Genomic DNA, 138833 nt, shown 5'->3' with positions numbered 1-138833 from the left:
CAAAGCTGCCAGCCGGCACCTGGATTCACCCCGTGTGGACCAGAGGCCTGGGGAGTGTGGCGGGGGTGACAGGGTAGAGCCGTGGGGGGAGGGGCAGGGGGCCAGGGGCACAGAGGGGGCGGGGGGCGCTCGGCGGGCAGCGCTCCCGGGACCAGGCAGCGGCGGCAGGCTGACCCCCAGGAGCCTGCGTGGAGGGGTCTGGCCTTGCTCCCGTCCACCAGCAACTCCAGAAGGCCCCCGTTGCCTGTCCAAGCAGGACTGGGGGAAACCGGCCATGAGGCACCTTTTAAATACTTGGCAACGTGGAGAGGCAGATGGGTAGCGGCGAACCCAAGTCGTCTCTCTTGTACCCTCGGGGCTCAGGCCCCTCCCGCTGGCGCCGCCACCCACCCGCCAGCAGGCGGCGTGTCCGTGTGTCTGGTGCCTTAGTCGGCTCCGTGCTTTGAACGGAATTCAGTTAGTTTTAATTAGTACAAATTTAATCAATTTTAATCAGTTTTAACTAATTTAAAATTTTCATTAGTTAAAAATCAGGGCTTTCACATAAAAATGTCAGATAGCAGACCCCTGGCCCCTCTTTTCCCCTGCACCAGCTTCTTCCTGCCTCGAGGCTCTGACCCACGACCCGGCTGCCCTTGGGCACCAGGCTCCTGCCCACAGAGAGAAGAAGGGCCAGAGAGCTCACCAGGTCACTCTGCCGCACCCCGTCCCCTCCGCCCCCAAAACAATGGGAAAGCAGCCGGAGAGATGGCCCCCCCGCCTGAGGCTGGCCAAGCTCTGAGGCCCCTCCTTGGGCAGAGGCGAGGGGTCACCTGGGGCAGGCGAGGACTGATGAGGGCCAGTGAGGGCAGGTGTGGGCAGGTAAGGGTGAACGAAGGCCAGTGAAGGCAGGTATGGGCAGGTGAGGGCAGGTGTGGGCCTGCGAGAGCAGGTGAGGTGGGGTGAGTACAGGTATGGGCAGGTGGGGGCAGATTAGGGCCAGTGAGCACAGGTATGGGCAGGTGAGGGCCTCTGAGAGCAGGTGAGGTGAGGGAGGGTAGGTATGGGCAAGTGAGGGCCATTGAGGGCAGGTGAGGGCAGGGATGGGCCGGTGAGGGTCACTTTGGACTCCCAGCCTGCACTCTTCTAGGCCCATGTCTTCCTGCAAACCCTGCTTCCGAGGTTCTGATGACGCTCCTGCCCGTGGACATTTCTGGTGGGCGTCATCTCATATCTCTGAGCACTGTTTATCCACTGACCCCTCTGCCGACAGACTGTCCCCCCAGTGTCCTGTCTGTGACCCCCAGGGCAAGGCATATGCAGAGCCCATGACAAGCAGCAGCGTAGCGTGGTGGGGTGGTCCAGTCCCCCCTCCTTCCTAGAGGCGGGATACGCACCTCGCTGGGCCCCTCAGCTTGAGGAGAATTCCCACTTGGCTACTGCCTTGAGCAGAGCCCCCCGAAAGGCAGGCACGTGGTAAGCCTGACCCCCTGATGCCCTGCACCCCACCTGGCGGCCACAGGTGTCCCTGCATCTGCCTTTCGTGGGGCCATTGCTGCTTGTGAAGCAGGTGGTGTCTGCACCCCGCCCACTCTCCACTTCCCACGGCTACGCCCCTCCCCTCCTGACCCGCCCCCACGGCCTCTCCACACCTGCCTCCTGCTTGCTGGTTCCAGGATCCAGGACCCTCACGGTGGGCCTGCCTGGCACCCCATCCAGCACCCCTTAGGCTCCCCAGCGTGGCTGTCGTGCCTTGCTGCCTGCGAAGCGGGGGGCCCCCGCGGCCAGGAGCCGCCTGCCACCTGGTGGTCACGTCCCAGGCAGGGCACGTCTCAGCCACCTCGCTTTCAGAAAAGGTAGTAGAAGAGAAGCCAGCTCCTGAGCCGTTTACTTAAACATTTTAAATGGGTCAAATAACAGGGTACCAGGTTTTGGAAACATAAACCACGGACTAGTCCTCTAAATCCGGAATTCATGACCGGGCCCTTCAGGGAGGACGCGTGGGCTGAGATTAGGGAGTGCTGAGCCCCCGGATTTCCTATCGAAAACGATAAGAAGGTGTCATGTTAGGATTTGGTACATCTGGACGGTAGGTTAAAAGTGAAATAAAATAAAGTGGGGAAAACCCCAAGCACTAACAAGCAGGTTCACCTACCAACTTTTCAGTAACAATAATAAGAGTCAAAATAATGGCGGCACAGCAGCCCGAAGTGGACGCTGCCGCATCACGGACAGATGGACAGACAGACAAAACATGGTCCGTCCACACAACGGAATATGATGCAGCCTCAGGAAGGAAGGACTCTGACACCTGCTAGGATGTGGATGAACCTCGAGGTCATCGTGCTCAGTGATGTAAGCCAGACACAGAAAGACAAACGCTCTCTGACCCACTTACACGAGGTCCCGGGAGGAGCCGGATTCACAGGGACAGACAGCAGGACGGTGGGGGCGGGGCCCGGGGAGGGGACGGGAGGGAGTGTTTCATGGGGCGCTTCAGTCTGAGGAGACGGAAGTTCTGGAGACGGACGGTGGCGATGGCTGCACAACAGTGTGAATCTAGTTCGTGACCCTGAGCTGTGCCCTTAGAAATGGTTAAAATGGTACGTTTCCTGTTACGCATACTTTACCACAATAAAAAAGTAATAATAATGGCCAGGCCCAAGGGTGTTGGTGCGATGGGGACCCAGCCCTGCTGGCGGGGTGGGTGGAGACAGTAGGTGTGAAGGGGCAGCCCTGCAACCGTAACTCCTCTGGGACTCCGTCCTGGCGGGTTGGCAGGGGGATGTGGCCTCAGGTATGGCCATTACAACCGGATGCAGGACCTGTCACTCAGACGAAGCTTACACGTGCGACGTCTCTGGCTCCCTTGGCCGGGATGAGCAGGGGGCGCCCGCAGGAGGATCCCAGGGTGCGCAGGGCCCGCTCCCGCCCCTTCTGTGGGGACCGGCACTCCACTGCCCTCCAGCCAGGAGGAACCGAGGGCCCGTTCCTGGTCCGGGGCTGGGGCTGGTCACCCGCCCAAGGCAGACACCGCCGGCCTCACAGCACAGAGGGTCAGGGTTTATCCCCAAGGTCGGGTGGGCTCCTTCCCTGGGACGAAGAAAGACAGCGGACGGAGACTGCCGGTGCCGGGAATACGCACGTTTCCAACGTGGGAGAGTCTGTTGGCTCAGCTCTGTTGGGAGGAAAAGCTTCTTGTGCCCCAGGTCTTGTGTAAAACCAACAAAGCAGTGGTACATGTCGTGACCTGTCCCGCCACCACCTGGGCGCTGGCGCAGGGCGGGTGGACGGGCAGGCCCTGTGTTGGGGAGAGCCCCGGGGGGGGACGAGCTCAGCCCAGGCCTGAGGCGCACAGCAGAGGGACCCACCCGGGGCTCAGCTCAGGGGGCCAAGGAACGGCTCGGGGCTCGGGGCTGCTCTGGGCAAGGCACCTCCTCCTGTTCTGGAGACGATGGCGACATGCTTGTCCCTCCACCCAGGATGCTCAGGTCTGCGCCCCCGGGCCAGGTCGCTGCTGCTTGGACACTGCCGGGCGCTGGCCCCGGGCCGAACTCCAAGTGCGCGGCCTGCCCTTCCAGCAGCGCCCCTGGGCAGCGGTGCCAGCCTGGTCCCCCAGAGTTCCCACAACACACAGCGGCAGGCAGAGCCGCACTGCCTGCGGTGGCCGCCCGCTCCGCTCGCCTGAGGTGGGTTCGTTCTGGTTCCTTGTTCTCTGAACGGAGGAGCGAACCACGCAGCACAGAACTGCCAATGACGCTCACTCTGCCTGAGGGCCCGGCCTTGGGGCGGCGCCTGCTCACTTGTGCCCAGTGCCCCCTCTGCTGGGTCCCGGGACGTGGAGCCGGGACAGTCCCTGCCTCCTGGGGCTGCAAGAGGGGCCGGGGTGGGGGGGACCAGCAGGTGACAAAGACGCAGATCCACAGGGGAGAGCACCTGGGTGTGCACCTGGGAGCAGGGAGATGGGAAGGCCGCAGGGGGAGGGGCAGGAACGGCGAGGGGAGGGGGAGGGGAGGAAGCACGACTGACCCTGGAGTCTCTATGGGCTGGACCTGAGATCTGAGCTCTCTCAGTTTCTTTACGCACTCACACTCACGCATGTGCGTTTACACACACCCTGCACACAGGAAGGTATGAACACAGCGGCCGTGGGTGACCCCGAGTTTGCTCTCTGCCTCTTCCAGACACAGCAGTTTCTGTGTCAGGATGTGGTTCTAGCAGCCTCGTGGTGTCTCCTGCAGCCCTGCCCCCACCCCCAGCTTGTGCAGCCCAGCCGAGGTCCCGCTGACGACTCAGGGTTTGCTTTCTAAACAGCACAGTCCTTCTGTCTGATCTCAACTTTACAGAGGTGTGATTCACCCCAGTCGCAAGCTCTTTCATTGTTAGCACGAGCCGGCCACGGACTTCATGCTTGTTTGCCCTCAGCCTGGGAAAGGGCCTCCTTCCTCATCTCGTTGCCCCCGCCCGGCCCACAGGCTGAGCCCAGACCCCCAGCTCTGCAGAGGCGATGCCCCGGTCTCAGGGGACCCCTAAGTAGCCCTCTGACTCCCGAGGGTTTGGATGCTTTGAACACAGAGGAGAGAGCAGCAGAGGAGCTGTGCTGCCCCTCGTCAGTGAGAAGGCCCGGCCCCCAAACAGACCTGAAACATCCAGCAGGAGGGTGGGCGGCAGCGAGCCCCAAAGCTCTGGGGTGGGGGGGGCACTGATGCCCAGGAGCAAGTCCCCTCCCCACCCCGGGCTTCCAGTCTCACCAGGCCCCGCCCCCACCCCCACCCTCATGGAGCCTGGGGAGGTTGGGCCTCGTCTGGCTGCCTTCCCACCTCCCCATGAAGCCCTGAAGGCAGGCGGTAGCTGAGCTGGTCATCCGTCTTCCCGGGAGCCTGCGAGCTGAGGGCCACACTCGTCCCCTCTCTACCTGGCTCGTCCGCCCTCCATGGCCTATCCCCTAACCCTCCCAGAGCAGGGCCCACTGCAGCACTCTTATAGCAGCACCCCTGCTGGGGCAACCCCTGGGCAGCCACAGCACAGTGTCGGGGGAACCCCAGGCTGCACACACTGACCCCATCCTCCAAGTCTTCCGACAGTCACTGCTGCAGACTGATGGCTGAATAGCCTGTCTAACGAGAGATGAGGGACATTTAGACCCCTACGGAATCACAACGAAGCTGTTTAGAATAATAATAATAATAATATCAAGTGATAATAAGAAAATGCTCAGAAGACATTAAAATAACCAGTGGGAAAAGAGCCAGTACAAGGTAGAATTTGAATGTGACCATTTCAGAGACTGCCCTGCCCGGTTCTCATTTCCACAACACAGAAGAACCCTCTCACCCTCTAGAAGCACTGGTGCCCTTAGCCTTCTCTCCCACATGGAGTGACACCCTCGCTACATGAAACATCTGGGGGTAAGAGGAAATCACTGGCAGTGGACGCTGGCTGCAAACAAGCTATTTTTAAAACTTCCATATAACATTATTCTTAGTGGCCAGAGACTAGATGCTTTGCCTCTGAGGCTGGGAAAAAGGAAAGGATGTTTGTTCTCACATGAGAATCTAAGTGATAAGGCAAGGAAAAGAAATAGAGGCATAACAATTGGAAAGGAAAAGTCTCTATACACAGATAGCAAGATTGTGAGTACAGGAAAGTCTAAGAAAGCAATCCAGAAATACTAGGATCAATAAGTGAACTTAGCAAGGTTACAGGATACAAAGTTCATACAAAAATAAACTATATTTCTATATTCTAGGAACAAATAATAGGTAGATAAAAATTTAAAAACACCATTTACAGTACCATTAAAATCATAAAATATCTAAGAATTATTTTAATGAAAATTGCATGTTCTTTACACTGAAAACTACAAAACATTGCTGAGAGAAATTAAAGAGTATCTAAAAATGGAGAGATGTACCATGTTCATGGATTGGGAGGCTCATTGCTTGGGTGAAAATTCTCTCAAAGTTAGTCTATAGATTCAATGCAATCCAATCAAAATCTCAACAGGCTTTTTATTTTGTAGAAATTGAGAAGCTGATTCAAAATTTATATGACAATGTAAGGAACATTGAATAGCAAAAACAATTTTCAGAAAGAAGAGGAAAGTGGGAGGGCTCAGACACACAGAAAATCAAAGGAAATGAATAGAGTCCAGAAAAAGACCCACACATACACAGACAACTGACTTTCAACAAAAGTGTCAATATAATTCAGTTGGGGAAAGAGCAGTCTTTAGATCAAATAGTGCAAAAACAGCTGGGTACCCACTGGGTACCCATTTTCACAACACTCGTTTGAAATGGGCAATGAACCTGATGACTAAAAAGTCATTCGCCATCTGGTTCTATGAGAATTAGGTCACCGACTACTGCAGTCCTGACCTTTAACACAGCCTGAAAGGAGTTCAGGGCAGAGATCAGGAATGAGGTGCTCTGGGTGAAGGGCTCTGGGAAAACTGGAAAAACAGGATGTCAGATGGTTAGATATTTTCAGGAGAAAATTTTATGAACCAATTCTTGCATCTTCCTATACCTAGAAAAGCAGTAAATCCATTAACACAGGCGTCTGCTCCTCATGACCAGCAGCAAACTTCTCCCGAGATATGTGCTTGATTGCACTTACTGCCTTGACCAAAATCACGTATATACTGAGCTTCCCGCTTTACCTCTTCAGAGCGGTTCCTCGGAGCTACCGAGAGGCTGTCTCCTGGGCTATAGTCCTCAGTAAGTCCCCAAATAAAACTGAACTCACGACTCTCAGGTTGTGCTTTTTTTTTTTTTTTTTTTTTTGCAGTTGACAAACCTCAGTTTAAAAGCTAAATCTGTAAAACTTCTAGACCTGTGTTGTCTATTTGGGGAGCCATTAGCTATACATCGTATTTAAATTTAAATTAATTGAGGTTAAGTTAAAAATTCAATTCCTAGGCATACTTCTAGTGCTCACACATATCTGGTGGCTGCCTGTCGGATGGCACAGACATGGGACATTTCTGTCATCACAGGGACGTCTATGGGACTGTGTTGTTATACAAGAAAACATAGCAGAAAATTTTCCCAAACATGGGATGGGCAAATATTTCTCAGGATACAGCAAGCAATATTCATGAAAGGAAAATGGATGGACTAGACTTCATCAAAATTAGATCTTCTGCTCTTTAAAGGATACTTAAGCAAACAAAAAGACAAGCCACACCCGTGGGAGAATATTAATATCCTATGTATCTAACACAGAACTGGTATCCAGATACATAATAATCATTACAACTCACCAAAGAGAAGACAGATATCCTGTTTTTAAAATATGCAAAAGATTTGAATGGCACTTAGAGATACACAAACTACTAATGAACACATGGGAACGTGCTCCATATCACAACAGTTTGTTAGAAAGGCTGACATTTAAAGAGATGACATCACTCAGTGTTGACAGGGCTGTGGACAGGGCAAAGGTACAGCCTCGGAACACAGTCAGGCAGTTTCTCACAAAGTTAAATGTGCACCTACAATCAGACCTGACAGTCCACTCTTTTTTTTTTAAATTTATTTTTTAGATCTTTATTGGAGTATAATTGCTTTACAATGGTGTGTTAGTTTCTGCTTTATAACAAAGTGAATCAGTTATACATATACTTATGTTCCCATACCTCTTCCCTCTTGCGTCTCCCTCCCTCCCACCCTCCCTATCCCACCCTTCTGGGTGGTCACAGAGCACTGAGCTGATCTCCCTGTGCTATGTGGCTGCTTCCCACTAGCTATCTATTTTACGTTTGGTAGTGTATATATGTCCATGCCACTCTCTCACTTTGTCACAGCTTACCCTTCCCCCTCCCCATATCCTCAAGTCCATTCTCTAGTAGGTCTGTGTCTTTATTCCATTCTTACCCCTAGGTTCTTCACGACACTTTTTTTTCTTAGATTCCATATATATGTGTTAGCATACAGTATTTGTCTCTCTCTTTCTGACTTACTTCACTCTGTATGACAGACTCTAGGTCCATCCACCTCACTACAAATAACTCAATTTCGTTTCTTTTTATGGCTGAGTAATATTCCGTTCTATATATGTGCCACATCTTCTGTATCCATTCATCTGATGATGGACACTTAGGTTGTTTCCATCTCCTGGCTATTGTAAATAGAGCTGCAGTGAACATTTTGGTACATGACTCCTTTTGAATTATGGTTTTCTCAGGGTATATGCCCAGTAGTGGGATTGCTGGGTCGTATGGTAGTTCTATTTGTAGTTTTTAAAGGACCCTCCATACTGTTCTCCACAGTGGCTGTATCAACTTACATTCCCACCAACAGTGCAAGAGAGTTCCCTTTTCTCCACACCCTCTCCAGCATTTATTGTTTCTAGATTTTTTTGATGATGACCATTCTGACCGTTGTGAGATGATATCTCATTGTAGTTTTGATTTGCATTTCTCTAATGATTAATGATGTTAAGCATTCTTTCATGTGTTTGTTGGCAATCTGTATATCTTCTTTGGAGAAATGTCTATTTAGGTCTTCTGCCCATTTTTGGATTGGGTTGTCTGTTTTTTTATTATTGAGCTGCATGATCTGCTTGTAAACTTTGGAGATTAATCCTTTGTCCATTGCTTCATTTGCAAATATTTTCTCCCATTCTGAGGGTTGTCTTTTAGTCTTGTTTATCGTTTCCTTTGCTGTGCAAAAGCTTTGAAGTTTCATTAGGTCTCATTTGTTTATTTTTGTTTTTATTTCCATTTCTCTAGGAGGTGGGTCAAAAAGGACCTTGCTGTGATTTATGTCATTGAGTGTTCTACCTATGTTTTCCTCTAAGAGTTTGATAGTTTCTGGCCTTACATTTAGGTCTTTAATCCATTTTGAGCTTATTTTTGTGTATGGTGTTAGGGAGTGTTCTAATCTCATACTTTTACATGTACCTGTGCAGTTTTCCCAGCACCACTTATTGAAGAGGCTGTCCTTTCTCCACTGTACATTCCTGCCTCCTTTATCAAAGATAAGGTGACCATATGTGCGTGGGTTTATCTCTGGGCTTTCTATCCAGTTCCATTGATCTATATTTCTGTTTTTGTGCCAGTACCATACTGTCTTGATTACTGTAGCTTTGTAGTATAGTCTGAAGTCAGGGAGCCTGATTCCTCTAGCTCCATTTTTTATTCTCAAGATTGCTTTGGCTATTCGGGGTCTTTTGTGTTTCCATACAAATTGTGAAATTTTTTGTTCTAGTTCTGTGAAAAATGCCAGTGGTAGTTTGATAGGGATTGCATTGAATCTGTAGATTGCTTTGGGTAGTAGAGTCATTTTCACAATGTTGATTCTTCCAATCCAAGAACATGGTATATCTCTCCATCTCTTTGTAGCATCTTTAATTTCTTTCATCAGTGTCTTATAATTTTCTGCATACAGGTCTTTTGTCTCCTTAGGTAGGTTTATTCCTAGATATTTTATTCTTTTTGTTGCAATGGTAAATGGGAGTGTTTTCTTGATTTCCCTTTCAGATTTTTCATCCTTAGTGTATAGGAATGCCAGAGATTTCAGTGCATTAATTTTGTATCCTGCCACTTTACCAAATTCATTGATTAGCTCTAGTAGTTTTCTGGTAGCATCTTTAGGATTCTCTATGTATAGTATCATGTCATCTGCAAAGAGTGACAGCTTTACTTCTTCTTTTCCGATTTGGATTCCTTTTATTTCCTTTTCTTCTCTGATTGCTGTGGCTAAAACTTCCAAAACTATGTTGAATAATAGTGGTGAGAGTGGGCAACCTTGTCTTGTTCCTGATCTTAGTGGAAATGCTTTCAGTTTTTCACCATTGAGGACGATGTTTGCTGTGGGTTTGTCATATATGGCCTTTATTATGTTGGGGAAAGTTCCCTCTATGCCTACTTTCTGCAGGGTTTTTATCATAAATGGGTGTTGAATTTTGTCAAAAGCTTTCTCTGCATCTATTGAGATGATCATATGGTTTTTCTCCTTCAGTTTGTTAATATGGTGTATCACATTGATTGATTTGTGTATATTGAAGAATCCTTGCATTCCTGGAATAAACCCCACTTGATCATGGTGTATGATCCTTTTAATGTGCTATTGGATTCTGTTTGCTAGTATTTTGTTGAGGAGTTTTGCGTCTATGTTCATCGGTGATATTGGCCTGTAGTTTTCTTTCTTTGTGACATCCTTGTCTGGTTTTGGTATCAGGGTGATGGTGGCCTTGTAGAATGAGTTTGGGAGTGTTCTTCCCTCTGCTATATTTTGGAAGAGTTTGAGAAGAATAGGTGTTAGCTCTTCGCTAAATGTTTGATAGAATTCACCTGTGAAGCCATCTGGTCCTGGGCTTTTGTTTGCTGGAAGATTTTTAATCACAGTTTCAATTTCAGTGCTTGTGATTGGTCTGTTCATATTTTCTATTTCTTCCTGATTCAGTCTTGGCAGGTTGTGCATTTCTAAGAATTTGTCCATTTCTTCCAGGTTGTCCATTTTATTGGCATAGAGTTGCTTGTAGTAATCTCTCATGATCTTTTGTATTTCTGCAGTGTCAGTTGTTACTTCTCCTTTTTCATTTCTAAATCTGTTGATTTGAGTCTTCTTCCTTTTTTTCTTGATGAGTCTGGCTAATGGTTTATGGATTTTGTTTATCTTCTCAAAGAACCATCTTTTAGTTTCATTGATCTTTGCTATCTTTTCCTTCATTTCTTTTTCATTTATTTCTGATCTGATTTTTTATGATGTCTTTCCTTCTGCTAACTTTGGGGTTTTTTTTTTGTTCTTCTTTCTCTAATTGCTTGAGGTGCAAGGTTAGGTTGTTTATTCAAGATGTTTCCTGTTTCGTAAGGTAGAATTGTATTGCTATAAACTTCCCTCTTAGAACTGATTTTGCTGCATCCCATAGGTTTTGGGTCGTCGTGTCTCCATTGTCATTTATTTCTAGGTATTTTTTGATTTCCCCTTTGATTTCTTCAGTGATCACTTCTTTATTAAGTAGTGTATTGTTTAGCCTCCATGTGTTTGTATTTTTTACAGATGTTTTCCTGTAATTGATATCTAGTCTCATAGCGTTGTGGTCAGAAAAGATACTTGATACAGTTTCAATTTTCTTAAATTTACCAAGGCTTGATTTGTGACCCAAGATATGATCTATCTTGGAGAATGTTCCATGAGCACTTGAGAAAAATGTGTATTCTGTTGTTTTTGGATGGAATGTCCTATAAATATCAATTAAGTCCATCTTGTTTAATGTATCATTAAAGCTTGTGTTTCCTAATTTGTTTTCATTTTGGGTGATCTGTCCATTGGTGAAAGTGGGGTGTTAAAGTCCCCTACTATGAATGTGTTACTGTCGATTTCCCCTTTTATGGCTGTTAGCATTTGCCTTATGTATTGAGGTGCTCCTATGTTTACAATTGTTATATCTTCTTCTTGGATTGATCCCTTGACCATTATTTAGTGTCCTTCTTTGTCTCTTCTAATAGTCTTTATTTTAAAGTCTATTTTGTCTGATATGAGAATTGCTACTCCAGCTTTCTTTTGATTTCCATTTGCATGGAATATCTTTTTCCATCCCCTCACTTTCAGTCTGTATGTGTCCCTAGGTCTGAAGTGGGTCTCTTGCAGACAGCAGATATATGGGTCTTGTTTTTGTATCCACTCAGCCAGTCTGTGTCTTTTGGTGGGAGCATTTAATCCATTTACATTTAAGGTAATTATCGATATGTATGTTCCTATTCCCATTTTCTTAATTGTTTTGGGTTTGCTATTGTAGGTCTTTTCCTTCTCTTGTGCTTCTTGCCTAGAGAAGCTCCTTTAGCATTTGTTTTGTAAAGCTGGTTTGGTGGTGCTGAACTCTCTCAGCTTTTGCTTGTCTGTAAAGGTTTTAATTTCTTCATCAAATCTGAATGAGATCCTTGCTGGGTAGAGTAATCTTGGTTGTAGGTTTTTCTCCTTCATCACTTTAAATACGTCCTGCCAGTCCCTTCTGGCTTGCAGAGTTTCTGCTGAAAGATCAGCTGTTAACCTCATAGGGATTCCTTTGTGTGTTATTTGTTGTTTTCCCCTTGCTGCTCTTAACATGTTTTCTTTGTGTTTAATTTTTGACAGTTTGATTAATATGTGTCTTGGCATGTTTCTCCTTGGATTTATCCTGTATGGGACTCTCTGTGCTTCCTGGACTTGATTAACTATTTCCTTTCCCATATTAGGGAAGTTTTCAACTATAATCTCTTCAAATATTTTCTCAGTCCCTTTCTTTTTCTCTTCTTCTTCTGGAACCCCTATAATTTGAATGTTGGTGCATTTAATGTTTTCCCAGAGGTCTCTGAGACTGTCTTCAGTTCTTTTCATTCTTTTTTCTTTATTCTGCTCTGCAGTAGTTATTTCCACTATTATATCTTCCAGGTCACTTGTCCGTTCTTCTGCCTCAGTTTTTCTGCTATTGATCCCATCTAGAGTATTTTTTATTTCATTTATTGTGTTGTTCATCATTGCTTGTTTCCCCTTTAGTTCTTCTAGGTCCTTGTTAAATGTTTCTTGCATTTTCTCTATTCTATTTCCATGATTTGGATCATCTTTACTATCATTATTCTGAATTTTTTTTCAGGTAGACTGCCTATTTCCTCTTCATTTGTTAGGTCTGGTGGGTTTTTATCTTGCTCCTTCATCTGTTGTGTGCTTTTCTGTCTTCTCATTTTGCTTATCTTACTGTGTTTGGAGTCTCCTTTTTGCAGGCTGCAGGTTCATAGTTCCCATTGTTTTTGGTGTCTGTCCCCAGTGGCTAAAGTTGGTTCAGTGGGTTGTGTAGGCTTCCTGGTGGAGGGGACTAGTGCCTGTGTTCTGGTGGATGAGGCTGGATCTTGTCTTTCTGGTGGGCAGGTCCACGTCTGGTGGTGTGTTTTGGGGTGTTTGTGGCCTTATTATGATTTTAGGCAGCCTCTCTGCTAATGGGTGGGGTTGTGTTCCTGTCTTGCTAGTTGTTTGGCATAGGGTGTCCAGCACTGTAGCTTGTTGGTCATTGAGTGAAGCTGGGTGTTGGTGTTGAGATGGAGATCTCTGGGAGATTTTCGCCATTTGATATTACGTGGAGCTGGTAGGTCTCTTGTGGACCAGTGTCCTGAAGTTGGCTCTCCCACCTCAGGCACAGCACTGATTCCTGGCTGCAGCACCAAGAGCCTTTCATCCACATGGCTGGGGGGCTGTACGTTTTGCATTTTAAAACATCTCTGTGATTATATCTCTCTGCACCTGTGTGAGGGAACCTGAGTTCAGACATAAGAAGAGTATTTGCCTGCTCTCCGTCTTTGTCCTGTGCACCAGCAGCGCCCTCCAGCCTGGGATTTCTGTGGGCTGCCACGTCCAGGGCACAGCGCTCAACAGTGAGAAAGAGGACTGCGTTTGTCCAGTCCACTCCTAAGCATCTACTCAGATGGGGTGAAAACATACATTCACCAGAAAAACTCGTGCACAGATGTTTGTAGCATTTTTATCTATAACCCTTAAAACTGGCAACAACCCAAACGTCCATCAAGGAATGAAGGATGAACACGTGAGGTGGATCCATATAATGAAAACTACTCAGAATAACAAGGAAAGAACAGTTGAGTGAATCCTAGAAGCACTGCTGAGTGCACAGCCCACCCTGAGTAAACCCTCTGCCCTTAAAACCCTGTCCTGAGGGAAGCAGCTCAGCGTTTGCCTGTGGCCGGGAAGGGGCTGTGTGCTCTCTGGGTGGATGGACATGCTCTGTATCCGGGTGGGTATAGAGGTGGTCTGGGTGCTGTCAGAACACATTGAACTGCATACTTCAATTTATTTCACTGCAACTTATTGCATGTGAATTGCACCTTAATAAACTTGATTCTTTAAACCCTGCACTGCCCTAAGTGGGTGAAAGGTCGTGGGACCCCCATCTCGCTTCCTCATCTCCTGGGGTTCCAGCCCCAGCTTGTTTGGTCAGGGGAACAGGCATCGGGAGAAGCAGTTAGTGAGAAAGGGGGTCCGAGGGAACAAGATGCTGATGCCAGGAGCAGCCGTGGGTGATGGGGACGGCTACTGCCTGGACCCTCCCCAGCCAGGAGCACAGGCTGCCAAGTGGACGGGGCACTGGTACCCCAGCCCTCGGCCGCAGGTCAGTCCCGGTGCCCTTGGAGCCTTGAGGTGCGTTGGGGGGAAGGTCAGGTGCACTCCATGTGACTTACACGCATCTCCCACGGAGACCATCCCCCCCCGCCCCTTCTCAGCCCCAGGGCCGCCCTCCCAGGCCACAGACCCCGAATCTCTCCTGCACTTTGGGGTCGATCTCTCCCCAGAACCCAGGCTGATGCATTCGGATTTCCAGGGGTGGCCACGAGTGGTCGGGGCAGAACACTGAGCGGTGCCTGGCCCCACCTCGCTGCCTTCCCTGTCCCCGTCTCCCCAGCATTCTGACAGTGTCCCCCAGTTGCCCTCCTGCCCACCTGGCCCCGGGGATGCCTCCTGCTGGTCTGAGTCACCCTCCTGGTTTGGGGCCTCCCACCTCCCGGTGTGCTCCAGGGGGTACATGGGCCTGGCTCTGGGGACCCCTACCTGAGCAGCAGCCAGGGGTCCTCGCCCGCTCCCTCCATGGGCTGGATCCACTGCTGACACCACTGCCATGTGGAAGTGAGTTATGAAGGGCCTTTCTCCTTGGAGTTTCCTTGGCTATTTTATCTTATTTAGTCTTAGAAATGAACTTAAATTTTATTTGCCAAGTTTCATAAAACAGACCGCTCCTCCTGAGATTTGGAGCAGAACTGCATTAAATGAAGAGGCAGTGTCTCTGCAGACTGAGGTTTTGCCAGACATCGTGGTCTCCCTCTGTTGTCACACTCAGGGGGAGGGGCTGTGCACGGACCCCCAACTGTGAGCACCGTCCTCCAACCCAATGGGAACATTTGTTTTTACTGTGTTTCTTGGTCAAATTGACAAGCATTTGACAAGCATTCCTTATGCCATGTTATTTTAATTTTTTGAGGAACTCTATTTTGGATTTTTAAAAAATCAAGTTTTATTTGCTTTCCAGTTAATGAATTTCTGTTTTTCACCATATTTCATTCTTTTTTTACTTTCTTTTGTTCATTTTGTTCCGTTTTTGTTCTAGCTTCTGAGTTAACTGCTATGTTTCTTTAACTTTAATAGTACAGCCAGGAAACGATGAACATGCTCTAACAGGGAATTCTCCTGGGGCCCTTTGTCCGGGCCCCAACCACGTTGGTGATGGGTGTCTAGCCACAGAAGCCTGATTTCCTCTCCGACCTGTGGCTCACGTGGAAGAACAATTGAAAATTTTCAACCGGTCAGATTTGATTGCTTTTTTGATATCATTAATATTTATGAATATTAGTTTTATGAAGCTAAGATCTGAGAATATGGCCGAAGCGAGTTTTCGTTTTTTGAAATTGGTTTGAGCTTTGATTTGCACCTTGATTTTGGGTCATCTTTTAAACTTTTCCATGGGATTGTGGGGAAAAATGTCTATTCTCGCTATGCATACTGCACTCTATATAAAAAATAGTATCAAAATTGCTCATAATGGGACTTAAGTCTTCTACACACTCACTATGCAGGTTCCATGGGGATCTCTCGAGTTTGGCCACAAGAGTCAGCGTCCCCTCCATGGCGGGATGTGGCCACATCCTCCCTGCATATTCCTGTACCCCGTGCAATACCATGTGGCTCTTAGGACTTCTGCACCAGGCGGGGTCTGGGTGAGAGGCAGGGGTGGGCAGGGCAAGTCCCACCTCAGTGCATAGCTCTGTCATCCACGGGCCAAAGCCAAGGGGCGATGACTCCCCCACCTCCCCCTGGGCCACGTGCACCTTCAAAGAGACCTCTGCTCCCAACAGCCCGGCACCCACCTTGGCTGACATGTCTCAGCTTGTCTGCTCCTGTCCTGACACAACCCCGCCAGCCAGAGGCTCTGTGACCCTGGAGTGGAGCCAAGGGCGCTCAAGCATCCATTACACTCCTGGGGGAGGACAAGCTCCCTTCCCTGACGTCCTGAACCCCCAGTGCGGACATTCCTGGTTTCCATCTGAAAGCAATGCTGCCCACGACCGTGGGCCCTAAGCCTCAGAGGTGCCCTGACTCCCAAGTCCTTCTTCCTGTGAGTGGCCTCAATCCTCCTGAAGTCCTCATCCAAGTTTTCTGGGCACCAGACACCGCAGCACACACTTCGTTGGTGAGGGCTGAACAGATGTTCAGAATGCGAGGCAGCAGGGGCCGATCCATCGTGCAGACCAGTGCCTCAGGGCGAGAGCCTGGGCCCCTGGCCTGACCTGTGGTGGGTGCGTCCTTGGGTGCCTTTCAGGGAATCTTTCCAGAAGGTGTTTGTTAGAGTGCCTGTGGCATGCATGTGTGCCCATGTGTGCGTGTGCCTACGTGTGCTGGCATCTGGTCTCAGCCTTGCTTCCAGAGGTGACACATGATACCAAGGCCGAGGCTTGGGGGAAGGCACGGTCCATCCCACTCGCCAACCAGGCCAGAGGCCACAGGCTCCCCAAGGGGCCCTGAGCCTGGGGCGGCCCAGGTGTGCTGGGCGGGTCCAGGGCCCTGTGTCCCTCCCGCGCTGAGCACCGCCGGTGTGTCCTGGTCTCCACCCCCCGGTCTCTCTGTGTCTCTCCATCTCTCTCCCCCTCATCCTCCTCTCCATGCTCCCACACCTCTCAGTCTGGTCTCACTCAGCCCGGGTCACCGTGGCTCCTGTCTCTTTCCGTGCTCCCTTGTTGGGCATTTTGCAGTCGAGGACAGTCAGCTCCTCTGGTCTGTGAGGATCACATTCCTTCCCCACTGTCTCCTTGGCGCAGCTCAAGGCCACCCCACAGCCCGTCCCTGGGCCCTCCTTTCGGGGATGGACCATTTCCCTGGGTTAGGCCAGGGTTTCCCCGCAGAGTCCGAGGGGCCTGGGCAGGAGCTGGCAGCGGGGAGAAGTCCACCACCAGACCCCCGAAGCCTGGGCGAAGCCCTTTGGGAGACTGGGTGCCACAGACCCCCAAAGATGAGCCTCCCTTGAAGTCTTCCCAGGGGAGTCGTGCCCCGGATTGGGACCCCGGCAGGCTGGCCTGCACAGCGGTGAGCAGGCCCCTCGCTATCTCAACCTGGACTTGGGGTGCGGGGCTCTACGTGGTGGTGGAGAGGGAAGGGGAGGGAAGGGGGATGGGATACACTCTGGTGGGTGTGTGTCCCAGGAGGTGGTGAGCTGGGGACGCCTGGAGCTGACAGGCTGGGGCACCCCATCGCGGGGAGACAGGGCTGGGTGGGCCAGGTATGGGCTGGGGGCTGTCATTCACTACAACTGCTGAGCGTGCCTGAGCTCCCCTTTGAGGGGGGGGGGTCTCGTGGGGCAGTAGACCCTGGACATTTCTGTGAGTAGGCATGACTGGAGCCTGCAGCCTGGTGAGGCTGTGGTTCAGCACCGCCGGGCCCATCCTGCCCCCTCCCGACCATTGGTCCACCCAGGGACCAGCTCTCGCTCCTTCTGCGACCCCCGCGGCAGCTACCCCGATCCTGCGTGGAGCCGGCACGTAAACATCTGACGAATAGACTGTTAAAGCCAAGAGAACCACTTAAAGCTACGATGACTGAAGCGCGAGATCCATCCTCCAAAATGGCCGCTCGCCCCAGGCCACTTGATTCTGCATGTCTGCTTGGCAATCCCACTTTCCAGCCAGCTGCACCTGCGGGGCCTCTGGGACCCTGTGCCCTGGCGTCCGGGCTGCTCCTGGCAGCAGGATCACATCCTGGACTCTGGAAGCCCTTCCCTCTTCCCGTGGAGGAGCGGCCTCCTGGTGACAATGCCCATGGGGTGCTGTTGGGCACCATGGCCCAGCCAGACACTGCAGCCCCAGCTGGGCTGAGCCCGCCCAAGACCCCTTCGGGCCAGTGACACCCCCCACCCCGCCCCGGGCCCAGCTAATGCAGGAGCCCTGAGCTCTGTGTGGCCAGGGATCACAGCAAGGCTTGGGCTCTGTTACTCGGGCTCCACGCATGCCCACATGCCAGAGAGACCACCGGGTGAGGGACTTGGGGGACGGAGCGCCGATCCTCACTGTGGGCCTGCTCAGGGGCAGCTGCTCTCTGCACACCTGTGCACACCTGTGTGTGCCATGGGCGCCCACCCTTCCTGTCCCGGTCCCAGGGTGCTGTCCGTCCTGTTCCCCAAGGGGCCGCACTGCTGGTCTGGGCCAGTTCCCAGACTTGGCCAATGGCAATGGCTCACTGGTGCTGGGTGCCCCGTGGCCACGCTCCTTTGTGCCATCCTTTAGGGCAGCGAGAGGGCGAAGCCACTTTCTGAGGTTGTGAGGCCAGCTTCTGGGTTCTCCCCCTCCCAGCAGAGAGGAGTGGGGAGCAGTGGGGCTGCCAGAGGGGCTGCTTCCCACTGCTCCAGCCTGAGAGTCACAGCCTGGGCACCTGCAACCTCCCTGCCATGACTCAGAGGCCGGCATCCCTCACTTTCACGGGCCTCACTGCACCAGACAGGTCAAGTCCACGGGGGTCGGTCCTGCCGTGAGGAGCGGGGAGAGACCTTGGCCTGTCGCCTTCCTGGGATCCCTCCAGGGGACCTTCTGCTAGGTCCAAACAGACCTCTGGTCCATTCCTTTGTCTTTGTGCCCCTCTCCCAATTTACTCTGCCTCCCTCGGGGAAGCTGAGCCTGTGCCTTGTTGGAGTCCCCAGTCAACCACCAGAGCAAGTGTGGGCCAGGGTGATCCGCACAGACGGCTGCGTGGGGGGAGGGTGCCCCTTCCAACCCCACAGTCCTGTCTCCTGCTGGCTCAGTGACCCACGTCCCTGGCTTGAGTTTGCGGGTTGGCTAGGAAAGGAACATCTCAGAATGAATGAACCGAGAAGAAAAGGCACAGGGTGGCGGCGGGACAGGCTGTGCAGAAGTCAGGGGATCTGCGCTCGTCGAGGAGCGGTCACAGCTTGCGGGGCGCCGGGGGGCGCGTCTCTGTCCAGGTCCGTTCCCGGAGGCCTCCAGCACAACCCCGAGCTGTGATCAGTATGACCAGAGCCAGGCGCTGCGGGGGTAGGCGCCAGGGGTGCGCGAGGAGTTCGGGAGGGGGCTCCGGAGGGTGCGGCCGGGCGTTTGGACGCACGGGGAGTAGCCTGCGCTGGGCGGCCAGAGGCGCGTGATCGGGGGCGGCGACGCGATGGGCTGGGGTGGGGACTGAGCCCCGAGCCCCGGGGCGCGGGGCGTGCGCGCGGGGCTGCTGCGCCCGTCCCGCGGGGACCTCGGGTGCCACGGTGGGGCGCGTGTCAGAGACCGTGCAACTGCTGTCCGCGGTGACGTGCGGCGGGGGCGGGACCAGGTGCGCCCCCACCCCCAGCCTCCCGGAAGCGAGCCGCCGCAGGGCATTGTGGGCAGTGTGGTCCCTTCTAGCGCCAAGCAGCGGAGGCCGCGAGCGCGCAGGTAGTGGGGTTCCCCTGTCTGCAGGAGCTCCGGGGGCGAGCACCGGGGGCTGCGGGAGGAGCGCGGGGCTGCTCGCTCTCCGAGTGTCGGGGTGGACGGGGGCCGGTGGCTCTGGGGCCCGGGGAGAGCACAGGCGCATGGGCCCCTGGTTCCCGGCTGGGCGCGGGGGCGCTGGCGCTGAGTGAAGGGGCGGTGAGTCCCACGTGCAGCCTCGCCCCATGTGGGAACCCAGGCGCACGCTCCAAGCGTCTGTCACCGTCGGTCTCCGCGCGGGCCTGTGGAGAAGCCCCCGGTGCGCTTCTGGTCTCCAGCCAAGCCACTGTCGTTTCCTGTGCCTGGAGTCTGTAATTGTGAGCAACTTCCTCTTGGGACACTTTCTGGCGCGGCTGGAGCCCAGCGCTGGAGACTGTCCAGAACAGTGGGACGTTCTACACGTCTCCGGGAGGAAAGCTATCCCCCGGGTCCTATCCGAAACACTTGTCCTGAGTGTCCAGGTGTCCGCCAGGCACACACGTGTGTTCGTGGGGTTCCTTGCCACGTGGGGATCCCCGGCCGCAGGTCTCAGATTACAGGCTGGAATCGGGGCCAGCTCGGAACTCCGGAATGCATGCAGAAGCAGCCGTCTCCCAGGCTGCCCACAGTGCCGGAGCCGGAGTCCTCGGAGCTCCCTGCTGGGGGCCCAGCCTCGCTAGGGGAGAACCTTGCTCCGCGTCCGCCTTTCCTCTGCACCCCCATCCCAGGCCCCAGTACAGGTGGCCTTTCCTCCCGGGGGCCCTGCTGCTCCCGGGATGGGGCCAAGCAGCTCCCCGTGACCCTGCGGTCCAGCCATGGGCCCATGAGCTGGCAGCCCTCCACTCGTTTTGGAAGCTTTGGGCAGCGCGTCCGGTGGTGCGGAGCCAAGTGTGGGAGACTGTGGGAGGGACGCACCTTCCAAAGTGGGCCCCGCCTGGTGTGGCGGGTGTCCCTGTAGTTCGGATCAGTGCCTCTGCTCACGGCCCCGGGTGGTGGTCCCCCAGCGGCCGCAGTGCCGGCTCCTTGAGGCCTGGCCCTTCTCTCTTCAGTGAGGCCTGTAGGGGCGTTTCCGCCTGTGACGGGTGACAGAGGTCAGCGCTGCCTCGCGGCCCCCTTCCGCAGTTCTGCCCTGGGTGCCCCTGCAGGGGCCCCCTCACCGCGGGGAGCCAGGGGTGCTGGTGAAGGGCAGGCCCAGGACTGTGCCCCCCACAAGAAGTTGGCGGAGGGCCTTATGTGGGTGGAAGGGACAGATTTTAAAGCAACGCTCAGGAGAAAACGTCAGGCAGGAATGAAAGTGGCCATTTCTGAAGCGAGCCCCGTGCGTCTGGCACCTTCTGTGCTTCTTGGGATCCTCACGGCTGTGTCTGCTCCCCCGGCACGGGGCAGGGGGACCTGGCTCCAGGGGTCACTGGGCCGCCACGGCGCGGCAGAGGTTTCCTAGGATAGGCAGCTGCCTTTGTCCGGGGTGGCATCTTCACTCACGTCCTTGGAGAGCGGGCCCCTGGCGCCCGGGCTGAGTGAGAAGCACAGAGGTAGTTTGAGTCCCTCTTTCTGGCGCGTGTGATGGCCCTTCCCAGCCCCGGTGAGAAGCCTGCCTGCCGTCGGCCACCCCTGCTGGGTGGCAGGCCTGAGGCTCAGGGGCTCCTTGAGCAGATGTTTGTGGAGACAGCAGGTAGAAGGCTCCCCGTGCAGCCTGGGAGACGCGCCAGCCAATGGGCTGCAGCCCAGAGGCGAGACCGTGTGCACGTGAGCCCAAGCTGAGCCCTTGGCCCTTTGCTTCCTGTGATCCAAGAGCAGAGGAGGCCTGGGTTTCTCCCTGCTGGCTGGGGCAGGCCCCTCCTTTCTTCCAGCTGTCCTGTAACTCAGGAGGAAGGTGAGGGACTCCAGCACTGAGCACAGTGTCCCCAGATTGTAGGGGTGGGGCTGGGAGGAAGGGGGGCGCAGCTCGTGGGACACTCCCTGAGACCCCATGTAAACCCCGTCCTTCAGCCCTGCTCCCCGGGTGTCAGCAGACACTGCCCCCTACCCCTAACCCCCCCACCCCACCCCTAACCGCCCCCCCCACAACAGCTCCCTGGCCATTGCAGGGTGTGGACCCTTGCATGTCCTTGCTTCTGGGGGTGGCGGTGGTCTACCACAGTGTTGTGACCCTGGAGGACTCCTGGGACCCTCAGGGCTGGGCGCCGGGGCCCAGGGGCCCATCTGCGTGTCAGTGGAGGCGGGATTGTGGTGTTGGCCTGAAATGCTGGAGGCGGAACTCTTATCGGTGACCAGCTGGGAATCCCGAGGCAGCAGCTCCCTGCGTGCTCGGTCACCTGTTTGGGCGTGTCTGGGGGCCGTGTCAGGGTGCAGAGTCCTGGAGTGTGTCTGAGACCTTCAGACACACTTGTGACAAGCTCTCACTGCAGTCTCAGAAGCACCGCCTTGGGGTTTCAGAAGCCATGGGAGTCCAGGAAGTAGAAAGAAGAAGCTGGTGAGCTTGCGGGGTTCTGGTATCTGAGACTTCCGCCCCGGGATTCGGGGACGCCAGGTAGGGAAGCCTGTGTCATCTCTTTGAGAACAGGGGCCCCTGGGGGACGGGGGGGGCGCTCCTGGGGACCCCGGGCGTTGTAAATTCTCGGCTGCTCGCCCCACGCTGGGTGCCTGTCTGGCGGAGAGCGTGCATTTCTCTGGCGCCCGGGGGCAGCGCCCAGGGAGCGGGAGAGTGAACTTGGGGGACTCCTGGGGCTGGAGTGGGGGGCCGTGTGTGCACCCCCTGCCCCAAACATCAGAGTCTTTCTGCTGGAGCCATTTGGCCTGTGTGCTCTTGGGGGACCCACCTCCCGGGGGGAGGGGTGCCGGGGGAGGGGCCGGGTTCCAGCCCCCGTCCTAGCTGGTGTTTCGCTTGGCCCTTGAGAACGTTGGGACCTAGGACCCTGTAACTCCTGGGCCACTGTTGCCCCCCTCACCCGTACCCTGCCCCTCATTGTAGCTTCACAAACAAACCTGCCAGCTGCAGCTCCTTCAGGGGTTTACTGCTGTCCCACAGCAGCCCCCCATTTTCCCTCGGTCTCAGAAGTAAACACAGGAGGAAAGAACAGCCAGGCTCTGACTGTCGTACTTCCCCTTGCTGAGCGAGGGCCAGGCCTGTGTTGAAATCATGGTGCTGGGGGTGAAGTCTTACTCTGCCCTCGGCGGCCCCTGGGGGTTCTCTGCCCCCATCCCCGACCCTGGACTGTGGTCTGGTGTGTGCCTGGCCCGGCAGGTCCTCCTCCTGCCACGTCCTCTGGGCCATCGCGGGCGCGCCTGCTTCTCCTCTGGGCGTGGCACTTGGACACACCTGGGGCTGGGACACAGTGAGGATCAGGCCGTCAGACCTTGCAGGGGAGGTGCACGCAGCCCAGCACCCGCAGCCAGTGCCGTGAGCACGTGAGATGAGCCCAGTGTCCCCGGGGAACTGGATCTTAAATTGCGTTTAGTTTTCATTACTTAACGTTTATGGGCCCCACATGGTTGGCAGCCACCCTGTGGGAGCCGCAGCCCTGGAGCCCCAGAAGTGGTGACAGTGCGGCCTGGCTGGGCCGGGCTCCTGGATCCTCACAAGCTCCAGGTTAGAGCACGGGGCTGGGGCTGGGGCTGGGGCTGGGGCTGGGGCTGGGGCTGGGGCTGGGGCTGGGGATGGGGCTGGGGCTGGGGCTGGGGATGGGGCTGCGGCCTCTCCACCTCGTGAGAGGTTGAGCCCGATTGAATGACAGGGGGAGGAGCCCTTTGCAGCCAAGTTTCCGGGGGTGGGAGATGGCTGCGGGCTGTCTGCTGAGCTGCCCTGACTCTGGCTCTCCTTCCCAGGTACAGAGTCCCCTTCGGTCTCCTGCAGGGCCGTCGGGGACCTGGGCAGCATGGCCCTCTCTGGCCCGGAGGTGGAGAAGCAGGTGCCGGCGGAGCCCAGGCCGGGCCGCAAGCTGCAGTCCTGGTGGAGCCTGGTGTTCTGCCTCTGCTTCTACGGCTTCATGGCCCAGATGCGACCCGGGGAGAGCTTCATCACGCCTTACCTCCTGGGCCCCGACAAGAACTTCACGCAGAAGCAGGCACGTGGGTGCGTGTGTGGGCGGGATGGGCCGGAGTGCGGGGGCTGCTCGGGCTGCGGGCGCTGGCGGCTACCAGGTCCCCGCTGTTAGAGGGATGGCGGGTCCGGCAGAGGGGTCCATGCCTGCCGTGGGCCTCTGAGGGGAGAGCGCAAGGGGGTCCCCGCCCGCCCGCTGGGCCCTTGCTTCCAGCAGAGGCCTGTTTGCCCAAAGGGATTACGGAAGGAATTTGCCTTTTGCTCAGAACAAGGACAAAGGATCTCATTGGAACCTGACTAATAAGCTTATACCCGATGGGAGTTTCTGGGGTCAAACGTGTAGTAGAAGCAGCAACAGGCAGTGTCCCTCCCTGTTTCTGTCTCCATAAAATAAAACAAATCAAAAGGGCTCAGAGGCCGTTGGTTGATGAAGCTCACGGTCAGGGCTGTGGTCACCACACCTGCTCGTCCTGCCTGAGGACCGTCCACCACCCCAGAACCTGGCCCCGGCCCGCCAGCCCTGTCTGTCCCCTCCAGGGTGGCCACCGGCCTCCACACCCCCTGTCTCTGGCCCCCGTTGGCTCCCACCTGGATTTCCCACTTGATTTCTTCAGGGAGCCCCTGCCTCTCCCTGGCCCAGAGCTCGGCCCCAACCCCTCACCGACCCCAGAATTAAGTCACATGGAGTCGCCGTGCAGATGAGTCCTGTTCCCTCAAAGTAGTCCTCTTGGAAAATGGACACACCAGGGTGCCCGGGCCGCGTGCACAGGCTCAAAGCCGTGTGCGTGTGGTTGTGTCTGACCGCACGGCCAGCACTGCAGCCAGAGGGCTCACTTCCCAGGTGAGTCCGGGTGGGGGCCTCCCTCGAGCAGCCGGCCTGGCACATCGCTCGCTCACTGATTGGCCAGTTCCCTGGACACCACTCTGTTCTGCAAGGGGCTGTCTTCCACTGCGGAGATGACGTAGGAGTGAGTGGGAAGCTCCGTGAAAATAACAAGAAGGAAAACGTGTCATGAACTCCCCCCACCTGCCCTCTTAGCTCACACAGTAACTGATTAAACAGTAGGTTGCAGAAATTAAGGCACCCACCAGGCCTTGGACGTGACCAGAGGATGGCAGAGGCCCGTCTGGGAAGAGCCCAGTGGGTCTGTGGCCCTCCCACACAGATTCGGGCTGCTGCTGCCCAACTTGCATTCAGGGCCTCAAACAGAGGGCCTGCCCGCCCCTGCCCCAGGGGTCTCCGGGGTCTCCAGCTCGTCCCTGGGGGAAACGCTGCTGCTGGTGGCCTCCTGCTGTGACCCCCTGCAGCGTGAGGCTGCTGCCGGCTCCTCGGGCCAGCACCCGCGAGGCGCTGTTGAGTTGCTGCCCATCTGATAGATGGGAGAGCTTGCTGCTGGGTGTGCATTTCCTCGACGTCTGCCGTGGTCCCGTGTTCCTGGCTGTCCCTGGAGCGAGGCCTCGGCCGGTCTCCCGCTCCCTGCGGGCGTCTGCCTTCCTGTGCCTGGCGGGCTCCACCGCTGTGGGCAGCTGCTTCTGTCTGCGCTGGCCGCCTCCCCGCGTGCCGTGTCCGCTTATGCCTCAGCTTCGCCTTTGAACTCTGCCGGATTTTCCTTTCGGTTTGTGCTGAGTGTTTCCCCGCGTGCCGCCGCCCCCGGTTCGTGGAGCACCTCCGGGAGGGTCCGAGCTTTGCTTTGCGCCTTTGGGCCTGTGATTCCTCTGCATCTGAGCTGCCTGGGTTGGGTCAGGCCCGACCCCCTCCATGATGACCCCTGCCCTTCACATCATGACCCCTGCTGTGTGAAGGGCGCTTCACACAGCAGTCCTTCCAAGCCCATGGCTGACCCTGCTGTGCTGGCGGGATCCTCTGTGACGGCCCCTGTCCTGTCCTCCCTCCCCATCAGGCAGTACTCGGCGCCCCTCTGGGTGCCGCCAGGTGTTGACTCTAGGGGCTGCTCCTCTTGGAATTCAGGTGCCCTCTGGCCTGGCCTGGCCCTGCCCTGCTCCCCTGGTCCTGCCGGTCCTCAGGGCCCCGGCGCCCCATCCTGGTCCTGGCTGCTGTGGGGCCCCAGCCAGGCCTCCGGACTTCAGAGCAGCTGCTGCCCTGAAGCCACCTGTGTCATGACCTGGGCCCAGCTCCCACGTCCTGCCCATCAGCCTGGACCCGGCCCGTCCAAATCGAGGTGTTGGGAACGTGGCCCAGCGATGCTGGACCGAGGCCCGTGCTCCCAGCGCTTCACAGGTGTGACACAGGTCAGCCTCTCACCTGGCCCGTGTGCTTGCCCAGCCTGAGAAGTGTGGGCAGCGGCAGCGGGAGGGAAAGACCAGCTGGTCTCCCTCGGCTCTGACCCCGTGGCCCTTGCAGCTGTGCGAGCCGTCTGCCAAGAGGTTTCGTCAGCTAACTGAGGGATGGTTTGATGTTCCAGGAATTTTCCGTAAACAAGCTCTGACCCCTCTGGGACCAGCGCTGATTACTCATCCTGCCCCGGGGACGGACTTGCACCAATGCCGTCTTGGACTGTCCTGGGGCGTTAGTGCTCGGTGTTCGGGGGACCACAGCCTTTGGGGGCAGCCATGGCTTCTGGTGGGCATGTGGTGCAGGAGGCCACCGGGCAGGGGAGCCCTGGAGCTGGGGCGTGTGCGTACCAGCCTGGGGTCCTGGGCACACTGGGAAGCGCTGCCCTGGGGCTGGCTGCTCGGGTGGCACATCCTGGGCGCACAGATGCGAGGGCTGCAGAAACTCGCAGGTGAGCCGGCCGCTAAGCTGTGGGCTTGGCTGGGCCCCACGTGCTGGCCTGGGCTCGGCCCCGGGTCCTCGGCAGCGTCTGTGAAGTGGGCCTCGGGTTCTGCTGGCCTTGCAGGGCTGAGGGCCCCCTGGGCTGGTGCAGGGATCGCCCCGTGGTGTTAGCAGGTGGTCAGGCCTGAGTCAAGGTTAGCGCCCTGAGTCAGGTAGGACCCAAGGGAGGCCAAAGGCTCTGAGAGCCCAGCAAGGCCCGAGGCTCACCTGGTGCTCACCTGGCTGAGCTGAGCCATGGCCGGGCCCTGGGCAGCGTCAGGTGGAATCCCTGGGTGGGGCTCTCAGTCGGAGCCCCTGGGAGGTGTCAGATGGGGTCTGGTGCAACTCCTGTGAGGGGCCGCCTGCTGAAAACCCACCTGGGGCCTCAGGAGAGGCTCTGAGCACAGGGTGCCTCCCGTGTCCATCCCCCAGGAAGGGGCCAAGGCCAGGGACCTGGGCCTCTCGTGAGCTGGGGCTCTTGCTGGGGGCTGGGCCCAGGTGGGTCCAGGATGGCCCTTCCTGGGTGGCCAGGGGCACAGCTGGCTGTCATCCCAAGTGGGTCTGTGGCTCTGGCCTCTGCCCTGTGTGCCCAGCAGGGAGGGTCCTACTGGGCCAGCCCTCTTTGAGTGGAGAGCTGAGTGGCCGAGGCTGCGGGGAGCTCCCTTGGTGGAGCCGGGAGTCCTGGGTCCCATGGACGCATCCCCCTAGTCCTGCCTGGCAAAGGGGGGGTTGAGGGCCCGGTCCTCTCCTGCATCCCCTGTGCCCTGGGACCGAGTGGGACCGGCCACTGAAGGCCTTCCTTGGCGGCCAGCATGAGTGTAGATTGGCCACAGCTCTGTTTTCTGTATCGGTAGACTTAAGGTGAAATCGTATCATGTTTTTATTTTGTTAGAAACAAACAGGCCTGGATCAGCATGGCTTAGCACGTAGTTACTGATTATTTTCAGCGTACTTACCAGCTCTCTGCGTGTGTCAGCACCGAGCTACTGTCTGAGAGGCACGTCCGTGGGAGATGGGGTCAGGGTAGAGCACGGTCGGGGGGTCGGGCTGTGCTTTGCTCCATTTCCCTGGCTGCCCTGGACAGTCTTAATGGGCTGCACGTTTTTGGAGGATGGCGCTCCCCACGTAGTCCTGGTGGGGCGCCGCGCTAAAGGGGTGCGTGGGGTCCGGGTGGGGCTCCCAGGCACCCGGCCAAGCCCAGTAGGCGTGATGGGCGCCGGGCACTCCCGGGGCTCGGGGTCACACGCCTGCCGTCCCGCAGGTCACCAACGAGATCACGCCCGTGCTGTCCTACTCCTACCTGGCAGTGCTGGTGCCCGTCTTCCTGCTGACCGACTACCTGCGCTACAAGCCGGTGCTTGTGCTGCAGGGCCTGAGCTACGTGTCCGTGTGGCTTCTGCTGCTGTTCGGCTCGTCCGTGCTGCACATGCAGTTCATGGAGTTCTTCTTCAGCATCACCATGGCGGCCCGCATCGCCTACTCCTCCTACATCTTCTCGCTGGTGCCCCCCGCCTGCTACCAGCGCATGGCCGGCTACTCGCGGGCCTCCGTTCTGCTGGGCGTCTTCACCAGCTCCGTGCTGGGCCAGCTGCTGGTCACGGTGGGCAGGGTCCCCTTCTCCACGCTCAACTACATCTCGCTGGCTTTCCTCACCTTCAGCCTGGTCCTCACGTTCTTCCTGAAGCGCCCCGAGCGCAGCCTCTTCTTCAACCGCGGAGCACCCGCGAGTGCCGGGGCCTCGCCCTCCGAGCTGGACCGGATGAACCTGGGCCAAGGGCAGCCCACGGGTGGGAAGCTGGGCCGGCTGCCGGCCTCCTGGCTGGACTCGGTGCTCGCGCACATGCTCCGCGAGCTGCGCCGCACCGCGCGGCTGCCGCAGCTGCGCCTCTGGTCCCTCTGGTGGGTCTTCAACTCCGCCGGCTACTACCTGATCGTCTACTACGTGCACATCCTGTGGAACGTGGTCAACCCCACCACGGACACCACGAGGGTCTACAACGGCGGGGCGGACGCCGCCTCCACTCTGCTCGGTACGCCCCGCCTGCCTCACCCGGACAGCGGTGACCCGTGAGGCCGAGGACGGCGCTGACGCGTCTTGTCTCCCCAGGTGCCATCACCTCCTTTGCCGCCGGCTTCGTGAAGATCCGGTGGGCGTTGTGGGCTGAGCTGATCATCGCGGTGGTGACGGTGCTGCAGGCCGGGCTGGTCTTCCTCATGTACAGGACCAGCAGCATCTGGCTGTGCTACTCGGCCTTCGTGCTCTTCCGTGGCTCCTACCAGTTCCTGGTGCCCATCGCCACGTGAGTCGGGCTGGTGCGGGGTGGCCACGTGGGACTGCTGGCAGGAGAGTCCCGAAAGACTGCAGCCAAGGGTGGGCAGCTGGAGGGTCGCGCGCTGTGTGTATCGAGAGGCCTCCTTCCAGAAGGTTCCATGGGTAGCAGCCCGGGTATGTGCCGGGCAGCGTGGAGCAGGTGTGCTGGCAGGTCACTCACGTCAGGCGCGTGAGCCCTGGGTGCCTTTAGCCAGGGCCCTGCTTGTCCACAGCATGCCCCGTCCTGGCCACCGGGATGGCAGGGCTGGGCAAGGAGCCATGTGGGCATCCCCTTTGCTCCCCTCTTGAGCCACGGTGTTCACAGGGACCGGACCTCGGGAAGTCCTTTCTTCCAGTCTCCTGGCCCTGCTGTCCCATCCTGGGTCATTCCCATCCCCTCCCACAGCCCAAGAGTGACTGGGTGACCCAGCTTGCCTTCTGCCCGGGGGAGCCCTTCCCCTGACGCCGTTGTGTTCCTCACACTCCTGGGGATGCTCCAGCACTGGCCCGGGGACGTCCCGGGAGCTGCCTGCCGACCGCCCGTGCCTTCCAGAACCTTCTTCAGCCCGCATCTCGCTGGCTTCTGACACCCTCGTACACCCTTTGAACTGGACCTCTCAGGAAGCTGCACACGCACACCACGTGTTCACCCCAGACACGTGCTCACACCGTATGTGTTCACACCGTCACACGCCCTCAGGCCACACACAGCACACATGCTCAGGACACATGCTTACACCTCCTGCACCTGGCAGGTGGCCTGTCGTTGTCCCCAGCTGTTTGGCCCTAGCTCCCCTCTGAGCCCCATCTCCCTGGGGGCTCCTCCCTCCCCACTTGGACTGTCCACTCTGGTCACGCCCAGCGAGATCTGTCCCTGCCTGGTGTTGAGCTCAGAGCATGTCCTCGAACTCCTGACCCTCTGCAGCCGTCGCCCCGTAGTGTGGTGGCCTGATTCCCCTGAGCCGTCTCACAGGAGCGCCCGGCACCCAGCGTCCCTCTCCTGCCCTGGGCTGCGTCCTTCCTTTCCTCCCCGTCAGGGTCCGTGCTGCCCAGACACCCCGACTCCCCTGGCCCTGCTCTCTGGATTTCTGCTCCTAATGCCCCCTGCCCGTGTGGCCATGGCTGTGGCCTGGACTCCGTGCCCACTGGATGCTGTGTCCTCCCCTCCTGACACTCAGCCTGGAAACGGCCCACCTGTACCGTCACTGTCAGCATTTCGGAACAGGCGCCAGGGCCGTGGGTGTCTTTCTCTCACTTCTCCCAGGACCACTTAGTGTCTCATGTGTTCTTGTTAATTGTAAAAGCCATAGACGTTCGTGGCAAAAAGATCCGATACGATGCAGAAAAGGTCAAATGTGAGGCAGAAAGGCGTGAAGGAGACAGCAGACCCCCTCAGACCCCAGGCCCCGTGGCTGACGTGGGTGTTGGGCTTCCTGGAGCGAGCCGGGGTCACTGTGCACCCCTGCCCCTCGTAACCATGGGGCTCCATGTCAGAGGGCATTGTCGTCGGTCCTCCTGGCGATAAGGCCCCTGTCTCCGATATCTTCCCGTGACAGACAACATGGGAGCCACCCCCTGTCACCTACATTTTTCTTCCCAAATTCTGATAATGGCCTCAGGTGGGTCCTGGAAGGGAACCGGCCAGGTCAGAGGGCACGTGCTGTGGAAGGGGGTTTCAGAGATGTCGCAGACGCTGTCCAGGCAGGCACACAGCCCCTGCGGGTGGTGGAGGGCGGCCCGCGGGCCAGTTGCCTTTCCCTGGTGTCCTGGCCAGTTTATACCCGTGGCTTCTTTTTCTGCTGGGATTTCTTTTTTCCTGATTGTCTGCAGTGCGCTTACCTCTACCACATGTGACGGGAGCTTTTTGTTATGTGTTGCCGTGTTACCGTTGCTTTAATCCGACTCTCGGAGTTCGCGCAGCACTATCTGAATCAGTTGTGTGTGTGGTGTGGCGTTCTGCCCGCGCCTGCGGGACCTGGCCCAGCGCCCGCTTCCCGGGAGTTAAGCTGCCGTCAGGGACCTTTGATCCACCGCTGTCTTCTCCTAGTTAGTGCGCCGTTTGTCACGTGGCTGCTATCCTTGCACTTCGTGTACTGCCCCCTCCCCCTGAGCCCCAGCAGAAGCTCCTCGGTCATTCTCTGTAAAGGCTTCTTGGGTATTTTTGTTCATTTATTCTTCGGAACTGACACTTCTTGATGAGTTTTTTCTGTTTTTTTTAAAGGCACTTTGGGGCTTTTAACTGGAAGTACGTTCAAATGTTAATTTCTCTGCCGAGCACCGCAGGCTCTGAGCGTATTAATTCCTCTGGCCTTCTTTATTTGTTTTACGGTTCTTTCTATAATTTACTGAAGACAAAGGACTTTAATCCTGGAATTTTCCTCGTACTCTGTCCGTGCAGTGCCCCATCTGTTAATGCCCGGCTCTCGTGAGGCTGATTTTCTGGGAACCCTGTAGCGATTATGACTTACTCTGTCCTGGAGTTACCAGGAGACTTCAAGCATCTCCCGAGGTTGCCTTCTGCACCTGGTTTTGCACTCGCTTTGTGAGTCGTTGCAGGAGGACGTGCCAGGTCAGGACGCAGCCCCGGAGCGGTGGGCAGCCTGGGCACTGGGCGGGTCTCACCTATGCCCCGCGGCTGTTCCCGGTGGCCCAGGAGCGCTGCCCTGCACCTGGGCCGTCTGCGCCTGTGCGTGCACCTTGCCCCCAGCGGGGTCTGACCTCGCCGCTTCCCCGTTAAGTTTTCAGATCGCGTCTTCTCTTTCTCAAGAGCTCCGCGCCCTTGTCTTCGGAGTCAACACGTTCCTCGCCACTGTCCTCAAGACCATCATCACCCTCGTTGTCTCCGACAAGCGGGGCCTGGGCCTCCCGGTCCGCTCTCAGGTGAGCCCCCGTTTTGGGCTCACTTCCTTGAGGAGGAAAGCCTCTGGGGCATGTCCTGGCCAGGCCTCCTCGTGGCCACGCAGCCAGTGGTGTTGCCTGTCCCGGGACCCAGACCACAGACCCGCTGAGGGTGGGGCGTCTCCATCCAGACCCCCTGGACTGAGGCGGGAGCAGGGAGGGAGGGGTCAGAGGGCCAGGTGGCAGGGGCCACAGTCCGGCCTGTGCGGCTCCCTGCCAGGGCTGAGTTTGGGGCTGTAAGTGCTGCCCGCGTCTGGGCAGTGCGGTGGGCATGCGCGGTCGAGTGTGGCGAGACCTCTGGGGCCTCCAAGGCTGGCCTGGGTGCAGGTCGCTCTGGAGGCGCTCTCACCGGCCCTGGGTGCCCCCGGCACTGGCTGAGGTTCCAGGAGGGACAGAGGCGTGGCGGAGCATTCCCTGTGCCCTCGTTCAGGTCCCTGCCTGTGATGGGTCCTGGCTCACGTGACAGCTGTCTGTCTCCTCTGCGGAGGGCAGCAGAGGGTGGAGCTCGTGGGGTTGACGTTGGCGCCTGCTGGCCCCTTTCCTGTCCGCTCCCTCCATCCAGTCCTAGGTGGGCCCTCGGTCTTCCAAGAAGAACTTGAGAATTCCTCTTCGCTGTGAGACTGGGGGCCACTCGGGCATGTGACTCCCAGTGGCCTCACCCAGGGCAGGACCAGTCTTGAGTGAGCTGGAATTAGCCAGAGGATGGTCCCGTGGGAGGGATTGTCACCGGGCTCCCCCGGGGATCGTGCCCTGCCCTCTGCCTGTGGGACGCCATCTGCTGGGAGCCCAGACCTGCCTGGGGCTTGTTGGGCTCCGTGGGGAAGTCCCAGCCCTCCGTCCGAGGTGCCTTGGTGATCCCACAGCTGGCCGGGAAGGAAGTCCCAGGCATGAGAGACCCTCTTGTTCAGAAACTGGCTTTCTGGATGGGTTTGGACATCCATTTTGGTGAAGGACATCAGAGCCTCTGGTCCTTCGTGTCCACATGGGCAGGCAGGTCTTGGCCCTTGGTCACCAGTGGGGCCCTCCAGGGACACTGCCCCATCCACCCCAGGTTGAACACTGGGGACTGTGGCTGAGCAGGTGGCCAGGCTGGACTCAGGTCCACAGGTGCATGTGCCGCTGCACCTACGGGGTGGGCGGGAGGGGTTGTCCGGAGAGCACAAGGCCTGTCGTCCAGAGGTGGCGGGCTGGGGCCTCCTTCACCGGGGACCCTCCAGGGGAGGCCTCTCCCCCAGAGCGGTGGCCTCGCGGGGGAGCATGTTGTCCCCTGGCCTTTCCATGGGGCCTTGCCTGGCAGCCGTCCAGCTGGCCTGGGAGGGGCCCCAGCACCTGGGGGAGCCTCTCCGTCCCTGGAGCCCTGGGTGTCCCGGCTCTGGGCAGCGGGGCTTCCGAGGGCCCAAGGCGGGGGGCAGGGGCTGGCCTTCCTCGCCTGACCTGGCCCCAGCCCCTTCCACGTGACAGGTTCTGGCCACGCTGGGTCAAGCTGACAATATATTGATTTTTCTCCTGCTGGATTAATTTCCTGGTTAAAAGGTAACTCTAGAGGTTGGTTGGTAGCTAGAAATCCTGGTGGCGTCCAGAAGGAAAGTCGCCCCGGCTCGTCCTACTCACCTTCCCTGCACGTGGTATTCCGGGTGCCCCCTCCCTCCGTCCCGGGTGGCGAGAGTGGGGCAGAACCGGTGGTGGGAACCAGCACGGAGCAGGCAGGGAGCTGGCCTGGGCTGGCTGGTCTTTTAAGTTGAACTCTACTTCTGGGTCACCACACGCTCACCTGTGGGGTAACAGGTGGTGCAAAGACCCACGTACCTGGTGCGGGCCCAGCCTCCCCACCGGTCACGTCCTGCAGTTCTGCGGTGCGGGCACTCTCGGGATACGGACCGCGCACAGTCGAGACGGGAGTATCCCTCCCTGCCCCCTGCGGCCACGCCGGGCCCCCACCCTGCCTCCTCCCCGACCCCTGGCCACCAATTATAAATGATACTGTATTTATAATTTTGGTGTCTGCATTAATCTTCTAGGGCTGCCATAACAAAATATCACAGACTGGGTAGTTTATGCAGCAGAAATTTATTCTCTAACAGTCTGGAGGCTGGAAGTCTGAGATCAAGGTGTCAGCAGGTTTGGTTTCTCCTGAGGCCTCTCTCCTCAGCGTGCAGACGGCCGTCTTCTCCTTGTGTCCCCATGTGGTCTCTCCTCGGTGCGTGTGCACTCCTGGTGTCTCTCTCTTATAAGGAGTCCTACTGGATTAGGGTCCCACCCTCATGACCTCATTTAACCTTAATCATTCCTGAAAGGCCCCATCTCTAAATACAGTCACACTGGGGCTTAGGGCTTCAACAAATGAATTTTGGAGGGATACGGTTCAGTTCATAACAGTGTCCAGGTGTTCACTGCTAGTACAGGCAGACCTCATTTTATTGTACTTCACTTTATTGTGCTTCACAGATATTGACTTTTTTACAAGTTGAAGGTTTGTGGCAACCCTGCATTGTCAGATGACAGTTAGCATTTTTTAGCAGTAAAGTATTTTTATTAAGGTATGCACACTGTTGTTTTTAGACATAATGCTATTGCACACTTAATAGACTATAGTATAGCATAAACATAATTATTATATGCACTGGGAAACCAAAAAATTTGTGTGACTTGCTTTATTGCAATATTTACTTTATTGCAGTGGTTCGGAACTGAACAGTATCTCTGAGGTCTGCCTGTATAAGAAATACACTGATATTTGTGAGTTAACCTTGTATAGTCTTGCTGAGGTCACTTATTAGTTCTCGGAGGTCTTTTTTTTTAGTGTTTTTTATCTGTTTTTCTTGCCTTACTGTTACTGGCTAGAACTTTTGTCATTATTTCCTTCTTTCTACTTGCTTTGGATTTATTTTGCTCATCTTTCTCTAGGTTCTTTAGATGGGAGCTTAGATAAATCGTATGAGAATTCTTCTTTTCTAATATTTCCATTTATTGCTATACATTTCTTTCTCAGCCTGCTTTAGCTACACCCCACAGATTTTGATATGTTGTATTTTCTTTTTCATTCATTTCTATGTATTTCTATCTCCTTTCATACTTTCTAGTTGACCTATGATTATTTCAAAATGTGTTGTTTATTTTCCAAGTGTTTTGATATTTTCCTGTTATCTTTCCGTTATTGGTTTCTATTTTGATTATGTTCTATGGTGATCAGAGAACACAATCTGTATTATTTCAATTCTTATAATTTGTTGAGGTTTGTTTTAGGGGCCAGGACATGGTCTATCTTGTTATAAGCTCCATGTACACTTGAAAAGAATGTGAATTCTGCTGTTTTGGGGTGGAGTGTTCCATAAATATCAATAAGGTCCTATAGTCGATGGTGGTGTTGCTTTCTTCTCTATGCTTATGGATTTTTTTTGTCTGGCCTATTGTTTAGAAGGGGTGTTGAGGTTTCCATTTATAATAGTGACTTTGTCTATTTCTCCTTTCAATTCTGTCGTGTTTTTGCTTCACGTTTTTGCAGCTCTCTGTTGCATACACATACACTGGATGTCTTGGTGGATTGAGCCTTTTATCATTATATAATGTTCTTCTCTGCCTGTGGTCATTTTCTTTTCTCTGAAGTCTACTTTACCTGATATTAATATAGCCATTCTGCTTTCCTTTGGTTAATGTTTACATGACATATTATCTTCCATCCTTTTACTTTTAACTTGACTATATTGTTATACCTGAGTTTCTTGTAGATAGCATATGGTTGTCGTCATGTTTTTTTAATCCACTCTGCCAATATCTGTCTGTAATTGGTTTATTTAGACCATTTATGTTTAGTGTAATTGTTGATGTATTAGTCCTTATGTCTGCCATTTCAGTTTTTGTTTTCTTTTTATTCTCTCCGCCTTTTGTTTCTGTTTTCTTTTTTTGTGCCTTCTCATAGATTATTTACAGATTCTTCAGAATTTCATTCTGGTTTATCTGTTGTATTTTTGAGTGTATCTCTCACGGTAACTTTTTTGATGGTTGCTTTGTGTATTAAATGGCCAGTTGTAGTGAAGTATTGAAATCTCACCTCCTTTAGGTCGCTTTTCTCTCTACTGCTTAAGTACAAGTGTCTTACTTATTTCTTCTGTATACCATTAGAGCCACCTAAGATAGGATAATAAGTTTTGCTCCAGCTGTCAAACATTTAGGAAACTGAAGAGAAGGAAAGTCTATTTACCCACAATTTCGATCGCTGTGTTCTTTCTCCTTCTTGATGTTCCAAGTTTCTTATCATTTACTTTCTGTTTAGAGAACCTCCTTTAAGCATTCTTTTAAGGCAGGTCTGCCAGTGACAAATTGTTCTTTTAGTTTTTCTTTACCTGAGAATGTCTTGATTTATTTTTCATTCCTGAATTTTTCAGTATGAGAAAAATTTGTCATATCCTTGTGGCCTTCCTGGTTTCTGATGAAAAATCCACTGTCGTTCTAATTATTTTTCCCTGAAGGTGTCATTTTTTTTTTTCTGGCTGCTTTCAAGATTTTTCCTTTTTCTTTGTCTTTAGCTTTCAAAAATTTGAATATGGTGTGTGTTGGTCTGATTTGGGGGTGTTGTCTTGTTTGGGGTTCTCTCAGCTTCTTGAATCCATAGGTTTATGTCCCTTGCCAAACTTGGGAAGTTTCCCCATCATTATTTCCTCAAGTACTTTTTCAGCCCCATTCTTTTTCTTTCTTCTTAGTTTACACCCATGACACAGTGTTACATTTTGCCCCCTGGAGAATGAGGCTCTGCTTTTCTTCCCCCTCTGTTGTCTCTTTGTTGTTCAGATTTGGTGATTTCTATTGTTCCATCTTCCAGTTCACTGATTCTTTTCTCTGTGCCCTCCATTCTGTTGTTGAGACCATTTGCTGAGTATTTATTTTGGTTATTATATTTTTCAACTGTAACTTTTCTCCTTTATCTCTTCTGTTTCTTTTCTGAGACTTTTTCGTTTGTCTCGAGCATATTTGTTGTTGCTTGTTGAAGCATTTTTACGATGACTACGTTAAGATCCTTCTCAGATAACTGTAACATCTCTGTCGTCTTGGTGTGGGTGTCTGCTGACTGTATCTCATTCATTTAGAGATCTGTGTGGTTGTAAGTGTGCTGAGTGATTTCTTTTTAATGAAACCTGTACATTTTGGCTATAATATTTTGAGACTGGCTCTCATTTACTCCTTCTGTTTTAGCTAGCTTCTCCTGACACCAGCCTAGCGGAGGACTAGGGGCATGCACCTCGTTATAGCCACGTGGGGTGGAATTCTAGGCTCCCCGCTCAGCCCTCCTCACGCTGAGGGGTGGGGTGGGGCTTCTTCTTACTGCTGGGCAAGGAAGGGAGCGCCAGCTCCCCGCATGGCCTGCAGTGGTCAGGAGGGCCATGGTTGCCTCATTACTGCTCCGCACGTGGCCTCCAGTGACACTGGTGGGGGAGGAGCATTCTCACTGTGGCTGGGTGGGGTGAAAGTCCTGACTCTTCAGGGAGGGGGAGCACCCCCTGGGGGGAGTGAAAGTCCAGGCTTTGCACGTGGTCCCTATGGGGGTGAACATTCCAGCTTCCCACTGGGTCCTGACCAGCACCACCCGACGGGGGTGGGGGGTGTGCAGCCTGGGTCACGAGAGTGGGGTCTGGCTGGAGGAGCGGGGCTCCCACTCATCAGTGTCCTGTCCTGCTGGGCGGGTGGGGGTCCCTCTCCTGCTCCTTTGGGCGGAGCCGCTTTTGTTGAGTGTTTTTTTCTGTGTTTCCTGGTATTTCTGGTTTGTGGGCTTCTTTGGTTCCTTTAAAAATACTTGCAGCAGAAAGAAAAGAAGCCCAGGGAACACATTGCCGTGGTGCGCCTTGGATTCCAAGGCCCCAGCTAGTCTGCCCCCATCCACTCTTCAGAGTCACCTTCTGTGTGCCGTCTGTGCAGTGTCCAGGGTTCTAATCGTACTTGCGAGGAACAGGCGAGTCACGCCAGCTCCATCCTCCCGGAAGCCAAGTCCCCGACCTTTCATTTCCTGGTTTTGCTCCTGAAAATGAGCTTTCCCAGAAGGGCTGAGCACGCAGTGCTGAGGGGTTCTCGGGGAGGCCACTCGGGGCAGCTGAGCTCCGGGGCCGTGGGCGGGACTCACGCTCGTCTGGCCCACACGCGAAGGAGACCAGCCTGGACCCCCTGCCGCTGCGGTCTGAGAATCGGGGGGAGTTGCCCGTGTGCTGGGCATCACCGCTCTGCAGCTTCACTGGCCCCGGGGTGCAGGGCTGCACTTCCCTGGGGCCGCGGGGGCTGCGGGGGCCGGGAGACCTGGGCGGCCTGTTCTCCTCCACCAGCCTCTGCCCGCACAGGTGTCCTCCGTGAGGACTTGGCCCCAGAGCCAAGTGCACATTTGCTGTCACACAAGGTGATCAAAGTGCTACGGGGCAGGTGGCGGAGGCGCAGAAGTGCTGGATTTGCAGAAGCTCCACTGGGTGGGTGGAGGCTGGGCCCTGCTCCGGCCGCGACCCCTGGGGGCCCTGCTCCGGCCTCCGCGACCCCTGGGTGCCCCGCCCGCCTCACCTGCACCCTCTCTGTTCCAGTTCCTCGTCTACTTTGTGTACTTCCTGGTGCTGTTTGTCGCCTATGTCCTTGCGGCCTTGCTGACGGGCCTGCGCCACTTCCGACAGGGCCCCCGCCAGCCCCCGCCGCCGGCCCAGGAGCTGATGAGTCCGATGCGGGAGCCGGCCGCGCAGGACGGGCCCGCCCCAGAGGACGGCGTGCGAGCCGTGGGGGAGCAGAGGCAGCAGCCCGAGGCCAAGGCCTGACCCCGCCCGACCTGCCCTCCTGGCCGGTGGGCGGCCAGGTTCCTGACACCAGACGCAGCGGGCCTGGGCCTTGACCTCAGAGCTGACACGTTCCCAGCAGCTGCCTGTCTCTGGGTGTCGGCAGCCAGGTTTCCGGCATCGTCCACATCGTCAGATAGTGGCGCTGGTGACTGACGGGCCCCCGGTGCCCTGTCCCTGAGACCCAAGCCTCGGGGGCCTCCAGCCTCCACGAGGGGTCCTCGGCTCACCCCGCGCGGGGCACTCCTCAGCCCTGCTTCCCGCCCTGGCCGTGACCCGCGGCCTGCCGGGGATGCCCCCCGGCCACTGGGGGCTGCTCTGCTGTCCCTGCCTACACGTGGCCGGTGCCGGGGGCCCAGGTGCACGCCAGACCTCCCTGCTTTCACCCCCTTGTCCCGGAGAAATGGCAAGGTGGTCCCAGACGCAAGCCCAGGGGACCCGGTGCCCGCGGGGTGACCCGGGCCCTGGGGTGGGGCCGTGTTCCTGAGCCTGCGGCTGAACTGTGGCGTCTGCAGGTGTCCAGGTGCTTTCGTTGTAAACGATGCTGTTCCTTTTTTTTGAAAAAACCCGACAAAAATAAGGACCCTGTTCTGGCTCGTTTCTGGGGGAGAAGCGGGGCGCTGGGGGTGGCGGTTCCGTCGGGTGGAAGCCCGGGAGCACCGGCTCCTCCGCTCTGGGCTTCACCCCAGGTCCTCTCTGCCCTGCGATCCGGAGCTGGGTGGATGCTGACCCGCTCCCGGTGGTGGGGGCCGCTCACGCGCCAGCCCCCGGGGGACTCGCCCACGTCACCTGGGCACTGCCACCAGGCCCGAGAGCCGGTCGTGCTTCCTCTGACACGCGACACCGTCCGCTTGGCCCCAGGCACGTGAAGCAGATGCACAGCCCGAGTGAGGGGACCCCTGACTCCACGCATGCATCCGGTCGAGAGGGTCCCAGCCCTGCCCCCCGTCCTGAGCTGAAGCCAGCCCCTCCCATGGCCTCCGGCCCTCACCCAGGGTCTCCAGGAAAGGCCGCGGCTGCGAGTTCAGAGCAGGACGCCTGGTGGGGGAGGGGCTGAGCTGGCTGCCCCCTGGGACCCCCGAGGTCAGGTTGGGTGAGCAGGCGTCTCGGGGCACCCTGAGGGTCAAGGAAGAGGCTGTACACGCAGCTTGACTCAACTCACGGCCGTTGGTGGGGGTCAGATAGGTCAGATGGTCCCCAGGCATCTCCGCACAAGACACCACAGCCGACCCCAGGGTGCTGCTGGGAAGGGGCAGCACCCCCTCCATGCTCAGGGAGCTGGCGGGGCTCGATGGGTGGAGGAGGCTCGCCTCTGGCTACTGACCCAGGCGGCAGGGCTCTGCTCTGTGCCCGCCGTGAGCACGACCCAGCGCCCTGGTCTCCCGCCTCCGCCCGCTCCCCCTGCAGCCTCCGCACAGGCGCTGGTCCCCCCGCTCAGCCTCTGCCACCCCTGGTCCCGAGCTCCTGGGGCACCACTGAGCCCCTGCTCTGTGCAGTGTGCACGGCCCCTCGGGCTCAGACATCTGCCACAGCTGTGGGGGGCACGGGGGCCGGGGCCGGACCACCTACCCGGCTCCGAAGAGCTTGTGAGGCTGCTGGCCACTGCCAGGGAGACCCTGAGAGAGAAGAAAGGTGTGGGGCGCCTGTGGCATCCATGGACAGCTGTGTACATCCATGTGTATCTGTATCTCACACCCGTGTACATCTGTGTCCACCCACGTGTGTCTCACACCATGTATATCCACTCACATCTATGTGCCTCTGCGTTTATCCATGTACACCCATGCACAGATGTGTGTATCTGCACACGTGTGTGTATCCATGTACACCAGCGCACACCCATGGTGGCCCTCCCTATCCGGGCATTTCACATCTGAGGATTCAACCAACTGTGGATTGAAAATATTTTTTTCTAAATTCCAGAAAGTTTCAAAAAGCAAAACTTGAATTGGCCATGTACCAGCCACTATTTACATGGAGTTTACATTGTATTTACTACTGTTTATATAGCGTTTTTCTTGTGTTAGGTATGATGAGTAACCTGAGATATTAAAGCTTACAGGAGGACGTGCATAGGTTGTATGCAAGGGTCCTGAACACCCGCAGGTTTGGTATCTGAGGGGGTCCTGGAACCACCCCCCATGGGTACTGGAGGACGACCATGCGTCTGGGAGCCCACGTGTGTTCGTGTGCATCCGTGTACATCTGCACACCTGTGTCCCGTGCACACCTGTGTGTATCCCTATACATCGGCTGCGTATACCTGTGCACACCTGTGCTCCTGTAGCAGGATTGGCCAGCCGGGCCGTCCAGGACAGACTCCCGAGGACTCATGACAGTGAAAGCTGCTTGCAAACCACGTGTCAGTGTAAATGGTCATTTTTATTCGGCGCCTGTTTGGAAACCACAGACACAGTTCACAGGACCAGCCCCTGCGGTTTACAGTCACAGCGCCTGGACAGCAGACCCTGGGGCAGCTGGGCTCTGGGCCACCCCGCCAGCTCCCCTGGAGATGCCCGCGCGCACCCGCAAATGTCCCCTTCACTCCTCCCACAAGGAGGGCAATGACGTGGGTTTTCCCCAAGACGTGCTGCTACAGCCAGTGGTGAGCAGGGTCCAAGCACGCGTGGCCCGCCTGTGAACACGGCCCAGCCCCTCCATGCGGCCTCGCCCGTCCCGGGGCTCAGCTGGGCAGCCTGTGGGCTCTGTCCTGGCGGGGGACACGTGTGGCCTTCTGCCTCCGAGGGCTTCTGCCTCTCTGGCCTGCAAAGGTGAACCCAGGGCCTTGGTGCCAAGCTCAGGAGGAGGCAGCCTGGGTCTGGGCCCAGTTGGGTCCCCAGACATGCTGCTGGGCAGAGCTGGGCAGGCATTGGAGTCAGGGAAGGAGTGCCCGGTGTGAGGTCTGGGCCCAGGGACCGGTGCTGGTTTATGGACCCCAAAAAGCTCTCCCAGTACAGTCCGGGCCGGGCCAGGCTCTGTGCCGGTGGGACCTCAGGGGACACGGGAAGCCAGAGTGGGACAGAGAGGACCGCAGACGGGCCCACGTGGTGGGGCTGGCCGCACATAGCAGCACCAGGAGCCCCGGGGGTGTGCGGGGGGGGGGTTTGAGCTTGGAACCTTGCACCCAGGGGAGTTGCTGCCAGAGGCTGAGAGGAGGTGGTCTCCCCTGGCACCGCGCGTGGCCCAAGAGTGGGCCGGCCAGCTCGAGAGAGGGCAGGAGGGAGGCCCCAGCGCCTCGTCGCGGCTGCCCTGCAGACAGGCCTGGCGTTGGCGTCACAAGGCTTTCTGGGCAGGAAACAGAGCCACCAGCACCTGCCCGGGCGGTTGGGGGCCCCACTCGGCACCCGGGAGGCCTCTCCTTTTGCCTAAATGGGCCGGGTCCACCCCCTGGTCTGATTTGGGCCAGGAGAGCAGCACAGGCACCGAGGCTCTGGGGGAGAGGCGGGTGGGGGGAGAGTCTGGGCACCAGGCTGTCGTAAACTTTTTAAAAAATACACTCTTTGGCTTCTTTTTATTTCTGGAGGATTACATGAAACGTGAACCATACAGGAAAGAGTCCCAGCCAGGTCCCCGCCCTGGGCGCCAGCAGAGGCTCCCCGCGCGGGCCGGGGCGTGTCCGCCCCCCTGCCTGCCGCCTGGCTCTTCTCCGGCCCTCGTCTGTGCGTCCAGCCGTCCGTGGCGCCAGCAGAGGCCCTACTTGGAGGAGGAGGCCGTGAAGCTGTTCTCGATGCAGAGGACGATGAAGGCGCTGTGGCAGCTCGCTGCTCTCTGCTCCAGCAGCCGGCCCGCCAGCAGCGAGGAGGCCTGGCCCGTGGCCGCCCTGGCCTCAGTCCGCCACGTCTCGCAGTAGCTCTCCGTCAGCCGGCGCCCGCTGGGGTCCGAGCCGTGCCACAAGCTCCTCTGGGGCCTGCAGGAGGCGGTGGCCGTCAGTCTCACCGGGGCCACCACCGCCCCACGCTGGAGGCCACACCAGGCAGGACAGGGCGTCTCCCAAAGGCGGAGGTTTGGCGGGACGCGGGGGCTGCTGGGAGGGCGGGGCCTCGGGTGGCCGGGGGTCAGGCCAAGCCCGTCCTGGGCGCTTGGCCTCCCGGCCACACCCCGTCCCGCGGCTGCTTTGGGGGCACAGCCTGGCCAGCAGCGCCCGGTGACCTCGAGGGCTGAGCCTGCGGGGCCTGGGTGGGCCTGGCTTCGAGGGCCCGTGTCGGTGTGGCCTCCTCGCTGGGAACGCGGCAGGCCTGGAGCCCACAGCCCTGCCCGAGGCTCCCACGGGCCGGAGCACGGCCCTGGGCGGCGCTCCTCGGTGAGGGCAGGGACGCGGGCTCGTCTGAGCCTGAGCCCCCGAGTGTTGGGGAACAGGGGCCTCACCCCTGCAAGCAGGGGCACGATGGGCGTGAAGCCGACCTGAGGGCAAGCTAGCGACTTCCGCCAGCGTGTCAGGTAGGCACGCGTGTCCTCCAACCCAGAGGCTCCACGTTGAGGAATTTATAGAAGTAACTCGCTGTGATGCTTATGTGACAGACGGGGGGGCTGGAGCCCGTCTCCCCAGCAGGAAGTTGGGGGCAGTTGCCCGGGGAAGCAGGCCAGGTGAGGGTGTTTCAGGTAACACCGCAAACGACGCTCTACTCTTCCTCCTGTGCTTTTGGGTTTGGGGAGTTTTAAGCCGCGAGCGTGTTCCAGGATTGGGTCAGCCTGGAGGCTCAAAGCCAGGAGCGTCGCCCCTTTGCTCAGGGCTCTTGCATCCCGAGAGGCCGCGAGCTGCTGCGCCCACACAGCGGACCTACCAGGCGGGGTGCTGTAGGACGTCCCTGCCGTCGAAAGAGAAGATGCGGGCACCGGGCTTCAGCTGGCCCTCGGAGCCCGAGAACAAGGCCTCCCAGCTGGGAGACAGCACCTCATCCTGCGGAGGGAAGCGGGGTCATCCCGTCTCTGGTTAGCTCCTGCCAGAGGAACAAGCGGCCCACGCCCACCCAAGGGGCCTCCCGCCCTCTCCCAGGAACGCGGGGCACCCGCCCCCAGCCCTGGACCCTGGGCCAGAGCGAGTCCACCGCCTTTGGTCCCAGGGAACACGGGCGCTCGGCGCATCCAGAGAGCACGTGGTTCCGTTCGCGGAAGGAGCCATGGAACACAGCCCCGTGGAGAGCACCAGTGCAGGGACGCGCAGCCCTGGGCTGACACCCGAGTGCTGAGGGCCCGAGGGACCAGCCCCCTCTGGAAGCTGGTGATGCGCCAGCGCGCCTGGCAGGCGGGGGTAGGGGTCGGGGGCCACGTGGAGCCTCCATGGGGTGCCCGGTGGTCCTCGGGGGCGAGACCTGCCCGGCGCCCACCCGACCCCCGGGCCCGGCCCCGGTTGGGGCGCGCACGCACTCTGAGGTTGACGATGGGCAGGGTGGCGCGGTCTGCGCGACGCACGATGCTGTAGAGGTCCTGCAGCCGCGAGGACAGGAAGGCGCGGAAGGTGCCCGCCAGCCCCGCGGCGCGCGCCTGCTGGAAGCACTGGAAGTCGGCGCCGCGGATGCCGCGCAGGCCTCCCGACTGCGGGCTGTTGAGCGCGACCAGGTGCAGCTGCGGGTGGAGCCGCGTGTCAGCCCTGGTGTCCCGGGTCTTCGCGGCCCCCCCCACCCCAGCCGACCCCGGTGGGTCTCTGGGGTGCAAGCAGGGTGAACCCCGGGGCAGCGGCGGGGAGGGGGGGGAGGGGAGGGGGGGGGAGGGCGGGTCCCGACTCTCCACCGCCAGCGCCGCCCGGGGTGGCCACTCACCACCGGCTGGAAGTCGTGGTGAGTGTGGGCGGGTGAGGCCGTGGGGGTTGCCGGCCGGTGGTGCGCGTAGGCGCCGGGGTGCGGGGCCCCAGGGTAGGGCTGGGCGTGTGTCAAGCGCGGGGCGCTGGCCAGGATGTCGTCGGCCCGCCAGGACCGCGCTGTGGGGTGCGGGGGCTCCCGGCGGGGGTACGGGTTGCCCTCGTGCAGCTGCACCACGGGGGGCTGCAAAGCGGCCACCTCGTTGTCCTGCAGGCAGAGAGGCAGACAGCGTCGTGGGGCCGGGCCTCCTGCACCCGCGGGTCCCGCTACCCGGCTCTGCACGCCCTTCATCTGCACCCGGCTGTGCTCTTGGGCCGGCGACGCCGGACTGGAGGTGGCGAGCTGGACCCGGGGGCGCCCAGCGAGTCGGGCCAGAGCCGGCCTGGTGACACCTCAGTCGGGCTGGGTGGCCCTCTGCTCAAGCCCCCGGGTCCATCACCCTCAGGAGCCAGCTCCTCCCTGTGGCCCTGGGCACCCTCGGGCCGACCGCATCTCCCTGACCTCCCCCTGTTGCAGCCGTGGTACCAGCAGCCCTTAAGCCCCTGCCCGGTCCCTACCTCCAACGGTGACCTCGACCTCCAAACGCCAGCCCCTGTGCCCCACCCGCTTCCCAATTCCGTCCCTTTCCCACAGCAGCCAGCACCTTCGGACACCCGTTACCTGAATACCTGGTACCTGGTACCTACCACCTGGTAGTACGTCTAATGCAATCGTAAGTTATAGAATGAATTCACGTATCTATCTGAAATGTCTGTATTTATGTAATTGTATGCTATTGCCTAGTCACCTACTGCCCTTACTGCCCGTCTCCCCAACACGATGTCGCCTCCGCGGGGCGGGGGCTTCGCCTGTTTCAGGCACAGCTGTCCCCGCGCCCAGAACAGCACCTGGGACTAGGTGCTGCGTGAGAGAAGGGACTCCCCGAGCCTGGCGTCGGGGCAGACCAGCCCACACTGAACCCGGACCCCCGAGACCCAGCACGGAGCCCCGCTCTTGAGCCATCTGAGAGGCCATGACCTCTACTCAGAGGAGCCACCGCCTGGGGGATGTGACCCCTACTTAGGGAGACTGGAGTATCCTGGGCCCCCTCCCGCCTGCCCCCCTCCTTCCTCCTCCCCCCACAGCCTGAAGGGTCTGTCCCCGTGCCCAGCCCTCTGGACAAGGGCAGACAGACAAGGACTCAGGAGCCCCTCGCCTGGGGAGGGTGACGAGCACGGTCTGCACCCCCTTCCCCGGCTGCACCCCTGCCCACCGGTTCCCCCGAGATGGTCGTGGGAAGAAGGGACGCTCCTTACCGTCCCGCGGGGAAGGGGCGTGCGGGCCTCCAGCTGGAAGAAAACAGGGGGTCACCCCGGGACCTCTGACCCAGCCAGCGCCACTCGCCCTGGCCGCCCCCCACACCAGGGAAGGCCGGCATGGCTGCGTCCCAGTGCCCCCCACCCGGTGCCCGGCACACAATAAGCATATCTGTTAGTTTAAAAACAGAGTCACTTCTCTGTGAACCTAAAACTGCCATAGAGCAGCTTCTAATAAAAGAGAGAAGTGGAGGGAAGCGGGTGAGGATGGAGGACAGCTGGCAGCATGTCCACGGGCCCCGCCCGACTGGTCCCTGCCGCTCGCCAGGCGCCGGGGCCCCCTGCAACGCAGGTCCTCTGCCTCCCGTCTTGTGTGTACCCTTCACCCCAAAAGCAAAGTGGTAAGTCCCCCCACCACGTGCAGGGATCGCCCTGTTCAGAACTCACCAGAACCTTCCGGAACCCGTTTCGGACCCGGACGTACAGCTCCTCTCTGTCGGCCACGTAGATGAGCCAGCCCTCCGGCACGTCGTGCACCTGGTCCAGCAGCGTCTGGTACGTGGCCCAGACCCTCACCTGCTAGAAGCCCAGCCCAGTGGGGTCCCCTGTGCACAGGGGGCCTCTGGGCTCATGGGGAGGGTTGGGGGCTGCGACAGTCTGAAGACCTACGTGGCCGCCTCCTTGCCAGACTGGCCCCATGAGCGCCACGGGGAGACCTCAGCCCCCGAGTGCCTGGGCCACCGCAGCCTCTGCACAGCAGACCCGCCCTCAGGGACCTTCTCAACGCCCCTCCTTCATCCTCCTCCCCTGCCCATCTCAGACCCCAGCCACGCCTGGGTCCCCCACTTCTGCTTTGGAAACCTCGTCTCAGGGCTCTTGGCGCTGGGGTGCCCACCCACATGCCTCCAAAGGGAAGGGCAGCTGGGCAGTGAGGGTCCGGCAGGTCAGGAACAGGGTGGCGCTTACCCCTGAGGAGGTGCCCATGGATCCGGGCGGTCCTGGGGGCCCAGGTGGGCCTGGAGGGCCAGGAACACTGATAGCTACAAGAGAGAAACCAGAGGTGGGAACAGCGGCCCTTCCTGGATGAGGCTGGAGCCCAGGGCCCACTCTCCACCCGACTTACTCTGCCTGTAAGGGCCAGGAAAGGATGGGGGTCCCGGGGGCCCTGGAGGTCCAGGGGGCCCGGGAGGCCCCTGGCGTCCCTCGTAGCCGATGCCAGGGGGTCCCTGAGGTCCAGGAGGGCCAGGCTGGCCCTGGATGCTCTCTCCCTTGGGCCCCTAGTGTGGAAGACAAAACACGGGGCGCTGTCACCTATGTCCCCAGGCTGGGGACAAGCAAGCTTGAAGGTCCTGGCTGCATTGGCCACGAGCCCCTGCAGGGAGCACGGCCCCCAGGCCCCCGTCCCCCCACCGCCCACGCGGGGCCTGGGAAACCCAGCCTTCCCACCCCGTGTGTCCCGCACTGGGACGGGGCCCTGGGACGTAGACAAGGACAGCCACCCACAGAGGTGCAGCCCGGAGGGCCCCCAGCCCTCCTCCACTCCTAGATGGAAGCTGGGGCCCACGGTCCCCAGACGCTTTCAGGACAGAAGGTCTCCCCGAGGGCATTTGGTGGAGAACAGTGGCATCAGGAGAAAGGAGGATCGGATGCCCAATCCGGGACAGCAGCCACTACGCACCCACCAGGCTCCCCTCGTGGGTGGCCCGCAATCGGGCAAGGAACCGGGAGGGCAAGGAACCTGCCCTCGGCCCCAGGCCCCAGGGACCCCGGGGATGCAAGCTCCGGTACAGGACGGGCCTGGGCCCGTGTGTGGCACCCACAGGCGGCTGGGGCCAGACTCACCGGAATCCCTGGGTAGCCTGGCGGGCCGGGGGGGCCAGGCACGCTGGAGCCGAAGAACCCGCCGCCCCCAGGCTCGCCCCTTTCTCCTTTCTGCCCGGCGGCCCCTTGGTCGCCCTTCTCCCCCTGTGGATGGAAAAGCTTGTCGGGACAGCCCCGTTCCCAGGGCCGCGCGGGGAGGGGCGGGCGCCGACCCCCAGAGGCCCACGGTGAAGCCTCTGTGGCCCAGGCCTGGCCAGCCCGACAGGACGGGGCTCGGCCTCCCAGCTTCCCACTGCGCCAACCGAATTCCCGAAAAATGGAGCCGGGGTGCGCGTCCCGGGTGGTGCTCTCTGGGGCCCCGTGTGGGGGGCAGCGTGAGGACCAGGGGTCACCCACCTTCATCTCAGCGCCCAAGTGAAGGAGGTCCAACGGGAACTGCCCTACGGGGGGGAGAGTTTGGGGGGGTCCAGTGAGGTGCTGTCTTCCTGCCTGGTCCACCCGTCCCCCCGCCCTCGACTTTCCCTAAGTCTCCTCTGTCTCTAATTTCTGTGTTTCTGTGGAGAGATCCCCTGCGTGTTCTGTTACACTTATTCCCAATCACTTGATTTTTGGTGTTTTCTTTCACGGTGCCTTTTTCCCTTCAGTTTTTATCACTGACACACAGCACTGCAGACGGTCAAGGGGGGGCCGCTAAACGACGACTTACTGTTCGCTGGGAAATGACCGCCATAGGGCGTTTAGTTAACAGCCACCACCTCACAGAGACACACACACAAAGGAAAAAACACGCTTTTCCCTCGTGACGAGGGCTTTTCTGTCTTCGCACCTTCAAGTACACTGGGCAGGGGTGTTGGCCATAGCCGCGTGCCCCCGGATGCTGTGTCCTGGAACTGGACGTTGGTACCTTCGACCCCCTTCACCCCCCACCCTGCATCCCACCTCTGGCAACCAACCTGATCTTTTTCTAAATGGAGCCTTTTGAAGGTTTCATTTAGTCTACGACCGGCCAGCGATTGTTGTGAACTGCCCCTGTGACTTTGGTAAATTCACTCATTAATTCTGACGCTTTATCTGCGCGTCGCTTTGGTTGTTGGCATTCACAAAGGTGTCCTCGTGAGAACAGCGGGTTTATTTCTTCCTGCGCTTGTTTCTCTTCCTGCCCCCGCACCCTGGCTGGGCCCCGCACCAGCGACGACCGGCCACCCCCCGTGGCCCCGACCCGCCACTGCGGATGGTGGAGAGAGGGTGCCCGCTCTTTCCAGAGCACGGGGGTACCATCTTCAACGTCTCCTGCTGTCTCTTTCCCTCATCAGTCCCTCGAGGGGAGTAGTATTAGTCTTTTCAAAGAACTAACATCTGACTTCTTAGCTTTCATGATGCTTCCTCTTATGTACATTTTTTTTTCCATTCACTGCATCTCCCATCTGTTTTCTGGGAGTTAATCTATTTGTTTTCTAACTTCCTGGGCTGCATGCTTGAAGCGCAGGCTACTTAAGGCTGTGACCTTGTAGACAAGGAGCTGATAAGACCCTCACTCCTGGGTGGGAAAGCGACCTTGGCTCACCCTTCTCCTGTGGCCTTTCCCCTGGAAGCCTGATACAGGTGGGGGTCAGACCCCCAGGGTGAAGTGATGCCTGCTGAGTGAACCGTGGGCCTGGGGGGGCTGGGGGAGCCCCAGATCTGGGCTCCGCCACGGCTGCTCCGGGAAACCCACGCCCGCCCAGGGCCACGAGGCTCACGTTCACGGCCGGAGCTCCTGTCCTGGGTCCCTCCTCAGAGCAGGGTGACCCCACTGCCACCGCGGGCCACGGCGTGAGGGCCGAGAATCCCAACCCCGGCCCTGGCTGCACCCTTGCCCCTCAGACACATCCTTGTCCTTCAGCTCCAGGGTTTCCAGTTCTCACCGTGGCCTCTCCTCCCCACACGTGCCCTGCCCGGTTGTGTCTTTGATGCTCCCTCGGGGGGAGACAGGCCTGAGGGACTTGCTGTGTACCCGGCGTGGGCCTGTGGCCTCCCATGTTGGTGCTGGGACTGGGGGCCAGGTTGTCACCTGCTGTTCAGACCTTCCACCTCCCAACTGACCCGGTCTTTCTTTGCTTTTCACTTCTTGAAGCTATGTTGCTGCTGGCGTAGAAATTTAGAATCGCTGTGCTTTCCTGCCGGGTTTACCCCATTATCATTATGGAGTTTAAATAAACTTGGCAGTACTTCCTGCTTTAAAATACACTTGTCTGACTTCTCACGAGCACACACACACGGCTCCCTTCTCACCAGACTCCCACCCCCTTCCCCCTCAGCTCTCACATCCTTACACTTGGGGGTGCCTCTTGTAAGCAGCACAGCTCCGTCTTTAGACAGGAGAGCGGACCCGCTCACTGAACATACGCGCCAACGGCTCTGAGTTTAATCAGCTTCACTCCCCGTTTCCTGTTCCTCCACGTGTCCCGAGTTCCTCTTCTCCTTTCCTGCCGTCTTTGGGTCGGGAGTTTTCTCCCTTCCTGCTCGGTTATCAGGGACACGTTCCCTCCTGTTCTTGGCTGGACCCTGAGGTGACAGGTGCGTCCTTCACCTGGGTCTGATGTAACATCCTCGGGGCCAGGCTGGGTCTTGGGGATGCGACCCCTCTGCGGCAGGGCCGAGCGGGGACGCGGGTCTCACTGGCCCTCCTGCTCTACCTCCGTCCCCGTGTCACCAGCACCACCTCCTTCTCCCCAGCGGCCCTCGCGGTCCCCACTGAGGCTCGTGTCCTGAGAGGCCTGGCTGCCCACGTGCTCTTCCTGTAGAAGACGGAGGTCTTTACCGGATGCAAAATTCTAGGTGAGCGGTTACTTTCTTCCGACCTTTGGGACCCTGTATGGTCTCGGGCTCCTCTCGTCCCCGTGAGGAATCAGCTCGCGTTGACCCTTCGCGCGAAGGGCTCCTTGAACCTTTCCCGGTTTGGAAGCTCGGCCGCGACGCCTTCAAATGCTCTTCTGCCCCAGCCCCACCGCGTCCTCAGCCGCACGCGTCTGACCTCCCTCGGCGTGTCCCGCAGGCTCCGGCTGACCCCTCCCCCCCTCGGCTGTGTCCCGTCTGCCTGAAGTCGCACGGAATCCTGCGGGTTTTCAGCCCCAGAATTAAACCCGACTCTGGCCCATGGGCTCCAGCTCTGTGCCGCCATCGCCTCTTCTCTGCGTCTGGGCATCATCGTCGCGGCTAAGGCCAAGCCTGGACTCCTGTCAGTGCTGGCTGTCGCTTGCCCGCTTGGGAATCCCAGGCCCTCAGCGAGCTCACCTTCCTCAAGGGGAGGGTTTGCCTCTGCTTCCGGCAGCTCGTAGGGGAACCCCGAGCTTACGCAGACTCTGGCAGTGCCCGGGGGGCCGTCTCGCCTGGCTTCTGCCTGGCCCGCGCCCGGCATCACACTTGTTCTCCTGCTTCATCGGCTGCAGAAGCGGGATTCGGGGGGGGGGGGGGGGTTCTCGCCGTCCCAGGGGACAACCGAGGTGCTGGGAGTTCACCCCCTGGATAAGCCGGGCCGATGAGGCCCCCGCGATGCGCTGGGGGTGCCGGGTCTCCCCTGGGAGGTGCACACTGGGGCCCAGCCCTGCTCCTCAGCGAGTGGGGGGCTGGGACATCCTGCCTGGCCACCGCCTCAGGCCCCTGTCCTTTCAGCCCCCAGCCCTGCCCCGAGACCGCGGGGCCAGCCAGCCGTCCCGTCAGAGCCCCCTGAGCCCCGAGGGCCTCCTTCCTCCGGGAGCCGGGTGGGCGGGTGACCACACACAGCCCAAGGTCCCCAGAGCACTCTCACCTGGTGGCCCAGGTGGGCCCACTTCTCCTTTGTCACCCTTCGGTCCAGAAGGCCCCTGGTGCCCTGGAGGAACAGAGACCCCAGTGCCTGTTACTAACGATGTGACAGAGGCGCCTGGGACAGGCCCTCCTGCCCACGCATGGCCCGACCCTGGTGGGCACTGTGTGCACTGCAGGCCTGGACCCGGGAGGGGGCAGCGTGTGAACCCAGGGACAGTCAGAGCAGGAGCTCGTGACCCGCGGAAGTGCCCGGTGGTCGCGCCCCAGGGGCTGCAGCCTCTGCTCCCAGAGGCCACACCACTCCTGCAGGGAGGGGCTCGAACAAACAGCAGGTTTGGACGGCCGGTGGGTGGCCGCTCGGTGTTCACTCCCATCCACGGCCGGCCCGCCTGCAAGGCTGTGCTGGGAGGACCCAGGAGCCCAGCAAAGGGGGCCGTGATCAACCGGGACTGGGGGGCCTGGATCATCCAGCACCCCCGTGAGGGCCGCCCACACCCTGCTCTGAGCTGCGGCTGGAAGGGTGACCTGCCCTCCCCGAGGCCCCAGGACCCTTACCTGGCAGTCCCGGGGGTCCAGGGCGGCCAGACTCCACAAACGCCTGCAAAGAACAAGCCAAAGATGGCCGTTGAGGGAGACGCTCCGGAAACTGAGGCCACCACCCACCCAAGGGTCTGCGAGGCCACACCCCCAAGCAACCCTGCCCCCCAAGACAGAGAAGCAGGGAGGGGGAGGGAGAGGACACAGGATTTGGAGTTGGGAGCCCCGGTCACGACATGACTGCCCCACGTGGTCACTTCGCGTCACTGAGTCTTGTGAGGTAGGGGGCGTTCACCCCCCAGGACCCCAGGGCTCGCGCTCAGGAGCCCAGATCCGGAGAGCCCTCCCTCGACCTCACTTCCCCTGGGGGCTTGTCTTCTAACCAACGGCCCACCAGGTGCGGCCTACAAGGCAGGTGGGCCTGGGTCCCACCACCGCGCCCCTCCCAGAAGCCCCCCGCCAGGGGCTCGGAGGCCGCGGCTCCGGCTGCCCTGCCTGGGGTTCAGCCCTCCCGGGTCAGCGGAGGGAAAAGGAAGCCAGTGCAGGGAAGAGCGTCAGGACGCAGTGGGAAGAGCAGGTGTCGCGGTGACTTACGTTGCTGTCATAGACAGGAGTCCCGGGAGGGCCTGGGGGCCCTGGGGGCCCAGGTGGGCCGGGCGGACCCTGCGTGGGGGGGAGAGAAAGCCTGGTCGGTCCACACTGGACGTCGACACTGGCCAGGACAGCAGATGTGGGCAGGAGCGTCTCTGAGAATCACGGTGAAGTCAGAAAACATCAAATGGAGAAGGCGTCCAGTTTACTCTGTGGTCGTGGGTTCCGAGGACAGAGCTGTCCCCTTCCCGTTCCCAGAGCGAGTCCTGCTCAAATCCTCCCACGGAGACGTGCGGGCGGCCGTCTGGGCTGGACACGACCTCGGACACGGCTCGTGTGGTTGCTAACTGTCAGCTGGGTGAAGGTCGGTTCTGTTTATTCACCCGCTCGCAGAAAAAGGACAAGCGGCCGATTCAGGTAGTGTCAGAAGAGCCTGGTCTGAAAGCAACGGCTCACTCGCCAAAGGGCTGGCCTGAGTGATGAAGATGCCTGGGGACAGGGTCCCGGGACCTCACGGGCACCTGCTCTCGGGCCCCTGGGCCCCTTCGCCCCTACCCTGCGGCCGAGGAGACAGGGCTGGCAGCGGAACAGAGGCGCAAGCTCAGGCCCACGAAGAAGCCGGACGCGCTGGACGCCTGACCAGGGCGCGCGCACAGCGGCTGGCGCTCCGCCTCTACAACTCAGAACCGCGGGGGGGAATTCGAGAGCCCCCCCGTCCTGCTCGACGGAAGTGGCCCGGCCCACCTCCATCTCAGAACTCTGCAAGACGCCGCCTCGTGTTCTGAGATTTCATGAAACCACTGCAAGGAGGAGGGAGCCCGAACGAAGACACGCGGTGACGGAAAACCCGGAAGAGCCGCGGCCTGAGCCACTGCCCTCAGGCCCAGCGTCGCTCGGCCAGGCCGGGTGGGAGGGGCTCCAGGAGAAAAGGCACCGGGTGCAGCCGGCGGGCCCACTGGGTGCCCAGCGGGGTCAGAGGCGAGTCCTGCATCTCGACGGTACCGTTTCAGGTAGAGGTGATGACAGGGCCTCACCCGGGGACTTCACTGAACCCTCGGCTCCCGACGCGGCAGTAACTGCAGCGTGAAGGCGGTCGGAGCGAGAGCCCCACGGGCCAGAGGCGCCCACCCCAGAGCCCACGCGGCCTACAGGCCCTTCTGAGAAAACCACGCCGGGGCACCGTCCGGTGGCCTTGGCGCGTGTGTGTGCGTGTGTGCGCGCACACATGTGTTTGTGTGCACGGGGTCTGCGTGTCCGAGGGCCACGAGGCTGCTCAGAAGCCTCCCACAGGTGAGCTCTGGGACCCGAGCCACTGCGGCCAGGCCTCCTACCCCCGCGTGCCCCACAGAACACTCACCCTCGCGCTGAATCCCACGCTGGCGTCTCCCGGCTCCCCCTTCTCCCCTTTCAGTCCATTCATCCCGGGGCGCCCCTGGGGCAGAGCACAGTGGGTGGCAGCGTGAGGGCTGGCCCAGCTGCTCTCGTCCCCACCCAGGGCCTCCTCGGGGTGCCCATCCCTCTGCGGCCCAAGCTGCCCGCGAGCGGGGTTGGAGAGAGCCACACTCTGGCAGGGGCTCCCCAGGAGGAGGACAGCGGAGAGACTGCAGCCCACTCCCCTCCGGACCCATCATCCACACCCAGCACGAGACCCGGGGACTCACCGGCCGTCCAGGGAAGCCAATCTCGCCCTTGTGGCCGGGCCGCCCGTAGGGACCCTGTTGGGGGGGCCAGGTTTTAGGTGAGCCGTGACCGGCCCACTGCCCCGCGCTCTCCCTCCCGACCCCTGCCCCCGCATTTAGAGGTGCAGCTGGGATAGAAGCTCGGCTGCCACGCCTGCCCAGCAGCCAGGTAGGAGACGGTGCTCTCCGCACACGCGCACGTGCACTGCGGGCAAGCCTGGGCCTACTCACCGGGGGTCCTCGGAAGCCAGGCTCACCCTGAACAGAAAACCAGAAGGTACCGTGAGGTGGCCGTAGGTCACGCCCCCCCGCCCCCGAGGGGTCCCCGTGCCCATCTGGATGCCCCTGGAGGCGCCCGAGGCACTGACAACACCCAGGAAGAAAAGGAAGCAGCAACAGGGAGAAAGCTCTGATGGGGTTTTGTGTCCCGGGGCCCAGCCTGGGGGCCCCGAGACCCAGGGGGTCGGCCCCACGGCGCCCGGGCTGGAGGGGTCTGTGGGCCCCGACCTCAGCTGTGACACACGGCGGGGCCAGCAGAGTTCTCTCTGCCCTGCGGTCCCTCGGCCCATCCGCCGACGATCCTGGGGGCCTTTGGGGACCCCCTGCAGGCCTGTCCCCAACAGCCTCCTGATCCAGACCCAGCTCTCCCCAGGGCTGGGGGGCAGGGGACCCAGGGCACAGGCCCCCGTGGAGCCCATTCCCAAGCCCAGCCATGCTTGGCCCCCTCCTGAGGAAGGAGGGCCAGGATCCCGCCCCCAGCGGCAGTGCCCCCAGAGGGCCAGTCAGGCACCACAGGCGAGGCCCAGGCCGGGGCCCCCAAGAGCCCCCGGCTCCTCTGCAGTGTGGGCTCCGCTGCCGGGCAGAGGAGAACGAGGGGCCGGCCAGGCCGAGGCTGATCCGAGCTGCAGGCTCCGAGGGGCCCCCAGGACCCTCCCGCCAGCGTGGTGGGAGAGGAACAGACGGACGGGCGAGGGGCCCAGGCTGCGGAAGCTTCCAGAGCCCATCAGCAGAGGCTCCCACGCACGGGCAGGAGCTGCCCCTCTCAGGAGGACAAACCCCTCTGTGCCGTCTCCACGGCCCCCAGGCCCCGCTGCCCGGCCAGGCAGGACGGAGGGTGTCAGCTGGGCCCAGACACCCCCTCACCTTGGCTCCTTTCTGGGCGGAGGTCAGCGCTCTGCCGTCAGGGCTGAAGACCATGCCCGGCTCACCCTTCTCGCCCTGGAACGGGGGGGCGGTAAGGGAGGCCGGTTCCACAAGAGCAGGCCTCGCGCCCCCCCAGCCCTGCAGTGAACCGCCCTCGGCACCGACGTGACAGACCAGGACGCAGAGCCGTGAGCGGGGCCTCCGGCAGGTCCCGGGAAAAGACCAGAGGGGCGTCCGCCCCAAGTTCCCGGGCACGGCGCCCCTCCCCCTGAGCGGTCACCCGGTGACCCTGGACGGCCCCTCACCTTGGGTCCCGGGAGGCCCTGCTGGCCTCTGGAGCCCAGGTCTCCCTTCGGCCCGGCTGGTCCCTGCAAGAGACACAGAGCGCTGCCCGGAAGGCCCCTGCCTCAGGGCCGTGGCCCCCCGCCCCGCCCTAGACGCCCGCCCGACACCCCTGTCCGGATAGGGGCTCCGGCTCCGGTTCCTCGGCCTCACGGGGGCCCACCCGGCCTCCTGCCTGCGAAGCAGAGGCCCCGCGCCCGCTGGGGAGGTACTCACGGGGAGGCCTGCGAGCCCCACCCGGCCCTGTGGAGAGAGAGACAGCGACGGTCAGGACCTGCCGCGGGGAGGTGCACTGCGCCCAGCCCGTCCCGGGGCCGCACGTACCTCGGGGCCCGGCACGCTCGCCAGCGCTCTCTGTGCACGAGTCAGCAGAGCCAGGGTCCCAGAGAAGGAAGGAAAAGGACCACGTTTACCATGAACACTCAACTCCCGTGACATTACCCACACAAGACCCACAAAGAACACCAGGCAGTCAACGTGAAAGACATCGCCCCGGCTTTGGCCTCAAGGTCCCTGAGACGAGAAATGACGCACCCCCGGGAGTCCGCTCCCGCACCACAGAACCGGCCCGGGACCCTGGGACCAGGCGGCAGTGCCCCCCACTCCCCTGGGTGCTGCGCACGGGGGCCGGAGGGGGCCTGTCACAGCTAGCACGGGTGACATGCGAGCAAACAGCACGACCAAAGGGCCACAGCTTCGATGCCAAGAACCCCCATGGAACCAACAGACTGGGACCCCCGTGTCTCTGGAGGTCGCCCTACAGGCGGAGGGCTGGGGACCTGGGGCAGAGCATGTGTCCACCCATGCAGGGTTCTTACGTCCTGCTCCGACACGTAGACGACAGGCCCTGGGGGTCCGGGGGGTCCCGGGAGGCCTGGCTGCCCCACTCCGTCCTTCCCTGGGTCGCCCTGGAAGAGAGTTTCCCCTGGGGTTGAACTGCAGCCCAGCCCGGCTTCTGGTGCCCACGGGGTGTGAGGAGACGCCTGAGGGCTGAGCACAGTGGCCCACAAGCCCCCACCCCAGGCAGGGCAGGCTCTGCGCCCGGATCCCGCCCAAGTCTCTGCAGCACGTGGGCGGGCACGGGGCAGAGAGCGGCACCCCCGGCCCTGCCGTGTCCACGGACACCCGCCAACCCCCCGCAAACTCACTTTCTCTCCCTGGGGCCCTTTTTCTCCTTTTGGTCCCTGTGGAGACAGGAAGGAAATCGTTCATCATAAACAGCACACGAACCCCGCTTCCTGGAGACCCCAGGCCCCCGGGACTGGCCTTGAGTGAAGATGTGGTTTCCCTACATTGACCAAATGGGGCCTGGAGGGTGGGGGGGGTCAGCCACACAGGAAACCCCCTAAGGCACCCTGGACCGCCGGCTCACGTCCCACGGAGCTGGGGTCTCCGGGTGCTGTGGGGACCCTGAGATACACACTGGGCACCAGCTCTCACCCAGGCGTAGCTACTTTGGGGCTGTCAGCCGCAGCAGCCCTGGGTGGCCACTCACCTGGAGTCCGGCTGCACCCTCCCTGCCAGGAAGGCCGGGGAACCCAGGAGCTCCGTCTGCTCCGGCCTCTCCCTGCAGTGGACATAAGGAGAGCACGTGCGTCAGCCGCGGCACCCGGGGGCCACGGTGACCCGGAGCTGGCCAGGCGGGGCTTTCCGCTGGCCACCAGCTCACACCCGATTCAACCTGGTCTGTTGACCAGGTTGAGGGAGATTCAACCTGCTCGGCCTCCTGGGGAGCGCCGTGGGGCAGAGGAGGGGGCAGGGGGCAGAGGACTCTGCTGCGGAGCCGGGAGGGAAGGAAAGCTGTCCTGTGGGCAAATCCAGGGGGGCCCGTGGGGGACAGGGGGACAGTGGGAGAAGGATGCTGGGCCTGGCGTGGACTCACCCCTGTTTCCTGAGGCCCCAGGCAATGGGGACCAGCCAGGCTCCTGGTCTCAGCCTGGGGACCCCGCCCTGCACCCCAGACCAGGGCCGCTAACGACTGTGGATTTCCTGAACGCGAGGTGCTGTTCTTACCTTGGTCCCTGGTGGCCCCATGACTCCAGGATCCCCCTAAAGTGGACAAAGCGTTCTGTGGGGCCGCAAGCGCTGGCCCAGCCCCCAGGCAGCACCCACCCCTCCTCAGGTCACCAGGTGGTCCCCACGCCGCACCCCGCAGCTCAGAGCTGAGGGCCCCGGGCCCTGCGCCCGCCCATGCGCTGAGCGCACGTGGCCTGCACTGTCCTGGAAGCCAGGCCACCACTTCCCGCAGGTGACTTCACCTTGAACGGTTCAAGAAAGCTAAGAAGTGCGTCCTTCTAAAGAAGCCATCTTTCCAACTGTCCCAAAGGTTTGCACATCAAAGCAGAGCGCTCTAAGAGGCTGGGTGGCACAGCCGGCCCACGGGGGGAACCCTGCACTCCCGGACCACATGGGGGCCCTCGCCACGCCCCCCACCCCCGGGAAGGGCGGGAGCTGCTGTCCCCCAGGGGCGGGGAGGGGGCAGGGCCAAGCAGGGAGGCGGGGCCAGCGGCGGGAGAGAAGCACCCAGGTTCTGCCGAGCGCCAGCCACTGCACCCCAGGCTGCGGGCTCCTTCCCTGAGCCCCTTGCTCTCCCCAAGTCCGCACACGCCTGGCACGCGTGGAGCCAGAGATCTCGACTCACGGGGTTAGAAAGATGGGAAGGCACCACCCCCTGAACCGAGCTCTGGGGACCGCCTCCCCGTTAGGCTTTTCTGTGTTTTGCAAATTTCCCACGAGGAACTCGGGGCCACTGAGCAGTAGCTCCTGGCGGGGAGGGGGTGAGCGGCGGGCGCCCCGGACTAACACATCTCTCACTGACCTGGACTCCAGGCGGGCCAGGTGGTCCCTGTGGGGGGCAGAGAAGGAAGAGGGCCGGGTCAGTGCTGTTCCCGCCCCTCGGGGGACAGCCTTTCCCCGCAAGAAAATGAGCCCCTCTTATAAAACACGGAAGAAAAGGGTGTTTGTGTCACCAGGGGCCCGCACACCCCGGAACCCCACCAAAGGTGGCCTGTCCTCAGCAACACGTGGCGTCCCACAGATGGTCCACAAGCCGGCAGCGGGGAGGGCGTGAGAAGCCACCCCAACCCGAGGGTGTCCATCACCCTGAGGCCACGCAGCAGCCCACAGACCCCTCCAGGGGTCCAGCGGCAGTGGAGCTGTGTCCTGAGCGAGAGGAGGGGACCCTGCCCTGCGCCCTCGCGCGGTCACCTTGTGCCGCGGCAGCCGACTGCTACTGCCCCACGCTAAGCCATGAAGGGAAAGGCGCTGAACGGAAAGGGGCAGAACCGCTCCATTTCACCAGTTACCTCCTGCCCAAGTGGAAATCCTCCTCGGTGGCGCTCAGAACAGGAGGCCCGGCCCACCACCCTCTCGCCGGGCTGAGACTCCAGGGCCCAAGCTGGACACACTGGTTTGAGGTCCCCTAAGGACCCCCAGTGGGGTCTGTGTCGGCCCCACGGGCTCCTGGGGGAGGGAGCCCTCTCTCTGCCCGTCCCAGGCGTCCTGCCCCCGGGACGGGCCCTCGTGCGTCCGTCCGGTCAAGCTCGGTTACCTCTGGACACCAGGAGCGCCAGCTGGACCTAATCCCGACCAGTGCACATGGCGATGTTACAGCAAGGTGGGATTTCATAGGGACCCATCCATTTTTCACAGGAAAAGTGTCCCCATTTTTCTTTAACTAAAGTTCTGCTCAGGTCAAAACTGTGTAACTTCCCCAAAGTTAGGGCCATAAAGAGAGCTGGACTAGTATTTCCCAGGAAGACCTGTCTTTGGGGCCCATCCTGCCCCGTGGTCATTCAGCTCGACCCCCACACTGGAGACCAGTGGCCCCGAGGTGGATAGTGTCCTGGAGGCAGGTGGCTCGCTGGCTCTGCACGGCTGCTCCTGGGCCCACTGGAGGCCAGTCCCAGGGACCCCCCAGGCAGCCCCGCCCCCAAGCTGACCAGGCCCAGCTCTGGAGCAGTACCTGCGGCCCATTGGCACCTCGGGCTGTCGACCAGAAGGGGCCCCCAGAGCCTTCCATGTCGTCCTGGAGGAGAACACACAGGGACGCCAGGGTCTGTGTGTCTTCTCATAGGAAGAGACCTGCCCCGGGCTGGGCAGGGATCCAAACGCCCGAGCGGGTAGATTCTGAGGGGGGGGTTGCCCGTGGCAGGGCCCCTGCTGGGCAGGTCATGGGGACGGCAGGGCCGACACGCGGGGCTGCCAGCGCCCCCCATTCAGCGCTCACATGTGGGGGCTCTGTCACCAGCCCGGAGGAGCCCAGGCAGGGGTGGCATCAGTCTGGCTGCTGCCCGGCAGTGCCGGTCAGCGTGGGTGCCCGAGGACGCCTGGGGCCGCAGAGCTGGGCTTTCTGGGGGCCAGGAGCAGCGGGTACTCACAAACCCCGCAGCGAGTCCTGGGCCTGGAGGCCCGGGGGGACCCGGGGGCCCTGGTGGTCCTGCTGGTCCGGGGCGTCCTGCCAGGCCGTGCTCCCCAGGCGTGCCGATGGGGCCGGGGTCTCCCTTGCTTCCCTGCACAGGTGGGAGAGGTCATCACCCTCGGCCCTCGGGGTGTCCCTAAACCCCAGGCGCCACTGCACTGCCGGTGCACCTGTGTTTTCTCATGAACATTTTACATCTGAAGAGCCGGGGGGTGAACAACCAGCCAGGAGCTACACAAACCCTGAGCACCTCTTTCTTCTGGGCTCACCAGACTTTATCCACTTAACAAGACCCCCAGGCGGGGGCTTGAGACGCTCCTTTCGGGAGCGGGGGGACTCGCTGGAGGAAGCAGGGCGGGGGCCCAGCACCCCACTGCCACAGGGATGAGGGAACCATGAGAGCGTCCGTGCCTGGAGCCGGCCCAGGCATCTCGGTCAAGGCGCTCGAGAGCCCTCTCTCAGGTCTGAGTGGCCTTGGTAGCTGAGTGTCTAACTCTGGTGTCCAGGATCTCCAACCACAAGTGGAGTCTGGCCTCACCTTTGCTGAATTTCACCCCTGGCTGCAGCCTTTTCCCTCACCGTAAATCTCACCAGCTTTCCTCGTTTATCCCTGAAGCCCGTGCCCGTGTGTGCGTGCACGTGTTGTGTGTGTGTGCGTGTTTACATACCCGAGTCTCTACTCTGAACCTCGTCCCTCCCTCCAGGCCCCTCCAGTCCCACTGTCATCCTCCCCCTTCTCCCCACGGGTTTTCCCGGCGGACGAGTCTGGAGCTGCACCACCACGGCGGCCTCCCCAGTGATGGGCCCTCCCTCCTGGGAAGGCTGCCAGTTTGGCTCCTGGAGGGGCTGGGGCGGCCTCCCCAGGACCAGGCCTGTGTGACGGTGCTAGGGACCCACTTGGACCCACTGGGGCCCCAGCAGCACCTGACCGCCAGTAGCCCAACCCCCTGCTGCGGCCCCCGGGACCCCAGGTTGCCTCCGAGACATCTGCTCGCGTTTCGTCCCCGAACCAGACTCGGGGGAAACGGTCTCGCAGGACAGACATGGTGCCTGCTGCCAGGGCGGTTCCCGGCCGGACCCCACGATCAGCGCCCGGGAGCTCGACCCCTCGGCCGCCATGCCCTCACCCCCACCCCCTCGGCTGGCGGGCCCATCCCGCCCAGGAAGAGCGGCGGCACTGGGGCTTTGTCTGTACCTTGGGTCCTGGGGCGCCCGCCTCGCCCTGCGGGAGAAGAGAACAGTTACTACACAATCGGACCAGGGTGCAGGCAGTGAGAGAGAGCAGACAGCGTCTCACTTGCTTTATCCCGGCCCATGAGGTCAAGTTTTCCCCTTGTACCAACTACCTCTAAAACTCCAAGCGTCTCCTCTTGGCCCTGGCGCACCCCTGGCTGTTCCCACCATCGCCCCTGTTTCAGATGGGGATGGAGGCTCAGCCGTGGAGGGGGCAGGGCTGACCTCGCTGACAGCAACCCTCGCCCCCTGCCCCCCCGGAACCAGGAGGGGAGTCCTTTTAGCTCAACAGCCGCAGAGCAGCAAGCTCGGAACACAAACGGTTCCCTTAAAACTGGCCTCCTCTGCTGAGCCCCAAACAGCCAGGTTCTCGCTGAAAGATCACAGGGAAGTATCATCTCCAGGTGACTGTGTGGGCATCTCCCGTGGTCCATCCCCAAAAAACCACATGGAAACCACGGGCCCCGGTCACAGGTGTGCAGCCTTGAAAGTTTCTCCATTATCAATGCAACCAAAATGGAAACTAGAAATAAATTGTCCGAATCAAGTAAAGCGTCGATACTCTTCAAAACCATTAGGCCAACTGTCATCACGGAGAAACAGCATCATGTAGTGAAGTCCTGGATTTTTACAGGAGCCCCAGCGGCCGGTTCTGAGCCAGCGTGGGAAGCCCAGGGTTCCCCGGCTGTCGGACCGAGAAGACGGCGGCTCCCTGTTGAGTTAAAGCCGTCACCGCCCTGCCCTGTGGCATTTCTCCTCTGTTGACCCGGGGCCACGCCACCCAAATACCCACAGGCCACGGCGCTAGGTCAGGTCCGCCCTGGATGCCGGGGGAGTGACTTACAAGGCTGCCTTTCTGGCCGCTCTGTCCTGGTTGCCCATCTTTTCCTGGAGGACCTGGGGGTCCCTGGGGAGAGAAGAGCAGAGCGTGAGGCCAGATGGAGAATGACTTGGGTTAGCAGAAGACCATCTGTGCATCCGGCACCCGAAACACTCCCGGGACACGGCCCAGAGTCCCACGGCTCACGGGAGACCCGCCCACGTGCACGGTCAAGGGCGTCGGACAGTTCTGTTCGGGTTATTATTTCTTCCTTCCCCCTTTTTAGTTTAATGTGAGTCGCCAATCAAATTAGAGAGGATGAGAAGGGCCGCCAGCCCCACGGGGCGGGGGTGGCCTCGTGTGCAGAGGTTGGGGCTGGTGACCGGCCGTGGACTCTCAGTAAAGGGTCATCGCGCCTTCAGCAGGAAACCGCGTGGCCCACGGACTCTGTGTCCCGAGCACGATTCTGGGTGAAAACCAGGTGCACACCCGTGGTTCCTGGGAGCCAACAGCGACACCTCCAGGCACCTGCCAGGCCACGGTGCGGTGTCCCCAGTGCCAGGAGGGGGGCCCCTCTCGGCCTCCCATCCCAGGCATCAGGGCCAACCCCGTCCCACGAGTCACCCCCGAGACGGCCTCTGCAAGGGCAGGGAGGTGAGCAGCCGTGGGCACCAGCGGCTCGGCAGCCGGAACCACGGGGCTGCCCATACAGGTCCCTCCCACCCGGGGGCCCAAAGACGGTGCCCCCCCGAAAGGTTTTGGGGGGGAGGACGGAGGTGGTGAGGGAGGCTTTCACCCAGACGGAGGAAGGCCCCACGTTCACTGTCCCCCCGACCCGGACGCGGACACGGGCAGATGAGGGGAGGCGGGCCTTACTGGGGTCCCAGGAAGCCCGGGCGGCCCATCCCGCCCAGGCACTCCGGGAAGGCCTGCGGGTCCGGGGACGTCCGAGCTGTTCATCCCGAAGCGGCCTGGCTCTCCGGGCAGGCCTGGGACGCCAGGGGGCCCAGGTGGGCCGGGGAAGCCTCGAGGGCCCTGGACACGGAAAACACAGAACCGTCACTGCATGCAGCACCGGCGAAGGATGCCCACTGCCCCCCACCCCGCCAGGCCTCGCCGCCGCCCAGCGGGCTCCGCTGGTGCTTGGGGACGTCAGGGCAGCGGCCACCCCGGCCAAGGGTCACTCACGCGGAGGCTCTCCAGGTCACCACCAAACCCGGACCCCTCCATGTCGATGAAGGTCTGAGGGGAGAGGCTGAGTCACCAGAAGCCCAGACGGCCCACCTGCGGTCAGCCGGCGAGGCCGCACCCCTGCGCCGAGCTCCCCCTCGAGCACCGGCCCTTGGCGCTAACTGTGCAGGACTGTCACAGTGACCTCGAGCCCCCCGACCCCCAAATGAAAACACCCGAGGCAGGGCAGGGACCAAGCACCCGGGGCCTGCACACGCCCCCGGGAGGCCGGTTCCGGACCCGAGCAGTGTGGCGTCGGAAGCCGAGCACGATCAGAGGCCCCCTTGCTGGGACCCGCGTGGAAGAGGGAGGACTCACCAGCCTGTCGGGTCTGAAGGAGGGTCCGGGTGGCCCCGGAGGCCCTTGGGGTCCTGGGGGTCCCCTCGGCCCGACCCCAGGATCCCCCTGGGAACAGAAGACCCCGTCACACCGGGGTTCACAGCCCCACCTCGGGTCGCGCCCGCCCCACGCCCAGCCGGTTACCTCTCACCTTCTCGCCCTTGGGGCCCATGTCTCCCGGGGTTCCTGGGAAGCCCTGCGGCCCGGTGTCCCCCTGGAAGACAGAAACCAGAAGGCTCGGTCAGGAGTAGGCCCTGTGCCCATCACCGGCCAAGCCACCACCGACATGCGGCTCTGTGCCTACGGAGATGGGGCTGTCCTGGGGGCCGCAGGGGGGCACCGCCAACCTCGGAGATGCGAGGCTGCCACCAGGGAGCAGCGGCCTGCAGAGGTGACCTTGGTGTCCCGGGGACACCAGGCCAGAGGGTGGCACCCTGCCCGTCGCGTGTGTGCGTGCTCGCGTGTGCTGCGGGGGCGCTGAGGACAGGAGTGCCTCCGTGGGTGCTGCCTGGGTGAATGGGTGGAGGCCGCGCGACCGGGACAGCCCTCTATGTGTTTGAGCGTCCGCACGCAGGGCGCGTCGACTCGAGGCCCCAGCGCACCCCGACCCAGGAGCTGGCTAATCCAGGCGCCGGACCCTGGATCCCACACGTGCGCACACGCACCCCACGCTGCAGAGGCTCCCCACAACGACTGAGCCAAGCTCGGTCCTCAAGCGCAGAGGCCAATGAAGAACAGGCTGAGTCCGCAAGAAACGTCCCCGCCGTCCTTCCTGACGTCCCCCCGGGCGTCTGCCGTGTCTCCACTCAGTCCTGAGAGCCTCCCTCCCTGCCTTCCCGTCACCATTTGTGGGTCTGTCGTTTCCCAAATCTTTATTTGAACCCTCTTGTGTCATTTTATTCTGTTATTATCAACGAATAGCATTTGCTGATTTTTAAAAATCCAAACTGTCTTGAGGTAGAAGCTGTCTTATCCACCGTGACGACTGACGAGCCTGTGTTTCTCCTGCGAGCGTCTCTCTTCTTCTCTACGTGCTGTGTCCCCGCTGTACCGCCCACCCCCAACTTCAGGCTGTTCCTCTCTCACCTCTAAGAATCTGGAAGCTTTACTTTCACTTCTTTCCTGGTAGCCTAAACGTCTCAATACACACGCATAACTTTGTATTTTTCTATCAACCGTTAGACTTATGTTTTCTTAACAAAAGTTGCATTTTGAAAATGGCTTCATTTTGAAATCTCTTCAGTTTGTTGAGCTTAAAAACAGTCACTGGGTGGGAAAGAGGGGGAGCCTGGGGACTCATGCAAATGTCACAGATCACACAGGTTCTGAAACAAAAGGCAACTTACGGGTTTCCCATCTTCGCCAGGATCACCCTGGAAAGTGGGAGAGAAACCATCAGTGACAGAAAATCACACCTGACCCCACCCCACGCTGAACATGGACACGGACCCCTGTCCCCCCGGCCCCTCTGCTCCCACGAGAGGGTGGCTCTCGGCACGGGGCTGGAGAACCTTCCGTCCAGGGCACTGTGGCCACGTCCCTGCCCGCGGCCCTGGGCTGGCTCTGCCTGCCCCCCGGCCACCCTCCCGCTGCACCCAGGGAAGGAAGCGGCCGTCCGGAGCCCCAGGACCCTGCTTCCCTCTCCCCTCTGGCCAAGCCCCCACCCCCGGCTGGACGAAACGGAGACAGTACTCACGGGCTCGCCATCCCTTCCGGGGGCGCCATCCTTACCCGGGGGCCCCGGGGGTCCCTGCGGCCCGGGAACGGGCTGTGCATCGGGGCTTTGCACGGCCGGGCCTGCGGGACCCTGGGGACCGACCGGGCCGGGGGGACCCTGAGCGCCTGGTTCTCCTTTCTGCCCCTTCAGGCCTTGCTGGGGACGAAGAGGAGAGGGTACAGGCTGGGACGGGGGCACACACGCTCGCCTGCATCCTGGGCCGGGCCCGGGATCACACAGCAGGGGGGGCACAGACAAGACAGGCGCAGGGGACAGGCAAGGGGACATGCCTGTGGACGCACACGGGGCCGGCATGGTGGTGCCAGGACGCCCGGCGTCCCCTACACCCGCCCTTGTGCTCTGGCTGGGGAGCGTCCCCAGCCGTGGACACCCAGTGCTGCTGGTGCCCGCGGGTACAAGGGGGCACAGAGGACGGCCAGGAGCCCCAGAACTCTGTCAGGGTCCCTGGTGAGCAGAGCAGGGGCTCCGCCTGCTCTGGGGTCCCCGTGGCGACCTCACCTCTTTCAGGCCGCCCCCAGGGCTCCACTCGCCCCCGTCCCACGTGGCGACTGTGCTCAAGCTGGGGAGGGTCTGAGCTGTAGGAGGCAGAGGTGGCCGTCAGACCGTCCCCAGGCTGCCCCCTGCCTGGCGCTCAGTCCTGGCCGGGCCCTGAGCCCGGGCTCCAGCTCCGACCCTGCACTCGCGTTTCTCCTCCCGTCTGAGGGTCTGCAGCATCCTGAGCGCCAGGCGGCGGCACCTGGGAGCGAGAGCCTCCGAGACTGGCTCACGTGTAGGAAGTGCAGCGCTGTTCTGTGCGGTGACCTAACCCAAGTCTCCCCTCGCGCCCAACCGCGTCCCTGTGGCTTCCTTTTGGGGGATGGTGGCGGTTCCAGGACCTGTGGAGGGTCGGTCCACCCACCAAATCCGGCCAAAGCCAGCCTCAGCCCAAGCTAAGGACGGTTCCCAGAGCTGGGAAAGCAACAAAACGGCACAGAGAAGAGTACCTGCGGCACGGACGCCCCCGCACATCATCCTGCGCGCCCCCCGCCCCCACCCCCGTCTGCGGGCTCTCCTTCCACTGGGTGCAAGATGGCGCCTCCCCTTGTGATGGACAGGAATTTGGGGGTGGACTTTGAGGCTGTTCCCCCGAAGCTTTCATCCAATAGCGTCAGCACCACCGAGTCAATTACAAAACGGGATTCAAGCTTCCAACGTCCCGCTTCCGGAGGGGTCTGTGCCCTTGCGAGGTTCTGATCTCACTCTGACAGTGCCGGGCGCTGAGCTTGGGGGCTGGACAGGACCTAAGTTTCCAGGGTCACGCAGCTCTGGGGGACGTCCGTGCCCGTTTCCAGAAGAATTCGGGGCCACAACCCCCACGCCCACCTGCAGCCGCCCCTGGGCTCGCCCTGCTCAGTGCGCGAGCCGCTGGGGGCACTGTGACCTCGGCCAGCCCCACCCCACCCCCGCAGACCTGCCAAGTCACAGGTCAGCCACCGGGGGGCACCCCATCCTGCCCCGGGACACCTCCCAGGCCTCTTCCTGATGTAAGGCAAAATTAAAATTCCGGCCTCAGAAACATTTAAAACCGCAAAAATGTCGCTCAGAGAAAGCAAAGGCCTAAATGAGCCAGAGGAGACAGAGCCTGAGTCCGGGGTCGGAAGACTCAACATTAGCTGGACGCCCAGGCCGGTCCCCACGTTGACCCGCAGCGTCCAAACCCTGGCAGCCCTTCTCGGAGAAACTGACATACGGATCGAAAATTCACACGAGACTGCAAAGCACACAGAACGCCCAAGCAGCTTCGTCGATGCAGCGCGAGGCTGGAGGCCGCACACCACCCGAGCCCAGGCTGATCGCAAAGCCAAGCGATCGGGACCGTGTGCGACGCTGTGAAGACGGTGGGACGGGCGGCGACAGAGTCCAGACAGACCGGCACACGCACAGCTGCTCAGCAAAGGCCCCGGGCAACGCAGAGGCGGAGCGCGCTCCTTCCAATACACGTGCTGGAGCCATGTGCGAGAACCACGTCCTGTGGATCGCAGGCCCGAGTGAAAGCCCAAGACTGGCTGGCTTCTCAGACGTGACGCCAGCACCGAGACCCGTGAAGGACAAACTGCTAACTCTAATTTCACCCAAGTTGAAACCTTGTGCTCTTCTAAGTCACTATTAACAAGATGCAAAGATAAGCAGCAGACTGAGGGGATATCTGACAAAGGAGTCGTGTGCAGAAGATAAAAGCTCTCAGAAGTCGATAACAGGAAAACAAACGGCCCGTTAAAATGCGGGCGTGAGACCGGAACAGATTTTTATGAAAGAAGATGTGGGAATAGCAACTGAAGGGAGACGTGGGCCCTGTGGCACGCAGCAACCTTCGTGGGCACCGGCACGCGGCCACGGGCAGCTGGGCACGAAGACACGGTCCACTTCCCAGGGTGGCCCGGGCGTCCGAGCCTGTGCACCCTCTGGGCCGCGTGTGGGGGGAGTCCCTGAGCCCCCAAATGCTGCCCTACTTTGCAGAGGGCCTGAGCAGAGGCACCTCTGCACCTCTTCCCCGAAAACCAGCTCTCACATCCTCCTGGTGACCCCGCTGTCCCCAGGCTGGGAAGTAGCAGCACCCTTGGGACGGTCCCACAAATCCCTGAGGAGCAGCAGAAAGTGAGAAACAAAACACAGGAGAGACCACGTCCACGGAGCAGCTGAGGACCCGCAGCTGGGCAGCGAGGGGGCGGGGCAGGCATGGGCCCTCCCCAGCAGGGCGTGCGTGTGACGGACGGGAGCCCCTCCTCTGCCACACGGACACAGACATGCGCTGGGCGCACACACTGAATGCACACGCACACCCCACTGACAAACACTCACACCACCCCAGCAAAGCTTTACCTCCTAACGAAGACACCGTGGTCTCCTCCTCAATTTCCTCAGTTCTGAAATCTTCCTGGCTGCCCACTCCAGCCAAGGGTGGAGAAGTGACTGGAGGGGCCTCGGGCAGCCCGGGTCCCAGGGGTGCGCCCTGGGGTGAGAGTGGGAAGCAGCTGTTATTCAGCGACGCGTGTGGCCCGTGAGCGCTGGCGAAGCTGTCAGGTTTACATGCGTTCAGTTGTAAAATGAGACGTTTATGGACTGCAGGGAAGTTATTCTTAAGCCACCAGAGACTCCGTCACAGACAGGAAGAGGCTCTGGCCCCTCCAGAGCCATTTTCTCCTGGACAGCTCAGGGGATGGGGGTCTCCTCGCCCTGCAAGTCGGCAAGTCCCCAAACCCCCACACCTGGAGGGATGGCTGAGCGCCGGCCCTCCCCCGCCCCCTGCAGGGCCCAGGACGGCCCCTCAGAGACTCAGGGAGCCCCAGTTCCTGCCTGTGGTCCGGACAGTGACGGGCACGTAGCCATCACCATGTTGGAGGCCCACAGAGGGAGGGAGCCTCTGCGTTCACTGCACAAGGGGAGGGGTGGCCCTGCTCTGTAAGCCCGCTTCCCTGTCCCCAGAGGCACCCGGAGCTGCGAGGACGTGGGCACAGGCGCAGTGAAGACACTTCCCGTGACCAGCCGTCCACACCTGGCACGAGCTCCCTGGCAACAGTGCTCGGGAGATGTGCTGGTCTAGGTGCCCGGGACGGCATGCCTGTGAGGCCTGTCCAAGGGCTCCCCCACTGCCCAGTGGGCAAGCGGCACCTGGCGCTGGACACCAGGCCTCCCCCCTACAGCCACAACCCTCCGATATGGGGAGGGTCCCCAGGGACCCGGAGCTGGTCAGCCGCTGACACCTCAGACCCTGTGGGCGGGGGAGGGCGGAGGCACGGAGGACCACGGAGAGCGCGCACGGGGCGCTGAGAGGCCGAGGGTGCCCTGGACCAGGCTGGGCCCCACACAGAGGCTTCCGCACGGCCCCTCCTCCCTCCCATGCTGCGGCCTCGGCCAGATTTTCTGAAGCAGGAGCTGGCGGGGATGGCTTCCTAGTTAGCGCACTGCAGGCCGGATGACTCTTTCCATCTCTGGCTGCCCCCGCCTCCAGTCTGTTAAGAGAGGCCCCGTGGGGCTTCCTGGTGGTGCAGTGGTTGAGAGTCCGCCTGCCGATGCAGGGGACACGGGTTCGCGCCCCGGTCCGGGAAGATCCCACATGCCGCGGAGCAGCTGGGCCCGTGAGCCATGGCCGCTGAGCCTGCGCGTCCGGAGCCTGTGCTCCGCGACGGGAGAGGCCACAGCAGTGAGGGGCCCGCGTACCGCAAAAAAAAAAAAAAGAAAAGAGAGGCCCTGTGGCTGCAGCGCTTCACAGCTTGGCACCGGCACAGTGGGGACGCCGCCATCGCCGCAGTTTGTGCCCAGGGCCCCTGGGTGGAGGTGGCTGAGGAGTGGACGGGCCACATGACCCCCGGCAGGGCCGGCGTGGGCACCACCTTCTGACACCCTCCAGGGAGCGGCCGGGCGCCAGAGCTAGCGCGGCTCCCCGAGAGCTGCCCTGGCCAGTGCAGGGAGCCCCGGCGTCCCTGGCGTGCAGGGGTCCGCCAACCGTCCACCCCAGGGCAGCTCAGCACTCCGTCCCATCACGGCCCCTCAACGCCCAAGCCCTAAGAGGAGGCGATCTGTCCAAACAGGAGAAGGCGATGTCCCTGTCACGCCCGAGACACCCCCAGCCCTGTGTGTGGCTTTGGGCCGTGTGGGCTACAGAGCGGGGTTGGCCCCTTAGTCCCTTACGGCCCCACAAGCTGACGGGAGACGCAAACAGATGCCAAGGTCATTCAGACAACCGCACGAGGTCTGGACCAGACGCCGGATTCGAGAGAACGTTCCCCCCGAGGAGGCTCAGCCGGAAGGCGCGCCGGCCGCTCGGCCAGAGCTCTAGTCCCCCGCCTCCAGCGGGAATTTGTCTTGGCCGCCCAGGAGCCCTTAGAATTCGCACACGCCTGTGCACACGTGTCCCCGACACCCCACCCTGAGGGCCCCGGCACTCACCAACTCCTCCCCGATACGCTCCCAGGTCTCCGCAAGCCCGCTGCCCAAGTCTCCTGACGCCTGCAGGGTTGACAGGAAACAAGCCAGTGACTAAAGCCCCCAGCCCCCGGGGAGCTCGGGGCGGGGGGAGAGGGCGGGCTGGGTGTGGGGGTCAGGGTGGTCCTCGACAGGGCACGTGTCCATCAGACCACTTAGAACAAAACGCCTGCGGGAAGCGAGCTCAGCGACTGGCCGGACACACAGACCCGCACGAAACGCATTCCTTCCTCTCGACAGGTCATCCTGTCCCGGGACGCTGTCCTGGGAAACGGCTGAGAGGGGAGGCCCCGCCCAGGGACCCTCGGGGGCTGGGACTCAGCGTGAAGGTCATGCCCCCTCTCACCTGCCCTGCTCCCTGCACATGGCTGAGACCTGGGTTTGCCCTGGGGACACAGGTCTCCTGCCCGTCTGTTCTTCACACACCAGAAGTGGTGTGCTTTCTGCCTTAGGTACCACGGGACAGTATGCACGTGCACGCACACACACACCGCACACTACCGCGTGCACGCGCGCACACACACGCTACTGCACGCGCACACACACTACTTCACGCGCACACACTACCGCACGCGCACACACACTACCGCACACGCGCGCCCACACACACTACTGCACGCGCACACACGCACACACCACTGCACACACCACTGCATTGCACACGCACACACTACTGCACGTGCACACACTACTACACACGCGCACACACACACACTACTGCACGCGCACACACGCACACTACTGCACACACCACTGCATGTGCACACGCACACACTACTGCACGCACACACACTACTGCACACACGCACGCACACACGCTACTGCACGTGCACACACTACTGCACACGCGCGCGCACACACTACTGCACGCGCACACACCGCACACACTACTGCACGCGCACACACACTACTGCACACGCACACATGCACACACACTACTGCACACGCACACACACACATTTTTTGCTCTGGTGACTACTAGTGACTCTATCGCCAACTGGCTATTCTAGGGGTGATTTTTAACCTTTAGGTTCTGTAAGTGTTTCTGTGTGGAAAGTTCTAGGCAAGGGAGGTTCTTTCTCAGGTTACAGGTAGATAGAAACGTAATCCCAAGTAACATCGACCCAAAGTGGCATCTTTCAAAAGAGACCTTTCTGGCCCCGTTACTTTGGGTTTCCAGGCAAGGCCACCCCACTCCTGGCCTTGAGTCCCTCCTCCCACAAGGTGGGGGCGGGGAGGGAGCCCGTGCCTGAGCCCAGGCAGCGGCCACTCACCCTATCGTCATCGTCCTTCTCATCCTCATCCAGGCAGTGCAGGGGGCTCACCTGGGGGTCCTCACGCAGCCTCAGGTCCGAGATCAGGCCCTGCACAGAGGGGAAGGTCACCAGGGGTCCCAAGGCAGGAGGCCCAGGGCGCAGGGAGACCCCGACTCAAGCTGCAGCCAGCTCGGAGCCCGGCACGTCTGAGGCCAACCCCAGGGGTAGCACCACAGCGGGGGACGCCACAGCGGGCGGCATCACTCCCTCCCTCCTTCCCTCTTCAGCATGAACGCTCATCACCCGCTCGCGGGCTCCGCGCTCCCTCCGTGGCCCCAGCCCCACACTAGGTGCCAGGACACAGCACAGACACATCTCTCGGGTCCCAGTGCAGAGAACAGGCCAGCAGTGTGCAGTGTCCTTGGAGGCGGTGTCCCCTCGGGGCACGAGGCAGGCGGCACTGGCCGGGGGGAGGTCGGGGCAGGAGGCACGGAGAAGATGCGGGACCCCCGCTCCTACAGAAAGCCCAACGCTGGGGCAGGGCCACCACCAGCTGGAATGGCACGATGGCCGAGGACCTCAGCCTGGCTGCGCCAGGGCCTTTGCCATGAGGTCTCCTGTTCCCCAGAGGGTGACACAACCACAGGTTCTGAATCGCCGCTGAGATCGCGGAGACGCGTGTGTGAGGCCGCTGGACCCCGGGCCTTTGGTGCCCTTTCTAGAAGGCTTCCCTGCCTGGGAGTTACCGAGTATTTACACATGCTTGCCTGGTATTTCTTTTGTTTTCATTTTAATCCACGGGACTTATCAGTGCATCTTCTCCTGAAGAGAGACATTTCATCGAGTCTAAGATGCACGTTTTCACAGCTCTTAATACAGACCAGTTTAGGTCAGGAGCTGGCAAACCTTCTCAGTCAAGGGCCAGATGGTGCATTTCCAGGTCTTTGCTGCCGCTGCTCTGCGGCTGTGTCGGGAAGCTGACCACAGATGGTTGGTGGACGCTGGACGCAGCTGCTCCCACCAGACCGAACAGGACACTCAAACATTCACACCTCACAAAGTACTCGTCTTCTTTTGGTTTTGCAGCCACTTAAACATGCAGAAGCCTTTCTAGTCGTGGGCTGTGTTAAAATAGACCGCGGGCGGGATGTCCTCGGGCTGTGTGCCGACCGGTCAGGTTACTGTTTACCCCCTAAGTGCCCTTCACACTCCCTTTATCACTGATCCCCCGTCTCACGGCCATCCTGCTCCACGCGTGACCACGAGCCGACAAACACCCCAGCGCGTCCCCATGAGCCCTCGCCTGAGGGCTCCACGCCTCTCTCTGGGCCCAGCTCAGGCCACCTTCTCCAGGAAGCCCCACGGACTCCCTCCCAAGGATCAGCACCTCCGGACCCCAGTGCTGCCCGGCTCCATACTCCCCCTTGCACCTCCACTCCCACTGATAGAGGCCTACAGGGTGGGACACCCCACCTCCCTGCGTGTGTGTTTGTGTGTACACATCGCGTGTGTCACGTGCACGTGGATGTGCGCACGTATACATGAGTGTATAAGTGTGTCGTGCAGGTACGCGCATCATTGTGTGTGAGCGTGCCCCCGCATCCGCATGCTTGTATGTGCACACGTGGGTGTGTATGTGCACAGGTGTGTGTGCACGTTCAGGTGAATGAGGTCAGCTGGCCCAGGTGGGGGGCTGAGGGAGAACCCCACAGCCCCCAGTTACATGAGGTCCTCATGTCCCCAACACAGCCAGGCCTGCGAGGGGGGGAGGGGGCCAAAGACACAGGTGGAGAGGAGGTGCAGGCGGGGGGGTTCAGCTCCGCAGCGCACGTGGACCGCCCCCCTTTCTCAAGTGAGCACGGGGGCTGGCCTCAGGGGCGGTGGGCCCTGCTCGGGGCTCCCAAAACTGCTGCGGCCTCACCAGCCGACGGGGGCACCAAGTCGCCGACAACGGCGTCCTGTTGCTGGTTGATCTCCGAAGGTGGCGAGAACAGTGTCCATTGGTGGGAACACAGGCCATGTTCACTGTTTTCCCCACCTGACCGCAGCTCATTTCAGAAGCTCTAAGGCAGAAGCGCCCGTGGCCAAGGCCCATCCTGCCTGGCGAGCCCCTCCTGCAGCTCCGACCCTCACACCATGGCAGGAGGCTGCACGCTTCTGACACTCAGGATGACCAGCGGTTCCAGAAGGTTCTGCAGGATGGCCTGGCGTGGACCAGCACCTGCCTGGTGATGTCTGGGCCTCCAGGGGAAGCTGACAGACCACAGGGCTGGGGGGCAGGGGTCGCGGTCAGCACTGCCGTCCAGGAGCCTGTCCCCTGGCTGGCGGGAGGGAGGTGGCAGCGTCTCCCCGGAAGTGACCAGGCATGTGGAGTGCAGCCTCCCTCAGTCTGAGGTTAGCCCATTGTTTCAGCTGAACCAGCGCAGACACCTATGTCCAAAGCTGAGTCCAGCTGCTTCTGCCCTTCACGTCCAGCTCCATCCTTGCCTGCCCTGGGTCCCCCATCACCGGCCCCCTGAAAGCAGAAAGCCACGGTCTTCTCTGGAGCCTTGAACCAGCCTGCAGAGTCCCTGCAAGGCCCACAGCCAGGGTGGAGCTGGCCCCTTCTCGCGGCAGCCACTGGGGAGCTGAGGCTGTGTCCAGGGCTGGACATCACTGGCGGGACACAGGATGGCCCGACTGACCACGGGACTGTGTAGGCATCGGGGTCCCTGGGCCCCGTGTGGTACGTCGATCCTACAGGCAGAACCTGGTCGCGGGTAGAGGAGAGGCTGTGAGGGGCTGGCAGCCTGCAGACCACCCAGGGCTGGAGCTCCGGTCTGAAGAGGGACTGTCCACCCGGCCGTGATGAGGGGATTCGGCCGTGGGCAGTGGCTGGTCTGTTCCCCCCTGGAATCCTGAGATGCTCCAGCCACCAGGGAGGGCAGTGAGCTGCCGGGAGGGGCGTGTGGAGGTCTGTGTGCGGGAAGGCACACGTGTGTGCATGCACGGGGGTTGGCCACTGGGCTCGGGTCAGTGGCAGGAGCATGTTGGGGATGGAAATTCTCGGCCCACCCACAGCCCTGCTGGAGGAGGGACAGGGCGTCTCCAGGCGACAGAGAATCACGCCAGGGGCGGCACGAGGGGCCAGACGTTCACTTTCTAGAAAAGCCACGCTCTGAACAGCACCGGGGCACTTCGTGTGTGACAGCGATGCGGGAAGGTCCCGAGGCTCCCGGCAGGCAGAGGGCATCTGGGCATGACCATCCCCACACGGACACTGTCCTGTGAGGCGAGGGTCCCCACACCAGCCGGCATCAGGCCACCACTCAGCGACAGGCTGGCGGACGCCGGGAGGAATGGGGAGCAGGACACGCCCGAGGCCATGCTCAGCTGGGAAGACGCCAGCAGCACAAAGGCCACAAGACCCGCTGCACACGCTGGACGGACTTGCAAGCGGAGGTTGTGAAATCCAGACCGTCTGAAATCTGTCCAGTTGCTGCCTCACTAGGGCCACTGGGCTTAGAGTTGTGTGCAGACGACCAGAGCCCCACGCCGTGAAAGCGCATCCCTGGTCACTGGAGCTGGGTCCATCTCCCTGGGACCCCAGCTCCGGGCACCCCAGCGTTCTCCAGGGGGCCTCCCACACCCCTGAGGGGTGCCAGGTGTCTGCTCCATCTGGAAGGGCCGTGTCCCGGCCCAGGGCAGCGGGGCTGAGCAAGCCTGGACAGGGAGTGGGTGGGCCCCAGCCCTCCTGGGCCTGCTTCGCCCGTCCTCACCCCCGGCCCCTCCCTCCTCTGCTGGCTGACCCCCAGGTTGCCTGGTCCCTTGTCACCTACCCCGGCTGTCTCTGTGATTGGCCCACACCACCACTGTCCCATGTCCCGTATGTCCTGAACTGAGTGGCTTCTGACCAGCTTCCCGTACCAAGCCCCAACTCCTCAACTATTCGCGTCAAATTCTATTACAAGGAACTCTCTCCCCATTTTCCATTTCATGAAGTCAGGGAATTGCATGACTGCTGCAGGACTGTGACCAGTTACAGTACGGGTCCAGGTCAGTTCAGATGACTGACAGAGGAGTATTGGGAGAAGCTGGTGACAGTGACCTCTGGTGCCCCGAGCTGTCCCTCAGTCAGGGGCAGCAGGTCTGGTGTGGCTGGACTTGGGGGCCACAGCGAGAGGACTAAGGGGTGTCAGAGGATGCCAGCACTTTCCCTGCCCGCTGTGCTCCATCCTTGGGGCCAAGCCTACCCAAACCTAGCGTGCTGGTGGACACCCTCTTAGCTTCAGTGGGCCAGTCACTTATTCCTTATATAACGTGGCCAACAAAGCCGCCTGCTGAGGAAAATTCACAGCCTCCAGCGCCCTCATCACAGAACAAAAGCAGTGAATGTTCAACACGAGGTGCACAGCTGGGCCGTGTCTCTTGTTCCCAAGCACAGTCTTGCCCTGGCCCAGTACCAGTTTCAGACGAGGGTCCCAGGAGGTCTGAAAAAACAGATGACTAAACCTCAACAGAAACCGGGATAAAGAGGAAGGTGGCTTCATAAAGAGAAAAGCCAACGGGAATGAGAAAACAGGAACACTTTCAACAAAGAGAAATTAAGTCGAGAAAATTCAACTACATAGTGTTTGAAATAGTTAAAAAAAAAAAAAAAGAATGAGGTCAATAACCACCGAAAAAGAATTGGAAGTAACATTTTAAGCAGAATGTTGCAACAACTGGGTGGAATTAGGGATTTCCCAAGAAATATTTATTACAAAATAAGCTCAAGAATAAGAATGAACGTGAAAGACCAAGGACGTTCCTAATTTTTGTGACGGGAGAAAAGAACAAAGGGTCTGCAAGGACCTCAGGAGGGGGGCCGGGCTGAGTGCTGGGGGGTCGGCGAGGGCCTGAGCACCCTGCTCCAGAGACCATCGTGGGGGGACACCCTGGCTCATTCCGCACCCGAAGCTCTGTGCTCATCTGGGCCAAGTCTTCGCAGTCACACGTGTGAGTGATGTTTCCCCAGGAGTCTGAATTCAGAAAGGCTGACAAACCCTGTCTTGTCTACTCCTCCCCCCAGACAACACGCTTCACCTCTCACTTGGCTGGAGTCTGATCAAACTCCCAGAGAGAGATTCCTGGAACTGGAGTCCGAGGGGACAGAGGAACCACACCACACTGGACCCAGCTGGAAGTGGCATGTTACGGCAGGGGGAGGGACAGCACCCTAACCCTGGTAAGCAGGGCTCCAGACAGAGCCGGACAGTCCCCTCTGCTTCTGTCTCTCTAATCTTCAAAGATTTTTCTGGGTGTCTATTCCAGGCCAGATTTAACCACATAAACACTTTAAATATCCCAATGGTTAAAAAGAATGACTAGGTGAAAAGGCAAATGAAAAACTGGGAAATAAAATCTGCAGTGTATAAAACAAATGATCAGTGGCTTACATACATAAAGAGTTCATATAAACCAATAAGAAACTATTGAAGCCATTAAAACAAAAATGCAAAGGACATAAACGGGCTAGTCACGAGAAGAAATACAAATATCCAGTAAACACGGGAAACATTAAAGTTTGTTTTCACTCACAACTAGGAAATGCAAATTAAAACACCCGGACACTGTTTGCCTACGTATCTAACTGGCAAGTGTGTTTTGCTCAGATGACCCCAGCCTGGTGAGCCCCTCTGGCTGTCCTCGAGGCAGGAAGGTGGTGACCTCTGTCAGCACCGTGAGACAGGCAACCCATCCCCACCAGCACATGAGCAACTTTTCTTTTAAACTGTTAAAGAAACATGGAACTTATGGGAGAGATTTCCGTCTGGAAAAGCGTGGGAAATCTCATGACTCGCCAGTCCACACCGCCCCTCCCTAGATGGAACGGCTCTCTCCAACTTCTCTCCAGTTAAACAAGTTTGAGGATCAACATGAAAACACGAAGAGGCCCAGTTTGGTATCAAAGTCCTGCTGGCTCCCAGACCCCATGGGTGAGAGTTCCTGCCAAAGGTGAAAGGTCAGCTTTCAGAACCGAGTCACCAGGACTTAGAACAACTTTAACCAAGCAGCCTTTGTCTGGGCAATAATTAACCTTCTGTCCCCTGGGGACACATCCCCCACCAGCACACACAGGGACCCCTGTCTGGACCACTGGGCGGGGCGGGCCAGCTGCAAAGTGGCTGCAACGTCAGAATTCAGGGACTCGTGGGCCAGCGCTCGCTGGGGGTGCCCACGCACTGCCTCCAGGAGGCGGGCTCCAGCTAAAGGGTCCAAGAACTGCGAGGGCCGAGGGCCCAGGAGAAAGACCCCACTAGGATCTGGGACCTGCCTCCCCCCAGAAGTGAAGGCCAGGGCCAGGCCTGGGGGAAGGGGCTTCCCTGGGGACATGGTAGAGACTGCCACATGCCAGTCACCGCTGGGGAAGTTCTGCCCACGCTGCTCTGAAGCGGAGGCCTGCCCTGGGCTCACCGGCCATGGGGCCACTGCACAGTCTGGCAAAAATAATAACCAGCACGATGAATGTTGGTGCGTGGCATGAACCCCCTGGCCCACACTCAGCGCTCCACTGCCGTCTTGAAACTCTTAATTTTCACTGTGTGTGGTCTGCCGCTGGGCCTGGACAAAGCCCCCGCTCACGGATGGGGGGAGCACCACACCCACGTGCAGACACACATATGCACACGTGGGGTGGGGCCCCTGACGGTGGCAGACGTGGGTATCCAGTGAAGAAGGCCGTCCCAGAGCAGCAGGGGAATAAAGCCCAGGGGGAGCTGGGTGGACCACGGGCCTGCTCCCCCGGGGTTTTCCTGTCCCCGGAGCCCCTGCCGCAGCAGGTGGGAGCAACCATCGTCCCCATCCCCAGCCCGCCCCCTGCCCCGGGTGCTGGCGGCCATCGCGGTTACCTGGAACTTGTCAGGGTCTGCTCGGCCGGCCTGGGCCACGAAGAGGCGGGCGTCGGGCTCCAGCTGCAGGCCGCGCGGGGAGCGCGCCAGGGGCTGGCGCTGGACCTCCTTGCAGTCCACGAAGAGCGTGGCATGCGCGCCGTCCACGGCGATGGCCAGGCGCGTCCAGCGACCGTCCAGCGTGGGCAGCGTGAAGCTGGCGGCCGTGTGAGTGCGGGCGGCACCGGGCTCGGTGTAGAGCAGCTGCACCTGCTGCCACGCCCCGCGCGCCTCTGCCAGCTTCACGCCCACCAGGACCACCGCCTGCGCCGCGTCTGTGACCGCGAAGAGCACGCCCGCGCGCGCCGAGGCCGGCCGCACGTGCACCAGCAGGGAGAAGTGCTGGAAGAACGTGCTGGGCAGGAGGCTCCGGGCCGCCCAGCCGTCACCACCCACGTCCGCGCCGAACTCGTAGGCGGGCCCCACGTCGGGGTCGTGCACCAGGGCCACCTGCCGCGGCAGGGGCTCCCCGAGCAGCGGCTGGAGCCCCACCTCCGTGACCTGGCCCCCTGTGGAGAGAAAGACAGCAGTGAGGCCGCGCACCCCCAGGGAAACCGAGGCCCGGCTGGCCTCCCACCCGCCAGCGGGGCACGACAGCCACCTGCCCAGGCGCCACGCCCGCCCCCACAGGCTCGCTGCTTCCAAGTGGGGCGCAGAGACCCTCCCAAATTAGCGTGGTGGGAGGGGCAGGGGCACAAGGAGCCCCTGCCAGGCGCCGAGGGCTCGAGCCTGCCCCGTTCCCACACTGGAACCACAGGAGGAACGCACCAGACGCTGGCCAAGGCACCCTCACCCACCCCGGACACTGGCGTAACTTCAAGACATCGAAACGTTACAAAAAAGAGAGAGATGCACACAGGGGGTGCCCTGAGCTGCGTCTACACTAGGAACGTCCCGGAAACGAGTTACACTCCTAGGAAGGGAGGCCGTAAAAGGGGCCGCGTTCCTTGGGGGGCCCTTCTTAGCTGTGGTCTCCAAGTCTGCTCACACTTGGTACCGCAAACTCCGCCCCCGCCTCCCAGGTTGCTGGGGGTCCTCCCAGCTGGTGGCTGCTTCGGGGGCTCCTCACTGCCCAGTGTCCACACCAGGCGCCACACATGACCGCCCGACCGGGACAGGGCTGCCTGATGGACCACCCTGGCCTCCTCCCTCACCGACCGCCACACTCTCAGCCCCACACCGCTCCACCCATCCTCTCAGTTACCCCGCGGGCTTTCGTCCCTCCGCTTCCTCGTGTGGTCAGCGACCCCCCAACAAAAGGAGCCCACTCGGCAGCACAGGCCCAGGCTGGGACAGGGCCGCGGCGCCTGGACCCGCCCGAGCCGTGGGTACAGCAGGGACACTGCTGCTTCCTGGGCGTGTAGGGGCCACTAGTGGCCTGGACTTATGATTGCTGGGACCGGGGGTGTCCAGGGCTGGGGGCGGCAGGGCCCACCTCTCTGTACAGGGGACGTGGTCACTGGCCACCCCAGGAGGGGGAAACACCATTTCGAGGAGAGGCCGGTTCACCAGTGGCTTCCCTGAACGCCCACACGGCCGGGCAGAGTGGGGACTTGGGGACCGTGGTCTGGCCAAGGGCCCCCCCCAAGGCCTTTTCTCTTAAGACCCCCTGTAGGGCTTCCCTGGTGGCACAGTGGTTGAGAGTCCGCCTGCCGATGCAGGGGACACGGGTTCGTGCTCCGGTGTGGGAAGATCCCACGTGCCGCGGAGCGGCTGGGCCCGTGAGCCATGGCCGCTGAGCCTGCGCGTCCGGAGCCTGTGCTCCACAACGGGAGGGGCCACGGCAGTGAGAGGCCCGCGTACCGCAAAAAAAAAAAAAAAAGAAGACCCCCGTAATCAGCGCGGTCTGCCTCCAAAATGAGGTCCACGGGAAGACGCTCTCCTGGGGAGCGGCTGCTGGCGTGTGGGTGTCCCGACCAAGGCGCGGATGAGCCCTCCAGTGTGCACGCGACCATGCGTGCGGGTGACAGCGTGGCTGCATCCGTGCGTCAGTGTGTGGTGGGCGCCTGGACTCTGGCCCCCGAGCACAGGGTCAGGCCGACCCAGGACTTCCTGGGGCAAAGCAGAGGGAAGAAAAGCTGGACCCCAACTTCCCAAGACAAGCCGTGCCTTTCACAGAGCACCCTGAGAACAAAATATGAAAAGAGAAGAGAAGAGGCGCCCACACGGAGACCAGGGCTTTGGGAACCCGCCGGGCTGGCCCCTCCCGGATAGCGGCGTCTCTGTGTGGCCCCGACTTCCCACAATGTGGGCTCCCCTCAGCCTCACCCTGCCCCTTGCAGGTAAGACCCCTATGCAGATGAGAAGTGGGGAACAGCCAGGGCAGTGCAGACAGCAGCATCTACGGAGCAGGGGCCTGGCCTCGCGCCTGCCCAGGGTAAACGGCCCCCTCACAGGGGCAGCAGATCTTCCGCAATACCCTGGGCTCCGGGAGGCCAGCAGCCACTTCCTGCTCAGAGACAGACACTGTCCACCCAGACGGCGGCTGCTATATGGGTCCCTTTGTATCAGAAGTGCCCAGGGCCCAAGTGTCCACTCGGGGAGATGCTCTAAGATTAGGAAACAGGACCCTCACCAGCCTGAGTGCCAGTGGCCCCAGTGTCCCAACTCAGCTGCCCCCAAAGTTAAACATGGATGTGCCCCAGCAGCGCCCTTCTCCCAGGCAGCTAGAACTTTTCCAGATTAATTGCGAACACAAGATGCAGCAGCCGTGGACGTCCTGGGCTGGAAGACAATAGCGTGTTATAGAGACAGCCCAGGGACCCCAGAGATGCATGAGCAGTTCCTTTCCAAAGTTCTCCCATTTCCTCTCCATGAAATTCTCCATGGTTCCCATCGGGAGTAGGCCTCCGAATGCCACAGCCCTAAGATCACTGCTCCGTTCTCCAGTTACAGGCGTCCTGGGCGGGGGATGTGGCCACACCTCCCTGCAGATCTGGCAGCTGCTGTGCTGGAGGTGCTGGCCTGAGGCGCTGGCCCAGCTGTCTCGGGAAGGGAACCAGTATCTCTCCAGAGAGCGAGTGCCCAAGCCAAGCTCTGGGAGCTCAGAGGTACGCCTTCCTGGGAACACAGTGGGTGTCACCTACATAAGCCAGGGCCCTCTGGTCTGCCGCACTCGCTTCAGATGGAGGAATCGGGGACTTGCTAGTTGAAGACAGTTTCCCTTTCAGCAAACAGGCCAGCCAGGACCAAGTGGGCTTCAGCCCAGGTACTTAAGGTCGGCTCAACATTTGAAGATCAATTAATGGAATCCATCACATCAACAGAATTAAGAAAACTCACATGGTCCTATCGCTAGATGCAGAAAAAGCATCTTATAAAATCCAACGCACGTTATGATAAAAACTCAGTAAACTAGGAATAAAGGTGAACTTCCTCAAGTTGGTAGACTATCTACTAAAAACCTACAGTGAACATCATACCTAACGGTATACTTAACAGTGAGAAACTTGAAGCTTCCCCACTAAAACCAGGTACAAGGCAAGGATGCCCCCTCTCACCACTCCTTTTCACCATAATAGCTAACGCCATAAGACCAGAAAAGGAAATAGAAGCACACAGATTGGAAAGGAAGAAATGAAACTATCAATCTGCAGATGACGTGAAAATCAAAATGTAGAAAACCCAAAACAATTACCAAAAAAATACTCCTGGAACCACTGATAATGGCAAGTTTGTAGGATATAAGATTAATGTACAACAGTCAACCATTTTCTATATACCAGCAATGAACAAGTGGAATTTGACATTAAAAACACAGTACCATTTACACTAGCACCCCCAAGATGAAATATTTATATTTATACCAGGTATAAGTATGACATATATGTGTACAAGACCTACATGAGAAAAGCTACAAAAATCCGACAAAAGAAATCAAAGAACTAAATGAATGCAGAGATATCCCATGTTCATGGATAGGAAGACTCAATGATGTCAAGATATCAGTTCTTCCCAATTTGCTATAGATTCAGTGCAATCCTAATGAAAATCTCAGCAAGTTATTTTGGGGCTATAAACAAGTCAGTTCTGAAGTTTATACAGGGAGGGAAAAGACCAACACACTACTGAAGGAGAAGAACAAATTTGGAGGACTGACAGTGTCTGCCTTTAAGACTTATTATAAGCTACGGGAATCAAGACACTGTGGTATTGGTGCAAGAGAGACAAACAGATCAACGGAACCGAACAGAAAGCCCAGAAATAGACCCACATAAATACAGTCAATCATCTTTAATAAAAAAATCAAAGGCAATACAATGGGGGAAAGATAGTCTTTTCAACAAATGGTGCTAGAATAACTGGACATCACATGCAAAAAAAAAAAACAAAAAACAAAAAACTCACGATGGATCACAGACCTAAATGTAAAATGCCAAACTCCTAGAAGATAACATGGGAGAAACTCTTGATGACCTTGGGTTTGGCAATGACTTTTTAGATACAACACCAAAGGCACAATTCATGAAAGAACTGACAAGCTGGACTTCTGTGCTCCAAAAGACACAGTTACGACAACGAGAAGACAAGCCACAGACTGGGAGAAAAAATTGCAAAACACGCATCAGATAAAGGACTGTTATTCAAAATATATAAAGAACACTTGAAACTCAACAATGAGAAAATGAACAGCCTGATTAAGAAATGGACGGAAGACCTGAACAGACGTCTCAGCAAAGAAGACACACAGATGGCAGTTAAGGACCTGAAAAGATGCTCCACATCAGCTGTCATCAGGAAAACGCAAGTTAAAACAACGAGGGACTTCCCTGGCGGTCCAGCGGTCAGGACTCAGCGCTTTCACTGCCGAGCGCACAGGTTCAGTCCCTGGTTGGGGAACTAAGATCCCACAAGCCGCGTGGCTCGGCCAAAAATATATATATAAAAATAAAATAACAATGAGATATCTCTATACACCTATCAGAATGGCCAAAATCTGGAATATAGACAACACCAAGTGCTGACGAGGCTGTGGAGCAACAGGAACCCTCATCACTGCTGGTGGGAACGCAGATGGCGTGGCTGCTTGGGAAGACGGTCTGGCCGTTTCTTACAAAACTAAACAGACTCTTACCATAGGATCCAGCAATCGCTTTCCTTGGTATTTACCTAAAGGAGCTGAAGACTTACGTCCACACAGAAACCTGCCTGCGGGTATTTACAGCAGCTTTTCCACAGCTGACAAAACCTGGAAGCAACCATGCTGTCCTTCAGCAGGTGAACACACAGACTGTGGCCCATCCGGACAGTGGAATAGTGTTCGGAGCTAAAGAGAAATGAGCTATCAAGTCAAGAAAAGCCATGCAGGAAACTTGAATGCATGTTCCTAAGTGAAAGAAGCCAATCTGAAAAGGCTACAGACTGTATGATTCCAGCCATATGACATTCCGGAGAAGGCACAACTGTGGAGACAGTAAAAAGATCAGTGGCCGCCAGGAGTCGGGGAGGAGGGACGAACAGGTGGGGTGCAGAAGATTCGTAGCACAGTGAAAATACCCTTTGTGATACTATAATGGTGGATACATGCCATTTACATTTGTCAAACGCACGACGGAACATATAACACTAAGTGAACCCTGAACTTTGGACTCCGGGCGATTGCGATATGCCAGGGCAGGTTCACCAATAACAACAAATGTACCGCTGGGTGGGGGTGTTGACAGTGGGGAACTCTCTGGACCTTCCTCTCAAGTTTGCTAGGAGCCTAAACTGCTCTAAAAACAAGTCTGTTAAAAAAATTAGGCAAATGATAAAAAGTAAGTAAACATTGCAGCCCTACTATATTATCAGACAAAACAGAATTCAAGATGAAAGGTATTACGTGGGACAAAGGGGATGGTAATTTTGACAGTCCACCGAGATGTGATGAGCCCGGTACCACCCCGCGCACCCAGGATGCGTGGCAGAAAGGGGAGGAAGTCCTCATTCACGATGCAGACCCTGGGTCTCTCTCCTGCCCTACCTTCCCATTAAGATGGGACATGACCACCTCAGTAAGACAACCTGATCACGTGTCTAAAGAAAGTCCATCCTGTCCCTTCCTCACACATGGCAGTGGTCACCAAGTCCAGACAGCTGTGGGGTTGGGGAACCTCATCTCAGCATCACAGAGAAAACCCACAGAGAACAAACATCTCAGAAACATGCAGGACTGGGAAGCATCCTAAACAAATGGAGAGGTGACCCAAGTCCCGGTGGATGTGCCGACAGGTTTACAACGTTCAGATCTGCGCACACGTCCACCATGACCAACCATAGCCTCGGGGAATGTTTCTGATGATCTAGGAGAGAAAGTGCCCAAGGGCATCCGAGGCGTCTTTGAAGAATGCTATGCGCTCCAAGTGAGGCGTGTTACCCAGCACCCAAAGCTGGGATGCACAGGGGCTCTCGGGCCGCCAGTCATTAACACAGACTTGAACAATCGAGGAACAAAGAGATCGGGAGGCTGAGTGGGGCCACTGGCCCTCCAGCGACACAGGGAGGCTTCCCAGACCCTGTGCAGGAAGAGGAGACTTTCAGGTGCACAGAACGTGATCCCACGTCCACAAAGCAGGACTCACGAGTATGTGTGGGTGCACACACGTGCACGCACACGCTATGGCAGCAGGATAATGGGCCCCAGAGGTGTCTGTCCCACAACGCCTGGAACCTGTGAGCTGTCGCTGCACTCGGCAAAGGGGACTTTGCCGGTGTGGTTACGGTGACGGCCCTTGGGATGAGACCAGCCAATCTAACCACGAGCTGAGCAGAGAACCTCTCCCAGCCAGGGCAGAGAGCCAGAGAGGCGCAGCCCGAGAAGGGCTGGTGGTACCACTGGCTTTGAAGGTGGAGGGGCGCCGAGAGACAAGGAACGCAGGCTGCCTCCAGAAGCTGGAGAAGACAAGCCGAACCTTCCCTGGAGCCCCAGAAGGAGCGCAGCGCGGCAGGCACCTTGCTTCTGGCCCAGAGACACTGACTTCAGACTCCCGACCCCAAAGGTGACACACTAGTGTTGACTTGAGCCCCTGAGTTTGTGGTCCTTTGTCTTGGTGGCCACTCACACACCACACGTGTGCAAATCCACAGAGACGCCCCGCACAGGGAGCTGTGTCTGGCCCTCCCTTGTGAGGCCCGTAATTGATGAACGTGTTCACGACTAGCTCTGGGATGAAGACCTAACACAGGGGAGAAGCAGCGGAGGACGCGATGAGAGCAGGGTGGCCCTCAGGGACGAGAGAGGCAGGTGCAGGCGGTCCTGGGCCAGCACGTGCATGGTGGCAGGAGGACGGCCCGCTCTGAGCAATGGCTACTCTGCACTCTCCCTCCTCGGGACTGAGGCCGCTCACCTGCAGAACCTGCCCCTTCCAGTGGGGCCTCCCCCGACACCCCAGGCGCCCTCTCCCCAACCCCAGCTCCGTCCTCGCTCCCAGGGGTCAACCCGCCCACCTGCTGGCCCACCCAGCAGAGACCCGGGAGGACCTGGGACGGACATTGCCCCACTCGTCCCTGTGTGGAGGCCTCACTCCCCAATCTCTGGGGCCTAAGGGACAAGAGACCCTCCCGAACAGTGCGCTCTCCCCACGGCGCCACAGGGAGGGGAGGGGAGGGGAGGGGCCGGGACACGCATGGCCTGACCGCAGACACCACGGAGCTGGCGGGGCCTTGGCAGCGACAGCCGCCCTCCCCTCCCCTCCTGGCCACACGGTGCTGGGGGCCCCGCATGGGGGTCCCTCCCGACCACCTCCCCGAGCCCGACACCGCTGGCCGCGCATCCCCCCAGCCGCGAGCCGGCGCCAGGGAGGAAGCAGGTCCAGGGGGAGGCGCTGCGATGGGCTGGACAGGGCCGTGGCCTCAGGCTGCTGTGCACCCGTCCACGCCCCACCGGCCACCGCGAGGCGAGGGTGCCCGTCTGTCCTGGGGTCCGCCACCGCCCTGCAGGACACACTGGAGAGCAGGGACGCAAGTGGTGGTACTGTGGGGGGGGGGGGCCTGCGGGCAGCTCTGCTGGGGCCTGGGAAGGAGGCGGCACCCGCGGCTCAGGCCTCGCCCACCCCGCCCCACGGCCGGCACAAGCAGCCCAGGACCTCACTCGGCCAGAGTCAGTTTCACCCCAGGGCTGCCCTCCCCGGCCAGGCCCCCGCCCCCGCCTGCCCCTCCCCCACTGCACACAGGGCTGGCCCAAGGGACTGGCAGCGGGCAGAGAAGGGCAAGGGCACTCCAGCCCTGGCCCCGTGGGACACCCCCGGCCAGGCCACGGCCAGCAGGGTCCCTGGTGTGGTGGACGTCAGAGCGTCTGACGGAAGAATCCCGCAGGCTTCTGCTCTGAACACGGCCTCAGGCCGCGGCCCTGCCAATGTGTGCCCACGCCCAGAGAGAAGTCCCCGAGGCCGCTCCACAGACCGGGCCAGCTGCAATCAGGGGAATCCCACACCCCGCGCAGCCCTGCCCGGGCCCTGCCAGCGCGAGGCCCGTCCTGCACCAGCCCCCGCCCCGGGCCCACTGTGGCTGAACCCCCAAGCCAAAGGGGACCTGGGCCCAGCAGCGGGACGTGTGCCCAGGGCTCTGAGCGGACAGGCCTGGCCTTCCCCGCTCCCTGCCCCTGCCCCGTGGAGGTGGGCCTTTGCGTGGCACCAGGGGCCCTCCTGGCAGGACACCTCCCTGCGGTGCTGCCCCTGCCCCACGCGCGTGGTTGGGGACAGGGCAAGGCTGGCTGGGGGACGCGGCACAGAGTCTGGAGGGGCCCGGGCTGGCCCGGTGTCAGGTGTACTGGGGGCACTGACGGCGTGGAGGGTGAGGGAGCATGCAGCTCGCTGCAGCCCCCTCCCTCGGCGTGAGGTCGATGCCCTCCGTGCCAACAGCCGGGCCAGGCCCCTGCCCCCGCCCTCGGCCCCGCCCTCAGGGACAGCCACAGGGCCCGTGGGCTCCTCATGCGCCAGGCCCTCCCAGAGGGGACCCCGCCCGGGCTGCTCCTCGGACACCCTCCTGGCCACCCTGCTCACACGCGGGGCTCAGCCACCGCCCCCCTCGAGCAGCGTCCCCATCCGTCTGTCTGCAGAGGCCACGGTCCCACCTCCCTCTCCTCCCAGCCCTTGCTTTCTTCTTCCTTGGGGTGGGCACCACCGTCATGGGCGCTTGTTCCTGTCCTGCTGTGGCCCGGGCACCGGCAGCCACCTCCTCACTGCATCCCAGGCCTGGCCAGGGAATCGCCCATGCACATCCCTCAGGGGCCCAGCAGACTGACACCCCCTCTCGGGGTCCAGTGCAGGCGGCCCACCCCCACTGACCCAGCTCCAAAGCCCAATGACTTCAGAGACCAATGAGTGGGTCGAGGCTGCTCCCCACGGCACCACGGTCGCGGGGGGGCGGTTAGCAGTACACACACAGCAGGGCACGGATGGGCCCGCAAGCGCGAACGGGGAGCAGGCTCCGCTCAGGGGCCCAGCCACACCAAGGACGCAGAGGCAGCTGGTGGGCCCTAGGAGGCTGCGGCGGCCCATCCCTCTCCCCTACCAGCCACGTGGTGATGGGGCGAGTCCATGTGGGGGGACGTGGCCCCCAGGAGGGAGTGGCCCTTTTGCTGCCCCGGGGTGGAGGGGCTCTGGAGCTCACGGACCGGCTGGGGGACCCCCGTGAGCCCCTCAGACTCACTGGTCGCTAGATGGTCAAGACCTGTCGACCTTAAGAGCTGCAAGCCCCCCGTCCCTTCCGCCCCCTCGACCGTGCAGGCTGGGCACAGTGGCTGGGAGCCGTGGGCAGAATTCGGTGGGAAGTCCCGTCGCCGTCCTGTGCCTTGGTTCCCCCTCCGCGACAGGTGTGTGGCAGGCGACCTCAGAGCGTGGGGGACCTGCCGTCACGCACAGAACCTCCGGTCTTGAGCACGCCTCTCAGCCTCCCCCCCAAAGGAAGCAGCGCACGCCGTCCAGCCTCCCGAGGGCGCTCGCCCAGCCGGACCGACGGGAAGGCGGGTGGCGGGCCGGCCGTTACCTGCAGGCGGCCCAATGAACACGCAGCGCCCGTCCTCGCGGGCCGGGAGAGAGGCGCAGGGGAACGGCAGCCCGCGCCCGTCCAGGCGGCTCCAGCACGCGTCCTCCAGGGCCTCGCAGAACTGGCGGCAGGGCGGCAGGCCGGGCAGGGCGCCGGGGCCACAGGGGGGGGCCAGCAGCAGGCAGAAGAACCAGGCCAGGAAGCGGTGACAGTGGGTCTGCAGGAGCGCCCCCCAGGCCCGGGCCGCGGCCTGCACCTCCTCGCCGCTCGCGTGGTGGAGGTGGTTGGGCAGCCAGAAGCGCCCGATGCCCAGGTGGCCGCAGAGCGCCAGGGAGGGCAGCAGGGGCAGGCAGCGGCCGGCAGCGCCCAGCAGTGCGGAGCTGTCAGCGAGACCAGGCCCCGCAGGGTTAGCCACGTGGGGAACCCAAGCACCCCCGTCCCCACTTAGAGCCAAGAGTGCGGCGTGAGACAGCTTGGCGGAGGGCTCAGAGGAGAGAGCCCAGGGGGCAGCGTGCACTCCCGGGGAGCCCGTCACCAGGGCAAGCGGAGGAGGCGTGCGCGTGCGGTCATCAGGGCGTCGGTGCTGCTGGCCGGGACGGGCTGCCGCGGGCAAGAGTCCCTTGCTGTCCAGCTCCTGGGGCCACCCCGGGGGCGGCTGACTTCCCTGGGGAGGGGCCCCGGCCCACGCGGAGGACAGAGAAGCTCTACCTGGGGATGGCGGTGGTACCGCAGGCTCCCCGAGCAGGGCCCGGGGCCTGTCCGGGGAGGGCGGCGGCTGGGAGGGCGGCGGCTGGGTGGGCGGCGGCAGGGTGCCGGCCTCGGTCCTCTGGGTGTCCGGAGAGCTCGGGGCCCCGGTGCTCAGCCAGGGAGTGGTCCAGTCGTCCTGGGGGCCCCTGGAGGGTCCAGGGGTGGTGAGGGGGTCCGTGGGGTTCTCGGGGCCTGGCGTCCCCGTCCTGGCGGAGCTCGTGGTGGGGGTGGTGTCGTCCCACAGCTGGACAAAGCTCCGGATGCCCAGAGCCACGTTCAGGATCTTGGCTCCGACGCCGGCAATGTTCTCCTCCTTTGTGTCTGGGCTCGCAGTGGAGGCCGCCGAGGGGACAGTGGGGGCCTGGCCCTGGCCCACCTCCGGCCTCTCCAGAGGCGGCTCGGGGCTGGCAAGGGCTTTCCACTGCTGGGTGGGGTCATCCTGGGGGGCCACGTGCGTGGTGGTGTCCTCTGTGGGCCGCACAGGTGAGGTGTCCTCTGTGGGCTGCACAGGTGAGCTGCCCGGGGGCTTAGAGGCCAGTGTGACCGTGGACCCGGCAGTGTTAGCGGACCACAGCCAGGACATCAGGTCAGCCCGGGTGGGCGCGAGGCAGCATGCAAGCAGCAGCAGCAGGCCACAGTGGCCGCGGCGGCCGCTGGGGTCCGGAGCCATCAGGCTGTGTGCACCGCAGAGCAGCGGGCGGCCTCTGCTGTCCAGAGGCGGGGCCAGCCCGCCCCCACCTCCCGCCCCCGGGCCCGCAGCCAGCTCCCCGTTCAGGCATCCAGGCGGCTCCCCCTCCTACCTCCCGCTCTCAAGGGCTCTCAAGGAGGGAAACGGACAGATGTGCGCCTCTACCCAAAGTGACAGGCCCCCTGGAAAACGCCTCACACCTCCTTGAAGCAGCCGCAGACTCCACCAGAGGCCAAGGGGCACTGACAGAGAAGTCAGACGACTTCCCAGCTCCCTCCCCGGGCCCTCCCAGACTGCCACCGAGTCCCTGCTCCGGAGCATGGGCACAGTGGGCTCCGGGCCGGCACACCGCGGTCCCCCGGGGGGGGAGGGCGCTCCTGGGTGCACTGGAGCTTTGGGAAGGACCCTCCTCCTCGCCCTGCAGCCTGCAGAGCCCAGACCCAAGAGAGAGCACCGGGCACAGGTCCTCGGGGCGTCCGTCCTGCACGTGGCTGGGAGCCTCAGGATGCCGGGGTACAGGCCCTGGCCCCCGTGCCCACAATGCTCTGCACTGGAGTTTCTCTGACTGAGAACAGCCTGGAAGCCTGGCCTCAAGCCATGGCTCTGGGGCAAAGCTGGAGCTTAGAAACCACTGGCTTCACTGTGAGTCCATCCTTCTGCCACAGCTGCTGCCCTGAGATGGCAGCGTTTGGTCCCCAGGGCCTCTGTTCAGGTCACCTGTTCCGCAGCCTGCCCAGCTCTGTCCCCCCGCAGACGCCGGCCGCCCTCCCTCCACCTCGCCAGAGAGCACGGCCTCTTTTCAGCTTTCGTTCTTAAAACCTGCTCAAACACACCGGCCCTCTGTCTGACGGGCTGGTACCGCGCTCCCCGGCTGACCCTGCCAGTGTCCGACTTCTCATCAGCGCTTGGCTGAGGCCTGGGGGAGCTGCTGATGAACTCCTGAGAATTGCTCCAAAGGGGCAGAGCACAGCAGTTGGGAAGCGACAAAAGGCAGAGGAAGATTAGGGACTCGGTGAGACCAACGGTAGACAGACAGACAGAGGTCCCCCCTGCCACTCCCACACCTCAGAGCTCAGCCCGTGTGCAGGGTGGGCGACTGGGGGATAAGCCCTTCACGCAGCCCCCGGGCGCCAGCCTCCTCCAGACATCAGTGGGCGCCCCTTCCGGGGGTGTCCCACTCTGCGGACCTCTCCGGAAGCCAGGTTAGCCAGGCCGGCCTGCAGCTGGACTCTTCCCACCGAGCCCCGACTCCTTCCCTTCATAAAACTTCAGACGACACCATCCCTCTGTCCAAAACACTATGGGATGCTGCCCTGTGGCCTGAAGTCCTGCCAGCGCCTCTTCGGGGTTTGGGGAGAAGACCTGGGCACGGGGAGCAGCCTTGCCTGGGACTCACAGCCTGTGCGGGTATCTGACCTGGAGGCTAGCCTCCCCCTCCCCACCTGGCGCCTGCCCGAGCAGGCGGGGACCCAGCTCACGCCTTCACTGTGGCAGGCACACCGTGTGGCGAGGAAACCTCGGCCCGGAGACCAGAGGCTCTGGGCCACAGCCCAGGAGAGGGGGATGCCGAGTGGAATGCAGGCGGTCTCTACACGCGCCCACACACGCCCGCACACGCCCGACACTCGCTTATGCAAACACACGTGCTCCCTCCCGCAGGCTCACATCGTCCATGCACCCTCACACATCCACACACACACGCACGGCTCTCACCACACGTTCCACGCTAGACCCCACGCGTGCCCCGCCTGCCAGCCACGCCTGCTGAGTCCCCTCGGACCCCGTCCTCTCCAGCCTGTGGCAGGGACCCCGGCCCAGGATGCCCAGGGTGCCGTCGACGAGCTGGGCCGCTTGGGACCAGAACCCACGTTTCAGGACAGCTGAATAGCAGGTCCCCTCTCGAAAGGCGGGGGCACCCCGTAAGCCAAATCTGGGTTGCACCCTCCACCCCAGAGTTCTTAGAAACGCCTCAAGAACAGTCTCTTGCTAGTTATGCCGCTGATGTGATTTTATGCCTAAAAGTCTCTGGAAAATCTCAGGACAGATATTCCAAAGGCCCTTCCCCTTCTCCAAGCACGTTCTGGAGAGGGACTCTGGGCCCTTTTGAGGCAGAGCCGCTGAGCCCAACACGGTGGGGCTGCCCTTGTCCCCCCCGATGGCCCCGTGCCCTCAGTTACTCCCTGGGGGCCACTCGCCAGCCCCCAGCCCTGCATTCACTCGCTCAATTCACGCTTCCCGGGAGAGCCAGGAACGCGGAACCGCGGGGCAAAGGGGGATGGTAGCTGTGACCCCACTGCACTGAGCGACACACCACCATCCAGTGGGCAGCCCCCACCCTCCCCACTCCAGATCTCACCCTTCCTGCCCACCTTCTGGAGACCGCGGTCACGCCCCGGCACTCCTAGAACGTCACACGTCCACCTTCTCTGGAAAACGTCAGCACAGCTCTGCCCCAGGACTCGGCTCCCATCAGGAAGCAACCTGCCGAGGTGCTGGTCCGTGAGGCTCCCTGCACACACGTGCCCACGCGTGCACAGGCTCGCATGCACGTGCACACACGTGCACATGCACACACACGTGCATGGCCCCACATGTGCACACGCTCACATGCACACTCACACGGACACTGCAGCATTCAGAACGCCTGAGGTGTAGACCGGGCTCCCCCAGCAGACTGTGGCTGCAACAGGCCCCCCGCCCGGGCCCAGCCCCTCAGGGACACACGGGGCTCCGGTCCATCCATGCACAGGGTCCTGTCAGCACCGGTCCCTATGGAGTCTGTGCTCGTTGTGGAGGTTGGATAATCCCCCTGTCACTCGTGGGGATGGAGAAGGAGGGGAAAATGGGTTTCGAGGGAAACCATCTGAAATGACTGAAACACAAATCCCTCTGGGTCAGGTGCCACGTTTCTGAAAGCACTTTGTTCTCCAAGGCCGGGCCCAGAGAGCCCTCAGCCCTCCTCAGAATCGTCACAAACGCTGTGCTGAGGAACGACCCCAGGCCCCTGGGGTAAGGTGGCCCCCCCATCATGTACAGAGTGGTCCCTCGGCCCCTGGTTGCTCCCCCACCCATTCATCCTCATGCCCTAGAGGGAGAGGGGTCAGACGAGACGCTGAGGGGTGCACAGGGGGGCGCGTCCAGCCCAATATCCCCTCACCCAGCCCCCAGCGGTGACCTGGCCTTTCCTCCCTCTGCCCACCCTCGGGGTATCACAGAGGCATTTCCGTGCAACCTGAGAAGTTTCGTGGTGCCTCGGCACTGCCCAATCAGAACTCGGAGCACAGCCTCCTCTGGCCCTCCCAGCCCTCCACCGGAGCAGCCCGGGGGCCCTGTTTCCCGGGTCCCAGCCGCCTTCCTGGCGGGGACTTGGCTAGTTTCCCTGCGGCTCCTCAGGCCAGATTAGAGAGCAGAGGCCCAGGTCTCAAGGGCACTCGCCCCATCGCCTCGGGGCTGAAGTGGACCACCCACCCACCCACCCACCCTGTGTGCCCTGCCCAGGGTTCCCCGCCGCTCCCGACAAGGAGCACGGAGGCCGTGTCCTCAGTTACTCCACGGGGAGCTCAGGAAACAAACCAGCCCCGAATCGCACAGCCCCAACCAGCATGTGCAGACGGTGGGCCCCCGTGCAGCCCAGAGCATCCTGGGGCCCCTTTGCCGCCCTCAAGGGTCTGTGGTCTCCCTTCAGGTTTCACTTTTGAGAACGGCTGGACAGGGCCGTCCAGCTGACCACAGGTGCCCAGCAACATCTGAAGCCTTCCTGGGCTCCTATGACCTTTGCTGACTCTCTAGTCATCCCCTGGTAACCTGGGCACTGGTGTCGGTGGCCTGAGACGCCAGCCCCTTGGAAGCCATCGCGGGGGCTCCCTGCATGCAGTGACTCCTGCCCATGCTGGGCAGGCCCCCGGTGGGACCCTGGCCGAGAAGCCGCCTCCCGTGGGGCCTACGGCTAAAGGTCCCTCTGCCCTGAGGACTGGCTCTCCCCGGCAGGAGCTGAGCTCTGTCCCGGGCCCTCCAGCCAAGTTTGGCCACGAGGGTTCCAGGAGTCTGAGCATCTACCTGGCCCTGGAGGACCCTGAGGGCACCTCCCCACCAAGGAGTGGGCTCGATGTCCATAGACCCACGCGTGGGCTCGCCACTGCCCGCCACCAGCCAGCTGGGCTCGAAACTCGGAAGCAGGCAGCAGCTCGGCACCCAGGTGGGATGGCCTCTGGGGAAGCCTGAGATACATCCGAGAAGACGCATGCATTGACCTAAGCTCCCAGAGCGGCCCCCTGGAGGACCCTCTGACCACATACAGGTGCCCAGAAGGGAGAAAGCCCAAAGCTGCCCAGAGGGCCATCCTCTGAGGACCCACGGCAAGTCCTGCCCGTGCAAGGAGCCCTGGGCCCCCAGCACCCAGTTCAGGAACAACCGGGATCCAGGAATTCCTGGTGAGCTGGGAATTCACCAGGTCCAGGACCAAAAGCCAATGACAGCACAACTGCTGCTGTGGTCTCCATCTGGCAAACTTTTACACATCCCTCAAGACCCCATCCCCTACGCTTGCTGTCCTGCGGCTCCCAGACAGGGCTCGCTGTTCTTGCCTTGGATCCTTCCTTGGTGACGACGCCCCGCTCCTCGATGGTGTGGTAGCTTCTGTTCTTTGTTAACCTGGTGTCCACCTGTTCTCACATTTCATGCTGTGTCCTGACTTAAGGCAAGTTCTCCTGCGTGGGTGGGTTCCTCCTCCCACCCAGCCTTCCCCATGCCTGCAGAACTGTCTCTGGCGGCTGAAAACTCCCCTGGAGGACATCGGATTTCTGTCTGAAGCCTCCTGGATACTATCCAACACAACAAGGGTAATTTAAATTATAGAAGAGAATTCTGTACTCAGAGGAGACATGCGGGTGGCACTGGCAATAACAAGGAGCTTTCTCTTTCTTGGGAATGAACTGGCCAGAACTCCTGCAGATGCCTTGTAGGTGCCAGGTGACCCCTAGCAAAGCTTTGGGTGGATTCCCGATGCCCCTTGTCCCCTCACGCCCTCACTCCTCCCACGCCGACTTCCTGAAAGGCCCCCCTCTCTCCTCCACCCACGACACACACAGCGGCTTGTGGCCCAAACCAGCGAACACCTGCACCCTTGTTAATTCACCCCAGGGCTCGCCAGGTACGCGGGTGCATGTGCGTCTATAGGTGTGTGTTTGTGTCTCTCTGATGGGCGTGTGATTACGTCTCTGTGTGCGTGCGTGTGCATGTCTGTGTACACACACGTGTGCACACATCTTGGGTCTGTGCCCACAGGCGTCCACTCACTCCCGTGCACACTATTGTCTCTGGGTTCCTGGACGCCGGGGAGGCTGCAGGAAAGGCCCGCCAGGCCGGGGTTTGCCGGCCACCCCCTGGGTCTGCACTACCCGGTGACGGGGGTTAGGACTTGCTCACTTGTTAGCCAGTGTTTGCACGTTCTTGTTGGAATGACGTCCCAAAGCCGCAAATGTCTAAGTCACTCCCTCAAACGCCTGCCTCGGCCTCCCCACGGGGACCCAGGCGCCGGCCTCCTCAGACGGGTCTCTCTGGCTCAGGATCACTCCCCCTACAAGCACCGGGGGGAGGGGGGAGGGGCCAGCCACCCCTTCCGAGAGGACCCAGCACCACAACTTCCAGAAGGTTCTGCCCTCCTGCTGCTGGGAGGCCGGCCAGCCTCCGGCCCCGCCCTGCGCTGCGCCAGGGTTTGTTCCGTGTGGCCCTTCTGGTTGGATTCCTGAGAAATGCGGTCTTTTATCTTCATTTTTTCAAAAGCACGAAACACCCACCTGTGAGCAGAGCCAATGCGAGGAACAAAGCGGAGCGTGTCCAGGCCTGAGGCTTCGGGCTGTGAGGTCAGAGGACGGCCTTGTCCGCCCGGGGCTCAGGGATGCTGCCGCCGGGGCCTCAGCCGTCCTGGGCCCACGGCGGGGTCTCTCCTGGGCCCCTCCGGGTGGTCTGCCTGCGGCTGCCCACACGTGACCCAAAGGCTGGCCCTGATTCCTCTCTTCAGCCCATCCCTCAGACCATCCCCCCCCCCACGCTCCCCAGGTCAGCAGTGTCCTGCAGGGACCCCTCCTCAGGTCGCCCAGGGTCACCTCTCCCGCTCCTCCCTCGAGGACCAGGTACTAGAGACCATTCAAGACGCGTGGGCCTGCGAGGAGCTGGCCGGCCTCCAAGGAGCAGGGCTGGGAAACCAGTCCCAACATCCAGTGCTGGGGACAGCCCCCAGGGCGGCAGCACGTCCAGTAAAGACCCGTACATTGTGGGGACTTCCCTGGTGGCGCAGTGGTTAAGAATCCGCCTGCCAATGCAGGGGACACGGGTTCGAGCCCTAGTCCGGGAAGACCCCACGTACCACAGAGCAACTAAGCCCGTGCGCCACAACTACTGAGCCTGCGCTCTAGAGCCCATGCTCCACAACTACTGAAGCCCGTGCACCTAGAGCCCGTGCTCCGCAACAAGAGAAGCCACCGCTATGAGAAGCCCACGCACCACAAGGAACAGTTGCCCCCGCTCACCGCAACTAGAGAAAGCCCGTGTGCAGCAACAAAGACCCAACGCAGCCAAAAATAAATAAATAAATATTTAAAAATTAAAAAGAAAAAGACCCATATGTTGTGGACACGTTTACAGCCCTTCCAGAATGGAACACACCTTCTCATCTTTCTGTTTATAATTGCCCAAAGTGTCCAAACGTTCTGCCCCAACCCTGTGTTTCATGGTGACTTTTTTGAGCCACAGTGATAAAGGCCACAGCTCCTAAGATGCCCATTGAAGGCCCTGCTGCTGGGCCTGCTGACGACAAGCTCTATGCGGACCGCTGGCCAGGTTCCCGCGCTGGCCGGGCCTCTCCTTGTGGCCACTGTCTGCCCTCAGGTTGCTGTGAAGATTAAGCGGCACGAGGTGGCCGGGCAGCCGGGGCTACAGGTCAAGGCCCACGGGTGCCTCCCCTCCCCTCGGGTGTCGGTCACCCGAGGACCCGCCTGGCCACACCGCCAGTGAGAGCCGAGCACACAGACAGGAGGACCGTGGACAGCGGGGACGTTGCAACACCGTCTAATCTTTAACCACCAGGCTGTCCAGCCCCCCTCCTCTGCCCTCAGGTGTCCTTTAACCCACTTCATCCCAGTGTGGGAAAGTGGAGAGCCGGGTTCAGGTCGCCAGGTGCATGCCCTCAGCGGAGCCCCCAGCTCCCGCGAGGGCCGAGGCCCCGCTGCCTGGGCTGAGCAGGCAGGGGAGGTGCTGCCTGGTGGGAAGGAGGCTGTCCCAGCCCAAACCCAGATTCCTCTATGGTAACAGCGGAGCCAACAGGAGCCCTCTGGTTCCCAGATCAACACCAAGCATCGCCCCGTACTCAGCTGGGCACACTGTTCCCACAACCCCACCACTGGTCTGGGGTGACAGAACACAGGGGACCCTCCGACCCCCACAGAGCCGGCCCCTTGGGAGGCGAGCGTGGCAGGTGGAGACCCCCGGCTGGAGGGGTCGGCAGTGGAGGTGAAAGGTGGCTGGGAGCAGAGATTCTCAAGACGTTGACACATCTTGGGGAAAAGGCACCTCCCCGGGGCCACCCGGTGACCGCCAGACACGCACGCCCTCCCACGTCCCAAGGGAAGGCCACGCGGAGCACACGCGGTTGCCTGTCCAGGGTGCACAGCCAAAGCCCTAATCCAAACACGAGGAAACAGCTGGAGAAGTCAGACAGTGCGCTTCGCGGGATGGACAAGTCAGACAGCGCGCTTCGCGGGACAGCGCCCGGACTCTCCAGAAATGGCCACGTTAGGAAGCGTAAGGAGGAAGGGGCGGCTCTAAGCTAACAGGCTGAGGGGTCACGGCCACCAAGTGCCGCGCGGTTCCTAGATGCTCCGGGGCCGCTGGGCAGAGACGGGGCCAGCTTCATAAAGGCCGTCATTGGGACCTGGAGGACCCTTGAATGTGGCCTGTGTGATAGAGGACAACTGGACAGGAGGCGCACACGGACAGCAGGCCACGGGGCAGGATGCCGCGCCCACGTCCCCAACGAGCGTGTGCACCTGCACGGGGATGTGAGTGTGGATGCACACGTGGACACGGTGTGCAGGTGTGCACGGCCCTGGGTACAGACAGGGCCAGACCAGGAGACCAAGGGGAACCGCGATGAAGGAAGTACGTGAGCAAACCCCACACTGTCCTTCGACTTTTCTGCAGGTTTGAAACGTTCCCATGAGAGAAGTTCATGGGGAGAGTAAAGCTCTCCTCCTGTGTCCGCCTGGAACACTCTCTCCACCAGCTTTGTCTCTGGAAAGGCAGGTGACGCAGCAGAGGGTGGTAAGAACTGCTTTCCAGGCACGTCCCGTCCCCGGGGCCACACGTGGGTGTTGTCCCTGCCGAACCTTCAAAAGGCCCTGGCAGGTCGCCACGCGGCTGGGAGTGGCTCCTGCCTCCCCAGAGCGCCTGGCGGGCGGCAAAGTCGCCGACTTCTCTCACTTGGCGTCATTTAGGTTCACGTTCACAAAACAAAGATCTGAACGTGTTTCTCCCAGTCAGGCTTTAGACTCTATGGGAATCATCCAAGCTACACCCCAAGGCAAAGCAGATGCGTTCACAGGCTCTAAACACTCCTTTAAGAACCAGGGATAAGCACGCACATGTGGTCGCCTTACCTTTGATAAAGGAGGCAGGAATGTACAGTGGAGAAAGGACAGCCTCTTCAATAAGTGGTGCTGGGAAAACTGGACAGCTACATGTAAAAGTATGAGATTAGAACACTCCCTAACGCCATACACAAAAATAAGCTCAAAATGGATTAAAGACCTAAATGTAAGGCCAGACACTATCAAACTCTTAGAGGAAAACATAGGCAGGACACTCTATGACATAAATCACAGCAAGATCCTTTTTGACCCACCTCCTAGAGAAATGGAAATAAAAACAAAAATAAACAAATGGGATCTAATGAAACTGCAAAGCTTTTGCACAGCAAAGGAACCATAAACAAGACCAAAAGACAACCCTCAGAATGGGAGAAAATATTTGCAAATGAAGCAACTGACAAAGGATTAATCTCCAAAATTTACAAGCAGCTCATGCAGCTCAATAACAAAAAAACAAACAACCCAGTCCAAGTATGGGCAGGAGACCTAAATAGACATTTCTCCAAAGAAGGTAAACAGACTGCCAACAAACACACGAAAGGATGCTCAACATCATTAATCATTAGAGAAATGCAAATCAAAACTACAGTGAGCTATCATCTCACACCGGTCAGAATGGCCATCATCAAAAACTCTAGAAACAATAAATGCTGGAGAGGGTGTGGAGAAAAGGGAACACTCTTGCACTGCTGGAGGGAATGTGAATTGGTACAGCCACTATGGAGAACAGTATGGAGGTTCCTTAAAAAACTACAAATAGAACTACCATATGACCCAGCAATCCCACTACTGGGCATATACCCTGAGAAAACCATAATTCAAAGAGTCATGTACCAAAATGTTCATTGCAGCTCTATTTACAATAGCCAGGAGATGGAAACAACCTAAGTGCCCATCATCGGATGAATGGATAAAGAAGATGTGGCACATATATACAATGGAATATTACTCAGCCATAAAAAGAAACGAAATTGAGCTATTTGTAATGAGGTGGATAGACCTAGAGTCTGTCATATAGAGTGAAGTAAGTCAGAAAGAGAAAGACAAATACCGTATGCTAACACATATATATGGAATTTAAGAAAAAAAATGTCATGAAGAACCTAGGGGCAGGACAGGAATAAAGACACAGACCTACTAGAGAATGGACTTGAGGATACAGGGAGGGGGAAGGGTAAGCTGTGACAAAGTGAGAGAGTGGCATGGACATATATACACTACCAAATGTAAGGTAGATAGCTAGTGGGAAGCAGCCGCATAGCACAGGGAGATCAGCTCGGTGCTTTGTGACCACCTAGAGGGGTGGGATAGGGAGGGTGGGAGGGAGGGAGATGCAAGAGGGAAGAGATATGGGAACATAAGTATATGTATAACTGATTCACTTTGTTATAAAGCAGAAACTAACACACCATTGTAAAGCAATTATACTCCAATAAAGATGTAAAAAAAAAAAAAAGAACCAAGGGGTTACTCTACTTTGCTCTTCTTTTTTCAAGAGTCTTATTCTGGGTGCCTTGAAATTCCATATGGATATTAGGATCGGTTTGCAAGTTCCTACAAAGACATCAGCTGGGATCGGGTAGGAGCTGTAGTGGCCGGAAGTTGTTTGCGGGAGTGATGCCGTCTTAACGATGTGAAGTCTTCCAATTCGTGAACACGGGATGTTTTTCCTTAATTTCTCTCTAAGTTGTTTTTTTAAGTTTTCAGAGTATACATTTTGCACTTCTTTGTTAAATTTATTCCTAAATATTTTACTCTTTTTGATGCTTTTGTAAATGGAATTTTTTCTCAATTTCATTTTTGGATTGTTCGTTGCAAGTTATTGAGAAATACAATTGGTGTTTTTATATTGATCTCGTATCCTACAACCTTGCTGAATTTATTTGTTAGTTGTAACAGATTTTTAGCAGATTCCTTAGGACTTCACACATATAAGATCATGTCATCTGTGAACAGAGTACAACACTGAATAGAAGTGGTGAGAGCGGGTGTTCTTGTCTTGTCCCCAATCTTGGGGGGAGCGTCCAGCCTCTCACCAGTAAGTTCGATGTTAGGTATGAGTTTTTCGAGATGCCTTTCATTGGCTTGAGGAAGTTCCCTTTTTTTCCTAGTTTTTTTAATGTTCTTATCACGAAAGGGTGTTGGATTTTCTCTATGCCTTTTCTGTGTCTACTGAGATGATCATGTGATTTTTATTTTTTATTCTGTTGATGTGATGTATTACATTAATTTTCAGACATTAAACCAAACTTGCATTCCTGGGATAAAGCCCACTGGGTGATGATGTATAATTCTTTTTCTATGTGGCTGAATTTGGTTTGCTAGGATTTTAAGAATTTTTTGTGTTGTAAGAAACGTTGGACTGTAGTTTTTTGTGTTTGTGATATCTGTATGGTTTTGGTATCCAGGTAATACTGACCTCATAAAATGAGCTGGGAAATGTTCCCCCATCTCTTATCGTTTGAAAGAGTTTGTGAAGAACTGGTTTTAATTCTTCTTTAAATGTTTGGTAAAATTCAGCAGTGAAGCTGGTCTTTTCTTTATGGAAGTTTTGGGATTACTAATTCGATCTCTTCATTTGTTACAGATATATTCAAATAGTCTATTTCTTATTGAATTTCAGTAGTTTGTGTCTTTCTAGGAACTTGTTCATTTCACCTAAGTTATATAATTTGTTAAAATACAGTTGTTCACAGTATTGGGTTCGAACATTGTGTAGGGTTAGAACAGAACTGGAGGAATCACGTTTCCCTACTTCAAACCTTTTATAATGCTAAGTGACCAAGGCAGCAGGTACTGGAACGAAGACAGGCGGATAGATGCGTGAAACAGAATTGCGAGCTCCGAAATAAACTCACGCATCTATGGTCAACTGACTTTCCACAAGGTTGCCCAAACTATTCAGTGGGGAAAGAATAGTGTTTTCAACAAATGATGCTGGGACAACTGCACAGCCACAGGCAAAAGAAGGCAGTTAAACCCTTACCTCACACCATATACAAAAATTAGCTTCAAATGGATCAAAGACCTAAATATAAGAACTAAAACTATAAAACTCTTAGTAGAAAACATAGAATAAATCTTCATGACCGAGGATTTGGCAAAGGACTCTTAGATATGACACCAGAAGTCTGAGCAACAAGAGAAAAAACATAGATCAATTGGACTTCATCAAAACTGAAAACTTTTGTGCTTCAAAGGACACAGGAAAGTGAAAAGACAACCCACAGAATGGAAGAAAATATCTGCAAATCACACACCCAATAAGAGACGTGTATCTAGAATATGAAAAGAACTCCTGCAACCCAACAATAAGAAGACAATCCAATTTTTTTAAACTGGCAAAGAATCTGAAGAGACATTTCTCCACTGAAGACATACAAATGGGGACCTCCCTGGCGGTCCAGTGGTTACGACTTCGCCTTCCAATGCAGGGGGTGCAGGTTCGATCCCTGGTTGGGAAGCTAAGATCCCCCATGCCTCGAGGCCAAAAAACCAAAACAGAATCAATACTGTAACAAATTCAATAAAGACTTTAAAAGTAGTCCACATCTCAAAAACAAGACATACAAATGGCCAACAGGCACATGAAAAGATGCTTAATAACACCAGTCATCTGGGAAAATCAAATGGAAACCACAATGAGATACACTTCACACCCGCTAAGATGGCTAGAATCAAAAACGTAATCACAAGTGCTGGCAAGATGTGGGGAAATCACAGCCCTCATCCTCTCCTGGCCGGAGTGTAAGATGCGGCAGACACTTTGGAAAATAGTGTGGCAGTTCCTTGAACGATTAAGCAAAGATAACTTATGCCCCAGAAATTCCACTCTAGATACACACCAAGAGAAATGAAAGCATACGTCCACACAAAATCTTTAATGTTTACAGCAGCACTATTCACTTCAGCCAAAAGGTGGAATGATACAAGTGTTCCCCGGCTGGCGAACAGATACACAAGGGGGTCCATCCACACTTTGGAGTGTGACTCAGCCACCAAAAGGACTGAGGTCCTGACACGCCACCACATGGATGAAGCTTGAACACATGACGTTCGAGTGAAAGAAGGCACACACAAAAGGTCACATACAGGTGATGCCATTTACATGAAATAGAACAGGGAAATCTATAGAAAGTAGGTTAGTGACTGGTCAGGGCTGGAAGTGGTAACAGCTAAAAGGTTTCTTTCTTTTACTGAAGTATAGTTGATGTGTAATATCATATAAGTCACAGGCGTACAATACAGTGATCCAGTTTTAAAGGTTGTCCTCCATTCAGAGTCACAAACTCTTGGCTATACCCCTGTGTTGTACAATATATCCTTATGGCTTCTCTTATACCTAATAGTTTGTACCTCTTAATCCTCTATCCCGATCTTGCCCCTCCTCCCTTCCCTCTCCCCACTGGTGACCACGACTTTGTTCTCTATATCTGTGGGTCTGCTTCTTTTTTTTGTTACAGTCACTAGTCTGTCACATTTTTAAAATCCCACATATAAGGGAAATCACACAGTATTTGTCTTTCTCTGTCTGACTTACTTCACTCAGCGTAACCCCCTCCAAGTCCATCCATGTTGCTGCACGTGGCAAAATTAAAGGCTTCTTTCTGAAGTGATAGAGACGTTCTAAGATTGACTGTGGTGATGGTTACGCACATCTCTGAACATGCTAAAAACTGCTGAATCGTACACTGTAAGTTCGTGAATTTACGGCACGTGAATTACGGCTACATAAAGCTGTCTAAAAAAGAACGAAGGGAGACCGTGTCACCTTTCTCAAACCACACAACCCCAAATGCTACTTAATTTGCATTTATTTGATTGTTCCTGAGGTTGAGGGTTTGAACATATCAGTGAAAATATCTCTTTCCTTTATAAATTCCTATGAACTTCTACTCATTTTCTAAGGGAGTATTTGCCATTTTTTTAGAAGTCAGGGATGCGGTCACTGGTCATCTTTGCCGCTAATGTTGTTTTTCAAGCTTATCACAAAGCCTCTTTCACAAAACCCAGGTTCTTCCTTTTAATGAGTTTAAGGTTCCCCTCCCACTTTCTGTGCCCGCGGGGCCTCTCTGGGCCCGGATGCCCGGCTCATCCACGGAGCTGCCTGTGCTCAGCTCCGCGGGCTCGTGGCCGACACCCACAGGGTGCTCGTCCTGCACAAGGCACGTCGGACCACACTCCTGCCCTGGTAGGCATCAACCTCACTACCCTCCTCCGTCACATGAGGAGCCCAGGGAAGGAAAGGAGGTGGGCCAGCCCCCGGCGGGGAGCAAAACCCTCCGGCTCGGGGCCCAAAGTGTAGCCACTCCTCTAATTCTTCACCTCCTGGGACATCGTCCCTTCCTTCATTCAACAAACACGCACTGAGCTCCTACTGTGTGCCCAGCCCTGCTCTGGGCGCTGAAGATGGGTCCGCATCGGGGCAGGAAGAGTCCACCACAAAAAGGACGTGAAGGAACAGAACCAGCTGGGAGAGCAAGGGACACACGGGGTGAGCGCCCAGACCAGGACGCGGGGCAGCGGGAAGGCGCCTCTCGGAAGATGATAAACACAGCGGCGTCCCCGAAGCCCCCGGGGAAGCGGGCTCCCCGCACGCGGACACCAAAGTCCTGTGCCGTGAAGTGGCCTTCCCCATGGAAAGGCCAGACACCTGCTTGGCTACCAGGAGGGGACAGACAGCCCCTGATGGCCAGCGGGGAGGACGGTCCCCTTTCCAGGAGTCTTGAGGTCAACCAAAGCCGATGTCACCGCGAGACCTGGGTCCTGTAGCAGCTGCAGAGTCCTCCAGTGTCAGCAGCTTCAGTGTCATGTCCGTGACACATGTGACGGGGCACAAGGGGGCCAGCGTTTCAAATGAAGGCTCTTGACCCAGGAAATTAATATGTGACTAGTGTTTCCACCAAGCGTCCCAGGGACTCGCCGCCGCAGAGCGTCACGTCACTGCTCCATTCTGCAGTGACACGTCCCCACCACCCCCTCATACAGGCACAGGGCAGCCCCCACCCCCCGTGACCTTCTAGAAGCCATGAGAACACGCTGGGGGGGCAGGAGGCCCCGGCCAGGGGCTCCCAGCATCTCGAGGGCCCCCCAACACCTGGGAGCTGGGCTCCTGCAGGCGCGGGCCAGGGGGAGCAGAGAGGACGCGAAGGACCCGAGGGGACCTTTAAAGCAGTGAGCGGCCCGATTAGTCTTTAAGGGCCTGGCATCTGCTCGTTAACTGGATTTTTCACGGACGGCTGCAAGGCAGGCTCCCGCGGCCAGCTTCCCACGGGGAGGGGCGGGGAGGCGCTGGCCTGCTTGGCCCCCACCTGTGACCACCCTGGTCAGGGTCATGCTCCCCACAGGCGCCACGCTCTGGGACTCATGGCCCGGCCAGCTGCCCTACTGATTTCACGTCCACAAGCACCTTCTCGACGGCGGGACCCTCACTCATCTCACAGAGCCGTGCCCTCAGGGAAGAAGGCCCAGGCGTGCTCGTCCACCGGAGGGTCGGCCCAGACGCTGCTGCCCGAAGCAGGAGGACCCCAAACCACAGAGGAGGTGCAGGGGGCCGGGGAGGAGGGCCGAGGACCCGGCCAGGCCGGAGGGTGACAGGCAAGGACGGGGCATCCCCGCGGTGACTGCGAGGACATAAACGGGGCTCAGCACGGCTGCGGGCTACCTGCTCCTTGCTCTTGGCATACATTTTTGAAAATTATGATCGCAGAACTCACGGACAATGAAGAAGAAGAAGAAAGCGGAAGGTGCGGGGACTGGGAAAGCTGACATAAACGGGGCTCAGCACGGCTGCGGGCTACCTGCTCCTTGCTCTTGGCATACGTTTTTGAAAATTATGATCGCAGAACTCACGGACAATGAAGAAGAAGAAGAAAGCGGAAGGTGCGGGGACTGGGAAAGCTGACGGTTTGCTTCCCGTGGGCGCCGTGCGGTCGAGTGTGTGGGCAGTGTCCAGTGGCATCCAGACTCAGGGTAGTGGGCCAAGGTGGCCGGACGGGGTTCCTGGGCAGGACCGGCCCACGCGAGGGCCCTGCATGGATTTATTTTAAGCACAGGGGTGGGCGCGCCTCTGTGGGACGGCTCCTGTGTTCTGGTGCTACACGTGAGCTGGGCCCTCCCCTGCCTGGACTGTCCTCCGGGTCAGCCCTGGCTTAGCCACCTCCCACCTGGACCCTCCATCCCACACCCCCGGCCCTGGGCCCACGTCCCCCCTCACCTCCAGCAAGGCCCTGACCTGGAGCAGCTTCTGATCGGGGCGTGGGTGTCAGCCCCGCAGGGCTCTGCCGAGTGCTGGGGGCAGCGGGGCGAGGGTGGTGGCCAGGCCAGGCTCCGTGGAGCACCCTGGGCTCTGGGAGGGCGTTTCTTGTCCTTCCTGCACTGCTTGGCCTCTGGTGGCATGCCCCACAGGCTGGCTGAGTGAGCACACACGCCATCACAGCCCAGGAGCCGGCGGGGCTCACAGGATGGCAGGAGAAAGTGTCACAGACACCCCAGCGCCTGTGGTGTCCCCAAAAGACATGCCCACCTCCTACACCCCCATGGTACCCATGAACATGATCTTATTAGGAAGAAGGGTCTTTGCAGGTGTAATTAAGGATCTCAAGACAATATCATCCCAACCGGGCCCCAAATCCACAACAAGGGTCCTTACAAGAGACACAGAACAAGGAGAAGCACGTGGAGATGCAGGCAGACAGGAGGGATGCCAGGGTCAGGGTCAGGGTCAGGGTCAGGGTTAGGATTAGGGTTAGGGTTAGCTGGAAGAGGCAGGAAGGACCCTCCCCTGGAGCCTCCGGAGGGACCACAGCCCTGCGACACCCTCACCTCAGTCTTCTGGCCTCAGCTCTGGGGGAGAATAGTTTTCTGTGGGTTTAACCACTACAGTGTGTGGTCATTTGTGATGACCATCCCAGGAGACCCCCAGGGTGGGAACAGTGGGGGCGGGCAAGGGACGGGGGTCAGGAAGCCCACCCAGAGCACCACGGCTTCCCCTGCGGTCAGGCTGCTGCCCTGTGACCTGCCTGCCCACAGCGCTGCTCCCACATCTGTGGTGGAAACGGTCCCTGCTCGGGTGCCTGTGCACTGGGCTATGATCACCCATGGAACGCCAAGGCCCTCGGGGGCAGAGCGAAGGCTGGGGGTCACCAGTGCCCGCGCTGTCCCCTTCCCAGGCGAACCCTCGGCTGGGCAGGAGACGAGGACGTGGTCTGGTTACAGCCGCCTATGCAGGCTGCCCAGGCCCCTGACAAAGTTCGAGGCATCACAGTGGCGTCTCCCAGAGGCGGCCGCTGGTCACCGTCCATCTGTGTCGCAAGAACGTGACCTCACCTACAGAGGCCTCAGCTGTCCCCTGGGGTGAGGACAATAGGGTCGCCTTGCTCTGGCCTCAGGTGGGGAAGCAGAGAGAGCGCGTGCCCGGCTGCCCGTTGGGCTCCAGGCCTCGCCAGGGAGGGCTCCATGCAGCTAAGACCCCAGCGGGAGAGTCGGCCCTGGTCGGAGCGCGGGGACCCCATGCCGCCCCTTGCACAGGCCACCCACTCAGGGGTCCACTCCACGGGCTGAGAAGCCAAAGGGAGGGACATCGCAGCCCCTGACCCCCGTGGCTTCGGATCCTTTGCTCACCCGCACCCCGCCCGCCGCGCCCCACCATCGCATGACACTTGCTTGGAGGGTGTAGTCAAGTCCACCCGGGATCCAGAAGATGTCACTGGTCAGCTGGTGCCCGAGCGGTTCCGGAACAGACAGCTGGTTGGGGCCATGATCTCCTTCTCTGCCGCCTGAGATGTCCCAAGAACCAGGGGCAGGAGACCCGGCAGCCCACCCACGGGCCCTGCTTCCTGCCCTTTCAGGGCGGCCGGCGACATGGACGGGTGGAAGGATCAGGTTGGGCTCCACTCTCACAGGCAGGCGTCCAGACACTGTGGTCCACCAGGCTCCCACTTTCCCTTCTGGCTGAACTCATAGCGGGAGCCTGTAAATCCCTTCTCAGGCTCATTCGTACTGAGCACCCCTCAAACACCAGGCTCTGTGCAGAAAATCTGCCTCCCAAGCCCCTAGCTATGCTCCCCGCGTGCGTCCGGAACTGTCCCGCGCTCTGCTGTCAACAGGCTTTGTGCGTGGAAGACGCCCCAGGTCCCGCGAGCGCAGGGCTGTCATGAGGGGGACCGGCCACCGGGGGGAGCCACAGACCCAGGGATGGGAGACCCAGTGGCGATGGAACCAAAAAGTTCACTTTGTGGGGTCCTTTCAAAGAATAAAAGTTATCGTACCTGCTGTGATGCTCAAAGGCCCAGGAAGCAGCCGCTCCCGCCCACAGCTGGGGACACCCACTCCTCTGTCCCCACCCTCGGACCCCCGGTGACTCTGAACCTTGGGACCCTCCAGGCCGGCCTGCGGGGACCCAGCTCCAGCCGGCTCACCGGGCCACCGGGAGGCACAGGCGCTGGGTCCCAGTGGGTCTCATCTGGTCTGGCTGCTCTAATGCTGCTGAACTGACGTCCTGACAGGAAGTGCTTCCCAAAAATGGGGTCATGGGGTCAAAGACGCAAGTTCCCGGAATGTAGGTAACAGAGAGGGTCGAGCCCTTCCGATGAAGACACGGGATCCACGTGCCCCGGCACTGCCAGCCCTGCAGTGCGGATGGCGTGTTTCGTGTTTCTTCCACGCAGGGTGCAGGCAGGAGATGAACGTGTTCTGCACATGGGCCAGAGGGAGGGGCAGACAGAATCAGAATCACCAAGACACACACACGCTGTTCCCGGGGCCTGTGAGCACCGCGGGGAATTCAGGTGCAGGCGGATTAAGGCTGCTAGTCAGCTGACCTTAAAGAGATGATCCTGGATTACTGGACAGGCCCATTGTACTCACAAGGGTCCTTAAGTAGGGAAGAGGGAGGCGGAAGAGCCACAACCAAAGAGATGGCATCACGAGAAAGACTGAACTGGTGTCACTGGCTTTGAAGGCGGAAGGGCCCAGACAGCCAAGGACGTGGGCACCTCTAGAAGCCAGAAAAGGCAGGAAACGGATTCTCCCCTGGAGCCTCGGGAAGGATCAGCCCTGCCCACAGCTTGATTTTAACCTAAGGAGACCCACGTCAGCCTTCTGGTCTCCAGAGCTCTGAGAGAATAAATCTGCGGACCTTTAAGGCACTGACTTTGTGGTCATTGGTCAGAGCGGCCGCTGGACCCTCACCCGCTCTGCATCTCCTGCCTGCTCTGAGGTGGGCCCTTCACCTGCGACCAGCAGCACCTGCATCCCCACGTTCGGGGGTCCCTCCTCCATCCAGCCTGTTCTTCCACATTTGGGGTGCGGGTTGCCGGCCCCCTTTGTTACGGGGCACAGGCTTCCTTCTGACTCAGCTTTGCAAACACTTTCTCTGGCTTGTTCTCACTTTCATTTTCATGTGATCAACACTCCGTCCCTCGCTCTCGTGGGTTCTTTTCTAGCTCCCCACCCCCCAGCACTGTGATGCCACCGGCCTTGTCCTGAACGACAGCCTGATGTCTGCAGTTTCCTTCTTAACATGGGGACCTTCAGACCATTGCTTCTCAGCCCGACGGCCAGGACCCGCTTCCCCCGACCTGTCGCGGCCAATACTTTATAAAATACAGTAAAAATGTCACAGTGATGCAAGATGACACAAGCGTTTCCACACAGGGACTGTCGCTTTCTGTGCTCAGTGCCCTCACCCCAAACTGCCCGGGAGCCCTGCGTCACCACGTACGAAGGCATCTGAGTCGGTTTTTTCCAGCTGCAGGGACAGACCTGCCCACGCAGGTCAGCAAGCAAACCGCCGCTTCTAGAGAACCACCACTGAGGAGCGCTGCGCGGGGCCAGCGGAAGGCCGAGCACAGGGGGGCCGCGGCCAGGCTCAAGCCCCGCGGCCCTCCCCTCCTCTCCAGGGGAAGAGCTGCCCCCAAGCCAGACCCACCAGCCCTACAGGAGAGCAGAGCCCTAGGCTGGGGCTGGCGGGGCCGTGAGAAGCTGGAGGAGGGAAAGGAGGGGTTTTACCGAAAGGGCAGAACGGACGGCCGGTGCACCCACTCCCACGGCTGCCGCACCCATGAGCCGGCTTTGGGAGTCGCCACCCGGGGCTTGTGCATGTGCATCTGCGTGTGTGTGCGTGTGTGTGTGTGTGTGTGTGAGACACACACATCCCACCTCCAGAACTCGGGCAGCTAGGCTGGCCCAAACCTGGGAGGGGACAGTCCTTCTCGGCCTGGAGCTGCTGGGGATGGACGCTCGGGGACACACCATCAGCTCTAACGGCGGCTTCCTGGCTGCAGCCTGGCCGTGAGCTGCGTCCAACAAAGGCGACCTTGTCCCCTAATTAACAGCCTCTCTTGTTCCAGAGGAGAGTTGAAAATGGGTATTCCATTAAGCTTTAAAATCACGAGAAATGTGGTCTGCAGGAAGTTATAAAAGTGAAAGTTGATTCATCTGAAGACGGTTTGTTTCACTGGGGCACCAGGCACAGCCCCCTTCACAGCCCACCCCGCGTCACGTGGGCCGTTCCCCCTCCACGCGGCTGGACGGGGTCCAGGACGGCGTGTGGCTGCTTCCGTGCCACATTCCACTGGAGGAGGAAGGGGCCCCCCTTCCTGAGAGGTTGCTTCTCAAACCAGGTCCCCACCCAGGTGGCCCAAGGAAATCAACGAAAGGTTAAAATCAGTGTCACCAACAAGATGACAGAGTACATGGGGGCACTGCAGGTCAGCCTGGAGATGAATTCCCTGGGAAAACGTTCCTTCCCAGAGGACGTTGTCTAAAAGAGCCCAGAATCATCCTGGCGTTACAGGGCACCCCAGGAGGAGAGCCGGGGCCCCAGTACGTCCCACGCTGGCCCTCGACCAGGCCACCCGTCCCGCTCCTCCACGAGAAGCGCTGCCAGGAGGGGCTCCTGTGGGTGACGGAAGGGAAGGTGCTCGCAGAACTCCCGATTCACACCCACACGCCACGCGAGGGGACCACGTGTCATCATGACCCCCACGCAGCCCCAGCCCTGGGCCACACCTGACCCCTGGGCCCCGTGGGGGCCTCCTTAGTGGTGTCAGCCCCTCCCATCTGCCCCGCGAGGGGGCCACGCTCCCCACCCTGCCCCCAGCAGACCCCGCCCCCTGCAGACCCTGCAGATGTCCCTTCCTGAGCTGGCCTGTCTGTCCCCCAGCCATGGATCTGGGTCGGGCTTCAGGGCTCAGCCCGTACCTGCCGGACACTCAGGCCATGCGGGGCTCCCTCTGCAGGATGGGGAGCACCCTGGCCCCCGCGCCCGCCAAGGGCAGGGCTGCCATTCCTGGGTGGTTATGTGGCCACGGCTGAGCGCCAGACGCGGGCCCCACCCCCACCCTGGCCGCCTGCCCTCGGACCAAACCACTCCCACAGCACCGAGGAGGTGTGCCCCCTCCTGCCGCCCCCCGCGCCCTGGGACCCTCACCTGCGCCTGCACCCCCCGCAGGGGGCTCACCCCACCCACACCTTCTCGGGGCCCCCGGCTGGGTGTGCACGAGCTCCTCTCCCACCCCATGCCAGCAGGGAAGGGGGCAGGGCTGCAGACAGAGAGCAGGGCAGCGGGCACGCCAGAGACAGGGCCCACTGAGCACGCTCCTAGAAAGCCACGGGGGTCGGACACTGCCTCCCTGATTTACCCCCCAACCCACGCCCTGCCAGGGTTCCCGCGCCTGGGTTCTTCTTAAAGTGCAGCTTGTCTGTGTAACGTGGACCGCAGAGCTCCCATCTGCCTAGAACAGGCTGTTCAAAGGCCCTGGGGTCGTTCCACACCCAGAGCCATCCCAGCACCACCCAACGAAGATGAGAGCGTCCGCAGGAAGCCGAGCTCCAGAGGCTGCGGCCCTCCAGGGCCCCTGGCCGGGATGAGGGGTAGTAGCCTCCGGACCCTGCAGGACGCCCCCTATCTCCGCCCCCGCAGACACACCCCAAACCACCTGCGTGGACAGCCCCTTGGTAGGAAGGAGGCTGAGGAGGAAGATGCGAGTTGCAAATCCACTTGCTGCGCCCTCTGGGGCCCCGTCGCGGTGCAGGCTGAGCAGGACAGACAGATCCTCCCACTTGGACGTGCCACCCTCGACCTGGGGTCAGATGGTCTCTGAGCTGAGAGCGGCGGTTTCAGGAGCCCCCGCACCTGTGCCCACGTGGGGGCACCTGCATCCTGCTCCCCGAGGCCGGGATCAAAGGGCAGAAAGGCAGCTGCACCCCACCCCCGGGGGGCCACGCCCCCTGGGTCCCCGTGCACACGACCGTGGGGCTGGGGCTCCCGGAGAGGCCGGAGCCCGTCCCCTAGCTGCCCACTTCTCAGCGCCCGCACGACAGCCTCACAGCCCCTTCGCGGCCGGAGGTGCAGGGCAGGCACGCGGCCGGTCGCCGTGTCAGAAGCATCCAGAGAATGGGGCCTGCTGGGGCCTCCCAGAGGCTCCCCCAGACCTGCTCCCCGACGAGCAGACCGAGCTCCCCTCTTCCCAGGCCCTGTGAGGAGACCACGGAGGCCTTGGGGAAGGGGGGCCTCCTCACAGGTCCTGGGCAGAGGTCTGTGAACCGCATCCAGCCGCGAAGACCGCCTGGGCCGGGGCGCGTCTGGGCCGTCCGAGCCCCTCCCAGCCCGGGAGCGCCACGGAGCCTCCCTCTCCCTCGGGAACCGGATGGTCCCACTGGCCCACCTGGCAAGTCGTGTCAACCTAGTCCCTTAAAGTCTGTCCAGAAGGTACCTGTTAAAAATGAAGCATTTTTTAAATTTTAAAAGATTGAACCAAAACGTCCCATCTCATGAGCCAGACTTCCTACCGACTTCGGAACGAATTCAACATGCTTCTGTCTCCGTGTTCTTCCACAAGACTCAGGAGGTCAAAGGAAATCAAACATTAAAAGAGCCTGTGACCCTGTCAGAACGAAGCCGCTGTGGCTATTTTCTTTGGCTACGCCGTTAAAAGTCAAGTTTCAAAGAGGATTAGCATCTGGGCGAGCTGCTGTTTGCTCCAGAAACCTTCTGGCGTTTTCTCACGCAGTCATCACAGGAAGGGGGCCGGGGTGCCCTGTAGGGGGCGTTTCTCGGGGGCCCTCAACGGCACATTCGACATCACTCTGGAGGTCGGGCGGGCCAGTCTGATTTGTGCAGTTTCCGTCCACGGAGAGGTGAGCGAGCCTCGGGCAGGAGGGGACGAGACGGTGCCCTCCCCAGGGACACCTCCAGCGGGTCCCAGGTCACGTCTTCACAGCGTGGAGCCACCAGGGGTGTGAGGGAGGGGTCCTGCCCTGGGCGACCTGCTCCAGGCCCTGCGAGGGGTATGAGGCACGGAAGCCTGGAGGCGGGCGCAGCACAACCTCCGGGGCTGCCTCGGGGGCCGCTCCCTCTGCCCCCGGGGTTCCTCCCTGGGGTCCCAGGGTCAGGTTGGCCTGCCCATCCCTGGCACTGCAGGATGCCCTCCCACCCCAAGGCCGAGTCCCTCAGCACAGGGGCCTAGAAGCGGCACCTGGGCCCTTGGTAGGCATCTGCTCCATTTAAACCTGACAGCAACTTGACTAGACCAAGTCTTCAAAGACAAGAACGGTGGGGTCCCCGAGGCCTTCCATCAACGCCTCCTGCCAGGGACCCACAGGGCCAGCCGAGCACCACCTGGGCGGCTCCCTTCTCACCTTCCTCCAAGGTCCGCCTCTGTCCACCCCGGGCCCCGTCCAGCCCCGCCGGCTGCCTGGCCCTTACCGGCCTCTGCATTAGTCCCGGGCCTGCGTCCAAAACTGTCTCAAGTAACAGACACTGAAAGCTCAGAGAGCGGCCAGGGGGCTCCCTGAGACCTCAGGGAAAATTCTATTGGGTTCAGAAGCGTACCCAGCACAACCACGGGGGCCTTGAGAAAACTGTCATCCTCTGGGGTAGGCAGGAGCCCCCATCAGATCCACCCCCTGCCCCCCCCGGGCCATCACGGCCTGGCTTCCCCCTGGCCCTGCGGCCGCTGAGTGGGGGGTTCATCAGATCCACCCCCTGCCCCCCTTGGGCCATCACGGCCTGGCTTCCCCCCCGGCCCTGCGGCCGCTGAGTGGGGGGTTCCGGGCGGGGAGCAATGAGAGGTGGGGCTGCACACGGTCCCTGCACACGGCAGCGCTCACTGGAGGTGTGTGGAGATGCCCGCCGCCCTCGGCGCCTGCGAGAGCTCTGCTCTGTCTCAGGTCGCCTCCCAGGCTGCCTGACGGCCCAGATAAGCTGCTGGGCGTGGAATGTGACCTCCCCGGGGACATCGGGCCCCAGCCTGGCAAAGAAACCACCTGGAAGACAAATGACAAGAGTCCCCGGGGGTCACAGACAGTGGAGCGGCAGCCGTGGCCGCCCCGCTCGTTTGTGTCGGTCCCTTCTGATCCCCTGCCGCGGTGCCCACTCTGCCCGGCAGGCCCGCCGTGCAGGGTGACTGTGATTGTGCTCAGAGCCTGGTGGCCCCAGCTTCCCGGCTGGCCAGTCCTCACTGCCTGACGGCCTGCGCCATGAAAGGGCCAGGCCTGGGGCCTCTGCCAGAAGGGTCTGCGGCCCTAAAAGTTCTCTCCGTGTGGCCTCTGCCTAGACACGAAAACAAATTCACCCGCCGCACCACGAGACCCGAGGCCCGGACCAGCGGCCTGCACATTCCTAGGCTTCCATCTGCCTTGGAACCGGACCCAGGGTCACCGGGAGCAGCCCCCGAGCCTGCCCTGCACAGCCCCAGCCCCCTTCTGCAGCTCCCACAAGCCAGGTGGGGCAGGAGCCTGGGGCACCCCAACTGGAACCCCCTCCCAGGCACCCAGGCAGGTGGCTGAGGCCCCCAGGGCGGTGGGGAGGCCCCCCATTCCTGCCACTTTAATTGCTTCAAGCCGCCTGCCCTAAGAGGGGGCAAAGGGGCTGGGGCTGAGGAGGGACCTTCCACTGCTTGGACTACAGCTGGGAGCCCCCGCAGAGGGTCCTGGAACATGCAGGGATGCAGCGGAGACCGCCGGGGCCCACATCCCCACTTCATGGTCACGATGCTCCCCCGCCCCCAGCATCAGGGTAGAAGCAGCAAGCAGGGGGGCAGCAGGAGCCCTTGTGGGGGACAGGGGGTGGCCATCGGGGGGATCAGAGGCAGCCTCCCGGGGCACCAGGTCCAGGTGCAGATGGGCCCCAGGAAGGTGGAGAGGGGGCACCGGCGGCCGAGGTCCCATAGCAGCGGTCACGGTCACGCCGCTCACAAGGGATGCTGAGACAGTGTCTTCGAGACGCTGGGGATGGGCAACCAGGCACCCAGCAGAGTGTCTGGCTGCACAGAAGGACCCCCGACACAGACGGCGACCTGGGCCCAGGAGGCACTGCGCTGCCCGCCCCACCTGCCCGCCGCCTCCTCTCAGGGGCTTCATCACGGCTGTGGGGCCTGGTTGCCTGCTCGTAGCCTGTTGATCAGCTCAGAGCTTAAAGCTGGAAGACCACGCCTCCAGCCCCACCAGGCACCACGGGCGGGGGGCCCGGAACTGAGGCCCCTGGATGCGGCTCCAGCCGCGCCGCGCACACAGGTGGACGAATGAGTGGACGGAGGGTCGTGAAGGAAGACACCCCCGGGCCAGCCACGCGTGCCGGCGGGAAGCCTCCACCTAACCTGCTCTGCCACTCCCCGCAGCGACCGCCCACCCTTCCCCCTGCCCGCGCCTCGCGAGCCCCGCAGTGGTGAGCAGAAAACACCCCTCCATCCTTGAGGGTCCTCAGGAGGCCGCCACCGGGGTCCTGTGCACACACGGTCCCACGGGACTTCCAAGGGAAGGACCCTCAGACACAACCTGGGTGCTTTTAGGGAAAGCCACAGTCGTGAGTCCAGAGTCCCAAGTCCAGAGACAGTTCAGATACACAAGAAGATGTTTTAAAAGTGAAAGGACCTACATCGGAGTATCGTTTAGTCATTAAAACAAAACAAACGAAAATCCCCACAAAGCACTGACTCTACGACGTGGATGAGCCTGGAAAGCACGCTGCTCAGTGCGGGAAGCCAGACTCTGTAGGACAAACACCGGAGGATTCCATCCGCGTGAAATGTCAAGAGCGGGAATCCAGAGACAGGAGGCGGATGAGGGGGAGCCAGGCGCTGGGCCTGTGGGCACAGGGTTTCCACAACAAGAACGTTCTCCAGCTGCAGGGCCAATGGCTGGATAACACGGTGAATGTACTAAACGTCTCCAAATTGTTCACTTTAAATGGTTAGTTTTATGCTATGTGAATAAATAAATAAAAGTTAAAACAATAAGTAAAAGTTAAGGAGTCTAGTTGGTCCCCAGCCTAAAGAAGAGAGAGCATATGACACCCGTGTCGCGAAGTCTCGCCCTGGCCACGCCCAGCCGGTCACCGCCTGCACCCGGTGGGTGAGGGTGGCCCACCTCCCCCAGTCTCCTCAGCCCCTGTCCGGGAAGGCCACCCCATCACGCAGCACATCCACGGCCCCCAGCCTCGCTCACCCACATGCTCCTGAGGCCCTGAGGGGCACCGCGTGGGAGATGCACCCTCAGAGGTCCTGGGGGGACCGGAGCCCTTCTGAATGGAGGGCTGCGTGAGGGACGTGGTGTGGGCACATCCGCCCACCTCGGCTTCGACCCAGGAGCCCTGGGATCCTCTGGGAACCGGGACAATGGCAGGAAGCAGCCTTCGCCACGGAGGGGCCAGAACCCCTGGGGGCCCCCGGGGCCTTGAGTCACTGCGCCTCATTGCTCAGCCGTGAGCTCATCGCCCAGGTGCCAGCCTGCACCCCGAGGCCGTGCCCTCTCTGCTTCTCTGTCAGCCCTGGGGTGCCCGGCCCCGAGGCCCAAGCTGAGCGCAGACAAGCCAGGGCCCGCGTGTCTGGAGGCGGAAATCAGAACCCTGATTCTAGCGGGACTCGGGCCGCTCAGACCCCACCGTCCAGCAGAGGGGCCAGTGCAACGTGGCTAGCACGTGGGCAGCTCCACCCGGACATGCCCGGCTCGGCCGGCGGGGCCCCGACACGCAGGCAGGCAGGTGAGATCACGCTGGGTGGGGGCAGGGCAAGCGGGGCCCTACCCAGAGGGTGCACCGCCCTCACCAAGCAGCGTCCCAGTGGCGTGGGCGCAGTGGGCTCTGGGCTCTGACTGCGGCAGAGGGCAGGGGAGCCAGGTGCCTCGGGCTGCCGTGACCGAGGGGCACCTGCCTCCTGGGGTCCAGCCCAGAAGGCGCGGGCGGGAGGGGGCTCTGGGCCCCGAGTCTCTGGGAACGTGTGCACACATGGGAAGGAGAGGGATGGGGACGGCGGGTGGGGGGACATTCTGAAGTGAAAGCTCCAGTGAGATGGAAGCAGACGGGAGGAAACATCAAGACGACAGGCTCAGCCATTCCCCACTCGGGGCACCACATGGTCACACAGCACCCAGGAGGTTCAGCAGACCCGGCCCTACCAGTGCTCCACCCAGAGGAGCCTCGATTAACGCACACACGTGTGCACACATGCACGTGCACACACACACCCATGCACCTGCACACACCCATGCACCTGCGCTCACACACACGCACACCCATGCACCTGCACACACACATGCACGTGCGTTCACACACATGCACACGCACACACTCACGGTCTTTAAGAAGAGGTCTCATGAAGCAAGGGCGCTCTCCTCCTCAGGGACTGTCTGGCAGCAGGACGGGACACCCGCTTGCTCAGGAACACCTGTGTTCAGTGGCCATCACACCCCCCCACCTCTGCTCAGCCCCGAGCTCCCTGCACGGCCCTCGGCAGCTCCTTCCACCACCAGGGGCTGTGGGTGAGACCCTGCAATTCCCAGGGTCTGGGGTCCTCCCCCGCCAGCCAGCAGCCCTGGGGCCGCTGGCCACGGTGAAGAGGCGGGCAGAGTCGGCCTGAGCAGCGCGTGTCTGCCAGGGGACAGGACAAGCCAGGGAAGAAGACAGTGGAACCCACAAATCCGCAGCCCAGCCTTAAATCCAGGGTTGCCAGAGTTATCACCCAAGGGACGTCACCTCTGCGGCCAGCAGACAGGCAGGGGCTCCCATGCGGCTCACCAGGAGCCCGGAGCCCTGGCTCCTGCAGAAACGGCCCCGGTTTCAGACACACCTCCACTCGGGACTGTTCGTGGAGGCTTGTGGGCCCCTGAAATCCAGCAGGGAACACACCGGGCCCCGTGCACAGTTGGTGCACAGAAAAGGCGGGAAGGGCGCGCCCTCCAGGCCAAGCCCCGCCCCAACCCTCACCGTCTCAGACGCTGACCCCCATGGCTGGGGAGCCCGAGGGCCATCTGGCTGTGGAAGCCTCTGCCCGGACACCCCTACCCTAAAGGCTGCAGGCAGCCCTGAGCCCAAGCCGCAGGGCCCTCGCCAGCCGCCTCGAGGCCAGCCCCCCAGCTGGGACGGAGGGCACAAGGCCACACCCTCAGGGGCACGCACCTCGGTCCACAGGGTCCCCGCCTCCGCTGGGACGGAGGGCACAAGGCCACATCCGCAGGGGCACGTACCTCGGTCCACAGGGGGCAGCCAACACCCCTGCTGCTCCCAGGGCACCTGCAGGCTCCTCGGGGTCTGGGGGGAACGAAAGCCACCAGCTGCCCCCGCTGCCCTTCCTGACACAGTCACTGGGCCTGACCTGGGCAGGGCCCTAAGAGCCGCTTCTCACTGGTTTGCCTCAGCAGGAATGGGCACCCAACCCCACTGCCACCCACCTGCGTCCCTCAGCCTGGCCAGAGTGGCCGGACAGGCTCGGGCGGGAGGACCTGGAACTCTGCTCCCCAGTGTCTGGGGGTCACGGACCCCCTCCCCTGAAAACATGGCCCGTGGTCCCGCTCCCCTGGCTGCCCCTTCCCTCGTGCCCCAGTCACCTCGACCGTCACCCCAACAGCAGCTCGCGTCGGCCGCGTGCTTGTTCCTGAAGCTGCTCCGTGTTTTGAGGTATGAAACGATCCCCGAGACGGGCGCTCAGACGGCCCGGCCTCTGAAGGGGGCTGAGGGCTTCTACACCGGGCAGGGCGCCTGCAGAAAGGCGGGAGAACCAAGGGGACTGGTGCGCAGCCCCTCCCGAGTTCTCGTCCAGGTTAAAGGGGCGACAGGGTCACAGACGATGCGCCACGGCGTTCTGGGTCAGGAGCAGGTGCTTCACCCGCGCGGGAGTCGCAGGGGGCTCTGATGTTGGTGTTTCTGCGTCGACGAACAGGAATCCTGGGCCTGGGGCTGGATCCTCAGGCGCGCGCTCCCTCCCTCTCCCCCCGCCCCTCTCTCTCTCTCCCCCTCTCTGTCTCTGTCTCTCTAATTTATCAGGGTTTAAAGTCAGACAGAACTAGGTTCATAGCAGCGCACAGCCACGTCCTTCAGGCCCTAGGAGGAGCCCTCCTGGATGACTTGGGGAGCAGGCGTTCCCCAGAGGCCCCCAGTCACCCCACGCCAAGTCCTCAGGCAGGGGTGTTTCCCTCCTGGCACCCCACGTCTGGAGCCCCGTCTGGAGCCCCAGCTCTGCACGCTCCCCGGACCAGGGCCACAGCCGGGGAAGGCAGGGATGAAGGACACACCCGGGGGGCCTTCGCCCCTGCAGGAGGCCCCTGGGGGCAGCCGAGCTCCCACATGTGCCAACCAGTCCTGCCCGGGCCCCCTCAGTGCCGTCAGGCATTAGAGCACAGGAGGGATCCTGACAGCAGTAAAATGAGGTTTAGAGAATGAGAAACCACAGGCAGGGACGGGATCCCGCGAGGTGATGATCAATAGGCCGACGGTCACACAGTTTAAATTCCTTCCCAAAGCGACAGTAAAACTGAAAGCAGCCATCTGCGGCCTCTGACGCTGGGAAGTTTCGGGTTTGCTGCTGTCAGTGTTTTAATCAGCACGGGTTCTACCGGGGCCCACCCGATGGCCCAGCCCAGGCCACCACCGGGGACGCCTGTGAACTGGGCAGTGTCCCAGGCCTGGGCTGGCGCCAGCCACCTCCTGGAGATCCTGCTGTGACGCCAGGGTTTTCAGTGGGCTGTAGAGGGAGAGCCAGTAACCTGAGACCCTCCGGGGGCTGCCCGGGGGCAAGCTGAACCAGGTAGGTCACCAGGTGGGGAGGGGGACAGACAGCCTCGGGCCTCGTCACACCTGTAGGAGACTGGGGGGGCCTGAGCGGCGGGCCCCACAGAGGGAGCTGCGAGTGGAGGACCGTGCCCTGCCCTTCCAAAGTGCAGGACGGAAACCACAGGCATGCAGCCGCAATCCCCCTGCGCCCCCTGAACTGAGGGGCTCGATCCACACCTTGGACCGGGTCTCGGGGGCCTCTGCCACAGCTCCCCCCCGAGCCCTCTCAGCCACAGCAGCACGAGACACGGGGGGACATTCTGAAGTGAGAATGGGAGCAGAGCGTCCCTTCCGTCCCGTGACACTCTGCGGGGGACTCCAGGCCAGCGCGGGGCTGGCCCCGGGCCGTCACCATGCTGCGGCGTCCCCTGAACGCTCGCCCGGGCCCTGCCGCGGACGCACGGCGGAGCTGGGTACCAGGCGTGATGACCGGCAGCCTGCCCACCTCCCCACCCACTCCAGGGCCTCCCGGCGAGAGGGACCTCGTGTCCACTCCCCGAGTCTGACAGGCCCGCCACGGGCAGCACCGAGCGTGCTCGCCCGGCAACGGCCAGGCCCCCGCCGTACGGAGGCGCTCAGCGGGTGTGGGCGTGCTCTTCAGCACTGTGTGAATCGACGTCCCCGTCCCCTAAGGTGCTGGCTGTGCTACCGCAGGTGTCACGTCGGGCGCGCAGGCAAGGAGGCGGCCCACCAGGGTCCTCCGGCGGAAGACTCTCTCCCGACCCCATGGCGCCAGCGCCGGGCCCTCGGGGCTGCCCCACCAGGGTGGCAGGGGCAGCCCAGCTCCCCCAGGCCCAGTGCAGTGTGTCTGGTGGTTCCGGCCAGAAGGCCGCTGAACGGCTGGCTGGACGTGGGCTCCCCAGGCACTCAGACCCCGGCGGGGACGGGGGGCTCCTCCGTCCACCCTCTCAAGCCTCATGCGCGTTCTCCACCTTAGACTCCAAATCAGACGCGCGGCAGGAACGTCTGGGCTGGGGACGCTGGGCGCACCCGGCCGCTGCCCGCAGGGACGGCACTGCAAGGCCTGGCCCTCAGACGGCTCCCAGGAGCTGGCTCAACCTGGGGACCCCGGGGCCGGAGGGAAGCTGCCGCCGCAGCTGCCGACCGTACGTCTGGGGTGAAGGAAGTCATTCCTCCACAAGCGCGGAGGGGCTCAGGGGGGCCTGGGCGCTCGTGCTGAGGAGCTCGGCGCTGACCGGGTCCCACAGCAGGGCCGGGACAGGGTGCACACGGCAGTGAGGGCTGCCCCGGGCTGCCCCTGGGCGACCAGGACTCAGAGAAGGCGACTGACGGTCACCCAGCGAGGCAGGCTGCCCAGGCCGGTCTGCGGCCTTGGCCTCCCGTGCTCCGTCCCGCCTGGGGACACCCAGGACAGACGGAAGCTCTCGAAGGTGCCCAGCCCCAGCAAGACCTCGTCAGACCCGAGGCTCAGTGACCCCACCTCCCAGCTCCATTTGTCCTGAGGACAAGGAAGAGGTGGCAGTCACGGCTGGCCACACGCCAGGGCCCCTAAAGTCTCTTGAACCTCCTAGAAACGGCCCTCCAGGATGGAGGGGTCTCCCCCTCAGACCCCCATCTCCCTGTGGGGATGGCGGCCCTTCAGCCAGGGAGAGCCTGTGAGCCTCACCACCCCGAGGCAGCCATCTGAGCTCCTCCCGGCGCTGTGTGGCCTCCTGCAGCAGGGCCCACTCGTCTGCTCCACGTCTGCTGACACCAGCACCCAGTGCGATGGCCAGCCAGTGAGGGGAGCCAGGCCAGACCGCAGGCTCCAGCGTCTCTCTCCCATTCCTGCAGCTCCACGGCTACCAGCGTCGCACACCTTCAACGCCCGCACAGGAGCGGGCAAACCCCCTGGTGACCCGTGGGTGCAGGAACGCCTCTGCATCCCCAGTAACTGTGCACCTAAGGCAGGCCCTCGCCCTGCGAAACTGCACCACCAAGACTTCAGGCAGGGCCAGCCGTGCGCTCTGGCCAAATTCACGAGCCGTCATTCTCACGAAGCCTCAAAAGTCCATCCATGCATCTGGGAAGCATTTACAGCCCCAGCTGTGTGCCAGGCATGACGTTAGGTGCTGGGGGGGCGGGTGGCAGGCAGACACTGATGCCCAGGGCAGTGGGCAGTGGAGGTGCAGGTGTCGGGTCCAGGGGGTAGATGAGGTCCACCAGGCAGGGAAGGGGTAGAAGGAGAAGCAGGTGGAAATTCAAAGGAGGGTGTCAAACAGGAGGGTGTCCCCTGGGGGTGGCCGTCCCAGTGCCCCTTGGACCACGACCCACTATCTCCTTCCCAGGCCACAGAGAGGCTGGCATGGAGCGGGGAGTGGGGGGCCCGGACGGGCCTGTAGCCACTTCCCTCCAGGTGGACACAGGGTTGGGGAGAGGGGGTTGGGCCGGACCAGTGGCCAGCTAAGGCCCCCCTGCCCGGGCTCCGCAGGACGAGGGGCAGGTTGGCGGCTGGACAGGTCGGGAGGAAGCTGTGTGCGGGGAGTGGGGATGGTGGCCGCGACCCTGCAAGGAGGTGACCTGGGGCGCGGGCGCCACTCGGTTAAACCTCAGGGTAAGCCTGTGCGTGTGTGCTGTCCGGGCGGAAGGAAAGCAGGTGTGGGCCGAGTCGAGTGTGGGGTGGGCTCGGGCCCCCCCCACCGTGGGCGTGAGGGTCACCGCCGCCCAGGAGCCCCACGGGCCGGCGACCCAGGGCCCTTGGAGCCGAGGACACTTGCGTGGAGCTCTCGCTCCTCCAGTACAAGCAGGTGCCTGGCGTCCGGTGCCCACAAGATCTCGACAGCCCTCCCAGCCCCAGTGCCCACCGGTCGCTGCCCAGTACCTGGGGCTTCGTGTCAGGAAGGCACCCCCCGCACGTGGTCGAACTTAAAATGACATGAGCCTCGGTCAGCCAGGAGCAAAGACGCCACCTGTCACCCCCGCCACGCGCCCACCCCTTCCAACCCTGTGGGAGGCGCCTGCAGGAATCGCCAGGCGGAAGGGGCTGTTACTAATCAAATGAAATCATAATAAGCCGCATGCAGAGACTCTAGCTTCTCATCGTGAGCAGTTCTGGAATCTGCTAACTGCAAACTGGCCTCGCCATCAGGAGCGGAGGGACCTGGTGCCCAGAGACGGGAGCGGCACTCAAACCTCCACCCACGGCCTTGTGGTCGAGAAGGAGGGTGTGCTCGGGACCCTGTACCCCTCCCCCCTCGCCCCCTCCGGGCCGTGTCAGGGGCCGTGCGACAGAGCGGGAGGAGGGAGCGTCCCCTGACCGAGGCCCCAGAAGGACAGTGAGATGCAGGAAGGCCCTGCCGGCCGTGTGGAACTCTGCTCCAAGGTAAAGCAGTCAGGGCTCTTCCTCCCGCAGCACAACCTTGCTGCTCTGTACACAGTGGACCTCAACCTCCCATTCACTGGGCTCACCTCCTTCTTCCTCCCGCCCGACTACTGCTGACCCCGCGATGGGACCATTCCTACTGCTCGGCCCACCCACTGTCACTCCTGGGGTCAGAGGCACAGGTGGTCCTTGAATGTGGGCCACGGGTCTCCTCGCAAGGGGCACGGAGCGCACAGGATTGTAAATTTCAGCAAGGATGAAACAGGACTGCAAACGCTTCCGGGGACAAAGTCCAGTCTCGCCCAGAGGCCCTCCGTCTGCCCGTCTGTCCTCAAGGAGCCTAGGGTGTGCTGAGCGGGACCCACATAGGCACACACAGAGTAGGCACCAGTGCAGACGCCGCTGGGCAACCCGTCGGGAGCCACAGAGAGGGGCCAGCCTTCCAGCTTGGTGAGTGGGGGGCACGCTGAGAAGCACAGGCGGACCACCGGCAGCCCTGCCCCTCCTGGTAAAAGGCAGGAGTGTGCAGCAGGACCACGGAACTGGCCACGCACGGCTCCCCATGGAGGCCCCTGGGTCCGGGGCCAGGAGTCCCGCACCGCTAACTCTTGGTAGCCTTAGGGCAGCTGGGTCCAAGTGCCTTCCCTGCCCACACCCACCGCTGGCCCCAGAAGGCTCTGGAGCGTGGAGGACTGGGACCCCGCTCTCTCGGGGCTACAGGAATGCCATCCCGCCAGCCGTAATCCTGTTGCTGGGATACGAGCGAGGAGGAGACGCAACCCAGCACGACCTTCTCCAGATAGAATTGGACCCAAATCGCAGCGTCATGAGCTGATAGCACGAATAAAGGAGGAAGCTGTTCGCGGTGCCTCGCGCGGACATTCCTGTGGTGAGAGGGCCATTGCACCTGCTCAGGCCGCGAGCGCCAGCCCAGGGCGGAGCCAGCTGCGGGCTGTGCACAAAGGGGCTTTCATCTGAGGGGCCTCGCGTCCTCGATTAGCGATGAGAGAGCTCAGAGGTGGAGGGGATGTGAATCGTGAGAGGGAAACTCCTGTGCCTGGTGCAACGTGAAGTCAGGGCAACCTGCACCAGTGCACCCACCTGGGGCCCAAGCAGGTGTGAGCTGCCACCCCCAACGCCGGAAGCCGGAGCCCCGCCTCCCATCATGAGCGTCCCCCCGCCTCACAGGCAGCCCCCGGCCCGGGAACGGCACAGGCCACGAAGCGGCACCTCGACCTGGCCTCGGGTGTGACGCAGGCCGGGGTGGAGGTGGTGTGGCTTCACCCGGGCCGACGCAACCACAACTTACAGGGGGACAGCTTTAGCTGAGAGCAGGTTACACCGCGGCCTGTGCGGCGTCTTCCCGCCCATGTCCTGGGTGAGCCGGGGCTCACGAAACGGCAGGGTCAGCATGTTGACCTCTAAGAAGGAGCAGAGGGACGGCGGGGCGCAGGACGCACAGCCCAGACCCCTTGGGGGCGGCCGGGCCGGGACCCAGAGCCGTGAACCACAGGGGAGAACAAGGACACCCAAGAATGAGGCCACAGGGACCCCAGGCCCCGGCACACGGAAGGGCGTGTGGGGGCATCCGGGGGGCTGGTTAGCAGGCACAGGGAAAGAGAACACGGTGCCCCGAAGCTCGGGCAGTCACAGCGAGTGGCCGTCACCGCTGATAGGGCGAAGTCCGCTCGGGACACCGCGGCACGAGGAGGGGGTCTCCGCGGATCCCACCCCCATCTCCGTGACCCGGTCTCCAGAAGCTCAGGCCCAGGCTGCCCTTTAAGAAGTGGTTCCCCAACATGCACGTCCTGAGCCAGGACGACGGGGAGACTCCTTAGCACTCCGAGAGGCCCTGTAGTAAAACCACGTTAAGGCACGAGGTTGTTTCTGTAGAAGAGAAGGGCAAAGGTCAAAGCAGACGCTTCCAAACACCTGAAGCTCAGAGTGAGACGGCGCCCCTCCTGGATCGTTCCCAAGGGATGCTCGCGTGTAACTGGGGAAACGAGGATGGGGGGCGGGGCTGGTTTCCAATCCAGTGGGCAGGTGAGGGCTGCGGCTTTAGAATTCAGCTCCCCACTGTCTACTAGCTAGTTAGGATTCAAAACCCAGTACAACCTGCACTGAGACCTGGTGAGCAGGGTCTTCAGCTGGGACTGAACAGACCAAGGTGACCAGCCGTGATGGACGACGCTGCCACCAAAGGCCCTGGATTTCTGAATCCAAGCAGAGACGTGCGCCCTGCCCCTCCTCTGTCCCATGACCCTGGAGAGGAGCTGCGCAGCATCCCCGCAGAGTCCCCTGAGGAAGTGACCTTTGGGCTGGGCCAGCCCTGGCCACTCCTGAGATGGCCTACGGAGGACCTGAGGCGGGGGGCCATCCACTTCTGGGAGTCAGGGGATGGGAACAGAGCAAACTGCACCCAAGGGTCCTGGGCACGGCCCCCAACCGCTCCTGGCTGCCTACCACCCTGGGCTCCGTCTCTGGCCATCCAGAAGGTACAAAGCCAGGCCTGCAGGAGCCAGGCTGAGCTCAGCCACACGCCCTGCGCAGACGTCCCTGCTCTCTCTGAGTGTGTGAGATCTGAGAAAGGCCCCTGTGCCGGAGGAGAGGTGACAACACCCAGTACGTGAAGGCAAATGAAGATGCAGTTTGCACGTCAGGAGCCACCTCACAGATGGGCCAGTGAAGCAAGTCTGGCCACCAGTTCCCACCGGCCATCGAGTCTCTTGGCACAGATAACTGAAGGTCCACCTCGGATAACTGAAGGTCCGCCCAGCACCGGATAACTGAAGGTCCACCTCGGATAACTGAAGGCCCACCCAGTCCCTGGATAACTGAAGGTCCACCCGGCGTCCGGATAACTGAAGGTCCACCTAGCACCCGGATAACTGAAGTCCACCTCAGATAACTGAAGGCCCACCCGGCACCTGGATAACTGAAGGTCCACCTCGGATAACTGAAGGTCCACCTGGCATCTGGATAATTGAAGGTCCACCCAGCATCCGGATAACTGAAGGTCCACCCAGCACTCAGATAACTGAAGGTCCAGCCAGTACCTAAGACGGCTGGAGGCTGACAGGCACTGGTACTGAGTACCGTCCACCTGCTCAGCAACTGGTCCGCCTTACTTTATAAACGCTTTCTGCGACACGCCAGGACACTGGGCAGAACTGGCGCTCGCTGGGAATGTGATCCTGTGCCATTTGCCTCATTCTCCAAAAACAGAACAGAGCGGGCTGCTGTCCAACCTTGTGGACGATAACACCCGCCCCTGCCCTGCGGGGGCCCTGCCGGAGACAGTCCCAGGACAGACCCCACACACACAGTCCCCTTGCCCACAGGCCCTTCCAGGCACTCTCGAGCGGCCCAGCGTCTGCCCCGGCCCCGCTCACCTGCCCTCTGTCCGCCCGCCTCCCTCCCCCGTTCAAGGCGCCACCCGGGGACACGCGGAGGTCATTCTGGGGCCTGAGAATGGGGTCCCGCTGAGCTCTAAGAGGTTCCTAGGATGGGGGCCCCTCTAACCTCTCCACAGAGAGTCCCCAGCCCAGGGTGCTGGGTGCGCAGGACGGGGAGTCGACCCTCGGGACTTGGGGGTCAGGAAGGGCACTCAGGGGCCCTGTACAGGGCGTGGGTGTCCCAAGGCCTTCGAACGTATCAGAGGTTTCACACTGTGGAGAAGCAGCACTTTTCCAACGAGAGGATTTGCGTCACCACGACTCCACCCCTGCCACTGACCTAGCCACACACTGGCCAGTGTCCTGCAGCTGCTGGAGCAAATGACCCCAAAGTCAGGGGCTGGAAACCACACGAGCTGCGCTCCACAGTTCTGGAGGCCAGAGGCCTAAATCCCAGGTGTCGGCACGACTGTGCTCCTTTCCGGGGGCCCCAGGGAGGACCCAGTCCCCCGGTTCCAGCATCTAGAAGCCGCCTGTGTTCCTAGGCTCGTAGCCCCTTCCTGTATTCCAATCTCTCCCTCAACCTTTGCTTCCATCGCCACGTCTCCTTGTTCTGACCTGACCCTCTGGCCTCCCTCATCCCTTCTTAGGACGTAGGATTACATGTAGGCCCACCCGGATAATCCAGGGTTATCTCCACAGCTCAAGAGCCTCATCCCACCCGAAGCCCTCTTTACCGCGTAAAGCAGCGTTCACGGCCCTGTGGATCAGGACGGCGAGGCCTTGGGGGCTGACGTTCAGCAGACCATATGCCACGGGAAGAAAACGTTTCAACGCTGGGAGGTGGGGTTGTCTAGGGTCTCAAATGGGGGGCAGTCAGGCGCTTGGGAGGCCAGCGCGCCGCCCAGGAGTGGGCGGTGGGGTGGGGATGTGTTCCCATCTGGGAAGCAGACCCGCTTGCGGCTGGCTCTCCGGGGGGCCCTGAAGCTTCCGCACCCAGAGGGGCCGTCCACACAGGCCGGGAGTGGAGTCAGCAGGGAGGGCAGCCCGGGTCCGTTTAAGGTGTCCCATTTCCCCCACACTGACAGTAAAGGCTGCGTTGGAACGGGTGCTTTTCCTTCTGGTTTCTGAGCCTCCACGGCATTCTTAACTATTGCCACAATATAAGGTCATGAAAGAAGGAACAGCAGAGCATCGCAGATTCCGAGTCAGCGCCAGCCGGGCCCGAGTCCCCTGGGGATGGAGGCCCACGTTAGCCAGAAAACAGGAAGGTCCTGGCTACCCCAAGGACACCTGTGACCTGGAACAAGATGGGTTCCCCGGTGCCACGGGGGACAAGGCCAAGATGGGAGGACCCAAGACACGCAGAAGCCGCTGCCAACGCTACCCGCCGGTGCGGAAGCATGGCAAGCCCGCAGCCCTGGGTCAGCCTTGGGGAAGTGAGGAGAAGCGAGCCAGAAAGTGACAGCCGGAAGCTTGAAGTGGGGCAGGAGGGCCGGGCCCTGCAGGGGCATCTGGGCTCAGAAAGGGCCGTGCTCTCCTCCGGGGGCCAAGAGGACAGGAGCAGAGGTGGCTCAGGGCCAGGTGTGGACACGCCGAGGGCGGCAGAAGGAAAGCTGTCTAGTTGAAATGATCATTTATGGTAGAAAAACCTTCTCCCGGCTCCACCCATGGGCTGGCTGCGCCCTCTCCCGGGGGGCCTGCCTTTCAAAGCCCTCGGCCGTGTGTGGAGGGGAAGGAGGGTCTGAGCTGGGCCTGTGGGGGTGCCTGGCGGCCTGGGGTAGAGCCGCTGGCGAGGGAGCAGGTCTACCCCAGGTGGGGAGACCCCGAAGGTGAGCGTGCACGGGATCAAGGGTGGCTTCCCTTCGTTCTGGTTGGAAGGCTGGGGTTACAGAGGACAGAAAGGACGCCGCCCCGTCTGTTGTCCTCTGAGCAAGCACTGCCCGGACGACAGACGCCCCATCAGGCTGAGCTCAGATTCCCAGCACAGACGGGGCCTCAATGCGGGAAGCCCGGGAACCGGCCTGGCTGCACAGAGCAAGAGGCTCCGCGGAATCTCAGTGGGAGCGTTTTTCGAACTATAGCAGCCTCGGGACAAGATCCAGCAGGCGGAGGCAGGTCTGCGATCCCGGGATCACCCCCACGGGACACGTGGGTGGGCGAGACCACGCGGGCGCCCAGGCCCAGAACACTTGCAGGACTTCGGAGCGGCGGGCGTGAGTGGGCCGCTTTGTCTAAAACACACGATGGTCTTAGCAGGCGCAGCCCACGGCCAAGTAAGAAGCACAGAAACTGTTCCGGTCACGAGGACCCACTTCCTGCTCTTGGTGCTCACCAGGCCCTCCTTCCAGGCCCCGCCCTGACGGGTGGCTTAGGCCATCCCCGACGGTGTCCCCAGAGCCCAAGGAGGAGCCGTCAGGACACATCCCAGGAAGCTCCCTGCAGGAATGCCCTATTCAGTCCCACAGAGCCCCACTGCCCTCCCCACTTTACAGACCAGAGGCACAGAGACGGTGAGGGATCTGCCAAAGGTCACACAGCGCTCAGAAGCAAAGCTGGAGCTAAAACCTGGAGCCTGGGCTCTCAACCCACATGGCAGATGGCGTCCCATCCACAAACACAAAGTGGCCAGCCAGGCTGCCAGCCAGCGGCAATAGACCACGATTCAGTGACTCCATACTTGTTTTCTGCAAGCACTAGCTCTAACTCCACGCCCACCAAAGCCAAGTAAAGAAACTAAGAGCCACATGCAGCACGTGGCCCCCCAGCACTCTGCCTGCTGGCGCGCGCAGTTTCCCTCTCTGAATTCTCACGACCCCCGCATCACCCCTGCAACGCAGATAAGCCCAGGCCGCTGTCCCTGAGCCGTGATCGTCACGCGTGTCCTACCTCTACAGGAAAAGGCCATAAAAATAAGGGAAAAAAACAACACCCTGCTTTCGAAATTTCACGTTCCCAATTAAAGCCTGCCCACACACTAGAAAATATGCCAAACGTGCCCCCCAGGAGGTGACACCACAGGCAGGCATGACAAGGAGGACGACAGCGCACAGACGGAGGATGGATGTCAGAGCAGAAGGAGAGAGCAAAGGCCAAGGAACACTCCAGAACCTGCGCCCTCGCTGGACGGAAACTCACAGAACAGAGCACAGAGTGGTATTTCTCCATCGATCAGATTAGCAGGATTTTCAAAGTGACAGTGCCCAGCCCTGGCGGTTTGGACTGAAAAGCTGCACGGAACTAATATCCATCCGGAGGGATGTCCACCACCTCCCGAAGGTCCCACACACAGCCCCCTCCGCACTCAGCCCCAGCACTGCCATGGGGCCTCCCCAGATAAGCCCAGACCCCAGAGTGGATGCTCTCGGCCTGCTGGGGAGATAACGGTCACCCAGGGGCACTGCTGTGCACCCTCCTGTTTGGGGCAAGCAGGGCGCAAACAGAGGGGCTCAAAAACGACTCAGGAAAGAGGAGGTTAATGGACCAAGGGGCCAGGTGGCTGGGTTCACCACCCACCGCCTCCCAGCCCCGGACCAGCCGGGGCGAGAGGAAGGCCTTCCCAAGCTCTCCTCTAACGCGAACCCCGACCCCCGGCCCCAGATGCAGAAACCCCAGCTTGGAGGAGACCCTGGCTCCGTGGGCCAACGGGCTGGTCCAGGGGAGCTCAGGGGCAGGCAGGCCCACCTCAGGGGCTCAGGCCCACCCTGCATTAGGAACATCACCCCCTCCTCCCACGGCCCTGCCCTCCCGACTGCAAGGGGAGGGGGAGAATCTTCCCGCGTCACACTGTCAAAGCAGCCTCATCCACACAGATCACGGTTTCCCTTCCAAGATGACGTCCCCTGGTTGCCTAAATGGAAACGGGGAAGAAAGGTGTCCCTTCGCCCTACAGGCCGTGGGGGCTCTGGACTCGGGCCCCAGCAGAGATGCATTCGGCCTCCAGCTCCCAGCAGCTGGGTCGGTGCTCTTCCCCGGGCCCTCCCCGTTCCCAGGACGAGAGAAGCTTACTTTTTCGCACGGTGGGCACCAAGATGCAGTTCAACCGCTGCTGGGACGTGCCCTCCAGGCACCGCTTTCACATCGGCTCAAGTCTCCCCAAAGCAGAAGGGCGCCTCTCGTGCTAAGAACAGCCTGTGCTAGCAGGTTCTGTGCAAACAGGAGACCCAGCTGCCGGAGCCTGGTACCGTCTCCAAGATTTCTGAGCTTGGATGCAAAACAAGGAGGCCTGACCGTGCCTAACTCTGAATCTACTCAAGGAACAGTGCAAAAAGTAGAAACGAAGACTTCGGACCAAAATTACATGAATGACTGAATGACTAAAAACACAAATCAGTAACACGCAGTATCTGCAGATGTTCCGTCCGGGCTCCACGGAAACCACCACCACCAATCCGTCAAAAGCACGTACGTGGTCTCTGCAGTTCCCGTTCAGGCCCTGCCACTGTAACCCACCACCAAGCTCTGGTCACACAGGCTCCATCCCCTCGCCCTGCAGCCTCCTCCCTGAGCCTCTGGCTCTGGTCTCATGTCCTTTGTGGGGAAACACCCTGTCAAGGTCAACCGTGACCCGTGGCCAGTGCCTGGGCCAGCTGGACCCACCCCTGAGCCTCTTGGTCTTCCAGAAACCAAGGGTGGCCAAGAGCCCCACCCATCACCCCAGCTCAGCGCTGGGTGCCCCTGCCCTGTGCCACCGGCCTCGTCACGGTGTGTCAGCCCGGGAATGTCCCCGTCTGCCAGCATGGAATTCCAGAAAGGTGTACCGGCCTGTGAACAAGTCCTGCTTCCTGGGCACTCGCTGAAGACAGCCAGGAGGCCGTGCCGGGACTTGTCTCCTCTGCCAGAGAAGCTGGGGCGGGGGTAGGACACGCCCCTGCAGGTTGGCAGGCGGAGCACAGACACTGCCCTGCGGCCCCCAAATTTCATCTGACTCAGCGCATCCGTGATCTAAAGCTCCTTCTGACAGCCGTTCTGCACGGCCCAGACCCGCCAATCGAAAACATGACCCCAGGGGCCAGCCCAAGTCACCCAGCCACACCCTGCCGGCACCGGGCAGTGCTGGGGAGCAGGACAGAGAAAGCTCCCTGTCTCCACCAAGCATCGCCGAGGGATGCAGTGGACGGTACAAGGTCCCGGACACGTGTTGAGATTCCACGAGCAGCATCGAACACCGGGCACGTCACACACGGGCGCTGTGAGGGGCTTCACAACGCAACCACCTGCTGCTAGGGGCACCCGGGATGGGGAGGGGCTGTCCCCGCCCCGGGTCAGAGCAGGAAACCAAGGCAGCGCCCACCGCCCCAGTGCTCCTCCCAGGACTGGCAGGGGGGCAGGGAGGGGCTCAGAGGCCCAGGCCTTCCTGGGAAGGAGCTGGGGCTGGCAGAGAGCTCATCCCAGACCCTAAGCCATCAGGGGTGGGAGGCGTGGGGTGCAGAGAAGCCACGTGACCTGGCGAGGGGGCAGAGCTGTGGGCCAGGGCGCACTGCAGGCATCTCCCACGGCGCTCTCGCTGTCCTGGGCCCCTGCCGTCAAAATGTATCAAACGCAATCATCTTATGAGCGTGCCAAACATCTATTTTCATTTTCCCAATCATTTATCCCTCCCTCCCGCCAACAGCATGAGGTTTCGGGTAGTTTCTCATGTCACATCCGGCAATGTCCACCTTCTACCCACCTCCAGCATGAGGTTTCAGGTAGTTTCACATGTCACATCCTGCGACGTCCACCTTCTACCCACCTCCAGCATGCGGTTTCGGGTAGTTTCACATGTCACATCCTGCGACGTCCACCTTCTACCCACCTCCAGCATGAGGTTTCGGGTAGTTTCACATGTCACATCCTGCGACGTCCACCTTCTACCCACCTCCAGCATGAGGTTTCGGGTAGTTTCACACATCACATCCTGCAACGTCCACCTTCTACCCAGACGTCCGTCAGTTGGTGCCTGGCCAGCTGTGCTCTGGGGAGAGGGGCCGCCGTTTCGGGGTTCTCTGTCAGAGGACAGCTAACCCAGAGCCTCCAAGCCTCCGAGCAGAGATTCGAGTGTACCATCTGTGGTCCGACCCTCGCCGGCACGGGGCAGGGGGGCATGCCTCGCCCAGGACTGCACACGGGCCTGTGCCGTGGGGCACAGACCAGCCACCGCAGACAGCCGGGCCTGGGGGCTGACCAGCCACGGCTGCAGCAAGACCGCCTGCCCCTCACCCCCCCCCCCCACTGACCGGCCCTTCCCCGCAGTGCTCAGGCCACGAGGGAAGGAAGCCCGCTGGCCGTCGTGTCAGAAGACGGGTCTTGTCCCATTCCGTCACCCACGGAGCGCCAGGACGTTTTCAACAACCCAGCTGAAGACAGACCAGGCACTCTGGTGGGGAGAGAGCGAGCGTGTGCATGGATGTGCACGTGTGTACATCTGTGTATGCACGTGTGTGTGTGTGTGTGCACACGTGTGTGTGTGTGTGCATTCACTGAGCGCACGCGCAGCTGCATTTTCAGGGTGAAGCAGGGCGGGCGGGGCCGGCTCTCTAGGCCCCTCGAGCTCTGGACAGCTCAGGAGTCAGTTTCCCTCCTTCTAGGTTTCTTTGCAAGGACCCTCCCCTCCTCCTTCTTCTAAAGGAAAACAAGAGCGCCTTGAAAAACAAGTTCTGCTGAAATTCAAGACTACCTCAGAGGTCTTATTCCTGAACCCTGAAGACTCCCCATCTGTGCTGCCCCTCCAAACGAGCCTGCCTTGGACAAAAGTGCCTTCCCTCCGCTTAGATCCCTTACCCAGGTGCCTGTGAACCCCAGGATGACAGACACCCCCGGACTCGGGGACCCACAGGGTCTTGGCCGTGTCCTGTCAAGCCTAAACCCTGCAGGCCCACCCAGGGAGCTGGGGGGAGGGAGGGCCACGGCCATCGGCGGAGACCTGGACCCACTGATAGGCCCTAGTGGTGAGAAAGGGTGGGACACGCGGCTCTGGGGGTTGGGGTGTGCGGGGAGCTGACAGAGCCTGAGCGCGAAGTCCCCTGTGGGAGGGGCCGGAGACAAGGCGACTCAAAGCCCAGGGCTCTGGCGTGGCCACGGCATCCTGCAAATGTCCACAGGGCGAGGTCCTCCTTCCTCGGCCCTGAAGGATGACCCATGGGCAGACGCCACCTTGGCACGTGTGACTCCGGTACTTCTTCCGGGAGAGGGGACCGCAGGTAGCGCTGAGCCCCCAGGCTCGTGAGCCCGCCCAGCCAAGGTCCCACCAGGTCTCTGGCTCTGGGGGAAAACACACGATGCCATTCAAGAGCATCAGAATGACAGCGACCAAAAGCTTAAACAAAACAGCAAAAGTCGTTATTTATTTATTTTTTTGGTCAAGTACAGCACAGAGACAGACTTGGGAAAATGCATCATTTGGGGTCAGAAAAAATGTTCAAATCGGCAAACGGGGCTTAAGTTTTTGACTCCCAAGGGTAATTCTGAAGCGTTTCTAGAACAAATTGAGCCCCTGCTAAGTCAGGCGTTCACATACCTTTGCTCTTCTCCAACATCTAGAGGGGCAATTATGATCCCATTCCAAGGGGACTTGGTCCCAGCAGGGAAAGGAGCCTGTGTTCTCCCAGCACGGGGGAGGGGTGGGCGGCACACAGCCCCGCTGAGGCTGGTTCCTGCTTTTATGCTCCAGGGAACAAGAGCACATTCTGTTAGGCACCTCGCAAGGGGCTCCCTTCCTCCGGCGACCTGAGACCACGGCAAACCCACTGCAGCCACACGGCGGGACACAAGATAAAGCACACCATTTCTCGGGCTTCCCCGGTGGGGCAGTGGTTAAGAATCCGCCTGCCAATGCAGGGGACACGGGTTCGAGCCCTGGTCCGGGAAGATCCCACATGCCGCGGAGCGGCTAAGCCCGTGCGCCACAACTACTGAGCCTGCGCTCTAGAGTCCGCGAGCCACAGTACTGAGCCCGCATGCGACAACTACTGAAGCCCGCGCGCCTACAGACCCTGCTCCGCAACAAGAGAAGCCACCGCAATGAGAAGCCCGTGCACTGCAAGGAAGAGTAGCCCCCGCTCACCGCAACTAGAGAAAGCCCGCGTGCAGCAACAAAGACCCAATGCAGTCAAAAATAAATACATAAAATAAATAAATTGAAAAAAAAAAAACACCATTTCTTGAACCGTCACTCTGCCACCCACCGCCCCCAGAGCCTGCATTAACTTGAACACCTAGAGATCTCATCTCACCCAAGCTCCCGAACACAGCATTTTATTTCTTCTTCTCTGAGGCTCAAAGTCAACACCCTTGACTTCCTCTCCCTGATTACAAAGTTTCACAAGCTGGACTGTGGATGCCTCAGTGTCCTTCCCTTTCCCGACTAGACATAATCATAAAAGAGCCTTCAGGCTTACACATTCCTGCACATGTCTGAGGGGATGGCCCCTGAAGCCACGATGTGGTCCCGGGCAGTCATAAGAACCCCAGGAACCCCGGGGACCACAGAACCCTATAAGGACACACACTCCCTAAATGCCCCCCACCCCCGCCCCCAGAGTTAACCCAAATACCCGAGGAGTTATCTGCTACACTACAGACAGGTGCTTTCCGCACATCTATTTACAAAGTGATTACTTTTTAAAAGGTCTGTGCTGCCCTTTAACCTGATGACCAAGCCGACTGGAAACAATGAAACAAATTACTATGGCTCCCCCCAGGACACTTCCCTCCAGCGACACCCCCGCCCCGCCCCGCCCCCCAGCTGCGGCAGCAGGTGACCGCTGTGCTGACCACAGCGAGCACTGTGGCCGCGGGGAGCCGGCTGCCCGGGACGGACGTCAGGGCAGGCTGTCTATTTCCACCTGTGATAAAGCACCTACGCTTTGGGGGCGGGGGCGGGGGCTCCCCTCGGGCCTGGCACCTCCACCGGCTCCTCCCGGGCCTTTGCTGGGCCGGTTGGGAAGAGGACCTGGGCCGCCACGTGGTTGGGAATGGGGTCCCAGGAGCTGGGGGCAGAGGAAGTTTCAGCGCGGTCAGAACGGCCTTCCCGACCACAGTTTGCGGTCCACGCGGGAGCAGCGGCGGCCGGGCGCCGCCAAACAACGGACCCCTGCGCATTGTTCTCCCGGCGGCTGCTCGGCGCTCTGCCGCATCAAAGGGACCGCGCGCAACCCGACACCGCGGCGGACGCGGGGGCAGAGGCCTGGCGGCCGGGGCGGCGCACAAAGGCTGGCCCTGGGGAAACCTGGGCAGTTTTGCCTCAACAGGTTAGAAACAACACGGCTGCGCCCCGCACCGCACTGTCCTCCCCGAGACCTGCTGGACTCCGCGCGCGGTTACGCTGGGGCCCAGAGGCGCTGGGAGGCACCAAGCCGGTGACGGCGACACAGGCCCGCGGTCAGGCTTCGGATGCCCGGGCGTCTCCGAGCCACCGCGCGTGTAACGGCCGTCACCACGACCTCGGCTCCGGGACCTCACTGGCCCTCGGCCCGCAGCGCTGTCCGTCGAGCGCACCAACTTCCCCGCAGAGTCGCCGAAATTTGGTCACGACACGAGGTTCTCAGGACGCAGCTGGCCCGCACCATCCCCAGCCCGGCCCGCTCCCCGAGTCCCGGGAGCGCCCAGGTGGCGCGAAACCCCGCAGTCGAGGAATGAATGGCCGTCGCGGGACGCTCGGGCACACGGCCCCGGCCCGACTCCGTCCACCCACCGACCGCCGCCCGCGGGCCACCTGCGCGCGTGGGTAGAGCCGGGGCCGCCTCCCGGGACCGTAGCCGAGACGGACTGGTGTGAGGACGTCGCCGCCTGGGACCTGCCAGAGACCCGCACAAAGTGCGGCCGGAGGCGGGCGGGCCAGGTGCGAGCACTCTCGCGTCCCCGCTGGTCTTACCTGGCTCTGCGGACGCCGCGCTGACCCCAAGCAGCAGGACCACGGGGGCGAGCAAGTCCAGGAGGCGCCGCCGCCGCGGTCGCAGCCAGGGCCACCTGTGGGCACAGGCCACACGTTAGGGTAGCGCGCGCGCCCCCGTCCCCCGCCCGTGAGCCCCCGCTGCCCCCGCCCGTCCTCGGCACTGCGCGGCCCGCACCTCGGCGCCATGCTAGGCGGGCCGGACCGTCTGTGCCGCGGGATGCTGCGCCTCCGCCGCGGTGCCCCGGCTCGGCCGGCCGCGCTCTGACCGCCGCCGGGACCAGGCGGAGGGCGGGCGGGCGGGGCGGAGCTGGTCAGGGGGCAGGACGGGCCAGGGCAGTGGGCGGGAAGGGGGCCGGGCAGGGGGCAGGGCCTGGCGCGGAGTAAACCCTGCGCGGAGCCGGGTGCGGACCCGGAACCCGACCATGGGCCGCTCCCCGGGTCCTAGCACCCCTGCGTTGCAGCCGCAATGTTTCTCCCCCGACCCCCAGTACCCAGGCAGCGTGGCCGGCCCCAGCCCCCGCCTCAGGAAAAGCTGCCCCAGCCGCTGCCCAAGGCGTCACCTGAGGTCTCGGGCTGCAAACCGGGGCAAGGTCCAGGGACACGCAGTGTGTCCAGCCCGGCGTCTCTTTGGGAAGGTGACCGTAACCAGGGGATTCGTCCTCAGGCCCCGAGTCCGATGGGGCAGCAGGAAGGCGGGCGATTTAAACAAAGAAGTTCCTCGCCGGGGGCGACGGATGGAGGAAAGGGGAGCCGGGCTTCCCCTGCCCAGCCTCGTGGGCGCCTTGGCCGCGTCGTGGCGGCCCATCAGGCCTCGCTGCTTCCACGGGCTTGGGGCCCAGGAGGGTCGCGTTCCCCACGGCCCACTCCCTACCTTGTGCGCACTCCTGAAACCCCCCAGGGGATGGGCCCTGCGCCCCTGCCTCCGAGACCTGGCCCAGGAGGCCCCTCCCCCTGCTGGAGGTCCAGCTGCCTCCCCCCCGCCCCCCCGCCCCGCCACCCCGCAGCTCTGGGAGTTCTGTTCTGTCCGGCCCTTTCCATTTCCGCAGGCCACTGCTCCCCACCCCCCAGCTGACCGCCTGACCTCAGGTCCCAGCTCCTTCCTCCAGGCAGCTGTGAAAGGGGTCCACTCCTCAGACCACCCACGGCCTCTCCAGGCAGCCAGAGCCCCTCACATCGACTCTTAAAGGAAACTCGCGTTTCCCTGGATCTGGTCCCCTCACGGTTTGCAGGAAAAGGAGCCCCAGTGCCGTCAAAACCAAGGGTCCCAGTGCCATCGCCCTTGCTCAGTGTCTCTGCTAAACCCTCTAGATGCACCTCCCTCCCTCCCCACTGCCACCTCCCGATCCGGGTTCATCTCCTGCCTGACCCCTGAGCAGTGTCTGCAACCTAGACTCTGGGCCTCTCCACACCCCTCTCCTACCACCCCCCACCCCAGGCATCCTGCTGGGTACTCCCTGCGGCACTGGCACCACCGACCTCACCCTCTCCTGGCCTAGAGACCAAGCCCCTGGCCTGGTCCAAGCCACGCGCCCTCCAGGCACCTCTCGTATCTACCCATCCTCCACCACCACCTCCCTGGGCCTCGGCCAGCGGGCTTCTCCTGGACCCTCCTGACGGCGGCTCGCAGCCCCTCCCTCTGCCCCTGCTGGCTCTCCAGCCTAAGCAGAGGGCCTGCTGGGATTCCAATCCCATCGCGTCACCCTCCCTCCCCTGTCTGCTTTAGTCTTCAAAGGCGGATGGAGGCTGCCCTGCACCCCAGGCCCTGCCTGCCCCATCTTGCAGTGCCCGTCCACCTGCTCGCTTCTCCTTCCTCACCTGACTTCGAGCCTCCAGGTCCAGTGAAAAGTGTGCTCATGGCCCATGGCGAGGAGAGAAAGCAACTTAGAGGATTGTGACCTCATTTTTAAAAAGTGAAGGAGAACAGCATTGAATAGAAATGCAAAACTTTTTTGTATATGTGGATGGAGGGGTGGGGTGGGGTCCACGTGCTCTGTGTGTCTGCCGACGGGTCTGTGTGAAGGGGATGCATGAGTCTGTGATGGAGCTGTTCCTGTGACTGTGTGTGGTGTGTGTGTGTCTGTTACCGAACAAAACTTGGGTCTGCTCGCCCAGTTGCAGCAAAGCCAACTTACCGACACTGGGTTGTGGTGAAGGACAGTACGGCATTTATTACTGCAGGCACCAGGCAAGGAGACCCGTCGGCTCATGTTCAAAAGACCCAAACTCCCTGATGGCTTTCAGGGAAGGCAGCGTTAGGGGTGAGGGCTGCAGCTCATGGACTTTCTTCTGATTGGCTGGTAGGGAGGTCATCAGGAGTCAGTATCATCAACCTTCTGGTTCCAACCGGTCTGGGGTCTGCATGCTGTGGTCAGCATGTGGTCCCCATCCTCCTCCTGGGTGAGCGCTTAGCGTCTTAGTTTCCGCAGAGCAGCTCAGAGATGTGCGTCAGGTTGCTGCGTGTATCCCTTGAGGAGGCGCTAGGACTCGCTTGATCACTGACTATGGTTGAAGCCATCATTGCCACTCTGGGTTGACTGCTTCTCCTTTGCTTCTGGTTCCCTTACTTCTCTAATTAGTAACTGCTTGAGTCTGCTCTCTGGACCTCAGGGAAGGCCTAGGAGACTAAAGCTTTTTTACAAACAAGAAATGGGGGACACGGAGGGGCTTTTGTACCCAGGGGGGCCCTGCAGGGTCCTGCTCGGTTTCAGTGTGTCATGCCCCTGTGTGTGTGGTGTGCTCCTGTGTGTGATAGGCATGTCCTGGGTCCTGACAGTGTTCCTTCCTGTGCCTTGTGGCCCGTCTGTCCATCTGTCCATGGGCTGCGGCCCTGCTCCACGGTCAGGAAGCTGAAGGGGGGGAGCTTTTCAACCTCTTCCCTCTCCCCTGCCCTCCCAAACCAGCCCAATGGGCCTGACTGTGGGCTTGGGAAGGAGAGGCTGGACCAGGGCGGGCAGTGCTGTGTCCCTGCCCACACTGGGGCCTGGGATTTACCCTCTCTCTCCTCTCTCAGGTTGGGAGCCCCACAGCAGGAGCCCACCTTTCTGGGCTTT

General features: G+C 60.4%; 2 protein-coding genes across 14 annotated transcripts; one reads left to right on the top strand and one right to left on the bottom strand.

Annotated features, from left to right (window-relative positions):
• Positions 1–19325: 19325 nt before the first annotated feature.
• Positions 19326–50256, top strand: SLC19A1 (solute carrier family 19 member 1). Of its 9 annotated transcripts, XM_060151104.1 has the most exons (7): positions 21472–21926; positions 22896–22985; positions 23222–23460; positions 27470–28238; positions 28316–28508; positions 31258–31399; positions 37969–38789. In XM_060151104.1, the coding sequence occupies exons 3-7, from the start codon at positions 23272–23274 to the stop codon at positions 38191–38193; spliced, it is 1518 nt and encodes a 505-aa protein (XP_060007087.1). In that variant the 5' UTR covers positions 21472–21926; positions 22896–22985; positions 23222–23271; the 3' UTR covers positions 38194–38789. The 9 variants fall into 9 exon arrangements, with proteins under 9 accessions (XP_060007088.1, XP_060007087.1, XP_060007085.1 ...); XM_060151105.1 differs by lacking the exons at positions 21472–21926; positions 22896–22985 and adding an exon at positions 19326–19384; XM_060151102.1 differs by lacking the exon at positions 22896–22985 and having other exon boundaries at positions 21472–21869; positions 23250–23460.
• Positions 41690–136603, bottom strand: COL18A1 (collagen type XVIII alpha 1 chain). Of its 5 annotated transcripts, none has more exons than XM_060151097.1 (42): positions 136344–136603; positions 135763–135857; positions 78068–78615; positions 71217–71306; positions 69907–69966; positions 67840–67969; positions 65479–65555; positions 64939–65115; positions 64589–64615; positions 63394–63456; positions 63222–63308; positions 62862–62915; positions 62550–62708; positions 61698–61760; positions 60816–60842; positions 59580–59711; positions 59165–59227; positions 58019–58045; positions 57214–57249; positions 56696–56767; positions 56349–56384; positions 56019–56108; positions 55525–55554; positions 55417–55443; positions 55164–55226; positions 54859–54933; positions 53947–53973; positions 53698–53751; positions 53394–53468; positions 52040–52108; positions 51464–51506; positions 50910–50972; positions 47519–47562; positions 47144–47266; positions 46425–46578; positions 46268–46341; positions 45749–45880; positions 45302–45334; positions 43968–44213; positions 43576–43773; positions 42993–43108; positions 41690–42118 (listed from the first exon to the last, which is right to left on the bottom strand). In XM_060151097.1, exons 1-42 carry the CDS (start codon positions 136586–136588, stop codon positions 41905–41907), a joined length of 4218 nt encoding a protein of 1405 aa, XP_060007080.1. In that variant the 5' UTR covers positions 136589–136603; the 3' UTR covers positions 41690–41904. The 5 variants fall into 5 exon arrangements, with proteins under 5 accessions (XP_060007080.1, XP_060007081.1, XP_060007082.1 ...); XM_060151098.1 differs by having other exon boundaries at positions 45749–45877; XM_060151099.1 differs by lacking the exon at positions 136344–136603 and adding an exon at positions 135959–136075.
• Between the last annotated feature and the right edge of the window lie 2230 nt (positions 136604–138833).

Source organism: Lagenorhynchus albirostris, chromosome 5 (assembly GCF_949774975.1).
Source record: "Lagenorhynchus albirostris chromosome 5, mLagAlb1.1, whole genome shotgun sequence".
Classification (NCBI taxonomy): domain Eukaryota; kingdom Metazoa; phylum Chordata; class Mammalia; order Artiodactyla; family Delphinidae; genus Lagenorhynchus; species Lagenorhynchus albirostris.
The sequence above is the reverse complement of the archived record's forward strand: the minus strand, read 5'-3'. Positions and strand labels throughout refer to the sequence as shown.

Bases quoted from the DNA above. Each gene is read 5' to 3' on its own strand.
- SLC19A1 (XM_060151100.1), top strand. From the start codon at position 22,874: ATGGGCCCCACATGGTTGGCAGCCACCCTGTGGGAGCCGCAGCCCTGG. The intron at 23,461-27,469 runs GCACGTGGGTGC...GCCGTCCCGCAG, and splicing joins AGAACTTCACGCAGAAGCAG to GTCACCAACGAGATCACGCC. The intron at 28,239-28,315 runs GTACGCCCCGCC...TTGTCTCCCCAG, and splicing joins CGCCGCCTCCACTCTGCTCG to GTGCCATCACCTCCTTTGCC.
- COL18A1 (XM_060151094.1), bottom strand. From the start codon at position 89,486: ATGGCTCCGGACCCCAGCGGCCGCCGCGGCCACTGTGGCCTGCTGCTG. The intron at 65,556-67,839 runs GTAAAGCTTTGC...TGCCTCCTACAG, and splicing joins CACGGTGTCTTCGTTAGGAG to CTCAGACCCTCCCCAGCTTG. The intron at 59,228-59,579 runs GTGAGTACCCGC...GTTCTCCTCCAG, and splicing joins CAGGACTCGCTGCGGGGTTT to GACGACATGGAAGGCTCTGG.